The sequence below is a fragment of the Crocodylus siamensis genome, chromosome 2 (assembly GCF_052110815.1).
Source record: "Crocodylus siamensis isolate JL-2025a chromosome 2, ASM5211081v1, whole genome shotgun sequence".
Classification (NCBI taxonomy): domain Eukaryota; kingdom Metazoa; phylum Chordata; order Crocodylia; family Crocodylidae; genus Crocodylus; species Crocodylus siamensis.
The window spans coordinates 174582730-174726908 of NC_143396.1; the positions used below are offsets into that span (position 1 = coordinate 174582730).

General features: G+C 46.5%; 1 protein-coding gene across 2 annotated transcripts; it reads right to left on the bottom strand.

Moving 5' to 3' along the window:
• Nucleotides 1-20373: 20373 nt before the first annotated feature.
• C2H11orf24 (chromosome 2 C11orf24 homolog) lies at nt 20374-82605 on the bottom strand. Of its 2 annotated transcripts, XM_090032364.1 has the most exons (6): nt 82458-82605; nt 71481-71661; nt 69228-69274; nt 32980-33227; nt 25254-25370; nt 20374-22236 (listed from the first exon to the last, which is right to left on the bottom strand). In XM_090032364.1, exons 4-6 carry the CDS (start codon nt 33134-33136, stop codon nt 21119-21121), a joined length of 1392 nt encoding a protein of 463 aa, XP_089888490.1. In that variant the 5' UTR covers nt 33137-33227; nt 69228-69274; nt 71481-71661; nt 82458-82605; the 3' UTR covers nt 20374-21118. The 2 variants fall into 2 exon arrangements, with proteins under 2 accessions (XP_089888490.1, XP_089888491.1); XM_090032365.1 differs by lacking the exons at nt 69228-69274; nt 71481-71661; nt 82458-82605 and adding an exon at nt 38606-38716.
• Between the last annotated feature and the right edge of the window lie 61574 nt (nt 82606-144179).

Genomic DNA, 144179 nt, shown 5'->3' on the forward strand with positions numbered 1-144179 from the left:
TGCCCATTACACAACAGACAGGGTCACTGACCCAAGTGTATGCTGACACCACAGACCAGAGCTGATGCAGATGACCCTGTTCATTGTACCTATGGAACATACAACAACCTGGGCATACAAATAAAATTCCTGTTTCCTCACAATCATAGCAAAGGAAACCAATTCCAGCCACTTTGATTTACCTCCCATCTATGCTCTGGGCTCCATGTTGTGAAAACTGTCTTACTGGTTGAAGGTGAAAGCTAGGGGCAACTTATCCTGGAGACTGTTAAGCCTACTGCATCAATGTGAGGGCCAGTGAAGGAGAGACTAGCACAATATGAGCATGCTGGTGGCAGCTGTGCTCCCAGCTCTGGCGACAAGGACCAAGTTTGAATCTCAGTATAGGAGCATAAATAGGAGAGTACTGCCAGCCAGCCAGGCCTTTTTTTTTACCTTTTTGTTTGCAAACCAATTTAACACCAGTGCCATCCTCATTCTATGGTAGAGGATTATCTGCATTTCCACTGCTGCTGTGATCTCTCCAATATTGCTAACAGACTGTTGCTATGACAATAAAGGGCTCTGGTATGGATCAGTGCACTTAAGAATTACATATACAAATTACATACCTTCAGTGCCCGCATTTAACCTCTACGTATCATGTAGAAAGAATCCTAGATGGTTAAGCAGCAATAAGATCTCCCAGGGCACCATCCAACCTATGGTCCTATACAACCAGGAACTTCTGCTAGTTAATTCAGCAGAAGTTTCACGTGAATCTTGTTCTAAACTTCCAGAGAGCCTGGGGCAGAGTTTTATATGGCTCATTATAGAAAGAGAGACTAGACAGAATCATAGAAAAGCAGGGCTATAAGAGACCTCAGGAGATCATCTAGTCCAAGCTCCTGTCTAAAGCAGTCATTCCTGTCTAAACTGTCTCACCCAAGCGTTCACCTAACCTGCTCTTAAAACTTTCAGTGACAAAGATTCCACAGCTCCACTAGAACATTAAGTTTGCATCCAGTTTGAAATTTCTCAGAGTTACAAGGTGTCTGAGAGCAGGAGAGTTAATCCAGACCCATCTTTAATTGTATCTAAGCTATTTCAGGCCATGCTTCTAATCACAGCTATTACTTTAGGGTGTTTATTCCATTGTCTTCTCACTCCCCTGACAATGAGGCCTGTGCAAAGTGGCTAGTATTCACTTCGGATTTGGCTGATTTGGGGGACAGTGATTCGATTCAGTGATTTGAATCAGTGTCCCAAATCCATTTGGCCGAATCTGATTCAGAGGTTTGGCTGCTGCTGAATGGCTGCCCCGGCTGCCCCAGCTCCCAGCACTTGGAAAAAAAAAGCCAAGACTCACTGCTGGGCAGGGGTAATCCCTGCTGCCCCCACTGCCCTATGCTGTGTGGGGAGCACTTCACGAGCCCCTGACCCCCCTGCTTCCCCAGCTCTCCCCCCATGGCTGCTCTGCCTGCTGTGGCTCCAGCCCTTTAAGAAAAAAAAACTGGAGAAACCCCCCCTGGACTCACTGTTCCTGCCAGCAGGGGGTGCTCCCTGCTGCCCCTGAAGCCTTGAGGCTGCTGCAGGAGTGGTGAGTCTTGGGGCTTTTCTCGCTTGTTTTTTTTTGCGTGGGGCAGTAGGGATCGCTCCCCTGCCCAGCAGCACCTGCTGAGTGGGGTTTTTTTTTTAAAGCACTGGGAGCTGGGGTGGGCAGAGCAGCCATGGAGGGGCTGGGAGAGTGGGTGGGGGTCAGGTGGGCTGGGGGAGCAAGCAGAGGATGGGGCCTGGCAGGGGTTCCCCCATGGTCCCCTCCGCCCTCTGCCAGCCCCTCCCCCCGCCTCCTACGTACCAGCTCCAAGTCTGGCTCCAGCTCCCTGCTGCAGGGGGACTGTCCAAATCATCAAAGCTCTCAGAAACTTTTCTGAAGATTCGGAAAGCTTCGAATCGATTTGGACCTTTTAATTGGTCCTGATTTGATTCAGATTTGGCCGAATCTCCTCTGAATCGAATCAACACCCGAAGCTTTGCACAGTCCTACTGACAACCATGAATAGGGATGTACCGAAATTGTGATTTTGTGGAAAATGTGAAATCAGGCATTTTCTGTGAAAATCAGAAATCTGTGGGGGGAAAAAAGGAACCCTGCAAAAAAGCAGGGAAAAGTGGGGCTCTGTGCAAAAATAAAAGGTTCCTTCCCCCACTGTAGATTGGGTGAAAGCTGCCCTCATGCAATCTCTCAGCTCTGCAGTTGGGGCAGAAAGGGACAGTCCCAGCCCTGCTTTATTTTCTTGGCAGCCACAGCTGGGCCCATTCCACAGTAAGCGAGTACTGCAGAGGGTAGGGGACAGGGCCAAGGGGAGCACAGCCAGGCTGGGACTGGGGGAGTGTGGCCTGGCCAGGGTGGGGACAGGCAGTGAGGCTTGGCGGGGGGGGGGGCATGGTAGCAGGGGAGCTGTGACCTGTCTGTGCACTTGTGTGGGGCCAGCGAGGGGCAGGGAAGCAGTGTAGCCAGGCTGTGGATCGGGGAGCAGAGCTGGGCTGAGAACAGAGCTGGGCTGGGGTAGGGAAGTATAACCTGGCCAGGGTCACAGGGCAGGCCCAGCTGGGGGGCCAGTCCCTATACCTGCACCCATGGAGGGTCAAGGGGAGGGGGGGTTATTTTTCCCCCTGTGCAGGCCAGGGGGCAGTGGAGTGGTGGCATTCCATGTATCTTCAGGCCATCCCAGCCAATCATAGGCATGGGGGGGATGGCCACAATCTGCCTGTGAAATTGGAGCCCAGGGCTGTGGCAAGCCTGCAGAATTTGACCTTGGATTCATCCTTAGCTATGAAGCTTTTTCTTAGGTCTGCCTTGACTTAATTTTGAGTAGTGTAGCTTCAGTCTTTAGCCTTAGTTTTGCCCTGTTCAGCTAGAGATTTTGACTAAGCTGACTTGTTCATTGATGGATTGGAGACATGCTGGTCCATCCCCTTGTTCATTATCAGCAGGAGTCCTTATGATGCCTCATCCTTTTCTCCAGAGCCACCCTTAGTCTTGCTGAGATTTTGAGGTGCAATGAGTAAAAGATGGCACATTCCATCACAGCATGGAACAGAGGTGCCAGAGTCTTGTCCAGTCTTAAGTGCAAGTTTTTCAGGACAACAAGGATACTGCAATTTTGCTTGCAGGGAAAGGACACCTAGGGACAGGTACTGGAATACTGGGACCACAAGTGTTGTAGGATCCAGTAGTCCATGTAGGCTATGGGCTAAACTTTCTGATCACATCTCTCTTGCTTCTAGTGTCGAAGAAAAAATACAAAAGGAAAAGAATTAAAATGGCAACATAAAGCATGAAAAACCCAGTTAATTACTTCTTAGAGAGTTCACATTGCTCAGCCATGTGTCTGTCAGTACTTTATAAAACAGGCTTTAGTATTTGATGGGAAGTATTTGTGGAAATTTACAAACACTTATACTTGTGGGTAGTTCCAGTGCACTCAGATGCTTCTCAGGTGAATGAACCTACTCACATATATCCCCAAATAGCTTAAGGAAGCAAGTCATCTTCAGGCATGTAAAAAAAAAATCAAAATTGAAGTCAGAAATATGTCAGAATCTGAGGAAGAGATCACAATTAACCTACTACACAATGTAGCCATCTAGGCTGGCCCAGTTTGTTAAATGACTTTTGCAAGTTAGCATGGAACATGAAAAACATATTTATAAGCTGAGTAAGTTTCCTCTCTCCATCCTCCCTCTTCAGTGCACTTGTTCTTATGGTGAGGACACATGACAATGACTACAGAGAGTAATTTACTCCACATTTTATTCTATAGTAGATTTATAGTATAGTAAGGAAAGGACATGACCAGTTTTCCCAAAGGTGGCCCACAGTAGCTGCTGTTATAAGCACTCAGTGGGTGCATTTACACGTGCACCCAATTGTGCAGTTACTGTACAGTTATTTAGTACTTGTTTTAGCAAGTACTAAAGGACTGAGCAGTAACTGCTGGTACTGTGCACTTCCAGCACTGCATGGGTTATTTCCAACCCTACTGCCCAGGAATAATGAGCCTGCCCATACAAGCTGCTGCTGAGCTCTGCAGCATCTGAGCTGCAGTGGGGCCCAGTCAATCCCTGTGCAGTGGCGGTGCCCTCCAGGGCCACCTGGGTGGGGTGCTAGCTGCTCAGGTGCTCACAGGCAGCACCCGCCAGATTCAACTCTTCCCCAAGCCCATGCACTGGAAGCCCGCCAGGTGCTGCTCCCCATGCAGGCTCAGGGAAGAGTTGGATCTGGCAGGTGCTGCCTGTGAGTTGGGCCATGCTGCAGTGGCCAGGTCAGAAGCTGGGAGGTGTTAGAGCACACCTCCTTGCTTGGCTGGAGCAGACAGCTTGGCCCAAGGTTAGCCCGCTCACCCTGTGAGGGGGGGTTTGCAAGGGCGGTACAAAGCATCCTGAGATGCTGGAAGACTGAGTTTACTTGAATCTGGAGGGGATCTGGGACAGAAGTTCAAATAACCAATTTAACCTAAATCAGTTAAGTCTGATACTACATCCATTCAGGTTCATCTTAAACCAGTTTTGGCCATTTTGAAAGCGGTTTATGTGTACTGAACTTCTGTTGTGTTACAGATTTGAACTGGTTTCTGATCACTTAAATAGGTTTATGTGTAATTTCTGTCCCTAGCCCATGGGGAGAAAAGGGTCCATTTGCCTGGATCAGGTAGTGGGCTCAGGTGCTACAGTTTAATTTAGTTTGCCCCATATGGATGGAGTTAAGCCATTTAAGCACTACTCATGAAGCACAAAGACAAGCCACTTTATTATTATTGCTGTTATTTTTTAAAAGAAGTTGTACATTCCTAGCCAGATAGTTCCTTTTAAATTTGAGTCAGCAGGATGTTGATTACACTCTATGCACCAGCTCAAATCCTTCATTTAAACATGCATCATAGCTTACCCATAACCCTTGCCAAGGGAGAAGATAAGTGTCCCACATGGTTAAGTAGGAAGCCCAAGTTCAGAGAAGAGGCTGCTTGCTTCCCAGAACCTCTGCCTGGAGGCTCTACAGCAGCTGCCCAGCTACCGCTGCCCCACAGCGCACCCTGCTGGCTCACCTTAGCACCAGCAGTGAGACTACTCTAAATGTATTCTCAGCCCCTGGCTAAGACTTCTGGAGCATAAAAACAGATTTATTTATTTTTCCAGTCAAGAGGGATCTTTTTCTGCACTCTATTTAAACCAGGATTCATTCCATTTTGGTCGAGAGAAGACAGTACATCAGGCTGCAGAAGAATGACAAATCTGCCTGCAGCAGACAATTAGAGGAGTCTAACATAGGCAAGTGGAGTTCTGATATTGAACTTCAAGCAGTTTTAAACAGAGGCTTAACTCATTTCAAAGTCTTTATTTTTACCCTTCTTATTTTTAAGCCTCCCACAGATCTCAAACTTGATGTGGTGGAGAGGCTTGCGCACTACCGAGGACCGCAAAAGCTGTCTGGAGTCTTGTACTCCTGGTAAGGTCACCCATGGCAGCAAGGTCAAAAGCAAGGTTTCCAGACTAGCAGCAATCCAAAAATAAAAGTAAAAATAAAAGTCCTCAACTGTGGAGCATGCAGATGAACAGGAAATACTTCACAACAGCTGCAAAGGTAGCTGAAGGCTGCAGTGGAATAGAAACTTCTGGTCATCTAGCAGTCTCTTTGCCATCAGATTAAGGTTTTTTTGCCATTGGATTAAGGTTTCCTTCCCATGAAGGTTGCATGCGCAACAGCATCTCCACATTAAAAAAAAAAATGTGCAGGCAACTTCAACAGCAAGTCCTATGGTGATGGGAGAGTGGTGATGGGGGCAGGTGCAAGTAAGTACCAAAAGCTCCTAATCATGGACCTACATGGATGATTATATGATGGTTGTTTTGTAGTTTGAACTGAGACAAGTGTGCAATTTGGCAGCTGCAATCATGACTGAGTGGGCCTATTTAAGATTCACTCTGCTCCACCTGTACAGGAAAAAGGCTAGAAAAGGTGTCCTAAACCTAGTCTGTTACATTTCTCCTGGCTGGAAATCAGCATTCAGTGGGATCACTCTATCTGTGGTCCATATTAAGTAATGAAGTTTGCAACTTTGAGCATCCACACCCTAATGGACAATGCTAATAGTGATCAACTAGAGCAAGGGACAGCACTCATGGCCAGAGAACCTGCATGATTAATATTGATATTGCTGCACTTAGTGAGCCTAGACATGGAGAAGAGGGGCAGGTCACAGCATGGTGGTGGCTACACTTTTTTTTTGGAAAGGAAAAGCTGAAAAAGACAGATGGTGTTGGCTTTATTATCAAGACAAGATTGTTACTCAGATGGTGGAAGGGCCAGTTAGCATCCTTGATGTAGATGAAGAAACAACAGAAGAATTCTGTTCTAAACTTGACCAAATCGTGTCACCTGTCCTCAAATAAGAATGATCTTTTGGCAATTTCAATGCTAAAATGGGAAAGGACTCTTGAGCTATGGAAATGAAAACTTGGATAGGAAGAGGTGGGGGAAACTCAATTCAAATAGAATTCTTCTCCTGAAAAAGTATTTGGAACATGATCGAAATGTATTTTGGATGCCCCCTAAAATTAGTTACCACCATCACACTTTTTCACAATGACATGATAGCAACCATCGTAAGCAATTGCTTAGATGTACAATTGCACCAATACTCTTTTCCATCTATATGACACCTATTCCACATCTCATTAGTAATAATCTTCTGTCTGGAGTCAGCATCCACTTCGCAAGGACAGGATCGCTTTAATATCAGCTAGTTATGTTTAGGGACCTACTCAAAGTGAGGAGCCAGGTAGCCGATTTTGCAGACAGTTTGCGGTGCCAACTGCCGTTTTTATGGCCGTATTATGGCGACCTCCCCTCCCATGCCTCTGCTTGGTTGAGGGATCCCAGTGGCCCCACCCTTTGCTGCTGATTGGTTGAGAGGGGTTTCTGCCATACGGCCCCGCTCCTTACCACTGATTGGTGAAGCAGGGTGGGGCCACATGGTAGGAAGTCCTCTCAGCCAATTAGTGGTGATGACCAGAGGTGGCCACCATCTTAGCTGCTCCCCTTTATGCTGGCAGCCCCCTCTCCCTTCCCCCCTAGCAGGCTGCATGGGTGTGGGGAGCCAGGATTTTAGTAAGTTTTTTTTTTTCTCAGATTTCATAGACATTGCCTGATTTCATAGGCAATTCCTGATTTCTTGATTTCCATGAAATCACAAATCGAGTAGGCCCCTAGTTGTGTTCCAAATCCAAGATAACCAGCACCTTAATTACTGATCTTCAGTACACTAATGATGGTGTCATATGTGCCCACTCAATTGAAGAACTTCAGGTCACACTTGACTGCTTCTTGAAAGCATATGAAGTGCCTGGCCTCATTGTCAACGTCATTGAACCAAAAAACGCTTACCAACCTACTATGCCAAACCAACCAGATGCTCCTCCACATATTACAGTTTGAGGGCAACCCTTGAGAATGTTGCGCATTTCCTCTCCCCAGATAGTTACCTTCCCAAAAAGTAAACATAGATAACAATATTCAACACCGGATAAAATCTGCCAGTATTGCCTTCAGACATCTCTGAAATCATATTTTTTTATGATCATGACATCAGGACTGAAAACAAACTTCTCACCTACCAGGCTATCATCATTCCCACCCTGTTACATGGATGTGAAATTTGGAAGACACTGGAAATATCTGAACACCTTGGAATGTTGCTACCAGCCACGTCTTCAGAAAACCCTCTATATCAATTGGAAGGGCAGAAGAACAAACACCAGAGTTCTGACTCAAGCAAACACCATCAGCATTGAAGCCATGTTTATATGGCTCCAGCTCTGTTGGACAGAACGTGCTATTTTTTAAGACCTGCCTAGACAAAGTCTTGGCTGGGATGATCTAGTTGGGGGTGGTCCTGCTTTCCTGAGGTCCTTTCTAACCCTACTTTTCTTTGATAAGGATGCCTGACAATCAGCTCCCAATATAGGTCCTGTACTCCCAACTCACTGATGGACTATGCTAGAGCTGGGCAAAAGAAGAGATTCTAGAATACCTTGAAGACCAATCTGAAGAAATGCAATATTAATGCTAATTCCTGGGAAACTCAAGAACTGAACTGCCACCATCAGCACCATGATATATAAAGCATCTATCATTTTGAACAAACTTGCCTCGCTATGGAAGTGGATAAATGAGAGACAAAGGGAAAGAGCTGTGACATGACAACACCAGGATCCATTCCTTCCTCCCAGAACCATTTGCCATATTTGCACTAAAGCATGTGGATCTCAGATTGCCTTCTTCAGTCATCTCCAGCCTCACCAGCAGCTTCCTTATTTACTGGAAGACTTATTTCCTTATTTACTGGAAGACTGTCATTGTATTGAGGGACTGACAATGACAGCAATTTTTAAGGAAAGAATGTTCATTGTGCATCCTCCTGTTGCTCCATTGTGCATCCACTGCTCCCATGGCTATGGTTCTGCATACGCCCTTGGTCAGCACAAAGCACATTGCAGGTCCCATTTCAAGGGTTTTCTCTTCTCCCACTTTCCCATTATTTTCTGTTGATTTCTTCATTTATCTTCTCATTACTTGCTTTGCCCATTATCCTCTGCCATCTGCAAGAACACAGGTTCCAAATTAGGAACTAGGGGTATCTATCAGATCATATTTCATTCTCTCTTAACTGGCAAAAGCCACCACTCTAGGCCATGAAGAAAAGAGAAGGTAGCCTCTATGATTAATAAATGCTAAATGAAATTCCAGGATGTTACCATATTCCATTGAGAGGTTTTGAGATGGGCTGAAGTCAGATGCACATTAGTGTTCTCTGCTGCACAGCAGTGGAGCACGTTTTCTTGGCACCCCATCGTGCATTTCTTTTCCCAGGAAACTTGACAGGAACATGTTGCACTTTCCTAGAATGCAATCCTAAACAAGCTCACAAAGGTGTCCTCTTAATATATGTACCTAGCCATTAGCCACTGGAACAACTTACTTGGGACATGGTGGATTTTCCATCATTTGCAGTTCTTAAAATACAGCCAGATATCTTTCTGAAAGGCAAGTCAAAGCTCAAACAGAAGTAGAAATACCTGCAGGATGTTGTTCTGGGTATTTTGCAGATAGTGGTAGAAGGTCATTCTGACTTTTAACAAAAAGAAAAGGAAAACATGGGGCCAGATTACTTGGAAAGTGAGTGAACTTCCTGGAGAGTTTCCAGGTCATGTCACAATACTTCTGATAATGTACATACAGCGTGTGTCACGGAAGAGCCAGAGGAAGGAGGACTGACATGCATATTCTTCATCCCTGGAAAGTTTGAGAAAGACCAGTAACAAGACCAGCATCAGCTGGTCTTACTAATTCATTTTACAAAGGCATGTAGGACTCTTTTACATGTGCACCAGGGCGAATGGGAGAACTTTAATTAAAGCGGCCCTGACAGCCACTCTAATTAAAGCACCAAGCGTCTCTTGTATCAGCGTCCCTGCTCTCAAAAATGGTGGCAGGGGCACTTGTATTAAAGCTCGTTGAATGAGTTTTAGTTCAAGTACCCCAGCCGCCATGTTTGAGTGCAGGGACGCCGATAAATGACACACAGGAGGCTGCTGGAGCATGGCAATTGCCACGCTCCAGCAGACTCGATTAACTGAGTCTGCTTTGACATGCTGGAATTCCAGCATGTTGGAGCAGCCTCCATGCTCGTGTATAAGCGCCCACAGAGACTGGGAACTGGATCAGAACTCCGCTGTCTTTTTTTTAACCACCCCCACACAAAAAACTCACAGAATAAGAGAGTCCCTGACTTACAGAATTTAAAATATGAAAAGACTAGACAAGCAGAGATGAGGTTAATGTCATTATCAGTGCTATTTACAGCATATGTCAAATAAGGAAACTGAAATACAAATGTAGTGACTTAACCAGGATTACAGTGGGAGTAGACAAGAGGGCTGGGATTTGAATTTAGTTCTTTTGAGTCCCACTCTAGTTCCTTGATTACAAGGCAGCCATCCTTCCTCCTCATGGTCTGAAACTGGTCTTCCTAGAAACTACAGAATGGGCACTCCCCCATTTGCAGATTCTTATTGAATTAGACAGCCAGCTCAAGAAACATGAGGGGGCAGAATCGTAGGAAAGTATGGCTGGGAGAGACCTCTGGAGAGCATCTAGTCCTACCCCCTGCTCAAGGCAGTATCATCCCTGACTAAATCATCCCAGCATATTGCAAGATTCACTTGGGCTTGCAAACCACTTCCCCCCCCCCCGCCAACTTTTGACAAAAGTACTTCAGAAGGGACCTGAAGGAAAGGGATCTTTTTCCTACGGATTCAAGCTAGTTAAAGAGGAGGACCCAGAAATCCAGGTAAAAAGTAGTTATGCAAAGGGGACAACAGTAAATAGGTTCTTGTACCCTCTGGAGAATGGGAGGAGGGTCAGTAAAGATACTGATTCATGATCTGGGAGGGGAGGACAGGTGGAATGGAGAGTAGATGACAGATATTATGGTTCATTTGGAAAAAAGCTGACTGTGGCAGACCTGCGGGTCAGTCCAACTGGACCATATCACTCAGTTTGGATCAATGAAAAGCACTGCTGTCTGGGCATAATAGTTTCACTTGGTTGTATCTGCAGATGGGTTCTGACCCTGATGGTACGGCAGAGGAGAGAGACAAAAGGAACATGTATGTTGGCCCTGCTGAGCCCCCAGCATGCTGTTCTGCTGATTCAAAGGGACTAGGTCTCATGTAGACAATTACTGATTCACCATGCAGGGAAGAAGTCATGACCTATGCTGGCTTTATGCCACCTACTCAGCCTTCTCTTAGCATGGGGTCTATGGCCTGAGTTCACTATGTTCCGGCAGCACCTACTGATATAACAGACCGGTCATGGGGCTGCTTTAAGGTGTGCCAAGGGTCAGCTTGACCTAAATCTAACCCCACCTCCACTCTCCAGGACTGGCTGGAGATGGTGCAGTCATATTTATTCCCTCTACTCCCCAAGTGCACTGAATGTTGTTGTAACGCATTCACAGGCCTGGGCCACTGTGGAGTTTCTCTTGGACCAATGACTATGTAGAAAAAGCAGACTTACATTCAACAGATCTTCTCCTGCGGATACAGTCAAAGCCGAGTACCACAAGTAAGGTCATAATCCTCATAGCCATAAAGCAACCAAACAGGACAGCAAGCCAGATCCTGTTCTGGTCTGTGCATCTCCATCGCCACCTTGCCCTGCCCTGCTCATCATTAGGCTGCCAGTCAGCTCATCCTCACACCTTAACTGGAGCAGGAGTCTCTCACTCTTGTCTAGGCTCCCCTTGCCTGATCTCACTCTCATCTAGGCCTCTTGGATCTTCCAAGCTTTGGCTGCTCTCCCCAGGCATTAGCCCCTAGGGGCGCGTCCACACATGCAGGCATGTGCACTTGCAGCACCTCAAATAGAAGTGGCACAAATTTGAGCAGGGGCTTTTTGCCTCAGTGCACATGCCCAGACATGCACTTTGGTGTGGGGCAAATTGTGTCACTTGGGGCAAAATAACTCTGCCTGGCTCCTGCGTCTGCAGCCAGGGGGAGCTAGAGGCTGGGGCCAGCACCTGTGCTGTCCCCAGCAGCATAAAAACCTGCTCTGTGCTGGCCCCAGCAGTATAAAAAGCTGCCCTGGCAAGTAGCTCAGGGCTACTCATTATCAGGAGCTTCTGGGGGCTGCCCTTGCATCCAGACACCAAGTGGCAGGACCTGCTTGGCAAGGGCATGGCTGGGGCACCCCAGTGGCTGAGCCTGTACTCTACCCTCATCCCACAAGCCACTGGGGACCTCAGCTGGTGGCTCCTCCATGGAGCCATCGCCAAGGGTGAGTATGTGACGAGCTTCACAGACACCCTGGTCTTCTGCCGCTTCTGCAGGCAGAGGCAGACCCTGGCGCACATGACACTCAAGTGTGCCAGGCTGCAGCCCCTCCACCTCCAGAACCTCCTCCTGAGGTTCTGGTTGAATTTCACCCCCCACCTTTTTATTTTTGGGCACCTCATCCACAGCCCCACCACATCCTGGGACCTCCTGGTCAACCTCCTCCTGGCTCTGGCCCTGGCCCTGGCCAAGTGGGCCCTGTACTTGACCAGGAAGGAGGCTCTGGCTGGGAAGGTGCCCAGGGACTGTGGGGCTACTTTCCTCTCACTTGTCCATGCACGTTTCTGGGCAAAGTACCAGTCAGCAGTGTCCACCAGCTCCTTGGATGCCTTTGAGGACCGATGTCATATATCTTGACTTCAAAAAAGCCTTCAGTCTGGTATCCCATGATCACCTCTTGGCGAAACTAGCCAACTGTGGCCTTGGGTCCACCATGATCTGCTGGCTGGGAAACTGGCTCCATGGTCAGACCCAGAGGGTTATAATTGATGGAAGTCACTCATCATGGTGTCCTGTGACCAGTGGGGTCCCTCAAGGCTCTGTCCTTGGACACATATCGTTCAGCATCTTTATTAATGATGTGGACATTGGAGTCAGAAGCGGACTGGCCAAGTTCGCCAATGACACCAAACTTTGGGGCAAAGCATCCATGCCAGGTGAAAGGCGGGTGATCCAGGCTGACCTGGACAGGCTCAGCAAATGGGCGGACGAGAACCCAATGGTGTTTAATACCAAAAAATGCAAGGTTCTCCACCTTGGGAAGAAAAACCTGCAGCATCCTTATAGGCTTGGCAGTGCTACGCTGGCTAGCACTACGGAAGAAAGAGACTTGGGGGTCATCATTGACCACAAGATGAACATGAGCCTGCAATGCGATGCTGTGGCTACTAAAGCGACCAAAACACTGGCTTGCATCCATAGATGCTTCTCAAGCAAATCCCAGGATGTTATTCTCCCCTTGTACGTGGCCTTGGTGAGGCTGCAGATGGAGTACTGCATCCAGTTTTGGGCTCCACAATTCAAAAAGGATGTGGAGAAGCTTGAGAGAGTCCAGAGAAGAGCCACACGCATGATCAGAGGTCAGGAAAACAGACCGTACGATGACAGGCTGAGAGCCATGGGGCTCTTTAGCCTCGAAAAGCGCAGGCTCAGGGGTGATCTGATGGCCACCTATAAGTTTATCGGGGTGACCACCAGGATCTGGGGGAACGGTTGTTCACCAGAGCGCCCCAAGGGATGACGAGTTTGAACGGTCATAAACTACTGCGAGACCGTTTCAGGCTGGACAAAAGGAAGAATTTCTTTACTGTCTGAGCCCCCAAGGTCTGGAACAGCCTGCCATTGGAGGTGGTTCAAGCACCTATTCTGAACACCTTCAAGAGTAAATTGGATGCATATCTTGCTGGGATCCTGTGACCCCAGCTGACTTCCTGTCCTTTGGGCGGGGGGCTGGACTCAGTGATCTTCTGAGGTCCCTTCTAGCCCTAATGTCTATGAAATCTATGAAACAGGGGCTACAGATCCTCAACAGGGGCCAAAGTTGCCCCAATAGGGGTCAAAGTTGCCCAACAGGGACTACAGCCCCTCAGCAGTGGCCAAAATCTCCCAACAGGGGCCCACAGCCCCTGCCACATCGCGTGGGTGTAGCCCAGTTCTGCAGGGCACCACACAGCACCAAGGACTGTCTGGCAGCTTGGGACCGCTTGGGCGAAGCAGCACCGGGCTCTGGGTGATAGCCACAGTGACCCCGAGCTGCCTGACAGCGTGTGGCACCACGTGGTGCCCTGCAGAGCTGGGCAACACACATGTGATGTGGCAGCAGCAACACGAGTGCCTGGTGGCCAGGGCCAATCCCCCCTGCCCCCTGCCACACGGGGACCTATACCATGATGCCCAGTGGGCCCAACAGCTGCTGCTACAGCTGATGAGTGCAGAGACACTGATCCCAGCACGCGCTCTCTCTCTCTCTCTCTCTCTCCTTTCTCTCCCTAAGCATAGATTTCTGAACCTGAACTGTATTAGTTAAGCTTGAGCTAAGTTTCCCCAGATACTTAGTGAAACCAGGGTAATACTATAATTGTTTGTGTTTGTTTTTCCTTTGCATGTCTATTACTACTAGTGCCATTGTATATTTCATATACTTAGCAATAAATAGCTTTTATAGGCAAGCTGGTAGTAACTGGGTATATTTTTCCTTTGCTACTTCTCCTTTCCCACTTGCTCTGCAGCAACACTTCTTTTACCTAAGCTAAAGATCCCTGTGAAGCCCAAAAATACTGTGGGGTCTGCTCATCAAGAGGCTAAAGAATGGGGCATGCTGAGTTTAAAACACATAAGGGGATCAGCTTGTACAGGCTGATTGACCCAGTTTGACTCAAGACGTGCCCTAATGAACTGCACCCATGAGGGTGTCAGATGGACACCCAGCTGGATTCAGAGGTATTCTGTTTACCTGTGTACTTGTGTCTGACTGCAGTTTATAGTTGCTCTGATGAACTGATTCTTGGCATGTGAGAGTGTCAGCCTGTCCATGCTGATCAACCTGGCCAGGTCAGGCGTGTCACATTAATCTGTGTGTGTTTGTGTGTATGACTGATTCGGGGACTGGAGAAACCCAGCCCCATTGAAACTGAGTCCTGCAAGATAGCTCCATTGCGGGGTGAGGACTTGCAGAAGGGAAATATACAGCTCCATATAGAAACACAAGTAACACAAGCAGCACATTGATAGAATTACCAAAACCCTAGAAACGTGTCCCTAATAAATGAGCACACCCCAAAGTGATGGGCAAATCTGGTAACACTTGCCTCGCCCCTCCTGCCCCTTTGCAGGGCTTGAAATAGAGTGTCCCAGGCACTCTACTGTGTGGTCTCTCCAATCCTCCCCTAAAGTAACAGCCCAGTTTTCCAGTGTAACACCACCCCCAAACAGCAACAGAAACAAAGCACATAATGTATCTCCTCGTTAGCAGGCCTGCAAAGCTCCTTCTATTGTAAAGATCTGGGCCAGTCTAAACCTTGGGCCGCAGGATCAGGATTATATGGCCCCTTCTCCTCCTCAGTCCAGTCTCTTGGCATGGCTTGCTGTTGATATGAACCAGGTGCCACTCATCCCCATTCAGCAGCCAAGTGTACTACTCCTTGCAATTTGCAGGATGAGTCCTGCAGCCCACTCAATTATGCTCTGCAGAGGCTCCACCTGCTGTGTCCATGTAACATGAGTTCTTCAGCCTTTTTTGCTGGTAGCCTACTCCCTGCCACCCTGCTCCCAGTTTCGCCAAGTAACAGGGGAAGGGGTCCCCTGTTATACAGGAAAACAGAGAAAAGTGCCCTCCCTGGACTGATAAAGCTTTCCACACTCACCCAAGCTCCTTCTGCTCTCTCTCTGTGAGCTAGGGGCCTCTTCAATACTCCCTGCTGGGAATCTACCCAACAGCTGGATTACCCATACTTGCACCTAGCTACACTTCCTTGCTTCTTACACCCTACCACAGTCCCCTTGATTTACCCCCTCATGAAGACAAGCCAGGCAGATGCACAAGCATAACTAAGGGCATAGATAGCCTAATAAGCCTTTGGCATTGGTGATGACACCCTCTTCCCTTACTGCTTCCAGCATTCAGAGGCTAAGGCAGCCTTAATTTGGTGATTGCAGCCCTATCATGGTTAATACCCACTGAGGACCTACCCTCCATGAATCTGCATCACAGTATAGTCAGAATAGAAAGCTATTATAAGAACAGGAAAGTGCTTCCCATTACACCAGCTCCAGCCATGATTCCAATTCTAATATGCTCAAAATCAGGCCAAACCAGTAGTTGAACTGGTAACCTATATGGAAAACACATACAGGTCTGCATAAGCAGCAAGGTACTCTGATCAGCTCACTTCCTTTTGGCTAGAAACAGATGTTGCATTTGTCTCTGGACAAGTCATAGCTGTGTTTATCCCAGAACATTTCAACTGGCATGAACACATCAGCTTTCTAATCAGAGTTTAGAAAGCAGCTGAATACACTGCTGCTTTGCTGCCATTGGTTCACTGTTGCAATCCCAAGGCAACTGTTCAGATGTACTTTGCAATGTCCTGGAATAAACTGCTAGCAGACCTTATCCTAAGAACCTTTTAGGCTTTATACCAGGACAATGGACATGGATGTCTGAATGACTGCATTTTGTCCCAGGATAAAATGGTTTATCCCAGGACAAATATGAGGGTAGTTTGTAGTCTTTGAGTCAGTATTAAACCAGGTGGGTTCTTAGGGTGATGGTTGCCTCTTTTAGCTGTGATGCAGAAGCAACATTCAGACAATTTCCATTAGGGAAGTCACAGAACTACTACATTTAGTCTATGCCAAATGCTACCCTTTCAACATTACATCACACCTAACCTAAATTCCACCCCTTCCCCCTCCCCCACATAAACACACAATTTTTCCAGTTTGGAAAAGGCCTTCTTCACTTTCTGCCCAAAACACACTGTTTAAAAATTGTTTTTATAACTTATCCCAACCCAACTCATTATGGCACAAAAGAGCACTGAGACATCACATCATGAAGTGCTGCATGGCCCCAGTAAATTTCTTCGCCCAGTTTGTAACTCCTGCTCCCATAAAGGTCCATTCAAAACAAAGGTGGTAGTCAGTCACTAAAGGAAACATTTGCAAAGACTTCCACTTTCCAGGATAAATAAAATTAAAGGATATGCAGTCATATTTTCACTCCGCAGGACACTGAAAATGGATTGGCCCTTCAAAGCTGTTGCATAAAACTAGAAAAAGTGCCATTTGCAAGTGACATTAAAATCCCAGTTTTTCAACTGCCGCAATTAAGACACTTTTCAACACATTCCCAAAGAAAGGTAAACCTCAGTAGAAATCTCACAGAATTTGAGAAAATATTGGTCACACCTATGAAATACATGGGCCTATCGTCTGTACTAGATGAAGCAATCTTTAATAGCCATAAAGAAGAAAAAACATTGCATATGACAAAGTAGGTTAATAACACTGAATCAGAAATTAGTACTGAAGAATGGGAGACCATGTGGAAAAAATGGTCTGTCACACACACACATGTGCATGATAATAAAATAATTTTAAAAAAAAATCCTACATCAGTGGTATCTCACCCCACTTCAAATTAAACAGGACAGGCAGGCAGGAACAGGCAAATGTTGAAAAGACAGCAGTCAGTTGGAAGGATCCTATCACTTTTGGTGGACACGTCCCAGAATCAAACTGTCCTGGAAGAAGGTTGGAGACATGGTGAGGAAAACAACAGGATAGCAAATATCAGACACCGTCGAGTTCATACTGACCCTTCCTGAGAGTTCTGTAAGATTCAAGTGTCATACGTTGGGTAGCACTACGGAAGAAAGAGACTTGGGGGTCATCATTGACCACCAGATGAACATGAGCCTGCAATGCGATGCTGTGGCTACTAAAGCGACCAAAACGCTGGCTTGCATTCATAGATACTTCTCAAGCAAATCCCAGGGTGTCGTTCTCCCCTTGTACTCGGCCTTGGTAAGGCCGCAGATGGAGTATTGTGTCCAGTTTTGGGCTTCACAATTCAAAAAGGATGTGGACAAGCTTAAGTGTCCAGAGAAGAGCCACACGCATGATCAGGGGTCAGGAAAACAGACCTTATGACAACAGGGTAAGAGCCATGGAGCTATTTAGCCTGGAAAAGCACAGGCTCAGGGGTGATCTGATGGCCACCTATAAGTTTATCGGGGTGACCACCAGGATCTGGGGGAATGGTTGTTCACCAGAGTGCCCCAAAGGATGACAAGTTTGAATGGTCATAAACTACTGCAAGACTGTTTCAGGCTGGACATAAGGAAGAATTTCTTTACTGTCCTCGCCCCCAAGGTCTGGAACAGTCTGCCATCAGAGGTGGTTCAAGTACCTACATTGAACACCTTCAAGAGTAAATTGGACGCTTATCTGGCTGGGATCCTATGACCCCAGCTGACTTCCTGCTCTTTGGGCGAGGGGCTGGACTCGATGATCTTCTGAGGTCCCTTCCAGCCCTAATGTCTATGAAATCGATAAGAAATCGATCCCTCTTTTTCTAGTGGCTGCAAGAATTACAGCTGCAAAAGCTTGGAAGAGAAGTGACACTACTAAAAATCATAGATAATTAGGGTTCAAAGGGACCTCAGGAAGTCATCTATTCCAACCCCCTGCTCAAAGCAGGACCATCCGCATATATCATCACAGCCAAGGCTTTGTCTAGCCAGGTCTTAAAAACCTCCAAAGATGGAAAGTTCATAAGCTGTCTTGGTGACCTATTCGTGTTTCACTACTCTTCTAGTGAGAAAGTTCTTCCTAACCTAAACCTCCCTTGCTGCAACTTGAGACCTTTGATCCTTGTTCTGTCATCTGCCACCATTGACAACAGTCCAGCTCCATCCTCTTTCAAACCCCACTTCAGGTAGTTGAAGGCTGCTATTAAATCCCCATTCAGTCTTCTCCTCTCCAAACTAAATATACCAGTCTCTCAGCCTCTCCTCAGAAGTTATGTGCCCAGCCCCCAAACCATTTTTGTTACCCTCTGCTGGACTCCCTCCAATTTGTCCACATGCTTTTTGTAGTGGGGGGCCCAAAACAGGACACAGTACTCAGATGTGGCCTCACCAGTGCTGAATAGAGGGGAAGACTTCCCTCAATCTGCTGGTGATGCCCTTACCAAAGCAGCCCAGTATGGCATTAGCCTTCTTGGCAACAAAGGCACACTGTTGAGTCATATTCAGCTGCTGTTCTGAGGTATGGGGGAGTGTTTGGGTAGCCTCTTGCTTGCTGTCGCTTTTGGTGTTTTGGGCTGCTTGGGTCTGTGTGCTCTCAGAGCCTGTTTCCTGCAAACGGTCTCCTGAAGCCTAGGTGTTATCCAAAAAGAATGACTCAAATTCGTGTTCGGTGGCAAAAGCTTAGAGAGGTTTATTGTCTCTTAGTACACCAGCTGATCTGTTTAGCAATCGGTCCAACTCAGTGAAACTGCCTGGGACAATGGTAACAACTGCTTACTTTAACCATGGTCCCCAAAGTCACTAAAAAACAAGTCTTGCTGTTTCCACATTTTTGCCCGTGATGCCCTTGTCTCATGCCAATATTTATCTATTCTACTTGCCCCTTTGTCAAGTTCTCACACCTGCAGCTTCAGGTCTTTGTTGTCTCTACTCTGCGAATAAGTTCTTACTTTTTACATTACTTCTCAAGTTGTTCAGCTCTGCTTTTTGGTATTCCCTTCTTTGAATCAGTGTTTTTGCTCATTTGTTTTTATTTACTGCCTTTCTTATCAGAAGGGACATACTGAATTTGAGACAGCTGCCAGGTGATTTTGTGAGCAGATTGAGGGCTGGGGAGCCATTTTCATGGGCTGAGCACAGGGGGCCTCCACATGCCTCTGATTGGCTGAGAGACCCCCATAATCCCACCCCTCTTCAGTTTGCCACATAGCCTGCAACTGTAGTTTACTCAGATTAAACCTGGGGAAACCATTAATCAATGTGTTAAGTGTGGATTAATGGCTTCTCTGGGTTTAATCAGTGTAATGAAGCTGGGGTTTTGGACCATCCCTGAGCAGCTTGCTGCAAATAAATAAATACATTTACCGGCAAGCAGAGAAAAGCCCTGCAATCCTGGAGCAGAGGCAGGAGGGAATGGAAATGATGGGGGTGGGGGTGGTGGAGGTCGTCTCTACAGGGGTTTGGGTTGTGCAAATAATAGAACGAGAGGGAAGTGTTTCCTAAGGAGAGGAGGGGGAGAGGGAAGACGGACAGGGTTATGCAAATGATGGAATGAGAGGCAAGGAAAGAAGTGGGAGGGACTGGAAACAGGGTTATGCAAATGAAGGACTGGGACTATGGAAGAGAGGCGGGGTTATGCAAAATTACAAGGAATGGAATGGAGGGGAGGGGGAAAGGACAGTCCCCAACCCCCCGCCCCCGCTTCTGGACTCAGCCTTTGTCAGGGCTCATCCTCTGATTTTCTCCTAAATATCCCAAAGCGTGCACTCTCATGCACCCATCACCTTTTTCCTTCAAGGGGGATAAGATCCTAGAAAACTTTTCACATGTTTAGTTCACAATGTATTTTCTTGCATGCCGCACCCTCCCCCCACCCGTAAGATATGACCTTTGTTTTGGGAGGCAAAATGTAGGGGAAAAAAAGATATTTCCAGAATCATAGATAACTATGTGACAAAGCAAGTCCTCCCAGAAACATAAGACTATCCAAGAAGTGTGCCATCTCAGGACAGTCTAGGTGAGGCAGCAGGAACTTCCTGGTGTGGCAGAACAGCAACAAAACTAGGCCCCAGATCCTTAAGAGGACAGATGTAAGGCTGTTACTTTTTACTGTAACTTGTTCTTTACATGAGTTACTGTAAATAATAATGATGCTTCCACATCATAAGATGCATTTTTGGTGTGTGGGAAAGAATAAACACATAAATGCAAAGTTACATGCCCTTCAGGACCCATTTATTGAGTGAATACAAAAATAAGATCATGTATGTATCGAGGCACAAGAATCTGCACCTCAGTAAAGAACTGTCTTGTTCAGCAGTAAACCGAGTGTTTACAGTATCTTGTAAACAGATCTCTTTACAAGCAGGAAGCATTAGCAGAACATATGCTCATTGGCTTAAATTTCTCATTGAAGTAATACTTAGCACTTAGGCAGGGCTTTTCATCTACTGAATTTAAAAGCACTTCATAAAAGGTGAATGGGCATTGTTATTCCCATTTTACAGACAGGAAGTTTACAAACTGCTGCATGTGGAATTAATGATACACAAGGAACTTAAGATCAGGTGTAAACAAAGTTTACGAAGCTCTCTGCAATCTTTGGAAGATGACTGCTCACACACACACACACTCTCTCTCTCTCTCTCTCTCTGTTTCATTTGGCAATGAACAACAATGGCTTTTGTATTAGCGCCAGGGTTGTTAGACAATACTCCATTTCTATAGCAATCTGTTATTGTTGAGAAAAATATCTTCTTTTTTTTTTTTTTAATACAGTACATGGCATTTTTCCTAAATTGCACTGGAAGTAAAATTGGAAGCACTTTCAGTTTGTCTTATAGGTAAATGAGAAAGAAAAATGAGCCACAGGCTTTCTGTCTCCATGATACACATTGAAGCCTGTCTCTTGGGGTCTCTGCCCCACCCTTTCACATTTCTGAGTCTGCATACATTCCATTGATCAAGTAGTCCACTTGTGTGTAGTCCTTCTTCTTGTAGCTTTCATAAGCCTGAATGGCAAACAGAACTATAACAGTTATAAAAAACAATATGCCAAACATAAGCACTGCCAGGAGTGAACTGATGTCGTCTGCTGCATTTGGAGGCAGATGCACACTGGCTGTGCTTTGTTGGCTGATGTCTAGGCCTGGGACTGTTGTTCTGGCTGTATCTGCTGCATTTGTGGTTGTAAGCTTAGTCAAAACAGTTGTATATATTGTTCTCACCCCAGAACCAATGGTGGCTTCTGTTGTTAACTGGCTAGTTAAACGTTTTGCACCCTCTGAAGTATCTGGAAGAGGAGGAGTTGGCTTAACTCTGGTTGTTTTGGCTGTGGTTGTCACCAGCTTGGGGTTTAAAGAATTCATTTCCGTCACTGGTATCGAGGGACTAGTAACTTGGGAAACGCCTGTCCCATCTTCCAAATACTGGCGTGAGGTGGCTGCAGCTGTGGATAAAATTACTGTCTTCGGATTGCCCCCAACAGTTGTACTCCTATTAGATGTAGAAGTGCTGCTTGTAGTAATGGTTGTACTGGGTTGTGTTGTTGTGCTGAGAACTGGAACAGGCGTGGTACTAGCCAGTGAAATATTGGGTGAAAGTTTGGACTCACCAAAGGTAGTTGAGGGATGAGAGCTAGAAGCCGCATGACTTGAATTTGGAGAAGTAGCAGCTGGATGTATTGTGCTGGGAAGGACGCTGGAATTTTCAGAGACATTCAAGGCTCCAAAATGTGTTTTATTACTTGTGGCTGGAATAGTAGACATTTTCACCTTGTTCGTTGTTCTGATTGAGGCTATAGTGGTGTTGGCAGTCATGGGGGTCGAAGAAGCAGTGGTGGTCGTGGCACGAGCAGTGTTGGTTGTGGCACTGGTTGCAACTACAACTATTGGGCTTGTTCTGGTCCCTCTTGTAGTCATTTCTAGAGCTGATGGTGCTGGCGTGTTCCTTTCAACCTCTGAGTCATTATTTGTGATGTTTGTCACCACCGTTTGTTTTGCATCTGTAGTTTGATTTGGTTCCAGTGATCTTTTCTTAAGGATGAATTCTTTAAAAAGCAGAATCAAAGAGAAGCAGGTTTAAAAAAAAAACAGAAGACCCAATTGCAATCTTGCTCACAGTAGTAAGCCAGCATCATCTCCTGAAGCAATCTACCACAGTTATGTCTCCAGTGTGAGTAGGATCACAGAATCAAAACCTGGCTTTCATTTGTATATGATCCCTCTCAGAAATGGTACCTCCTCCTTGGGTTAGTTGAGTGATGTCACAGGCCTCAAGCATTTTTTCTCCCCAGGGCTGGTACCCTCTGAAATCCTTTAAGGAATGTCAGCAGGAAGGGTCACCTCCCCTGTCAAACAGGTTCTTAAAAAGGTATAGAAGTAGCTCTCTACTTTGAACAGTAACAAAACCCTCTGGGTCAGATCCTATTCTACCTATTAGATGTGTAGGTGGATTTAGGTTCCTAAGGAAGACCCTGTTCCATGCTGTTTAAGACTGAAAAGCTACTTAAAGCAAAAGGAGGTGGGCCCTTCTCTTCTTCATTGCTTTTTTGTGACTCAGCCTTAAGAGTAAGATTATGGTGTGTTACAAAAATTACAAAACCCTTTAGAGGTTTCCAGGGACTTGTACAAGGTAGGCCAGAATATGATTTAGAAACATTAAGTCCACCAATACCCAATAGCTGGAATAGAATCTGGCCCTCGCTTATACAGTAAGAAGACACTGTCAAGGCCATTATTTAGATCAAATTTTACCCGTTTTTAACATTTGTGAAAATTTCCACTTTTTAAAATGAGAAAGACTTTCTTCAGTTGATCATTTCAACAGCTGCATGAATCCCAGTCTTAATGGGACTCTGACTGCTAAATCTCTGAGCAAGATCAGATGACACAAAACGAACCAGGAAGGAGTGATTTTGTTTTAAACTTGTGTAGGGTGGAATTTTCAAGACTTACTTAATAGGGATTGGATCCTCAATTGCCAACAAGCTCCATTTTGTAAGGGTGTCACCCATTAAAACGAAGCAGCCTGCTACTGTATAAACAGCAGCTAGCATTTGCTGATAGTCAGGGATCTGGGTTTTCTGTTTTCCACGGAAAAAAGGAGAAAACCACAGATTCCCTGTTTTTAACCAGAGAAAACATGGATTTCCCCTTTAAGATGAGAAATCCACAGATTCTCTGCTTGTGCAAAGAGCTCTTGCAGGCTGCCACAGCTCCAGCCTGCAAGAGCTGATAGCAGAAAGGGGATGAAATCCACCAGCCCTGCCCAGAGGGGGAGGGAGAGGGTGAAGGGCAGGGCCTGAGCCTCTGAGGCAGCCAAGGCTGGATCAGGCTCAGACTCGCCCTTTGCCCCTGGATCCTAGAGGTAAGTGGAGCTTGGGGGCTGTGGGGCACGCCTGGGGAAAGGGGCTGAGGATGCGGACGGTTGCTGCCGACCCCAGGCGGCACAGTGCAGCCAGGAGCAGGGCTGGGGAGTGAGGGCAGGGGTGCCCCACTGTGAGGGGCTTTGCGGGCAAGCGATGTGGGGCGCAGTGTGGTGGTGCCCACCATGTGTGGGCCACCTGGCTGGCTGGCTAGGGGTGGGGAAGGGGGGTGCTCACATGCAGCTGGCTTCACAGCTCCATGGCCATGGCTCTGCAGCAGTGGTGAGGGATGGTGGCTGTGTGGGGCAGGGGGGTTGCATGCGGCAGCCCCTGCCATTTACCTGTGGAACCGTGCCAGCAGTGATGGCTGCTGCGTGCAAAACCTCCTTGTGCCGCTGCTGCCACCGTGGACAGCTGCACAGCTCTGCAGGCATGGGTCCGCAGTGGCAGCAGCAGCACAGGGAGGTTTTGCACACAGTGGCTATCACTGCTGGCACGACTCCACAGATAAGCGGCAGTGGCCACTGTGTATGAGCCCCCACCCCCGCCGCAGAGCCATGGCTATGGAGCCGTGCAGCCGGCCGCATGCAAGCCCCCCCTCCCCTGCATGTGTGGCCCACACATGGTGGGCACCACCGTACCACCCCCCCCATCACTTGCCCACAAAGCCCCACACCACCAGCCGGCATGCAGACGCCACCACCCCGTACCACTGCGGAGCTGTGCAGCCAGTTGTGGGGCATAAGTGGCGGTGCAATGGTGGCCGCTGTGTGCAAGCTCCCTTCCCGCCCTCCCGCTGGGCAGCCGCCATTGCACTGCTGCTGCTGCGCCCTATGCCACTTGCCTGCAAAGCTGTATGGGTGGCCATGGGATGGTAACACAGGGTGCAGTGGCAAAGTTGCAGTGGTGGCCTCCATGTGCAAACTCCGTCAGGCCGGCCAGCACGTGTGTGACCCATAGAGTGGCACCCCTGCCCTCACCCCCTGGCCCTGCTCCTGGAAGTGGGCACAGGGGCATGCTTCCCCCTCAATTCTTGAACTACCCCTCAGCACCTTCCCTTTCCCCCCCCCCACCCCGCCCCTTCCCCCCCACACACTTACCTGCTGGGGTGGGTGTCAGTGTCTGTGTGTGCATGTCTGTGGGTCTGGAGGGCTGTTCTGAGGGAGTGAGAGGCACCAGCAGCCCTGGGTGGGGGCTGGGGGGGCCTTTAATTTTTATCATGGATTTTGGGTTTTTAAATCAGAGAATTTGCAATTTTTAATCAGAGAAAACCAGGATCCCGGCTGAAAATGCTGCTCTGCTTACACATACAGCCTGCCACTTTGGCATGACATCCTGCCAGTCAAAGCAAAGCCAAAGCATCCTCCTTGCTCTTTAAAAAAACCAAAAATCCTTATGCTTTAGTATCCAAGACAGAGGAGGCTGCAAAGTAACATGACAGAATGAACCGTTTAACAGGGGGAGGTTAAAAGGGCCTTAAGGGTCATAGTGCTATTCTAACAGCACAACTACCAAGACACAATTCAACTCATGGACACAATCTGAAGTGCAGAAATATAATGTGGTCTTCTTTCAGCCAAAACCTCTAGGGTTTGAGTGTGGGGTATTTAAGATTAAAACCAAAATAAGAGACTGAATCATATTAAAGGAGGCTTACAAGGCATTTGGTTTTTACCACAAGCCCTACACTGAGGAATTACCTCCAAGGAGATCTTTAATGTCTTGTGCTCTGGCATTCTGACATACACCCAAGTGGCGACAATGTAAGAGGACACAACGGTTCTGGTAGAACATGGACCAGTTGCAGCTGTGATGACCTGAAACGCAGGACAAGAGAAACAATAAAAGGCACTCCGAATTTGAAATTTGTGGGAGCAAATTAGTACCACCTGCTGGGACTGGGATTTCACTTTGATAGCAAAACCATCTCAGTTCGCTCCATTGTTTCTTTAAACACATGATAAAAGAACACCCCGAAACACATAGATATTACCTACAGAGCTCTCCTTGTTCAGATTTCAATTCCAAATTAGACTTACAGTTCCTAAAAGTCTGACAGCAGAAATGTCCATGACCAAAACCCACTTACTCTCAACATTTCAGAATCACATTCAAACTTGTGACCTGTGGCTGGAAATCCAAAGAAACTAATAGACCCGTCCTCATCAGAAGTTTGCCCCAGAGTAGGTAAATCCACAAAGCTCTCGACCTGAATCTTTAAAACAAATTTAACCTTCAGTAGGTCAACAGCAACAACACTGGACAAATGTGAGGCAGCATTAGAGGAGCTGTATCTTACCTCTTCTTCGGGAAAGCCACAGCACATATTTTAAGACAGGGCTAGAAGAGTTTTCTTTACAGCTATCCTTTTACTATGGCTAATATACACTGAGCCTTCACATCCTGGGGCATGCAAAATGGACATGCAACCCAATGAGCCTGGAATAAAGCGACTGTGGGAGGAGGAATTGATACAGAGGTCTGCCCAGACAGCAGGGAGTGCTTCCAGTGAAGTTAAAAGGGATCAGTTATGCAGAATGTTTAATTTGTCAATATTAAAATGATTAGTAGATGTCAGTGCATGGTATAGGAAACGAATCATTTTCATGTTTTGTTGAAAGCTTTCAGTGTAAGGAGGGGCAGAGAAAAATCATGCGTCAGGCATGTGCTTTATATGCACAAACAGAGGCCAAACTTCCTAACCCTCCTAACTGCAACCCAAAGTTTTGACAGGAAAGAGCTGCAAGGCAAAGCTTCTGGGACACTCATGCCCCAGTGTCAATGATCTCCATACAGGGCCCCGGGTTTGGCCACCCCTGCTCTATGTGGGATGTATTTTGTTTAAAAGTTCTCTCTGGAGGCACCTGCTTACACTGCAGGCCATGGGAAGCTTGAAGTTTTAAAGATAAATCATTAGCATGATCTAAGTGTCAACAAAAACAAAACAGCTTCTGGAAGATTTATAAACTTGGGGAAAGAGCATTTTCCTCAAGCTTTGGCAGCTCAAAACCAGCCAAGTGGAATTTTACTGGCTTCCACAGTGACTGAAGGCAGCCAAACTCTCTCAGGATCAGGACCTTAAGGTAGTAAGTTGCTTAGATAGGAGCTGCATCTTAAATGGTTTCAGACACTGAAGAGGATATCAACAGGTCTCAGCAAATTACACTCAAACAGTATGCTTTGGGGCAGAAACTGATCATGGTAGGGGTTATGAAGGAGTTTATCATTCTTCATATAGAAGTGTTTCCTATAGTTAGACGCAGGAGAAATTCCCATGCCTACTAGTCCCCTACCCTTCATTATGCCGCTGCCAGTGCAGGATACCAAAATCAGCTGGACTGGAACAGTAGCAGCAACAGTACTTGGGCCAATGCTCTTCAATATCTTCAATAATGATCTGGATTCTGCTGTCCGATGTGGACTGGCAAAGTTTGTGAATGACACTAAACTATGGGGGAAGGTCATCACACTGGAAGATAGGCTGGGGACACACTCACAAGGTGGGCAGACCAAAACCTGATGGCATTCAACACAGAGAAGTGCAGGATGTTCCACCTTGGGAGGAAACACTAGCATCATGCTTATACGCTCAGCAGTGCTACACTCACTAGCACCATGACCGAAAGAGATTTGGGGGGGGTCTTGACTGACCACAATATGAACATGAGCCACCAATGCAATGCCGTGGTCAGCAAAGCAAACCAAACAATGGCGTGCATCCACTGATGCACCTCAAGCAAATCTAGGGACTTCCTCCTCCTACTTCACTTGGCCTTAGTGAGGCCACAGCTGGAGTACTGCATCCAGTTTTGGGCCCCCCCACTTCAGATGGAACATGGATAAGTTTGAGAGTCCAAAGGACAGCCACCTGTATGATCAAAGGCCAAGAGGACAAGCCTTACAAGGAGAGGCTGAGGGACATGGGATTCTTCAGCCTGGAGAAGCGAAGGCTCTGGGGGCACTTGGTGGCAGCCTGTAAGTATATAAGGCTGTGCAGCCTGTAAGCATCAGGATCTGGGAGAATGTCTGTTTACTAGGGCTCCCCAAGGGATAACAAGGTCTAATGGCCACAAACTCCTGGAAAGCCAATTTAGACTGGACATAAGGAAAAACTTCTTTACAGTCCGAGTGTTCAGGGTCTGAAACAGACTCCCCCCAGAGGTGGTGCAAGCACCTACTCTGGACTCATTCAAAAGGCTTTTGGATGCTTATCTTGCTGGGATCATTTGACCCCAGCTGACTTCCTGCCTATGGCAGAGGGGCTGGACTCGATCGTGCAAGGTCCCTTTCAGCCCCCAGTGTCTATGAAATCTATGAATACTACAATTCCTGACTTCCTGGGAAGAAAAAGGCAGGCACAACCCCAACACCACATTTCCTCTTCTGTCTAAATAGTCAGTCAGCCACATACTTATCTCAAAAGATACTGGTGAAACCAGATGAACTGAAAAAATATAAACCCATTCATAGGCACTTCTAAGGGATATATGCAAGGCCCCCCAGGATCTGGCCATGAATACACTGACTTTTTACTTAAACACAGGATACTCCTAAAATTCACAGCCTCCAAAACAAGGGATAGCAACAATCTCTGCAGACAAGTGGGAACAAAGCACACAGGTGTGTTGTGGTATGTTGGGAAAAAGGATGCCTGCTTGTGCAGACATGTTGTGCTGTCCCTTATTCTACAGTGTACAGGAGAACCGTCACATAATCACAGCAAGTCAGCCCTGCTTCCCTGAACCAGCGGAGGAATAAAAATCACCTGAAATATTCTGTTTCAGCCTGGAGCTGGCTACAAGGAACAGAACTGGGAGGACAGGTAGGAACGACAATGTGATTTGTATGAACCAAACTGCACACTCAGGACTTGTGGGTTCTGCACATTCACCCTCACAGAATCCAGATGTCAGCATCATGGCTAAACACTCAAGATGTCTCCATCATTATTATTTATAGCCTCCAGCTGTGGCCTTGGAAAAAGATAACAATGTTCCTGTCCTGAGTGAACAAAATATAAGGGGGTCATCTACCCTAGAAAGTCTTGCTTCTTTCCCAAAAGAGTTGAAGTGGCACACCCCCAACCCATGCGAACATGGTTTTACCCATGTAGCTCATTCCTCCATAGGAAGGAGAATAAACTATTATGGAGTATGGCATCTTTATTCCTCTGCATAACAGACTACCCTAGGAGCTAAATTAGTCTACAAAGGCTTTGTCTGTATAGCTAAAACAAAGCTCCAAGGGCAGATGCAGCCTATTCTAACAAAAAGGCATTATTTTGCTGGTGCGTTGTTGTACCACTTGTTCATGTGATATAGGTTATGCAAGTATAAGGACCACTTTGCAGACGTAATTTGCTCCTATGTGGGGTTTTCATTGGTGTAACTATGTCAATTTGGGGGTGATTTTTTTTTTTCCACCCCCATAGTTAACATAGCTAAGGTGGCCAAACCTGGCCTATGACTTTCTTTTGGTATGGTAGAATCATTGGGTACCTACACACGAACAGGAAGGCTGCTCAACATGCTAGAATTCCAGCAAATCAGAGCAGACTCGATGAATTGAGTCTGCTGGAGCATGACAATTACTGAGCTCCAGCAGCCTCCTACATCTCATGCATCAATGTCCCTGTGCTTTAGATAAAGCACCCCTGCCACCATTTTGAAGCACAGGGCCACTGATACATGATGCTCCAGGCAGCTTAATTAGAGCAGTTTAACTGGAGCCACTAATTAAAGTGCCCAACCCCCTCCCCCGTTCTTGCAGCACATGTATAAACACCCATAGAAGAGTATGGTTGGGAGGGACTGCAAGAGATCATATAGTCCAACCCCCTGTTCAAGGCAAGATCCTCTCTGCCTAAATCATCTATACAACTGTTTGTTTAATCTGTTCTTAAAAGTTTCTAAGAATGGAGATTCCACAGCCTCTCTGAGTGCTGTGCTGCAATGCTTTGCTACCCTTATAGTGAGAAAGTTCTTCCTAATACCCAACCTGTATTTCCTTTGCTGTAATTTAAGCCCATTGCTCCTTGCCCTATCTCCTGCAGTCACAAGGAACAGTCTATCTCCACCCTTCAGGTATTTGAAAACTGTTATCAAATCCCTCCTTCAGTGCTGTTCATACGAGTTATTAGGTTCTATTACAACATGGTTTGAAACCTGTAGCTATTCAGCAAGCATATACTTAATGTAGCTTACATTCATACCATCAGCCATGGGATCAGACTGACAGACAGCAGGGATAGTGCAGGGTTAAACACAAATCCAGAGCACATTTCTGTTCTACTCTTTTTATGCATTAGAAATGCTTCCTCTGAGCCTGCATTATTGCTTCTTACAATTTGCTGATTGATGATCTTTGTATTTACAGCATTCCTTCATACCTTTCCATGTCTGTTTTTGTTGTACTGTCCTACAGGTGTTCCTCATGATCAATCATGTTTGGTGCCAAGCAATTTACAACCTGATTAATGAACTTATTCGCGTATGATATCCTCTATGTATGTATTGTTTCAGGTTTCATAGAATCATAGAATCACTGAGTCGGAAGGGACCTAGACAGATCATCTAGTCCGACCCCCTGCCATGGGCAGGAAGGAGCACTGAGGGTGGCAGGGGTCATAAGACCCCAGCCAGGTGCCTATCCAGTCTTCTCTTGAAGATTTCCAGGGAAGGTGACAGCACCACTTCTTTGGGGAGCCTATTCCAGGCTCTGGCCACCCTTACAGTGAAGTAGTTCTTCCTAATATCTAACCTAAACCTATCCTCCCTCAGCTTATGGCCATTGTTCCTGGTGACTCCAAGGGGGGCCCTGGTGAACAGACTTTCCGCGAGTCCCTGCTGGTGGCCCCTGATAAAACTGTAGGCAGCCACAAGTTCCCCCCTCAGTCTCCTCTTGGGGAGACTGAAGAGATTCAGGTCCCTCAGCCTCTTCTCATAGGGCTGGCCACGGAGGCCCCCAACCATATGAGTGGCCCTCCTCTGGACCCTCTCCAGGTTCTCCACGTCCTTCTTGATGTGCGGCGCCCAGAACTGGACACAGTACTTCAGCTGCGGCCTGACCAGCGCCGCGTAGAGGGGGAGCAAGACCTCTCTGGACCTGTTAGTGATGCCCCTGTTGATGCATGACAGGGTGCGGTTGGCTCTGCCTATTGTTCGATCAAGCCATCCTACCCGCTTGAATCTATGGCAGTTTGTACTGATTTTATCCACCTCTAGATGTTCTTGAACAGATCCCGAATTTTCTAATTCCCTCTGTTGCCTACCACAGAACTTTAGAAAAGAAGGCTTTTCACTCCAGAGTTTTTGCAATTCCTCCAACTGAAAGTTTGTTGTAATTTGCATATTTACCAACTATGCACTTATTTGTATCTTCCAATGCTGCCACCACTCTCCTGCTGCCAAATTATAAGACCATGGAGAGCCCTCCAGCCAGATGACATAGCCCTGAGCGCTGCATTGGGCGAGTGCATGAGGTTGGGCCATGTATAGATCTTGGGACGTGGGGTCAGTCCAAGGGCAGCATCTATCATGCAGGGCTGGTAGCAAGCTTAAGAGCAGACTCAGTTCTCTAACTGCTGCTACTCAGTTTCTACAAGAAATATTTTTTATTCTTTATTCTGCCTTTCAAAAACAAGGTGCATGATAGATATAGGGGCATCCTGTATGCAAGAAATTATGGTAAGCAAATACAAAAATCTTAATGGGTCATCTGATAGGCCAGTCTTACTGAAGCAACAGACACATGAATGGAGAGGTAAAACACATGCATAAACCAGTCACAAACTACAACTGGACAAAAGCAAACAGGCTGTGAGCATGAAGATGTGAGAAAGTGGTCCTTGATTTGTCAAGTGGTGTTTGCCGTTGTTGAGACAAGACTGTGTCATGCATTCATAAACTGGGATAGCTTGACTTGCTGTGGGTTAACCTGTTCATGTACCCATGTCCTGAATTCACAAGCAGATGTTCTGATGCAACAGAGCTAACAGGCACACTAAAAGGCCTCACTTGTCTCAAATGGGTCACTAATTCTGAAGCCTGAACAGGAATAGCTTGCATGTCAACTATTTCAATGCTCTCTTTTCTGGAGAATTGTCTAGTTAGACTAGGAGTTCAGGTGGAATGTACGATTGGAAGCAGAGCTCAACTAGAGCATCACTGATCCTTCCTTCTGACAACTGTACTCCTGCCCATGGCCAGGAAAATTATGCCAGGCTCCTAAACAAAGCAGATAACGCGCCTCCCTTGCCTGACTCCTGAGAAATTCTATTACTCCCTAAGTTAGGAAGGAACATGATTACTGGGCATCCATGTTTTCCATCTGCCAAGGAAAAATGCCGCTTTTCTCTTTTGAAAGAGAAAAATGCAGATTTTCTCCTTTGACGGAGAAAAATGTGGGAACCTGTGGGTTTTTCCAGGTTGGCTGAATTCTGGGATGCAGCAAGCTGCTTAGAGTTGTGGGGAGCAAGACACAAGGGGTGCTATGTGTATGCACATGCATACATGCACATGGCAGCCAGGCAAGGTGGTGAACAGCTCCCACAACTCCCTCCAGGTAAGTCTATGGGGGCAGGGGAGGGGGAACATAGGGGAGGCAGGGGGCACAGACCTGCTCCAAGTAGAAGCTGCCTTCATGGCCCAGCAGACAAGACCCGGCACTGGAAGGAACGCTGTGCCACCATGGCCACCAAGGTAAGGTGTGGCAGTGGCGCAGAGATTTGCCTCACGTTGGCAGCTATGACGATGTGGTGCTTCCTCCTGCACTGGGTCCTGCCTACTGGGCTGTGGAGCGAGCTCCTGCCTGGAGCTGGTCCAGCCTAGCTGCAGCCTTGCACCTCGCTGTGGGTGCAAAAATCAGCAATTTAGAGTACTTTCTGAAACTGGAACAGGAGGCTTCTTAACCACTGGAAACCAGGGTACCTTTAAGGCATCTCAGTCTGGACACCCAAAATCATCACTCTCCTCACTCCTCTTCTCTCTCAAGAAAGCTAGTGAGGGCTGAACATCTGCTTTCTTGCAAGTCAGAAAAAGTCGAAATATCGGGGAGCAAAAATAGCTCACCCAAGCACAGCAGTTCACTGTGGCATTGTACAGCTGCAAACATCTGCCTGTGTGGTCCACTGATCATTAGAGTTCAGTGACATACTATCATTTGCACACTATCAGCACTCATCAGGAGCGCATGAATGCTGCTTCTTACGGAAGCAAGAAAAGCCCTGGAAAATGGCTGTTCTGTTTTCAATTTAAACAAAGCTGTCAGAAATTATTTAGCCACCACAGGTCTGCCATACAGAAGCCATAATTATAAATGCCTGTAAACAACTGGAGTGAAAAAAGGAGGGATCTGGAGGAAGGATAGAGATCTTTAAAGCAAAGGAAAACTGCAGACTGCTTTCAAGTTAAAGGAAGGTGGTCTCACCTGAAACAGATAGGCTTTTGCAAGCTTGTCTGCACTGCTTTTCACTGCTCAGTTTGTTTATCTGTATTACCCGGGCCCCTCGCTCCTTTAAGATGGAAATTCTGTTTTCAGATATGCACAAGCAAATCAACAGGACAAATACAACCACTGTCCACATCCTGAGGGCTGGCTTTGGAACAAGGCTTTTTTTCCCTCCTCTTGTGCAGGAGAAACTTTTGCCAGTTACCTTTAGGTCCCAGGTGACATATCTGTCAAAAAGAAATGAGAAAGAAAGAAAGAGAAATATTAATTTATATTAGGACAGTGCATTAAAGACTAAACAAGGTTTTACTTAATGCCTTTCCATCTGTATATTTCAAAGAACATTACAAAGGAAGGTAAGTACTGCTAAGTCCATTATACTGAAGATGCTGGTGAGGGTTGAGGAGAAAGGGATTGTGGGAGAGTGAAATGTAATTTTATTGCAGAAAAGAATCAGGGATTATAGAGGACTGCAAACTTCATGTGAGTCAATGCTATTGCATAAAAAGTTGATATCAGACTAGGATCTATTGACAGGAATGCCATATGCAAAACAAACATCTAGAGGTTTAGAAAACATGTCATAGGAGAGCAGACTGAAAGAACTACAATGTCGTCAGAAGAGAAGACTGAGCAGGCATTTGATAACAGTTTTCAAGTAAAAAAAGGGTGGTTATAAAGATGCTGGTGACCAATTATTCCACGTTGCTGAAAACAGGACAAGAATTAGTCTTATACTGCAACAAGGGAGATGGAGGTTGGCTATCAGGAAGCACTGGAGGAAATTACTGAGAGAAGCTCTGGAATTTCCATCTTTGGAAGTTTTGAAGTGCAGGTTGGATCAACATTCATCTGGGCTGGTTTAGAAAAGGGATGATTCTGCCCTGATCAGGGGGTTGGACTAGGTCAGCATTTCTCAACTTGTGGGTAGCAAGAATCTATGAAAGGTCCATGAACAAACTGCTTGGGGGCCCCTCCTGCCCCACACACCCACCCCCTGCCCCACACACTGAAGGGCTGGGACCTGGAGGTGGGGGGCAGTGGGTCGGGAGTGAGGGGCGCTGCGTTGGGACTGGGCATTGATGTTTACAAATGGGTCCCGGTACAAAAAAAAATTGAGAACCACTGGACTAGTGGATGCCCCTTCTACCCTAGTGTTTATGTCATTCTATGTCTTGACCAAGGTCAGACTAAAGGTCAGTGATAGACTAAGGCAATCACTGTTATAGTAACAGCTCTACTGCTCACTTGATCATCGTAAAAACTATGCAGCCTGTGGCTCATGGTTTAGGCACCTAGTTTTCAAAGATCCTGGGTCAAGATGTTTTAAGGGCACGTGCGCACAACCTGTGCTCTATCGGGTCAGGAAAGAGCTACTAAGATGGCAAGAAAAAAAACCCAGTTCTCTTTGTTGTTCTGAGAACATCTAGAGGAACTTGCTTAACTGCTGCTGATGCAGATCACTCAGGGGCTGCAACAGCACAGGTGGTGTCAGTCATAAGTGAAATGCAAAAGCTGACAAGAGGATACATCTGCTGGAACTGATTCACATATTTTGGAGATGCTAATTGATACCCCGGACCAACTTCAAAACCATGGGAAGAAGACTAATCCAGGCATAAAGCTGCATGCTGCTAATCAGGGCTTTATAGTCAGACAGACTGGCGGGCTGAGATTTAAACAGAGTGAAGCAAACAAACCAAAAAAACAAAAGTAGCCTTGCATGCAGGGAAGAGCCTAGGGCTGAGCTGCACAGTTCAGTTCAGGAGTCAGACCCCACACTGGGTTGGGACCCTGGGTTTTGATCGGGCCTTTTTACATATACAGCAGGGCTTGGCTGGAAGGCAGACTGCATGCAGTCCCAGCTTGCTGAGATTTCAGTATATATAATGGCTGGGGGACATTTGAGCTCATGCGAAGCAAGATGGGTGGAAGCCTCAAGGCAGAGGCTTAAAAGCCCTCCAGGAGGAATGGATGAGCAAACAGTATTTTGCATCTTAGTATTTTGTAAGAGGTCACCAAGGACGGTTCTACTGACTTGAGTGAGACAGAGCTCGCTGAACATAGGGTTCGCTACAACTGACATGTGCCCAAGAAACTAGGCCTGCAGCAAAGCCAGTGCAGTGCTGCTACACAATCCTTGCACAATCTAGATGCTTTTTTAAAAAAAGCTTTCTTTTTAACATAAAAGAAGCTGTGAATCTAGGTAATCCCAGTTTTGGGAGATCAGGACTGAGTCTCAATAGTCAGTGGTGCAGGTTCCCAGCCTTAGACAGTCTAGCAGCCTGTCTTCTTCCAAATATACCTGTAAATGTGCAATGCTCCCTCATCCTTCCAAGTACACAAAATAAGTCCTTCTTGCTTGGTTTTAGGCCTTCCCCCTCTACTCATCATTCATCACCTAATCATTTTGTGAGCCTGCTAAAGAAATACAAATAGTTTTGCTCTAGGAAAAAGACCTGTGTTTTTTCCCAGCAATTCTTCTCAAATGGAATAAGCATTCTTGTATTTTCTGCACTTATGAGAAAAGGGGAGGAATGGAAATTGATGGAGGGTAAGAAGTATCAGTACTTCTCATTTCAGCAGCACACTTCTCTCCACCTTCAGCCCACAGTATACGAGAGAAGCCCCATCTTCTCTTTCTGCAATCAGGTTTTATTCTTTAACCAGAAGTTCATGCTTGGGTCAGGCCTCCTGCCAGTTAGAAATATTCTGGGATTGATTTGGCAAGCAGATATGTTAACAAATGACAGCTCTTCAGCTCCATCTAGTCTTGTTTCAAGAGAACTGCTGCTGGCTCCCCTTCAAGGTCTGCTTCCCTTTGCTAAGGCCCCATTTACATTTTACACATTGAGGTAATGATACCAATGTAGTCACTCCCACATAAAACCCTGTATATGACCTGCACTGGTGAGAGGCTGGGGTGACCCTGCTTTATATCAGTGAAAAACACAACAACAGCAAGATGCATTAGAGCAGCTAAATCAATCTAGTTATGCGGCTGCAAATTTCTATAATAGGAAGAGTTTAGGTCTTCTTTAGAGAGGGGTATACATCCCAGTTTGGCCAGGACAGTCTCAAATTTTGGAGGCTGGTCCTGGCCACCAGTGAAAATTAAAACAAGTATCCTGGGCACAAGCCATGAAATAAGAAGCCCTAGCAGACATCAAAAGTGCCTTAAAATAGATTAGCTTGATTAGTGGAATGACCATGAAAAAAGGGAGATGACTTAACATCTGTGGAGTACAGAACAATTCATTAATGGGCTATTGACTCCCTTAGCTGCCTGAATAATAATACCAGAGCTGCTGTACCATGCCACCCTGCCCTCCCCCACTCCTCCCCACCTCTGCCTGCAGCAGTGCTGCTGACTTGAGAGGAGGAGGGGGAAGAGAGGGGCACAGCGTTCTAGATTTCACATTGTCCCATATGGTCACCCTATTTTTACATACTCTCTGGTACCATAAGCATGACCAGAGCAGTCACAGTTGACTTCATTCTTACACCAGAGCACGACAAGAAGCAGGGGGTTGAGGGCAACAACACTTCTCTGGAGTCTTTGCACTTCCCCTATGCCAAGGGCAATATACAGCTAGCAGGCTGGATCCAGCCAGTGAAAGGACTCTGTCCAGCCCATGATGGGTCCCTTGGTCCTGCCTGGCCCAGGTGCTGTCCAGCACATGGTGCATCCTGTCAGCCCCAGGCAGGCAGTGGGGCTGGGGTGGCTCCTTCTGGCTGCCGCCGCTGCTGGTACTGGCCCCCTGAAAACTGGTAGGTAACCATCTGCAGCTCCAGCCCTGGCCTGGCCCACACCCACTCGATTCACTCCAGCTGGAGCAGACCAGCTGAGATTTGCACATCCAGCTCTGACCCCAGCCCGTTCCATGCCTGCTCCAGACCTGCCCGCCCACTATAAGCCAGAGCTGAGGCTGGGCAGAAAATGCTGCCGGGTGCTGGGGAAAAGTGGTCCCCTCCCCCTTGCTGCTGCCAGGCCCTTCTTGCTACAGCTGTCACTGTGGCTTCTCTCTGCTGCAGTCACCACCAGCGCCTCCTGACTGCCCAGTGGGTCAGCAGTGGCAGTGAAGAGGAGCCCTAGGATGGCTTAGACACAGGCTTTGGGCAGCTGCAGCAAAAAGGGTCCAGCAGTGGTGGCAGTGGGGGGCAGGAGGATTCCCCCATGCCCAGCAGCAGCTTCTGCCTGGCCACCAGTGCTTCTCATTGTGGGTGGGCAGGTCCAGAGCAGGCGCAAGACACACTGAAGTCAGAGCTATGCACATGGGTCCCAGCTAGTTCAGACCTGGTCCACACCAGCTGGGGCGAGTCTGGAGCAGGTATAGAGCAGGCCAGGGTCAGGACCATGCCCTCAGCTGCTTTGGGTACTGGTGGAGGTGAGGAGCCACAAGGCATGCAAACTTTGGGCTGTTGCGGGGGAGAAAGGGGGGGAGGGAGAGAAGAGTGACCCACAACAGCTCTCCAAAACTGCCTACGTGGCCTGCAGATGCAAATAATTCTCCTCCCCTGCCCTACACTGTGGCTGCCGGTGGCCAAGCAAAACTCAATGGCTTTCTTGTTTTTGTCTCTCTGCTGGATGCAAGGATGATACAGAGCCAGCCCACTAGTCTTCATGGATGTGTCTACACTCAGCTGCCTTGGATACCAAAATTTCAGCAGGCAGACACAAGCCACCAGTGCCAAATACAAGGGCATATGACAGGCAGTCAGGGGCAGATAAATATTAAATATTTTGGCCCTGCCCAAAATTAAATTTTCTTAATTTTGGGCAGGGCCCATGGGCCAAATAGAATGGCCTGGTGGGTCACATCCAGCCCCCGGGCCACATTTTGCCCACCCCTGGCATATGTACATTCATGCACTTTTGGTGGCTCTACTGCAGCAGCTTTGCAAGAGAAAAAAGCGCATACTGGAAAGGCACCATCTACTAAGTGGAGCATGGTGACAGCTGGAAAAGGCTGTAGTGAACACTGAGCCTAAGAGAAAAGAGAAGCAGCAGAAACCACCCTGAAGCCATGTGTGTGTGTGTGTGTGGTGGGGGCAGTAATACATATATGCTTTCCTCTCCCCCTAGATTTCTCTAGTGTAAGCAGCTGTAGCTGCCACAGGGCTGACACACACTTAGGGGTGAAGGTGGCTCTGTACAATAATGAATTGGAGAAGGTTCATGAATCACTTTCTTGAATAAGGGAGGCCCCACCAATAGGATTTTTCGCTGAGGGTGGGGGTGGATCTCAGATGTCTGCGCAACTCAGACTGACATTTTGTCTGTGGACCGCAGGCCAGCTAATGGGGCACCCACCCTGACCCAATTTAAATAAGCCTCATCTTCAGAGGGTCAGTGGACAGGTCCCATGAAAAGGTTTTCAAAATCAGGAGCCCTAATTGAGATGTCATTTTTGAAAACTTAGGGCCCCGTATTGATCACAATCTTCCTACTGATTCAGCCTACTCCACAAATTAGACCATTTTTAAACCACTGTTAGCAGCAGGGGTCATTTTCCTAGTGCAGACAGCACTGTGGGGCTGGCAGTCAAGAGAGTTCACATGAATTCAGAATCCTTCAACTTATAAGAAGTCCTTGTGTTCCCACCTCAGCTCTGTAGGTGCATTGCAAAGGCAGCTGCAGTGGCATTGGTGTGTCACTCCTGTCAATATGCAAATGGTGCTTTTAGCAGGTTTTTATGAACATCCATGGTTTTTGTTAAGTTTGCAGAATGTGTGTGGAGAGGAGAGGAAGGGAATTCACCAACTGAACAAACAGGAGTATCTGCCACAAGGAAAATAAATATAGCACAAAGAGTAAGTTTTACATTTTGAAGCGAGTATTTGCAATAGCTTATCAAGACAAGAATATAAATTAGAAATGCTGTTTTGTAGGCTGAAAAGTGACTCTGAGAATGAACCAGTTCTGCAATATGCATGCATTTACTGTTTTAAATAAAACGGTTAAGGATAATAATATTCAGTAGTTCTGAGAATTCATGAATACAAATGCATGGAAGTCCCTTATTTTATTATTATAGATTAGGTTTCCTGCTTTACTAATATTCTTGTAGTCATAGTAACTGATTCTCAAAGGGTAAACATCTTCAGTTATGCTCTGGAGTTGCAGGTACATGGATGCCCCAGTTGAAATCCAGGGTTTTAGGTCCAGTAAAGTGACTTTAATTGATCTTAATTGACCCAAAAGACTCATGCATTTGTAAGATTAAACATTAAGCACAGTTAATGTCTATGAACTGCTATATTAACATAACGTAACCTTTAGTTCCATATGCACAGAATTGCTTAGTTCCCCAGTGTACTAAGCTACCTGACATCCCTCGTTGCACATCTGATTTTTGTGCCTCTTGACTACATCAGCCCCAGAAGCCAGTGGAAGCAAGTGAACAAAAATAAATGAGAAAGTCATAGTGAAGGGAGGGGCAAGCTGAGGCAGAGATGGCAGCGATGGAAAGCTGCACCTGAGTGGTACCTGGAGGAGAGAGTTTCACTGGTCTCTGACAGTACAGCTGAAAACCTAAACTGGTTTACCCAGCATCAGTCAGGAGGTTAGCCCTGACTTTAGAAATCAGCTAAGATCCAGCCAGTTGTGGGGTCTTCTCTTTCCCTCATTTTAACCACCAGTTAAGGGGCCCAGCCCTGCATGCCAGGACAATTGTAGGGCCTAGAGTTCTCCTGAGTCCGGAAATTTGGCAGAACAGATACCACTGCTCCCCCCACTGTCAAACTTCCAGAATCGGGGAGAGCCAATGGATCGGATGATGTGGTGCTGGGGGCTAAATCTGGCCCACAGGTTAGGGGGCTGAGCACCACTGCTTTAACCCAATAGCCTAGTAGTTTAAGGACTTCTGCACGGAGTGCAAGACCTGGGTTCCAGTGCCTCTTGGTCAGGTCTTTGGTCTAACCATCAGGCCACAGGTTAAACATTATCAAACACTACTCTAACCCTCTTTGTGAAGCTGAACCACTGCGTTTTGTATTTTTATTGGATAAAATGGACAGAGAGCAACAGGGAAGTTTCTGCCTCATTGAGAGCAAGGATCCAAGCTAGGAACTAGGGCCTTCTCCCATGCAGTACAACTGACATCTCACTGAAACGCACACTTGCTGGCTTATTCTCTTCCTCTTTGCCCTACAAATTACTCTCTCTTGGTTACCCAGTGGGCCAGCCTCATGGGGAGGGCTGGAGACAAGTTTGATAACATCTGATCTGGTGCCTGGTGGTTAGAGCACTTGGCTTGGAAGCCATGAGATAGAGGTTCAAACACCTTCTTGGTGAGAATGGGGAGCACTGAAGTTGGGTTTCCCATTTCCTGGGTAACTGCCTAAGCACTTTGGTCTTGGGACTAGGACAAGGCAGGGTTCTCTTCTGACTATCGTCACAAGTCAAAGGGCTTTTGCCCAGCTATAATTTCAGGACTTACTCAGCTTTAGGTGCATACCCGGGCAAGTGTCTGAGGCCATGTACTTGCCTGGCCAGAGCAGGGCCCCACTAAGCATGCTCAGTGGCAGTGTGGACACTTGTGCATCCAGAGCTGAATCATTAAGTGTGTGTAAGGGCCAAAAACTGCAGATACGCAGCAGTGTATGTTCTATTTAGGTGCATATGGTTAAATAGGATTCTGCCCAGCATGCGTAATCCATGCTCCACATGCACAATTGTTTCCTGTGGTCCACTATTCAACCCTTAAAATTATACACACACACATATATCCCTGAACACAAGGACACATAATATGAGAGGCCTGGAGCCCGATGCTGTGCTGATGTGAATAACTGCAACTCTACTGAAGCTAAAGGTCAAGGTAGGCTTCCACAAATGAAGGCCCTATATTCCCAACATGACTCACTCAGTTCCCCCACCATGCACGCATCTCCTAAGAGTCCTTCTTGAAGCCATTAGACTTACCAAGATCCACTGTTACCATATTTAAACCTCCATTTAATTTACAGCCTGAAAAATCTTTGAAGATTCTTTCCCTTCCTCCTCCCCTCCAACATAAGGATTCATAATGAAGCTATTGCAAGTGAAGTTAAAACTGGTGAGCATGAAGACTGATGCAATAAGTACAAATAACTCAGAACACTCCTTTTCCTGACAAAAAAAATTTGCCTTCCAAGCATGGCAGCTCTAAAGCACAAGACAACAGTCCTGTAGATTGAATACATATATTTGTTTCTCAACCATTCCTTTAAAACTAAAATTATATTTTGCTAACTTTAGCTTAGGAACAGGCTACAGCAGATATACTGTCATTAGCCATCCATTGCTGGGAACACACTCCTATAGATGCAGTCATTGGCTTGGCATTGCCAAATCTGCACAAATTTGGGGGTGAGCAAAGGCAAAATTAAAATTATTTGACAGAATTTAACCCTGAAGCTTTTTAAGCTTGCACTTAAAATTCCCCATCATCTTTGAGAGTGTCCCTCACCCCACCACTTTCGGCACCTTTGGTAATTGATGTACATTTACAAACCTGACACCATTCTGAAGTCTGGTTAGCGAGTTACAAAACTCCTTTTATACTTTATAAATGTGTATTATATATTAAACATACCATATATATATTGTGGCCACGTGAACCCAGCTCATTTTTAAAGGCAGAGGGTGGATAATCACATGCAGATGCATGTTAATATAATCCAGACAACATTTTTGTAATTCCATATGAAGTATCAGAACCACCAAGTAGTTTCATCTCATCTGCTTCAGGATAGCCCTGAAAGCCCAGAATGAGTTTCATAATTATTAACAGCTCACACCTCCTAAGTTAGCTGCTTACAATTATAAGCAATGACCTCATCCTCTCCATTCCCACTTGGTCCCATTGACTGCTTTTTCCAGGGATTCCTCATCATCTCAGCTGACTATTTACCCTACAGGATTTTACATTAGAAAAGCACGGGTTGTAACTTCTTCTCCAGAGCAGTTCTGGAAGGAAACCTCTCTTGCAGCACCAGAACTAGAATACAAGAGCAGGTGAACACTAAAAACCATTCTCTTAGTCTTTGGGCACCAAATAGTTTGTCTCATAAACCTTCTCGAGGATGTAAAAAAGGCTAAAGAGCACAAAAACCAGAGATTACTTTTAACAACTACAGCTCGAACTCAGCAGGGGAACAAGCGAACTAGAGAATCAGAGCAACTGTGAATCAACAACTAAATGACTTATGACTTTGCAGAGCCACATGCATTCAGAGACCTAAAGGGCATTGCCTGTGGGGTTTAAGAAACATTCTTCCCTTCTTATTCATTACTCTGTGTTTGAGCCAAGAAATTTATGAAAAAAAGTAAAAATATTATTTCAGACAGCAGCCATTTTAGAGTGAAGATGCAGGATGGACGCTTTGAAAAATAGTTAACCTTCTCTTCCAGTCTCCCCAGCCAGTGGGGCCACTAAAAGGAGAACCCTATTAACACAGCAGTTCCTGATTAAGCAGATGATATGTACAGGCTTGCATGAGGCCTGGAAGAGATGGGAAGAACCCACATCGGATGAAGGAGATGAGGAGGAAGCAGAGAACCACCGAGTGGAGGGTTCAAAATGTGGGACAGTGCTATTCAATCTATTGTTTATAAGGATTAGTGAAATTAAGGGCTTTGGTTTATTTGCATTTGCAGTTAGGTTAGGCCTGGAAATGCTAAAAGAGGTACAAAATGAATGTTATTAGGTACTGCTGCATTTAAGAAAAATACATAGGAACATATACAAAAGACAGACCCAGCACTTGGAGAACCGCCAGTGATATGGGGAGTTTTGGAAAACAGTACATCATGTTTAAAATGGTCACAAAACATACCAATCACAAAATTTTCTAACGTGAATGGCTTTGCAGAGCTGTTTCTGCTGGTGGTAGGTGATGATGTATATCAGCAGGTTTAATAGGAGAAACCAAATTGCCTAAGTAATGAGAACAGTATAAAAAAAAATTTGGGGGTTTTATTCAGAGGACTTGGGATTTTTAAACAGAGAAAAACCAGGATCCCTGTGATTAGCCATACCTCACTGAGAGGACATATCCATTTTACCATAACAATAATCTTTACAGAAACATTTTAACTTATCAAAGACCAGCAAGGCTCAATCTGGCTCACAGCCCTATGTCGTCCGCCCCGTAAGGCTATCTACGGATCCAGAAATTTGGTGGTGGGTGAGTGATGGCACTGCTCCCCCGCCATCGAATTTCTACAACCATGGGAAACCCCAAGCCCTGAGAACCAAATTGGGCACCTGATCCCAGTGTGCATGGTCAAGTGGGGATGGCCAGGCTCCAGGGCCCAGTCCCTGTGTGGGGGGCCAGAAGAGGACAGCACCAGACCCTTGGGACCCAACATCAGTGTGCCGGGTGGGAGGGGGTGGTGGCAGGCCCCCCAGAGACCAATTACCAGGGGGAGTTGGTGGCACTGGGTCCCCAGGGACCAATCCCAGAGCTCAGGACAAGGATGGGATGATAGCAAGCCCCCAGGGCCTCATCCTGGCACGCAGAGCCAGATCCTGCTCACAGACTAGTCCCACCCCACTCCTCTGGCCTGTGGGGCCAAAAGGTTGAGCCCCACTGCACCAGACATGTCCTAATAAACATTTTCTGAGAGCTCTTGGAACATCAGCATTGCTGCTCCCACGTCTTCCAGAGTGGCAAATGTAGAAATATTTTTTAGGCCAATTAATTCACAGACAAAACCTAGTAAAATGACAGTGAAAGAAAAGAAAAAAAATCGAAGTAGCAACAAGTGGCCATGGTCTTACAGTGAGGGAAGAGATGAAGACACTGAGAGAGGCCCACTGCTCCAAGATTTAGTTCAAAAACTCAGCAAATTTTTATCAGGAAAAGGGAATGAAAAAAGTCCCAATAGTTACAGAGAACACCCCTCCAGGACTGGTAGCCGACCATTCTTGACCAGCCCCGAGAGATGCATGCTTAGGGGAAACCAACATGGATTCATCAGTGGCAGGTCCTGTCAGACCAACTTGGTGGCCTTTTACGATCAGATCACCAGATCATTAGATGCAGGGGTAGCAGTGGACATAGTCTTCCTGGACTTCCGGAAGGCTTTTGACACTGTCTCTCACCCTGTTCTCATTAAGAAACTGGGGGGCTGTGGTGTAGATACCCACACAGTCAAATGGGTCGCCAACTGGCTGCTGGGCCGCACCCAGAGAGTGGTGGTGGATGGGTCCTTCTCAACCTGGAAGGACATGGGCAGCGGGGCTCCGCAGGGCTCGGTCCTGGGGCCCGCACTGTTCAACATCTTGATCAGTGATTTGGACGAGGGGGTAAAAAGCACCCTGTTCAAATCTGTTGATGACGCTAAGATGTGGGGGGATGTGGGCACATTGGAAGGATGCAACAGGCTACAATCAGACCTGGACAGGTTACAAGGGTGGGCGGATGAGAATAGGATGGGTTTCAACACAGACAAGTGCAAGGTGATGCACCTCGGGAGGAACAACCGGCACCGTACCTACAGGTTGGGGAACTCCCCTCTTGTCAGCACAGAGGCGGAAAGGGATCTGGGGGTCATCGCTGACTCCAAGATGAACATGGGCCGGCAGTGTGGAGAAGCAGTTAGGAAGGCCAACCGCACCTTGTCATGCATCCACAGATGCATCTTGAGCACGTCCTAAGAGGTGATCCTCCCCCTCTATGCGGCACTGGTCAGGCCGCAGCTGGAGTACTGCGTCCAGTTCTGGGCGCCGCACTTCAAGAAGGGATGTCGACAGCATGGAGAGGGTCCAGAGGAGGGCCACTCATATGATCAGGGGACAGCAGGGCAGGCCCTATGAGGAGAGGCTACGGGACCTGAACCTGTTCAGCCTCCACAAGAGAAGGCTGAGGGGGGATCTAGTGGCCTGATATAAACTAGTCAGGGGGGATCAGCAGGCATTGGGGGAGTCACTGTTCCCCCGAGCACTGCCAGGAGTGACCAGGAATAACGGTCACAAGCTGGCAGAGGGTAGGTTTAGGTTAGACATCAGGAGGCGCTACTTCATGGTCAGGGCGGCTAGGGTCTGGAACCAACTTCCAAGAGAAGTGGTGCAGGCTCCTACCCTGGCGGTGTTTAAGAAGAGGTTGGATGAACATCTTGCTGGGGTCATTTGACCCCAGTATTCTTTCCTGCCATGGCAGGGGGTCGGACTAGATGATCTGCTCAGGTCCCTTCCGACCCTAGAAACTATGGTTGATGAAGACAACTCAGAAAACTGACAGGGCAGGAAGTGTATAGAGGAACAGTTGTGTGTAGGGGGAGAAAACATCAGGGAGGCTCTGGAGAAGACAGAAGAAGGGCTGCAAGGAAATGCAACAAGGTTTCCTCCACCGTGCTAAAGAAGCAGGACATACAGAGGGAAGCCTATCTAATCTAACCAGATACTTGTGCTCATGCTTCCCTACAGGGGAACCACAAGCTGATGTCCCCACTGGTACCTAGAAGTAGGCTGGAGTAGGGCCTGGCCCAGCTAGGGCCCTCATCCTTACACGGAGGCAGTAAGTCTTGACACTTGGTGCTTGGATGGCAAGTGTGGACATGGACATCTTTTGTTTAACTACAGGACAGTACAGCAAAGACCATTGCACAGCATGCTTCTTTCTATGCTGAGGCAACTGCAGTGTGAAGTCTTTGTTCAAAAATATTATGCCTTGTGCTTATTCTCGTTTCACCCCGCAAACACTGTAGAATACCTTTTGTCTTGAGAGGTGGCAACACACATACCATCACCACGTGATCTTTTTTGGTGTGGCAAGGAAGAATTTTTGCTTTATGCAAAATAAAAGGGACATATCTTAAAAAGTGGAGGGGGAGGGGGAAACACCTTAATTGTACTTTAAAAATCTCAATAATTTTAAAGTATTTTAAAGGGCTGTCGTAGCAGTGTGAATGTGCCCATGTGAGGTTTAGTTCAAAAACAGAAAGACCAAAGCAGAGCAAAGGTAAAACAGATTAACTTCTGAATCAGCAGGATTGCTGAATCAGAAGCATGTAAAATGGGGATTAATGGGATAAGATTGCCTAGGATTTATCTCAGCAAGAAAACATTGGCCACAATTTATCTCTACACCTGTACTTGACAAGAATGAATTATAACACCCCAAATGGAACAAACCTACTAGGCTGAGGTGGGTGGAAGGTAAAAAGTGTTACACACTGTTACTGGACTTGGAAAATTTTACCATTTTTTCTAAACCTCTTCACTATATTACATAAAGGACCCTGGTTCAGCACAAGTAAACAAATCCAGTTTAAACTGTGATTTGATAGCCACTGTGAAAAAGTCTCAGAGTGACTCAGTGCATATTTTACCACACAGAAACAGATGACATTACATCATGTAAAAGGCAGATTTTCTAGCCGTTGCAGGCTTCCTTAGTTTCTGAACTAAGCTAAACAACAAACAGAAGGAGTCTGTTCCTATGAAAATTTCACCAATTAGACTTGCAAATACACTCTGTGTTTTGTTAAATGGAGGGCACCGCACAGCACCAAAGCAGAGAGGCGACTTCAAATTATGGAGTAGGGAATTCCTAAATGGCAACCAGGCATACAGAAGCTGACAAGCTGCTGGAAATGGTCCCTGCGACCGTATTCCCTGCACGGATCCAGGGTTAGCAATATCTCTGGTTAGTGCACAACCTTGGGAAACCTGATATTATATTTACCTGTATATATCTTCTGGCTACCTACATTCATCCTAATCAGGATGCACTCAGAATCAGCTACAGCCTAGGACTTTTGATGTCACAAGCACTGTTGCTTGTCCTTTTCACTGCAAGATTCTCATCAGGTGGCAAATGGTTAAAGATCCTTGAGATTCAAATATATGCTGCTCATGGAACCTGCTTGGCCTTATCAGCAGCTCCCTTACGTAATGCTTTTTATTACAGCAAGATACAAGGTCTGCACAAGGAAATTGCAAACTTCAGATGGTTAAAAGCAGTAACACAACAGGGTGTAATAATAGTGTCTGTGCAGAAGTTCTGGCTCTGTAGAACTTGAGCTCCTTGTGGTAAGGCAGGGTTCTTTCCTATCCTGAAGGATGTAACCAGTCACCTGAAGGGGGGTCAAGATAGGCTTCTGGTAAAGACAGTGCCCTGGGACACCAGGGAGCAAAGTTTGAGCCCCCCTCTCTGCCACAGGTTTCGTATGGAAGTCACTTAATGCCCTGCTTCTCTCCAACCTGTCAAACCACGTATCCCTTCTCCCTTTGACTCTTTGGGGCACTGATGCATGTAACACTTAGAACGGTTTAAAACTGAAGCAGAGAGGCATACAAGCCTGTTAAATTGGTTTAAATCCATCTAGAAAAATCAAGTACTATATTTGAACAAGCTCCCTGTGGACCAGTACAGTGTGATGTATGAAAACTAAGGGTGCAGACAGACATAACACTAGAACTGTTCCAAGAATGTCATTGACTGGATACTGGTTCAAAAATGCTCATGGCACAACCAGGATTTTGGAGATGGGGGAGGGACGGGGGTACAGATGGTTTGGTTTATCATCACATAAAACACAGCACATTTTTCTCCAGTTAAAGAGAATCTAAAAGCTGTCCTATATTAGGGGCCTAGTGCTGTATTTATCAGTTTAAAAACAAAGCAAAAAACAAATATAACTTTGTAGGCACGCATATTATTTTACTAGATGATATATAAAGTTAAAAAAACACAAGAAACTGGGCAAAAAATAGTCAAAAGAAAGTATCTGATTAGCTCTGGAGTAATTATAATTAAACATGCATCTCTCATTCAGATTTGTAAAACAAAATCTAGCCTATTGAGCATCTTGACAGTAGATCCAATGCTTCACTGTTAGTCATCTCCACACCTGAGTTAATATACCACACTTGAGTTAAAGTTTTTAGCTAGAGCTAAAAACAGTCTGCAGGGTTGCGAAATAGAAGAGAGATTACCAGGAATGGCTAACAGATAGCACAGCTGCAAAAGATTTGTGGAACATCCATACTATTAAAAAGGAGAGAGGGCCATTAACACCTGTGAGTGAAGACAGATTAGCAGGAATCAGCTAGATTATAGTGAACCATAAAGTCAGTTGACTCCCTTGCTGCTGCCTGAATAGAAATGCTATTACCCCTCCTAGTCAGTTGGTTTTAAAGTCTGTGTGGAGCAGGAATCAAAGGGGGGCAGGGTGCAACCACACTGCAACAGCCCCTGCAAATGTCCCTGGACAGAAGTGTCCACGTATACCCTGATAACTGTTCTAAGTAGAACCATTTTCTTTTATAGATGCATTGTAGCCAAAATGCCACCAGGGGGTGGTCGAGTGCCCAGATCACCAAGCTTTGCAGGGATCGGTGCCCAGAGTTTTCCACAGGAGTGCCTTAGAGGAGGAAGGAGACCTGGATTGGGGCTGAAGGTTGGAATGGACGGGGGTGCCGGGTCTGGGGGGCTCTGTGGCACCCTTTGGTTCCCATGGGGATGGGTGTGGTGTGCCCCCTCTCACCCCCCAAGAACTCCCTGGCTTTTCCAACCCCTGTGTGCAGGAGGATGGAGCCTGCAGACCACGGCAGACTGCAGAAGTGCAGCACAGAGGGTATGGAACAACTAACAGTTAATGGGATAATTCACTTCTGCTGTAATAAGTGGCCATTGTGCAACGGCTCTGTTTCCCCATCACTACCACCACTCAGCAATTAACAGGTGTTTACTATTACAGGCACATCCATCCACCCACCACAAACAGGGGGCCACAAAACTCCTTCCCTTCCCCTCCTCTCTCCTCCCCTCTCCCAAATAGGTCCAGGTTTCCTGCCCAGGGTTCCTAGCAGGGAAGTGAAATCGACAGAGGCTTTCTGCTTCCCCATCTCTACAGACTGTGGTCTCTGTAGGCATCCTGGTTGCATCTGCCCTGCACGGGTTTGGTGCAGGGCGGGGTTGGCATGGTAGGTGAGGAGCACTGCAGTTTGGGATGCCTGGAGGACAAAAATACTGTAGTTACTCCAAGGTACAAGGAGGCTTTTCTCCCCATTCAACATGGGGAGAAGAGTCCCTCGCCTTAGATTCAAGTACAAGCCAGGAGGTGGGGGAGGGGCTATAGCACCAACTCCAACTCTGAAGCTGGGGTCGGGGTCAAAGCCCAGTCCCACCCCCACCATCTTTGGCTTCCCTGTCCTGCCTTTGCTCCCCACCACTACATACCTTCCCCTTGCAGCTCTGGCAGGGGCTCTGCTCATCTAGGGCAGAGAGTACAGAGCACATGTTGCCTCCACCCTCAACCAGACCATACTGTGGGCTCCCAATCAGTGACATTTTGGAACAGTTCAATTGTCACATATCAATACTTTCAGGCTGTAAGCTCTTTGGGGCGGGGCTGTCATTCAAATGTGTCTGCACATTAGCAGGGGCGTGTAAATTAATGCTTTACAGCTTCAGTAAGAAATGTGGCCATGGACAAAACATACTCAGTCCCATTTTGAAAGCTGTGGTTTTGCTAGACTCCTTAGCACAGAAATTGTCTTAATCTACTTAAACCAATTGTTTATATTTGTTTTAGGGAGGGGAAGAAGGGGGATGTGGCTGTGACCAACAATGAGGGAACTTTTCAGCACTGCTGTGCAATTTTCCCAATACAGACAAGGCAAGCTCCTTATGGCAGCCTTCAGGTCATGATGTTCCCTGCAGTTGGCTAGAACTGCAAGCAGTTCCTCTTCACTCCACCTGCAGTGAGAGGAACAGTTAAGATGCAGATGCTTGTCTGCAGTCTGTGTGCAGTTGTGGATGCTTGGTACCAGCACAGACGACTACTGCAGCGGTTCCAGTCATCAGGGTGCTGCTGAGCTCACAAAGGAAAGCACGTGCCAAGGCCTCTCTCCCTTCCACTTCATACTTAACCAGCAGACATCTTTTACAGGATGCCTACTCTGAACAGTAAATCAGGGCTTAGCAAAAATATTATCTCTGTCTCATCACAAAAGCAATTAGAGAGTTAAAAAAAAAAGGAGGATGTTGTGGTCAAAGGTTAACACACGCCACCTCTGATATAGACTTTCCTTTCTCATTTCCTTAAAGTTGTCAGTGAATTACTCTGTGAATCACTCCACATTAGGGCAAAAGGGTGGCAGGAGGGGAATTATGCTTGCAAGTGAAGACTTTGGGAAATGATGTGCATCAAACTTTCACTCTTGGGTCACTGCACAACTAGCCAAGCCCAGTTACTAATGACCAAAACTGTCTGTTCCTGTCCAGTTAACATCCCAGGCTGGTGTACAAACAAGCAGAAGACTGAATTTCTTTTACACTGGAAAAATCACTCATGGTGAGCACTGACTGATCAACCGTTGGTAACTTGCCTCACCAAAGAGAACTCAGATGGAACAGACTATGGAGACGTGACTCCTCTTTCACTCCAAAGCCTCACCTACAAATGTAATAGCTAATTCAGTTGCTGAACACGGTGTTCAAATGCTGATATGATGCTGGGTGCCCAAGGCAGAAAAAGGCAAGTTGTCTGTAGCATCATTTCATTTGGCTGTACACAAGTTCTCTCAGGACCAGGGGCTCAGACAGCACATCAAATGGCTCAATATAAGAACCTGAGTAGGGTAGAGGTTATCCTTTGATGCTTCTGCCAATCTGTCATGGTCCGCTGTGTTCCAACTAGTCACGTGTATTGTGAAAAGGGTTTAACATGGCCTGCTGAAACAAAGCTGACCAAGAAGATACAAATGCTTCCTCAATACTGCCTTAAGCAGCCTATGGAATTCACTGCTGCAAAATCTAGCCAGCCTCAAAAGAGGATTAGACTGTCCTGTTAAGTGACTCTCCTGCAGTTAGAGTGGTCAGAATAAGAGTTATGAGTACTACAAAACTGTAGGACATAAACAGGTCACCAGCAGAAGTCAAGAAGAAAGTCATTCTCCTCTCACACATTCCTTCAAAATAAAATACTGCACAGATGGCTGAGTAGTATTGGAGGGGTTGGTACAATCCTCTAAATCAAGGACTGTAGCCTATTACAGCAAGCAGGACAAGAGATTAGATGGATTGCTGGTCCATTCTGGCATCATGTTTCTACCATTTCTCCTACATAATCTCTCTTCTAACACACGCTTGAAAACCAGCAACGGAGCGGATATGATTATCACAGGGACTAACCATCTTTCTGAAAAGGAGATCAGCCCACTGAGTGAAAAACATTTCAATCAAATTGCTGTAAATGATTTTCCCCATATGTGAAACAACTATTCAAGTTTGCAATGTGGTCTCTGCCTATGGTGGAACATCTGAGTTTCCTAACTGTTTGACTGCAACAGGCTGGCTACATTAAAGCTAACTGTAATATTAGTAATAATATTTATGTGCTACAGAGAACCAGCCAGAAAATGTGATCCTCAAAGGAAGAATGCCAAAACGTGCCAACTGTTACTAAGATGCAGATTTGTTCAGCACTTTGGGCCCCACTGTGACATCAGCATTCATGTCTGGGCCTCTTGGGTGGGCATTGCTATTGCCACACAGACAAATCAGAATACAAATAAGTAAAACATCGCACAAAGGTGGCTGCTTCTACTATTGCACTTTCCAAAGGTTTGGTGTTGGACCAAGGCTCTTCAAAAAATGGAAACGTTAGCAGCAGCTGAAGTCAGCAATTCTTCAAGCCCCATCCTCTTCCCCTACTTGTGAGTGGCCAAAAATAATAACCAGGCCTTCAAGTTGCATAACAAGCAGAAATAAAAGCAAAACCAGGAGGCTCATGGGAAAACTCCAAGCTTTGGTCTCACATGCTCTGCAAAAAAAAACTGTGATCACCTCAGTATTTGCCTGAACAGAGAAGAAACCGTTGTGCGAGTATAAGGCATTTCAGATCCCTGTGCTAACAGTGACATATTACACTGTGTGGAGCACTGTCTCTGCCTATACAGAACCACCAGTGTGTAACCTCAAAAGGAAAAAAAAAGAAGCAATTCTTTGCTTGAAAAAAACCTTCCCTCCTCAAGGAGAATTTAAAGCCTTTCCTTGTATAACAGGTATACTTTGAACTAATCACAATCTCTTAAATCATATGGCTCAATCCTGACTTGGAGCGTATCTGCCATTTCTAACCCTGGATTTCCAACAGGCCGGTCAACTGATCTTTGCCCATTTGCACTCAGACACTGACAAGGAAGGATGGTCTACTGACTAGGGTGGGTGCCAGCCTGGAACTAGGAAGGCCAGAGTTCAATTCTCTTCCAACCATCCTAAACCTGCTCTGTAATACAAGTCAGTCATTCTGTGCCTCAGCTCCCTATCTGCACTAAAAGGACACTTACCCTACCTTATATCAAGGGGCTACTGGGAGGACAGATACGTTAAGAGACAATGAAAGGGTCAGATGTAACAGTGATGTGAACCAAGCAAGTAGGATAGAAGTGATGTGATTTTTTTTCATGAAGGAGTAAATAGTGTCATAAATTAGGCCAGGTCTGAAGAGGAGATTCGGTCTCATGGGTTTTTTGCCAAACCTGTTACATACAAATTCTAAGGACATTCTTGCCATCCACAGCAAGGCAAGTAGTATGCCCACAAGGATAACATTATTACCAGACTCAGGATGTGCTGACACAGTGTTACTATCCAACCTAGTGATTCTCAACCAGGGCGCCACAGCAAATCCTTTAAAGGGTGCCATGCAATGTTAGCACCCTTGGTGTACAAACATGCTTCACAAGATAAACCCAGAGATTTCAAATAGGAATCCTTGGTATCAAAAATATTTTGACCTGTTGTGGTTTTTCTGCGTTCTTAGCAATGGAAAAACTGCTCTATTATTTTTCTATAGTCAAAAAATAGTGAAAACTAAGAGCTGCCATTTTCTGAGGGATGCCCTGAATATACTGAGGGGTGCATTGAGTCTAAAAAGGTTGGGAACCATTAGTGTAGTAGCTCTGAAGGCAAACTGCAAAGCTAAGCTCACTTTTTCGACAGATAAAGAAGGACAGGGAGAAAGAGGAAGTTGCATGTAACTTCTCCCTTTTGCACCTTTAACAGATGCATCATTTTTAATGTTATGGGTTACTGGTTACTAGACCCACTACTGTGGATGGCCAGTGCTTGTATTTGTAAGGCACTGCACAGATCAAACTTTGCCTTCAATGAAATACAGTTCAAAACTTGGATATTAAAAATTGTGTTCTCCAACCCCACCCTCCCTGCTTCGTTCAGCACCATTTCCTGGAAGTTCACGTGGTACAAATGCTTCTCCTTCAGAATGTTTTCCCATGAAAAATGACCAGGCAGCTGTTTCATTTATGAAAATGTGGCTTGTTTTGGAATATTTGAAACAATCCAGTTTAATATAAAGAAAAATGAACTGCCAAAAGCTAACAGCATAAAGTCAGGATTGGACAATAAATCTGTCACCACACATACCTCCAAGGAATAAAAATGTGCAATAGAGCTGAGCTGCTGCCTTCCCAGTTTAATCAGAACTGAAAGGCGCTAGCAAGTTTGCAAATGTGCTGTCATGGTGTAGGAACGGGAGACCTTATGCAGGGCTTTTCACACTCCGGATTTCAAAATTAAACAGAACTTTAAATGATGTTCCTCAAGGCATGGGACTCCTATAGCCTCCGAATGAACTCTGAAGGCACAAAGCTAGTATGGTGGCGAGGGATGGTTGGGAGAAATCTATTACAGCTCATGTTTTGGCCCTCTACAAGCTTCTATAGAACCAGGGGCAGCACTATTGCATGGAGACCTCATTTTCCAAGAGATAGGACCCCAAGCTAAAAACAGGACTTCTATAGAAATACACAGCATACACATACAATATGTTCTTGTGTCCAAGTACCTACCAACTAAAAACAACTATGTCTGGAGTCAGGAGACTTTTCTACAAGAAAGGCTTCTAGCCCAAAGGCCCAGTTAACTATATGCTACTGTAGGAGCAAATAAGACTCAACTGTCTCAAGTTCTGACCTTTCCCCTCCCCATGGGATTTTAACATAAAACACTTCTGACAATCAGCTATTTCCTGCTGTTACAGGTTGCGTTAAGCCTTGTTGAACTTGGCACATTTAACTGCAATTTTTCAATTAAGATATTTGTGAGAAGCCTTCTTGTAGAGAAACTATATTGCATGGAAAATACCTGGCTAAAATTTGGCTAACTTCAACAACCTGCAACAGCCAGAGGTTTTGGTAAGGCATCCAGGTGAAAAAGGGGTAACTCCCGCATGCAAGGCCTATTGCCTAAGGCATAGTCAAAAGACATTCTAACCTTTTGCAATTTAATGTTAAATTAGAGGATTTTTCACCATAAACACTGGCACAAACCAAAGATTTCCCACAGCTTCTGAAAGCTTTATAGCAATGGCAAGTGAAGGCTGCTGGCCAGATGCTTCCCTGCCTTTTGTTTTGTAACAGCTTGTGAGACATGGAAATCACAGAACAAGAAACTTAGCAGGTGCATTTTTCTTTACAAAAAGGAGAACTGTATGTGACAGCAGCTGTATAACCCTGCTGACATCACCAGCTGTAGGTTCTTTGGATCAAAGAAACGGCTTCTCCTACCCATACATACTGTGTTAATTGCATCAGAGATGCTGGTACAACCTAAACTAGTTTTAAGTTAACCCATTTCTTATTCATTCTTAGCTCCCCCGCTTGCCTTTCTTATTTTAACCAGCCCCCCTCCTGCCCTTCTTAAAGTGAGCCTGGGTCTCATTAAAGATGCTTTGCTGAAAGCTCTGGAAATCAAAACAAATTATTTGAGCCTAATTCACTACTGCTTTGCTACTTATGCTGTCATTCACACCACAGCAAAATACCTGTAAACTGTTCTCCTTTTCATTCAGGGGTGTCACTGACTGCACAAAACAAAAGAACATGAAGACCTTTACCAGTCATTTGTCTGTATGCAAGTCTACATCAATTCCATGCAACCCCAAGATGGACACAATTACTTTTAATTTATGTTCAGCTCAGGGCAGATCCTAACAGACTTCAGCTAAACCAAAATAAGCCAGTTCAAATCAATTTAAGGGGCTACAGACCTTAAATTGGAAATTACACCTTCAACTGGACAAAATTAACTGTGACTATAGACAAGTCCTTTGTTTTCAAATTAAGTTACTGACTGACAGGAATATGGAAAGCTTTCTTCACCTAGAATAGGGGTGGCCAATCTGCAGCTCTGGAGCCACATGTAGCTCTCCAGAAGTTAATATGCGTCTCCCACTTCTGAAGAGCCACATGTAGCTCTGGAGCCTTAGGTTGGCCACCCCTGACTTAGAAGGACCATCTCTAGAAGACAGACAAGGGTCCACTTTCTGCCTGTTCAATGACTAGGCTCTACTGAAGCTGCCAATCAGGATGGCACAATTACCAGGAACAGCTCACGTGGCATGAATATCAGCTCACCAGGAAACGGAATAGCTGCTGAAAGGAAACTACCAGGGTCACTCCATATCAGGGCTAGATTCAGACAAAAGATCTGGAGTTGAAAGGCTGCATATTCTCATCTCTTCTCAACCAGTCTTCTGGCTACCATGATGCAAGTGAGCCTGATTTCCAACACTAAACTTCTGTGAATCTGTGTCTACCACATACACTAGGCAGAACGACCAACTGACCATGGCTACAAGGATCTTTCTGCAAAGCCACTTACTGACTCTGGGCATCTATACATGTGCTCCAGGTATGGGGGAGAATGCTTTAAATTAGAACGACTCGCAGAGCCGCTCCAATTAAAGCGTCTAGAGCATCTCATGCATCAGAGCAACCCCACACTTCAAAACGGTGGCAGGTTGCTTTATCTGAAGTTTGTTGAACAAGCTTTAGGTAAAGTGTCCCTGCTGCCATTTTGAAGTGCGGGGATGGGGGTACACGAGATGCGGAGGCTGGTTGGAGCATGGTAATTACCATGCTCCAGCAGACTTGATTAATCGAGTCTGCTCTGACACTGTAATTACAGCACATCAGAGCAGCTTCTGCACTTGTGTAAAGGCACCCTCTGTGCTTTCCTGTTTTGTTTTGTTTTTTACCCACACCAAAGCTGACAGAATGGAGTTCAGAGTTTCATAAGCTTTGAATGTTTTATCCTCCTTCAACCGCATCGGAATATATTTTGTGCCGCACTCTACCCCCAGGGGACAGATCATGGGGGGGAGGGAGAACCTGACCACAATAACTGGTTTAATAGATTCCACCATCATACAGAGAAGGCACTTGAACTGCAAGAACCGTACTGTAGACTTGGAAGGGAAAGGCTGAGGAGCAGTGAGGGATCTCCCTCACACAGAGCTGGACTTACCAATGGTATCTTGTTCCCTCGTCCCTCTACCCCACAAAAGCACAGGCTCCTGACCTGACTTCTGCATGTACACTGTCATGGGTACTGGATGGGGCTGGCTTAGAGAACCATGAGAGGATGAGCAAGACATCATCCTCTACATAAACATATGAAAATAACATGGAATGTATTTGTACACCTACACACATATTCCTGTTGCAGCAGAAAGGATCTCAAGTGCTTGTGCCAAGGTCTGAGCACAAGAGCTTTATATAAAACATTATTCCCAGTAAGGAGGGGTTTTGGAAGTGGGTGGTGATGCAGTGAATATGGCTGCCATTTCCCCAATCTCCTTTTTAGCTGCCACTGGTTTAGCCCCTCTCAACAATCTGCAGATCTGCAGACACAGGTTACACAAGCCACATATGGGGAAGAGATACAATTAAGTGATCGTACCCTATGGTCTTTAGGACAGATCACAATTGTGTTTTGAACCTTGTCAAATCATTCTACGCTTCCACAGCTTTTCTTGCAACCAAAAAGCCTGAAAGATGATGTACTTGAAAACTGAGATCAAGCCTGACTCTTGTCAGTGTTTTAGCACACTCATGTTACGGAGTACGAATGTGGTTCAAATACTGATACCCCCTCTTCTACCTGGAAACCCCCTATGAGTGGGAAAAGAGGAAGAAGTTGATAACAACTAAAATAAAAACCAAAAATCCAACCCCATCCATAACAAAGTTTTGTCCCTCAAACACTTGAGACTACTTGACAACTGCCAGGCTATTTGTCTTGCCTATAAGATGGCAGCGTTTGGCAGTCAGTGCCTAGTTAAGGTGAAGAGCGTAAGTCACATCAGCAAGTATGAGACACGCGATCACTGCCAAGATAGGTCCAAACTCTGTTTAGAGCTTGGTGTGGTGATGAGCTCCAACACAGACGCTCTCTCTGGGGCAACGAATAACAAAGAATCACTTCTTTGGGATTTCATTTAAACAAAAATAACAACTCCACAGGAATGAACAAATGGAAAATCTGATTGCAATCAGTATCCATCAGGAAAATCCTTAACACAGAAAACAGAATTTTAATGTTTCAGCTCTAGCCTCCTTTGATAAATGACCTACTTAAAAAAAAACAAAAACAAAAAAACCCAGACATTTTGCTCTTTAGGGTCATAAGAGTGCACTGTCCAGAGGCAGGAAAACGTCTGCTGGAATAAATGTATATGGAGCATAACTGAGGTAATTAAAGTTATACATCGACTAATGTGTTCTGTGAACTTCTAATCCAACAAGCATCACCTACCACCCAATGTCCATTCTGGAGCTGTAGTCTCTATACACATGGTATCAGAAAAGATGAAAAAGGTTAAAACCAAGCTAAAAGGCAATAAAATCTCAGATTTTTGTGGGCAATATCTTCTACTGGACCAACGGCATGATTGGAATGGACTTAGACAAGCTTTTGCATACAATGCATTCTTCTTGGGAGCTGTAATTCTTTTCTGCCTTTATAAGACTAGGATTCTCAGAGCTGTGTAGGAGAGTCCCACACAGCACACTTGCTCTCAGTAAACTACATACTGTGGGCTTTCTTCCCCAATGAGCAGCTGATTAAGTTACAAGCCACCACCCTTTCAGGATATTATAAAATGTAACGTGACTAAGATACTCAACAGCTATGAGTTTTATTTGCCTCATAAAAGTCCTCTTTTGGAAAATAATTAACATTCCCTGACAAGTTTATCAGAGGAAACTCCAGAAACACATTTTAGGAGACTGCATGACTCTGCCTTTGGTAGCTCTCTCCCTCTTTTATGTCACAACCTACCCCAGCAAAGGTCCCTGTTCAGTGGCTATTAGAGGTCTTCGTGAATAATTGCTGTGATCTACATCAAGCTGCTAGCACGGCACCTCACACTATCTACTCAGCAACATCCATGCAAACAGCCACAGCAAAAAGGCCCAAGACTGAATGGACACAGAAAGTCAAATTTCCTCGCAGCCTTACAGTATAGCATGCATTCACAAAGAGGCTTGGAGGAAGCCTGCAGTTAATGCTAGGCTGTACCTACTCTGCTTTTTAACTAGAGTTGCTCAGCCTTTAAAGTTGACAGTCCAGCAGCTTTAAGTTCATTTAAACAAAAGTCAGGGATCTAATGAACTCCTAGGTCTCACCTCCACTGGAACCTAGATAGTAAGTCTCAACTTCTCTAGCGCCCTCACCCTTGTTATTACCTAGACTTATATTTGTACAAGTCACAGAGTCAACACTATGCTGAACACTAACCAAGCAATCAGACCATGCTGGCAAAAGAACAGCTACTGGAAATTTGAAATGGGTTCTTCGGCTGAGAGTTGGCAAATCACGCCAAACCTGTTTTCAGATGTGTGCGTGGCAAGACCTCTGTTTTTCCAGGCTCCATATTCACAGCAGTGCCTGTGAAGTTATGACTCACTCTTACAGTAGTTGGCACATTACCCAATACACTATATAATAGTTACACTTTTCATGCAGAAGAGAATGAAATGCCGATCCCTAGACCTTACCTGCTTATCCCTGTAATCTCACTATCACACTTTCCTAGCAACTAATACTTTCTGCCTTCTCATTTTCTTATGAATCCATTAAAACCTTATCTTTTAGAGAGGTATTATTTTGCAACACATTATAGTTTCTTGTTGGTATATTTCCTGACAGAGTTTATCATCATTTGACACTGCTGTTTTTATGCATATGGTCAAATTACTGAAAATGCATTAGCTGTGTCCATGCAGGGGTTCCATGCAGTTTTATTAACCACTTTAAAAAGTGAATTCAGCTCAGCTTTTTTAAACTGACAAGTACCATGTAGACCAGGCTTCACAGGCAGATAATTAACATTCAGAGAAGAGCCCTTCACTGAAAAACTAAGCTGACTCTGAACGCATGCTGCATGTGCTTTAGGAAGCAACTCTTAGAGGTCTAGGTTAGTTTCTCCCCTTCCTTCTTAATCCTGGGGATCTCTTGAGGACCCCAGTCCATTTACAAGAACTCTGAGCTTTGACCCTTTGCACTGCATTATCATGTAAACATACTGGAGCAGAGCATGGAGTAGAAGGAGTGCCCTGCAGCGAGGATCAATGTTCACACCATGTTATTTATTATGACAACCAGCTGAAAAGGAATTAGCTCTAGAATGCTGCTCACCAAATCCTCTGGCACAGACATGCTAAAATGGAAAGCTCTTCTTTCCCAAAGAACAGCCTCGACAACAGCAGGCAATTTGTCACCACTTAAAACTATCTGTTGCTCATTTGGCCTAAGACTTTGATTTGTACATGCACTGCAAATTCACATTCTTTTTCCTTCCTCCTGTATTCACCTTTATGGAACTTAAACAACAATTTAAAAAAAGATGTGAACCACCAGACTGTGCACAGGCACCCTACTCTGCCTCATGCTTTAGTCACAGCTTCCAGGTGTCCTCCCTGGGGCCAACACTTCCTGCAAAGCAGAAGTACCAAATTATCCATGGAGATTTTCCTATCTACACACTATTCCCTCCCATAGAACAGCTGTGCTGGATCCAAGGGTTCCTTCCAGCCTCTCTCTCTCAAACAACCTGCAGCCTCCTTAAGACTGTAATGCAGCTTTCACACCCGGGGGGTACTACAAAGCATAGCAATTATTCAGTTTGCCAGAGCAACTCCTCTAATCCAAACTGTGGTTGGCAAACCCCTACAGAAGGGGCATCATGTTCATTCACACACCCCCACCCTCCCCCCCAGTCAGATTCAGACCCTGGGGTTGGAACCAGCTCCACGACCAGCAATGAAGCGAGTGTCTGACCCATGGGGTTTACGTTTGACAGCGCTGCCCTAAAGCATAGCTTGTTTTGCTGCCAATCAGGGGAAATCCCTGCTATCCTCAGGTCCAGACTTGAAGCCTAGATTCCCCAACCCTTCAAGGGTTGCAAAATAAGACTAGTTACAGCATTCTCTTTTGAAGCTGTGGCAGGGTACTATGTGTGCCTACCACTTTAAGGCCCTGGAGCTGGCAGCCTCCAGGTACCTAATGAGGGCAGCCATTTTAAACTCAGGGCTGCTATATAAACAAGGCAGTTTGGTTGCTGGAGGAAAGGCAAAAACACTGTTTGACCTGAGGACTGTCAAGTTTCAACTGGAGGTAAGGGAGAAACTGTATGGGATGGTAGGAGGCTCCTAGTCCTGGGTAGAACCAGAAACTACACCCTGCTGGGAGTGCATGGCCTGGTGGGGCCCCCAGTGGTGCGGGAGCCCCCAGGAAATGCCAGGCCAGTGATCACCCCAGTGAAAGGTGGGTTGGGGTGCCTTAACCCCTAGCCCTCACCTTGGGGTAGACTGCAGTACACTGGAGGTAGTTGTGGGGGTTTGAGACCCTGAGGAGGCGAGTTGGGGCCAGGCCTGGCTATGGCCACCTGAGCCCACCTGTGGAGGGAAGCCCTGAGACCCTGAGTAAAGGGAGTGTTATGAGCAGTGTGGAGCCCCCCAGTATGAGGGGGGCAGTGTGTGGAGCCTCCAGTGTGAGGGGGGCTCAGCCAGAGGGTGAGAGAGCTGAGTCCTGACCCCAGTAAGATGCTAGGAGGCAGAGTTTTGGTCAAATATAATATCTGAGCCCCAGCTGAGAGGGGGGCCAGCACTGTGGAACCACAGCGAGAGGGAGGCAAGAACCGAGCCCTGACCCCAATAAGTCCTCCACCGTTGGGAGGCAGAGTATGGGTCAAAAATGCTACTAGTTGTAGCACCATGACCTGCTGCCCTGGGGGGGGAGCGAGTCCCCTGAGGTACCCCAGCTCCCTACCTCTGTAGAGGGGGACATGGGATAAGAGTATGGGTCATACATCAGGGGCTGTCAGAGCCTCCCCTGACTGGCCCAGGCGGAGGCCAGGACCAGGAGGGTTGGTGGGCCTCCTTGCCCTTCTGAGAGGGACACCCAAGAGCCAGGGGCCTGGGGTCCCAACTGGCCTCGAGGTGGGCTTGGGCTAGTGTGAGCTGAAGATCCCAGTGAGGGGACCACATCCAAAGGGGAGCGATGGCAGGCAATATATGGCTTGGTATGATGGCAACAGAGTCCACCTGAAAGGAGGAACCCAGGTGGGGTCCTACAGTAGGATTCAGGGCCCCATCGTGGGGGACTGGCGCATATAAGAACATCATGATGTCATCCACAAGGCTTGGGCTGTGATGTAGGGGAAGAATGGAGCTGCAGATAGTGCCCCCTAGCAGCAGGGCAGAAAATGGGCAGCCTCTTGCCTAATTACATCTATTTAATTAATCAAGACCAAGGTATGGCAGGCGAGAAGGTGGGTGGTTAGCCCAAGAACAGGTGGGTGGGCCTGGTGGAGATGGGGGGGGGGGCCCGGAGCCCCCCTGTTACAGAAGCCATATAAACAGGCAAAGATGGGAAGGTGGCAAATGTACTAGGTACAAGTACCAGATGATATTTTACTAGGACAATAATACAGAAGAAAAATTTTTAGTTTTAAATTGAAGTTACACAGATATTCCCCACTTAAAGCACCGCTGTAATTGATATTAGTTACAGAATCTAAAATGTATCAGCCTGGAAATTTCTGAGGTTAAGATCATTTAGAAATATTTCTCCGCTAGAAAACAAATGTGTAGGCCCATTAAAATTATCTGTAGGCTATGGTACCAAGTGTATGCTGATTCAGTTTCATGACCTGCAGGTAACTAATATGTATAATTTTAGTTGCATATTCTCATTCACACCAGACTTCCTTTTAATGGACATGTCATCAACATAGGATAACCTCTTCCTTCTTATGGTAGCTGCCTACTTACTGGATGGTTTTTACTGCACCTTATTAAATTTACACATTTATCTTTGTTATCGAGTCAACATTTTACAGCATGTATTTTAAATCTAGGGGCAAAATCACTGTAGATGTAACTTCACTGACTTCATGGTCGTGACTTCAGGTGCACATGGGTCCCAAATCCAGATGATGTAAGATTCCCAAAGCTTAACAAGATCATGTACTTGCATTTGTTTCTTTTCCTTGTTTGTCTAGACTGCAAGATCCTAGCCTAGCCCAGGAACAGCTCCCCACCCTGCCGCATGCCCTGCTGGGGGCCAGTCTCCATGGAAACCCCAGCCCTGCCCTATCACAGCGTGGCTGCTGGGAAATGGAGTCTGGCTGCCGGTGCCTTAAACAGACCCTGTCACTTTTAAGAGTCTAGGAGGAATTGCCACTGTAGCTTACTGTACTCATTTTGCTCCTGCAGAATATTGTCATCTATTTCCAAGCCCACATGGCTTCTTCAACACTATCATGAGCGAACAGGGGCATTTCTGTTTTGGGTCCCAAACCTACAAGCATTTATGGAAGGCGGTTAAGTTCACATATGTGCATAAATCCATTGTGGCCAATGGAACCAGCAACACAGGTTAAAGAAAAGCACTTGCATGAAGTACTTACCAGCTCAGGGTGCGTACAGAAGTGCTCTGTGTGCATTTTTTCAGTACTGTAACTTACAGCACTTTTTATAGAACTATAAAGTTAACAGCACTTTTAAACATGACAGAAGTACAGTGTTTGGTGGAGTGGGGGGTAAGGGGGCAGGGTCTCAGAGGGACACACTGGGAACCAGAGGCTGTGTATCTGCCTGCCTATTCCAGCTGCAGTGTGTGTCCTCCATCACTGGGAGCAACCACCATGTTTGCCATGAGGCCAGGCACCAAACTTCTGGTCCCTGGCAATGCAGGGTCCCAGGTGTATGCATGTCTGTGCACATGTCCTGTGTCCCTTCCCCCCCACCCCCAGTCCTGTATGGCCCAGTCACTGCTGTCTCAGTCAGCTGGTGGGAGCAGGATGGGTTACCAGCTTTTTGCAGGCTTTGCTAGGGCTCCCAGGCTACCTCTGGTGGTAGCAAATTAAGCTCCCAAAGCCCATGTGCTACTGGCAGAATTGCCAGATATTTGACCAGCATACCCAAGTTACTTAAAGCACAGTAGGTTGCTAAACTGCTGTAAAAAATAGTGCTTCGAACTTAATGCCTCATTTAAGAAAAGTTAACTTGAAGTGCTGTACCCATATTTAAAGTGCTGTAAAGCCATGCACTTTTGTTAAATCATGGTAATAAGGCGCTTTTAATGTTCGCATCCAGTTTGCATAAGCTGTGGGAGGCAATACTGGCCTAATGACCATATGAGACTGCTGGAAGGTTTTTGCTTTTTTTCTATAGTGTGTTCACACTTCTTTATCACCTCCTTTCTCTGGCAATTTAATTTCACACAAGTTTAAAATTTAAACAATGCTTGGTCAGGACTAGAGGTTTCTGACCAGTTGTCAGAAATGTTTAAAGCAGCATATGCAGCCTAACAGGGTGCTAAGGTGCAACTAAATGACTCCTACCATGTCTGCATAGTGAGAAGGGCTTGTACCCCAGGTTCAAGTATGCTATGCACCCCAATTTCTGTGCATAGCCCCCCACCCCTTCAAAACACTGCTTCCAGCAGAATGAGAGGGAGAGGAAAAGAAGCAGCAGCAGCATGGAACCAGCTCTAAGGCAAAAATGTGGGACCTGGTGAAGGGATGACACAAGATCAATTTTCTGCTCCACCAAGCTCCCCATGTAACCTCAGCTCTCCTTCTGTCCAGTGGGGTTTGAAGGTAATTCTTTACCTCCCAGTAGCACCTGAGGATCAACATTCTAGATCAGGAGGTGTTGAGATTCAAAGGGGGTTACTTGGTCCTCCTTATTTGTTCCAACAAATCGATAGGCAGGTTTAAAAGACAAGGGGGGGATGGGAATTACATTTATTCCATTTTATGTAGGATCACTACCTTAAATGAGTACCTACTACACTGTTTTTAAGTGGCTCTGTTCAACAAGCCTCCCATGTTGAAAGTGCACCTTTCCTTTAGTTTGTGGCTGTGGATGCCATCTCACTCCAGAAAAAGGATTCATGAGCTACCACATTAAATGCCAGAGCACAAAAACAGGTTGCCTCCTCTCATGATGGGAGAGCTCATTTTTGGCTAGGGTAAGCCCTTCTGCCTGTGGTCAGGAGAGCACTGTGACCAAACTCCCTATATAATAGATGGTGACACTATGATGGACACTTTAGAAATGTGTATAAAAAATGAAAACCATCATGTCTCTCCTGAGAGAGCTTTTGTGGGCACATACAGAGCCAGCCTTAGGAGTGGGGGATGCGGTGACTATGCAGGATGCTGTGGTCAGGGGGGCAACACACCTCCACACACACAAACCCCACTCTGCTCACAGCAGTCTCCCCCAACCCCTATCCCTGCCCCAGGTGGGAGAAGCAGTGCCCAGGCCTAGCTTGCTCCCCACCTCTGCTCAGGAAGAACTGAGCCAGGCAGGTGGGGTGGCACCTGCTCCAGTCCCCCTGCCTTTCTCCCACACAGCAGCAGCAATGCCTGCCTGCCTGCTCACCCACCTGGTGCACCATGCCATTCTGCCTCCCACCAAACTGCACCCTATGCCCCTGCTTGCAAAAGCACTGTTGACTTGGAGGGGCAGAAGGGTGGGAAATACACCAAAATACAAGTTTGCCCAGGATGCCATTTTCCTTAAGGCAAGCTCTAGGTGCATGCAGTGCATCAAGAGCTCTCATATATAAAGGTCATCAACTTGTGCCCATTTCAAACAAGACTTTTTTAGCTCAAGATGCTTTCCAATTCGCTGTTTCTTTTCTTCTAAGTCTGTACATTGGCTCCTTCTGGAGTCTTTTTAGTGGTCATTATCAGCTGTTAACTAACCTAAAAGAAAGTCCCACAAAAATATGAACTGGGGATCATTTTTTTGAAAGACTGCAAGGGGTTTCCTCCTTCTCCTTGTTTCCATTTGGGAGAAAAACACATTGGATCTTTATTTCCTTCTCTTTCATTGAAGCTCCTTGCAATATACTTCAAGAATTGATTAATCATGTCACAAAGCTGTGACCTAAAATGTCTCAAAGCATCTCCAGAAGAGCTTCATGACAGCTGGAAAATGTATAGAGACAGCTGAGTTGACATTTGCTGCATACCTCCCGTGTTTCAGATTACAGAGACCAGTCAAAGATAAACAATATGCAAAACTACAGCTTGTTATAGAGTAGCTACTGGATCAATCCAAAATACTTTTAATCAAAAGAAACATTTATATCAACTAATTGCATCCCAGAGGAGAGAAAATTTACAGAAAAAAAAGACTTGTTTCCCTTCACGTGGACTCTGTAGCTCAAGTCTGCAAACAAATCATTAACTCATTTCAAACATACAGGAACAGGCCTGCCTAGCCCCCCACTGATGCATTAACATTAATGGTAGACAAACACATGCTCCCTCTCCCAGTAATTGGTAAATTTTCAGCAGAGACTTTTGATGTTGATTTTCCTAACATAAAAATCCCACCAAGCCGGCATTACAAACATTCTGCAAACACAGTAAATTCAAAGGCTTATGTCCACATTTTCCAATTTGCTTTCTTTGTAAAGTAGTTCAGTCACTACTGCTCTGCAGGGAAGCAGAATTGAAAATTGCAGAAACCTCTCTGAAACGCTAGGGTCTGAAAAGAAGAATCTCTTGCAGATACCAGTTAACCCAATACAACCCACTGTAGGCAGGAAACAGAGAACTGCTCTGCGACTTTTGATGCTCAAACTAGAAGTAGTAAACACCACAGAGCATTCATCACAACCATTTATGACCATATTAGAGCTCCAATTCAAAACAGGACTTGAGCGTGTACTTAAGCTCAAAACGCTTCGCTGAACTGGGTTCCATGAAAGTAAAAATGTAGGGCAATGCTACAACATCCATTTAGATTGCTTGTTCCAGAAGGCTAGCTTTGCCCAGCAAAACCATACAAACTTCTGATCCAGAATCTGTTGCTTATCTATTGAACATGAAGTTATTTACACCTGCATAAAGAACTGGGAGGAGCTTTCAAGAGGAAAGGTGCTGTATAGCCCCCAGACAACATTATAACCCGTTGTATTACAGCCATCATTGAAATGGAGCGATGTACAAGGAAGGCTATACACCATTAACCCTTTGCCATCAGCACAATGAAAAGATGAAATCCATTTTGCAGACTTCATGCATCAGACAAGTAAAAAGAGAGAGAACCAACTACAAAACATGTTTGAGGAAGGAACCTGCTGTTTATCAGAAAATTGCACACCCTTCTGCAATGTTTCTGAACATGTTCACGTTAGTAAGAAAGACTTTTCTCTAATAAAAGTGAAACTCAGTATCTGTATGTATAAAGTCCATCTTCTAGGAACCTACAGAGAAAGGGACAACTCCTATGTTAAACTTCCTTAAACTCAGGTAACAGAACCCTCCATTAATAGCCAAAGGAACTACTGTTCACGCATGATGACAGGTAGATCTTGCTGGCTTCATCTAGGATAAATTAGGATTTGGAGGGTTTTAGAAGAACCCCCCCAAAAAAACAAAACAAAACAAAACCAAGCCCCCAAAAACACCCCAAAAAACAAAACCCTAGAAACTGAGATACAGTAGGTCTGTGCAGGAAAAAAATGCAAACTTGAAAGACAACTTCAGACTGATGTTAATGTTATTTATGTTGACAATGAGGCCAGCATCCATGAAGGGTTATGGCATGTAGACATGTCCTCTTCAGAGGAGGGCAGGGAACTCTATTTTCTTACAAAGCATTTCTAACCCATTCTATACTCCCTTCTCACTCTATCAATATTAACCCCTCACTAATAGTAGAGTAAATAAGAAAATTTTCATTTTCCTCCAGTCACATTACATTTTTCTGACTTGGTGATTAGGCCACCCAACTGTAAACCGCATCCACAAAAACAGAAGAGAATATTTGCAGTATACCTCAAAGACTTGCTGTTATAGCTATGCCAACTAGAAGTAACGGGGGCATGGGGATGGGAAAAATCACCCCTTTTACTCAGCATAGCTACACCAACAAACTACGTCCTCCAACACCCCTGTGTACAGATGCAATTTACATTAGCAAGGGAATTCTTTTGCTGATATAGGTTGTGTCTGAGGGTAAGATTTGGTCACAGCAAACCCATGAATTTGGAGGACTTATGAGTTTCATGCTGTACCTTGCCCAGCAATCAGAGGATAGAAAGAACACAGATTCATGGGAGACAAAGTTCAACCAAGGATCTGGACGCATGAGAAAGAACGAGGACATAAGCTCTCCATACTATAACGCCTGTGAGGCAACGCACTGTAGTAAGGAAACACACTCAATAAGGTTATTTAGCCGTTAAACAGAAGGCAGGGCAGGGCAGCACCTTAGAGATTACCTAGTTCATACAGGCATGAACCTTTATAGGCAACAACCACTTTGTCAAATGCTATGAATGGATGCATTTATGGCATCAAACGAAGTATGCTGTTTCCTATTAAAGTTCATTTGTTGCTAAACCTAGTCTCCAAGGCAGTGGTTCTCAACCTTTTAGCTTCAAGGCATCCCTCAGATAATGCTAGCTTATAACTTTCACTTGTTTTTTTGACAACGGAAAAATAATAAGAGCAATTCTTCTGTTGCCAAAAACTCAGAAAGACCACAACAGGGTATAATGGCTTTGATACAATAGATTCCTATTTGAAATGTCTGCATTTGCCTTGTGAATCATGTCCAGGTGTCTGCACACGTAAGTGTTAATATTGCCTGACACCCCATGGCAGCCTGGATGAGAATCGCCTCCCTAAGTTGGCATGCTGTCCTACCTTCTACCTGGCTTTAGACTAACATAATTAACTGCCTCTGTATTCATTTTTTTGTTGTAAGCATACTGCAAGCATGTTTGGTAACTATTCTTCGAGTATTTCTCCCTTCTCCTCACCCCCATGTTCTCCCCCATACAAACCTCTGTTGTAAAACTGACTAAAAATTACTGTGCCAAAATCATAGCCTTACTTGTATCATACAGAGAAGCAATTTAATTACACCAGAAAAAAAAAATGTTGCTGGTGTAAACTATGTTTTAATGTGCAACTTGCTATACCAAAAAGCCTTTGCAGTATAGACTAGCCCATACCAAGAGACAGTCTTGCCCATGGAAGTTATAGTCTAAGTCAGTTGCTCTCAAACTTTTTGAACTTCAGACACCCATCCATAACTTCTGTGAACTGAATGGCACTCAATATTACAGATCTTACTTCTTTGCAAAAGGGCTGGGCAGCGGAGGTAGGAGACTGGCTAGGAAAGACCACACTTCAGCTTACATTTATCTACTTATCTCCTCATTCCTACAAGGCACCACAAATTATATGGAGGGTGCTGTTGCCCTACAAAACAGAGGTATCAGCAGCACCAGTTTACAAAGGGAGAATGGAGCTATAGGAAGACTAGATGATTTGCCTGAGGCTATACAGGGAGTCTGTGGCAGAGATAAGAATTGAAACCAAAACACTTAAGATTTGGTTCCATACCTGACCTGAAAGAAAGCCTTCCTTTGATCTGAAAGCATGCTACCAGCAAGGGGACCATTAAGGCCATTTATGAAATTCCAGGGAAAGTTTTTACTTTCCTTGTGAGATACAGATATCTATCTAGATACCTAGATAGACAGACATCTAGACAGACAGACAGACATAAAACTGCTAAAAAAAGACAGCAACATATTTTTGCTTACAAAGAAAACTAGATCAAGGTGTGAAGCCTGCTGAAAGGTCAGGGGATTTAGTGCATGCAACTCAAATGTTTGTTGTAGACTTCATTCCAATGGCTTACTAGATTTGATGCACAGGCCTCAATGACTTCTCTTCAACTTGCTCACAATCAGTAACATTCCTACAAAGCATTTACACTTCATTCTTCAATAGGTATGAATTTTATCCCCATTCATTTGTGTGCCCAGTTTCCACTGATTTGCATTGGATTTTTCTCTCCCCTTGGACGTTTCATATCAGTTTCAAGTAGATCCAGATGGAATGAAAAAAAATCCTCCTGAGGGTGGAAACTTACCAGGCATGCACTCAAAACTGCTTTCTTGCTGGCAGGAGTTACTGGGCCTGTGGTAGAAAACAAAGCAAATAAGCCAGGGCAGAGAATAGCTACAGCTAAAAAGAGTCAATCCCTGCAAGTATAGACTAGCTGTAAAAAAAAATACTACTTTGTGCATCTATAGTGCCCTTCCTGTGAAACTAGCAAAGCATTTCACTGAAGTGTGGATGGGATAAAGGTTCACACCTGTTATTTTCCATGTAGGGAAACCAAGGCAAAAGAAAGATTAAGGTGAGGATTCAGCAAAGAACACATTTTTAACTCCTGCTGAAATCAATGAGACTTAGGGTATGGACACATGTAGACTTGGAGCTGTTTCAAAAGGGGAACATTTCAAAGGGGAGTTGCTGATCGGAGGTGAGCAACATGTTCCAACAATTAGATGTGAACAAGCTAGGACAGACACAGATGTAGCAAAACCGCTCCAACATTAACCCTGTTAGAACAATTTCAGAGCCTCTGGGGGCTGCTTGCTGCACATGTCATAGGCTGCATTCAATGGGGGCTGCATGGGTTCCCTGGGACCTCTGCTGTGGGCAGCCTCCCTGTCATGTGAGCAGCATTATCTCCCCACCACTGCTGCTACACAAACAGCGCAAACTAAAGCCATTCGAAATTTTGCGGCCTGTTTCATTTCGAAGCTGTTTCAACGCGTTTTGAGCTCAAAACAGCAAAATCAAAACAAAACAAAAAACTTCCAAACAGCTTTGAAACAAAATGAGGGCATGTGACACATTTTGAAAGTTTCTAAACATTTCAAGTTTCAAAGCAGCCAGGTGGTGGGAGGCAGGGGCCAAGGCTGCACTTCAAGTGGCTCTGTACTCCTCCCATGGCAGGAGGTGGAGCACAGCTCTGGCCCTGCCCACTTCCTGCCACCGGACTGAGTTCCATGGGGTGGCGGAACAGCCCTGCAGCCCACCCTGTGGTGCGGGCCCCCGGGTCTGCATACCAGATGACAGGAGGCTGCTGCTGCAGCCCTGATGCTGCCCGAGTCAGGTGCCTCCCCCCTGCGACCAGTCCTGCTGACAGGGGGAATCCCTCGCAGCCAAACCTGCCACGGCTGATCGCTGCAATCACTGTTTCTGGGAGCGGCTACAGCGACTGGCCGGCGCTTGCTCCCAGAAGTGGCCGCAGCCGCTCCCAGAAGCAACGATCAGCCTGCGCTTGTGCTGGGAGGGGGCACGCGTGCACTGGCACTCACACCTGCCTCCTCCTGCCAATCGCCTAAGCGGCAAACATGGTTGGTCAGGGGGTGCACTGGTGCTCTACGTAACACCACTGCCTTTCAGAGACTGTGGATCCCTTTGGGCTAAGCAGTATGCACACATATATAATGAAAAGGTATGCCCTGCCCCAAAAAGTTTGACCCAAGCACAGATGGACAAACGGGGGGACATACAAAGACATTTACAATCAGCATAAGTTGTTCAACAAACTCTCTTAATGAACTGCCTTTAGCAAGCTAAAAAGGAACCCGTGAACATGAGTAAAATCATTCATTTTCCTCTCCCCAAATGATCCAGGAAAGAAAAAAGCAAAAAGACTTTAGTTGCATGTACAGGGGCAGGAGCAGATTCAGAGGGGTACAATGGCATGGCTGCATTCCCCTCTCTGACCACATGGCAGGAGCAGCAGCTGGGGACTTCAAGTCCCTGAAGAAGGTAAAAATCCCCTCTTCCTATGCTATAAGGCAGCAGGTCCTAAACTCTGACAGATTGCGCACCACTAATTTAAAATGATATAACCTTAAGTACCACCAGCAAATTTTTGGCAAATAAAGTAATTATAATAAATCTGTTAACACATACCACTGACAGGTTGTCTGCGTACCACTGGTGGTACCTGTACCATAGCCTGGGAACCGCTGCTCTAAGGTACTTCTCCCTCCCCACTCAATCCCCTCCCATACCTGCTACTGCCCTGGGGGCAAAGGGAGCTCCAGAGCTGCTCTAGCTGGGCTCTGCACAGGACAGTGGCAACAGTGGTGGAGGTGGGTGGGTTCCCCTTGGGTATTCCCCACCTACTCAGGTAAAGATGTGGGGAAGGCGAATGAGGCCACCTGTAATCACTGCCCTGGGCTGAACCCAGCTCTTGTGCATCCTTGCTGGACCAGCTTTGGAGCTTCTCTTGGCTCCAGGACTGCAGGGCTAGTGGCAGGTAGGACGGGGGGAAGGGAGGAGAAGTGATGGGAAGGGAAAGGGAGGGGATTCTTACCTGCTTTGGGAGCTTTAAAAAGCCCCTGACTGCTGCTCCCATGGCATGGTCTGCTCGTCCTGGTTGGAGGTGGGGGCAAGGGAAAGGAGGCTGGGAGTAGGGATACAGCTACCCCTGCAGAGCTGGCGGCTGTTCCTCCACCCCCTTTGAAAAATCCTGGGTCCACTTCCGTCTGTGAGTTCTTGCAAAAATCAAACAAAAACCAAATAAAGAGAAATTTAAGTGATGGTCACGTATGATTTAATACTTCAACAACCAGCAGTACCAAATACAAGGGTAAGCAATACAAACTGACCCGGCTGAACCTGTGCTCTGCATCTCTGATATCACAATGAACATACATTGCATTTAAGATTCCCCATATGAAAGGTATATTTTATGTAGCCTATTTACTTGTATACCACACGTACCTTTTTCCCCAAAAATCAAGCCCCCAAAATTGGCATGACTGTCATAATTGGGGAAGCTGATTTTCTGCCTGGAATAGAATACTGCCTTTTAGCTACTCCTGGTATCTCTTGTCCTATTGCAGAGCACTGCAGGCATTTTAATTCTTTCCAACATTTTGATCCACTGATGAAGACCAGTCTTTAGCAGCAACTAGGGTGTCAGCTTTACGTTAAGCAAGCCAAGGAGGGTGAGTGAGCAAATGTCACTCCTCCATGCAGCCCTAACACTGCAAAAAAACAAACAAACATTTTTTTCATTCTACCTTCCTCCATAAAAGCATCTTACTTGAGTATATATATGTTGGTTGGTATTTGAGAAAATACGTTATTTAGTTACAAAGGAGCAAACTGCACACACAGGTACAACCTTGAGTGTTATGGATGCCGTTGGTGGCAATCCCTCGATTTAAGGATGATCTCCACCATGGCTCATTGATGCGTCTTGATGATTCCAAACCTTGAGCCACAGATCTGTCCACAGAAGTTGCAGGTCTTTTCACAGGGGAGAGCAGGCCTTAAGCTGGGATTTCTCTCCTGTTCCTTCCTCTGCTCTGTCTTCTTTACTTCAAGGACACGACATTTTACCTGGAAGTAGGCTGCTGTTTGGTTGAGACTGAGGCACCACCAGAGTTGGTTAGCAACCAGTTCCTCTCAATTCTTGATGTCAGCATTTGTTTTTTTGAGGTATGCCTTCAATGTGTCCTTATAGCATTTCCTCTGGCCACTGCAAGATCTCAGACCACAAAAATAAGCTGGGACAGAGCACTTGATTTGGGAGTCAAGAGTTGGGCATCTACAGTGTCCAATCCAGCAAAGCTGGTGCCCAAGGATCACAGATTTGATGCTGGTAACATTGGCTTCAGCAAGGATGCTGGTGTTTGCACAGCAATCTTCCTATTGTAGGAGGAGGATTTTCTGAAGGCATCATTGGTGATACTTCCCCAGGCTCGAGATGACAATGGTAGGTCACCCATGTTTTACATTTGTAGAGGACAGTGGGGATGATGACAGTGTTTGTTGTAGACCTGGAACTTGGTGTCTTACAGATGAAAAAAAGGGGTAGATAGACTGTGTGCTACCCCATGCATCTTACTCACATAATACCTTTTGTTTCAAAGCATTTCACACATTCCCATTCCCAAATTGCAGCCATCACTGAAGTGGAGATATTTACTGTTTACAAGATTGAAAAGAAATAAAGAACGCAGTGTCCAAATGAGAGTTCAGATTGAGTTCTAGGTATGCACTGATAAACTGCACAGGATCAGTCTGTTATCTCCAAAGACTCCCTAATTTCTAGGGCAAAGACTGTTATGACCCAATTTTTGAGGCAAATCCAGAAATGCTGACAAATATTCATCTATTATCTGTTACATAAGAGGTGAAGCAGCAGTTTGCCTGCTCATTTCAACACCACCTAATAGACAGGAAAGCAAACTTCTTGGAGCTAAAGAAACAGTCACAGATGATGTAACACGGCTCCAGGGTGGCCGTGATGTCCCTGGAGCTCCCTCAGCACTTTTCAACCTGGATCTCTTTGGGCAATTTCCCCTTCTTGCCCGCCAAGCCTTCATGAAATGATGCTTTCAGAAAAGGCAGGCTGTTCCAGGGCTTTCCAAGTCAGATCTCTACATGAGCACCAATGTTACTGCTCATTGCCTTAAGGGCTCATTGCGTATCTCCAACCACCCCTTACACTATCAGACAATACTCATTCCTGTCTTTCTCTTTGTTGTTTCTAACAACCGTCTCTGGCTATGGGCCCCCGGCCTTCCTGGACTATGGGCTCCTTGGCCCCCTCGGCCTCTGGCCCACATCTCTGGGCCCTGGCCCTGCTAACACTTGCCCCTCCTGGGCTACAGACGTCTGAGCTCTCCAGCCCTGCTTACACTAGTTCTTCCTCGCTCTCTTAAGCTCAAGCTCTCTACCTCTGGGCCCCAAGGACACAATTCTGTGTTCCCAGGCCTCTTAGTTCCTTCCTCAAACCTCCTAAGTTGCTTACCATAGCTCAGATGTTACCCAGGAACCCTGCTGTAGCCCTGCTGCCTAGGAGCTGCTCTCTCCGTAGCCTCAGGGCTAAACAGCCTGACCAGCTCAGGTCCTGGACTTACATGCTTCAACCCCAGTCCCTTTCTGGTCATGTGGCTCTTTAACTGGCTCCTGCCACACTTGCAGGCTGCTTCTCATGCAGCCTCTTCCCTTCAAAGTGGCAGGCATGCTAAACACCCTGGCACAGATGGCATCCAGTAAATGCTGCTTCCATGAACAAATCTACTGTATATTGCACAAATGAACAGCAAGAAAGCCTTGAAATTTAAAAGCTAGTGGAAACAACATCTGAGGAAAGAAAGAGAAGAAAAGAGAAGTTTCTTAAGTCAACATATTGACTACAATGAAAGATAGGCTTAATTTCCATTATGGATAGATCCAAAGAGGGTGTGGCGGCATGGACGGATATTCCACCCTTTCTGACCCTACCAAGGGAGCAGCAGCTTTTTTTTTTTTAGTCCCCAAAAAGATAAGAATTCTGGCTCCCAGCCTCTTGCTCTCTGTACCCCATCTCTTCTCCTCCCTCCTCATCAGCACATCCTACTCTTCCCTGACCTGCTACTGCCTCAGTTCCCACTGTCCCTGGCTGATCGGGGAGGGAAGGGGCTGAGTGGGGTGGACAGGAGTTTTTCCTGCCCCATTGCAGCCAGAATCAATGGCAGCAGCAGGTGGGAAGGTTCCTCCTCTCTCCAGTCTCCCTGGGTGTTCCCTGCCAGCCCAGAGCAAGCATGGAAGGTGGGGGAACCCACCTGTCACCACTTCTGCTGCTGTCCCTGGCTGCTCCTGCGCCCCCCCACCCCAACCCACAACCCGAGGGGAAACAGGCAGGGAGGAGGAACCTGCCTGTTGCAAGCACAGTCCCTGGCTGGAGCTGTTCCTAAGCCTCCCTCCATCTCCTGAACCAGCTGTGGATAGGGTCAGTGAAAGGGGATGGGGAAGAATGGAAGGAATCCATCCATGATTTCCATATGCCTGATTTTTGACTCCTACTTCATGTGATCTACTCTTAGAACAGAGCAGGAATTTAGGAGAAGTCTGGGATGAGCTGGACAGGCCATTGTGATTTATGTGACTTTGCTGGGAGGAAAGAGACATGAAGATTCCAATTTCAACATTTCATGAAAACTTAATTAAGGCTTTAGATGCATATCTATTAACTGTGAACATCGTCCACTACAAGTCTTTAATATTTGAAAGTGTGGAAACTCAAAGAACTCATCACTAATGGCCTTGTAAGGTTGTTTAGCCTTGCCTTACCCACTCCATATACTTCGTTGGCACCCACCCCTCATGTATTAAGAGCCTACATAAATAGGTTGAGCATAAATAGGATGTAAATATTGTTTAAAAATTAGCTGTTTAAACCCTTTTAATTATATTGGTTAACTGTTTAACTGATAACACATACCTATAGAGAAGCCAGAACCCACTTTGCTTGCCACAAGGCAAGAAGCACGCAGGCAGCAAGAGGTGCTCCTGTTGCCAGCCATCATGCCCTGCCCTACCTCCCCTTCCCTACCTCTCCTCCTTCGGGGAGAAGGCTGGCTTGACTCAGCTCCACTGCCTCCTCAGTCCCAGCACTTCAGTTTATATGGCACAAACTGTTGGTGGGAGGGGTAGGTGGCATGCAACGGTGAAGGATAATCTGGAAAAGTAGTACTGGTAAACCACCGGGGGTGTACAAAATGGGCCCTATTCAGTTCAGATTCGGCCCGAATTGGGGACAGTGATTGATTCATATCACTGTTCCCAGTTCAATTCGGCTGAATCCAAATCTGAAGATTCAATGCTGATTCGGAGAATCAGCGATTCAGCCATAGACGCAGCTTTAAATGTTTTTTCTACATACCTTGAGGTACCAGCTGTAGCTCATGTTTGCTATGATGCTGGGGCAGATGGAGCATCCCACAGAAGCATAGGGGGCCTCCCACATGCTCAGTGGCGAACCCAGAAGTGGATCAGAAGGCACCAGTCGCCAAGCCGGAGGTGGGGGTGCGGCGAGGCCCCCCAGAGCACTCCCCAGCAGACCCAGAAGTGCTTCTGGTCCACTTCTGGATCTGCTGCTGAAAGTGCTGGGGAGCCCCCCGCACTTCTGTGTGACGTTCCATGCACCCCAGCACTGCAGCACTCACGAGCCCCTGCAACCTAGAGGTACGTAGAAAAAACATTTAAAGCTGTGTCTATGTCCAAATCGCCAAATCTTTCCAAATCTCTCCAAATTGATCTGGAGAGATTAAAGGGTCCCCTGATTCAATTCAGGTTTGGAGGTTTGACCACTGAATCGGTCAAAAACTTTGCGCACCTCTATAAACCATGCAATTATTCACACAATGTAGTCTGTTTTAAACATTAACCATAATGCATAAATGGTATAAATGTAATTATAATTTAAACATTTAACCTTTCATGTCCTTAGCTTACTACTGCTTTGCACATATAAACAAACTTCCAGAATGCTCCTTGGAAGTGGTTAAACATGAACTCCGTTTAGCCAACTGGAAAACAAAAATGGGGTGATAAATTGACCTGTCCATGGCTGCAAAACAAATCAGTGATGGAACTGGAATTAGAATTCAGAGCGTTTCAGTGCCTAAGCCTGTTATAACTTGCAGCAGAAGCTGCAACAGTGCTGAGGTATCTACCAAAGGCTAGATTCTACATGTCTCATGCAAGATGGAGTCTCTGTTCCATCCTTAAGGAGCAGTTTTCTTACCCAACAGACAATAATTCCAGCTGTGCAGGTACTATTGAAGGGGCAGTAAATAGAGCTCAGGAGGTCTCCAGGATGAGGCTGCAGCTCCTGTGAAGCACAGACTGAACCCAACACACCTCATAAGCTATAACGGACAAAGAGAACCAGCAAATATTGATGGGGGAGCTGCAAGATTTCTTTTCCTGGTGTTCATTTCAAGCATGATGGTGCAATATTTTGCTCCCATGGAATTTCCTTGGGGTTCAATTCTTCTTCCACCTCCATTGTAGTTTATAGATTCAATTTTAAGCCAAAAGCAACCATTAAGGTAATCCAGTCAGGCTTCCTCAATAACACAAGCCATTGAATTTCACTTCATAATTACTACAAAGGGAATTCTTCTTCCATACTACATAAATAAATATCACCCAGCCTCATAACAGACAGCTTATGTACGGCACCTTATTTAGCAAGATGGCTGATCTCAATTTAAGTACTTCAATGAGTAGTTGCCAGATGATAGAAACAGTCTACTGTAGAGCAATGACCAGTCTATAACAAGCGAGGATCTGCCTGCAAGTGGACTGAATTTACTATTTCCCCTGATAGTTATAAGTCAATTATGCACATCGAACAAAAATTATTTTGAATATATTTGAAAACAAAAAGGCAACACTTTGTGTGTGCTGGAGGGGACAGTAAATAAAAGCAGACTATAGCAGTGTCTGAATATATCCATATGTAGGATTCTGATATGAGACCAGGCCTCAAATTTAGACATACGCAACAGCAAAGCAGAGGTATGCTCCCAAGCTCAACTGAATTTCAAGTGTTTGCAAATGCATTTCAAATGTTTGCACGGGTACCGTATGAGGCAGAGATTAGGTCTATAAGAAAATGCTTATGTAAATATTTCTCACTGGATGTTATATTATGTCACATCTGGAATGTTTGCTTCAGCAAGGCTAAAGCAATCATGGCATACAGCTTCTCTTTGTAAATACATGTTGACATACGCAGGTGTGTGCCTCAACAATGATTTCTCAGGATGTAGACATATAGGTGGTCAGATCTGTTAACTGAGTTGCTTTGTGCATCCTGCAGATGTATACAAGATCCATCAGGAACCAACAGGGATGTTGAAGGTTGATGGTTTATTTTGAACTATGTGGCTTCTGCTCCACATCAGCATGTATTTGAAAAAGAATGGAGTTACAGGGTATACTAGAAAAGATGGGCAACAGGGGGTGGGAGCTGGAGAGAGAAGGGAAGTTATGAAAAAAAGAATCTAGTCCTTTTTTTCCCCCATAATTTCAAAATCTGAAAAATTGGGGCCTGATAGACGTTTACTTTAAGATGTGATGGGATCTAACCCTTGATCCCAACAGTCAAGTTTCCTGCCATGCCACACGTGCATGCCACACAGGGCTTGGATCCCAATCAGTCCTGACTTGCTGATGCATGGGAAGCCAATCTCCAGCCCCAGCCAACAATCAGCTAAGCCTGATGTTGGGCTCTCTGGACACTGGGACCAGTTAGGCAGCATATGGGGTTTTGACAGGTCCCAGACACACATTTAGTAAGGCAGGGGTGGGCAAAATACAGCCTGTGGGCTGGATTCAGCCTACCAACTGATTTCAAACCAGCCCGCATTTGGGTGCCCGCCAACTGAATGGACCTGGTTGCTCTGGTTCCAACACCGTCATGGTGCCAGGTGGCTGGGGCTATTTTTGGTGTGCCAGGAACTCTCTCTTTTTCTGTCTGGGCCAGGGCTACCACCAGTGCAGAATTGGAAGCACCAGTGCAGAAGTGGAAGCATGTGGGGCATGCTACAGCTGTGCAACCCACTCATAGCTGTAGCATGCCCCGAAACACCTTCACCCCTGCCTCTCTCCCAGTCTGGACCTGGCAGCTGCCAGCCATGTCCACAGCTACCCAAACATGGCCAGCAGCTTCTGCGCTGGAGCTGTGGGCACACGGGTGGGTGCGCTAAAGCTTCAGGCAGTTTCAGACTTCCATGCTGGTCGCAGCCTGCAGCTGTAGCATTGTGCTGGAAGGCTTGTCTAACCTCTCAACTAGAGTTGGTCCAGTAAAAAACAGTACCTCAAGTCCCGCTTTCTGCATATCCCCTGGACCACCAACACCACTATATTGAAACAAGCAGTGAATTCCATAATTTCATCCTCAAACTTACTTCCATCAGTTTCCTAAAGTTTGTACCATCAGATTTCACTGTTGATGGCAAAGTCTGTGGCGTGAGGTGCATAAAGGCCTTGCTTAGAATTACGGCCGCAAGTAAACAAAGGCAAAAGCTACATGCATAGTCCATTTTAAGCAGATATAAAAAGGTATCTACATGGGAATTTACTTAAAGCTTTTTAGCTTAACATGCTCTTTTCTCATCAGATGAACAAACTTTCAGGACAAGTGCAACAATCCACTAGACCATGAAAATCACTTTTTAAAAGTGATCTCTATCTCCCTCTTATGCACTTATTACAATGTCATGTTTATATTAGCATACTTTGTGGTGGATTATTATAGTAGATAGGGGGATGGGGATGCATGTTTGTCAGAGAAAGAGAGTGAATTACCTATATTTATGACTTACTTTTCAGAACAGCTAAGCATCCACAAATCCCATAAAAGTCAGAAGAATGACAGGTGCTCTGTACCAAGGAAAATAAGCCCATCAGTGGGAATTCTAGGAGTTCCTAAATGCAGTCCCTCTTGTCTTCTCTAAACAGAGCTGTTTCTCCCAATAAACAATTCTATTAGGTATTAAGAGAAGGACTCTTTCCTTTTCCAAAGTCAGGCACAGATTCATGTGGTCAGTAGTGGTGTTCTTAAAGTACTTTATCTGGAAGACTAAAATAGGGCTAGCAGAAAAAAAAATCTTAAAAAGCAAAATGTGTGCATGATGGTGAGGTTAAGGCAGGGGTGGGCAAAATGGTAGATCTGGCTGGCAACCAGACTCCATTTCCCAGCAGTCCCTGCCCGTCACTGGCATGGTTTCAAGGGAGACCCAAGGAGCCATAGTGCTGTGGCAGCTCAGGGCCAGAGTTTCCGTGGGTATAGGCCCCAGCAGTGGTGGCAGAGTGCACACAGCTGGGCAGGGAGCTGCCCTAGGGCTGGGATTTTGTGGCAGTGATGGCATGGTCTAGAGCCAGGGTAGAACCACGGTCCCCTGCCCAGGGTGTATGGGTAGCAGATCACAGCTCTGTCCCAGCCCCAGACCATGCTGTCACTGCCGCAAGATCCCAGCCCTGAAGCAGCTCCCCACTTAGAACCACAGCAAAGGCATCTCTCTGCAGAAAATCAGATGTTACTAAATGTTGGAAATGACTGTTTTCTATTGCACATCACATAAGATTTTCATGCTAATACCTGAAGAGCCAAGTTAAACCAACAGGAAACCTTACTTTGAAGTATGACAAAAATATACAGGCAAGGAAAATATTATGCATTCCCCCTTTACCTATGGTAATCTAAATATTAAGATCAATGCATCCAATTCACACAAAGAATTCTTAAATACAAGTCTATCAAGACACTGGTAAAAGTGATCAGTTATATAAAGGACACTGGCCAGCTATATTTTTAGGAGGGCCCTTTGTAAAAAGGTGGAATAAGCTGTACGCAATACAGATGATGAGCACTTAATTTTTTGGAGAGGAAGAACTGTTAGCCACATTGGACAAAGTTAGCTTGTCAAGTATCCATTACTGATCCATTTTGGATCTAGGTGTTCTCCTTAAAGAGTATGAAGCTTACAGCCCCAAACTTAAAAAGGTTTGCAGATCACTGAACTTCATATACTGACATCGAGGGAAGCACACTCACAGCAGTCAAGGATGTACCTAACTTTTGCAGGAACAGGGCCTAAAATAGTAAAGTTCAGACTGAGAGAGAGATTCTGCTCCACCTCTTCAGCACTTCCAAGGGTGATCCTATTCCATCCTGCTCAAGTCCCTGAAAAACAATTCATGCAAACAGTCTTCCTCCTGTTTGTTGTTTTGTTTTTTTTTTACTTAAAGCTAAGATCATGACGTGTTATAAAAATAGGCACATAAAAGTTTGTTCAGGGACACGAACTGAAAGGGAAGAAGATCACATTTAAGTGACTAGGTCCGCTGCATGTCTAATAGGTGGAATAGGACCTCTCCCTGAATTAGTTGTGGATGTATCAATTCCCTCCCCCACCATCTGAATTGGCTGATTTCCTTACATCAATGCATTTTTCTCTTACACCCACAAAAACATGAAAAGCTATGATCTAAGGAGAAAGGTACTGCAAAGCCAGCTAGCCTTTGATGTGCTTATGACAATGGCTTGAATTGCAACCTTTGTGCAGCATTTAACATGGACCTCCACTTTTTGAATTCACCAAGAAGGAAGAGGAACCTGCTCAGAATTTCTTGCCCACAACTGTCTCCACATCAAAAGAAACAAATTAAGTAGCATATACAGCCTTGCTACTCTCACAAGGGACAGGTCAGCAATTCCACAATCAGACTTGGGCAAGACAGGCCTATTTGAAGCATAGGGTTAATGTGGGCTTGATGCCTATAGAGCAACAGTTAGCCCCCTGCTGTTACTGGGTGGGAGGTATGGGCTATAGGGGTATAGGTCAACTGATTGGCGGGGAGGGGGAACACCTAAGAGAAAACAGGGACAGGTATGAGCTCATGGATTCAAAATGAGTGTGCCAAGGTGAGCCAGTGAGCAGAGCTCTCTGGCCCTTGAACGAGCCCAAGCAGCCAGTGGACACTTCCCAGTGAAACTGCCTGGACTAGGGGCAAGAAAATGGCCTCAGTCCCCAGGGACCCTCCTGAGGAAAAAGATAGGTCTTCTGATGTGCTAAGGCTCTCTTAACAGGGAGGCCACTGGGGACCTATCAACTGATTTTGGGGGACAACAAAAGAACAAAGCAGGGACAGAAGTGAAGGTCACAGATTCACAGTGAGTGCATGGGGGAGCAGGGGGCACTCAGCAGAGCACACTGGTAGCGCCCGCCAGCCCCTGAATGAGTCCGAGGAGCCAGTGGACGTTGCCCTGTGAAACTCTACCCAGAGAGGTGAATGGACCAGGGACAAGCCTATTTTCTACTTCAAGTTTGTGGGCAAAAGCTATAAGCCCCCCTCAGAAAGGGAGACTGCTGGGAACGTGGCAACTGATTGCTTAGGACACGTTATAAGCAAACAGGGACCGGAGTGAAGGCCAGAGGTTCAAAACTAACGTGGCGGGGGGGTGGGGACGCTGAGCAGAGCACCGCAGCAGTGCCCACCAGCCCTCAACTGAGTCTGCGGAGCCAGCAAATAACACGCAGCGAATCTGCCCAGAGGTGTGAACGGACCAGGGACAGGAAGACATCCCCACACCCCCGGGGGGGGTCACTGTGGCCAGAGCCTGGCCTCTCTGCTACTTGAAGAGACCGGAGGCCACTACCCACCAAGAACAAGTGATAACGCCCCATCAAGAGGGAGGCCGCTGAGAGAGTAGCAACTGATTTCTTAGGACAAAGTAAAATGAAAAGCGGGACGGGACCGAGGTCACAGCGTCAAGAGCAGGGACGTGGAAGGGGACCCGAGTCAGACCCAGCCGCGGAGCTCACCACCCGGGGGCAGGACAGCGGCCCCGCAGCCCGGGGGTACTCCCGCCACAGCCCGCAGCCGGGCACTGAGGGCAGGGCCAGGTGGAGCTGCCCCGGAGGCGTGGCCGGGAGCCGAGCAGGCGGCCGTGGGCAGAGCGCGGAGCAACTTCCCTCCGCCCCCCAGCCGCGCTTACCCGGGTGCACCGCGGCCCCGGTCCCGGCCCGGGCCCGGCTCCGGAGGAAAGAGCCGCAGCAGCGCCGGCTCAGCCACATGCCTCTGCTGGCCCCGCCCCCACCCCGGCTCGCCCGGAGGCCCCGCCCACTCTTCTCCTTAGCCCCGCCTCCTCAGCTGTGGGGCGGGGAGGCGGGGTCCTTGCCGAGCGCCAGGCGGGCGGAGCTCTTCACCCCGGAAACGATGGGAAGGGGAGGGGCTGTCTCGTGTCACCGCCGGAAGCGAGGGGAAGGCGGGGGCTGATGTAGAGGGTTGCGACGTGGAATGCTGGGAGGGCGGGGCGGAGCGGAGCTCGGAGAGTGACGCCTGCGCGGGGGGCTGGGCGTGTTGTGAGTGACAGGGGGCGCCCCTTCCCTGCTCTGCAGCCCGCTGCCGGGTCTGCTGGTCTGCTTCCTGCTCCCGGCCTAGTCTGCTTTCTGCTTCCAGCCCGATGTCCTGAAGCATAGAAGTGAAGGGCTGGAAGGGACCTGGAAAAATCCTCCCCTTGCTCTGGGCAGGAATACTGCTGAGGTCAGATGCTTGGGTCTCTCCGGTCTCCTGAAGACTTCCAAGGTTGGGGACTGCCCCACCTCCCTGGGAAGTCTAGTCCAGAGTTATCTTTACTGTGAAGTTCTTCCTTGCATCCAACCTGAAGCAATCCTCTAACGGTTTCTGGCCATTGCTCCTAGTGCTCCCCTGGGGCACCCTAGTGAGCAGTTTTCCTCCCAGCTCCTGATATTCACCTTTACATACTTACATAGACGGCCCCCCGGGCTCCAAGCATCCCACGACCCACCTCAGACCCTGCCCATCTCTGCCTCCCTCCTTCCCTCACTCAGGGGCCTCAATCTGCCTCCCTGCCCCTTCCCCACCACAGACCTACCTGCTGGGGCAGGGCAGGAGTGTGTGCACACACATGTTCGGCCCCCACCAATCATATTTTCTTCCTCTGGCTCTGGGGAGGGAGTGGGGCTGGGACTGGGGCAGGTGCTGCCCAACAGGCAGGGCAGGGCACAGGACAGAGCCACAAGCGGCTCGCCTGGGGGGCAGGGGGCCAGCTCCCGCTGCTGCACACAGGGCAGGATCTGCACGTGGGGCAGGGCGAGCTGCCGCTGTGGGCTGGGTTTGGGGTGGCTCCGGGCTCCTCCCAGGTGCTGGGCCAGGGCTACACACAAGATGGGCAGCAGCAGTATGGCCACGGGGCTACAGCAAATTTTGGGGTGCCTGCCACTTCCCACCCCGTAGCGCTGATCCCAGCATTGCCACAGCCCATCCTGAGCAAAGGCTGGCCCAGCCCCCGTCCGGGAAGAGCCCGACACTGCCCGAGCCCACACTGACAGCTCGCCCTGCCCCACATGCAGATCTGGGGGCACATGCCCCCACACCCTCTGGGGGTGCATGCAGCAGCAGAAGCCACCTCCCCTCCCTGCACCCCCAGATGAGCTGCTTGTGGCTCCATCCTGCTTCCCACCCCCACTATGCAGTGCTTGCACCAGCCCCTGCCCCACTCCCTCCCTCCCTCACCATGGGACCCCTCCATGCCCCTTCCTTCCCTCTGCCCCTTCCCCCACAACAGACTTACCAGCTGACCCGGCTGCTCCACACTGCTGGGCTGTGCTCCTGGCTGCTCATTCATTCTGCATACCCCCTATAATCTTTTTAAGTACCCTTAGGGGTACACATACCCCTGGTTGACAACTACTGCCTTAAGTCTTTTCTCATAAGGTTTGTCCTCCAGCCTTTAATCATTCTTGTGGTCCTTCTCTGGACCCTTTCAAGATTCTCGGTGACTTTTTTGAAGTGTGGCACCCAGAACTGAACTGCTTTGCTCTCTGCTTCTTGCCCTGTGCTCTGTGCCCGATCTACTGTCTGCTTTCTGCTCCGTGGCCTGCGCTGTCTGTCTGATGTACTGCCCTGTTCCCTGCTCACTGTGTCGCTTTGCTTTCTGCTCTCTGCTTAATCTGCCCACTGTGCCAAGCCCCGCCAATCTACCAGGTGCCACAGGTTTTCCACCCCCAGTCTAGCACCCGGACTTGCATCACTCTGGGGCTTTGAGGCCACACAGCTCCCCTGCTTGCATATTATCTGAAGGAGTAAAGGGTCGGATTCAACCCTGACAGAAACACTCACAGCTGTTGAGTTCAGTGCAAGCTTAACCTGCTCACAATCTAGCATCACGTAGTCCATGATTCTTGTTCATGAAAAGCTTGGTGGAATCGGATGCAGTTTTCTTCCAAATTCAAGTCTGTGGCAAGCTATCACAACCTCTCAGCTACTCCTGTACCAGGAACCATGCACAGGCACCACCTTTTATAGCCACCCATGTTCTGACACAGCTACTCTCACACAGCCTGGCCTGGTGTTCCCCTCCAACAGGGAGACCAGAAAAAATCATTTCAATCTGTGGCCAAGTCACCCTTGCTGCATCCCTGCTGGCAGCAGGATTGGAGGAGGTGAAAATTCAGGGCTGAAGATCTTAAGAAACACCCCCGTTTCTGTGCTGTCTGACAGAATCCATCTTTTTTGGTACCAATAATCCTGGAGGAAAAGTCTTTCATCTCTTTGATGATGAGTTTGGGTTTCCTAGGCAGAGGAAGCACAGTGGGTCTCATCTAGATGAACTTCAGTAAGGCATTTGGTAAAGGGGCATGGCAAGATGTCAATGAAGCAGAAGAGGGGGGTTAGCAGACATTGTAAATTGGGTAAGAAGGTGACACAGGTAATATTAGAAGGAGAAGTGTCACTAGTGGAATTCCTCAAGGATCTGTTTTGGGGACTGATGTTGTTTAATATTGTCAGTAACATCCGTGGCTCAAACGTTAGACTTGGGCAGACTGAATTTGCTGGTGATACAATATCGGAAGTCATCATGAATAGAGAGGAGATCAGGATATCATACAGAAAAAAAACTGTGACCTTGAGGCAGGTAATAGAAATAGGATGAAATTCAATAGCACAAATTGCAAGGTAAAGCACATGGGGATTAATTATAAAAACTGCTACAAGGTAGGAGCTCATCAGTTAGAAACAACCGAAGAGGAGGAGAATATGACTGTATTAGTTGATCTCAGGATAACTAAAAACACCAGCATGATGCTGCCATGAAAATGACAAATACAATTTTAGGATGCTTCAGGTGAGATATTTCCAGTAGAGTTAGAAACATCAGTGTCATTGTACGAAGCTCTTGTGAGTCCTTATCTCGAATCCTATGTAAAATTGTGTTCAAGAAAGATGAACCAAAACTGGAACAAGTAAGGGTTCTGAAAAAATAGGGAGCCTAACTTATGAGAGGAAAATAATGGAATTTGCCTTAAAGCCAGCAATTCAAAGGCTGAGAGGGGATATGAGTGCTGCGTATAAATACATCCAGGGGGTAACCAGCGAGGAAAAATAATTATTTAACCTAAAAGACAATGCTAGCACAAGAAGGAAAGGTCATCAGTACAAATAAATTTAAGATGGGAATAAGAAGAAAGTTTCTAACAGTTAAAGCAGTAGTTATCAACCTATTTAGACTCATGACACTTCTCAGTAGACTCCAGGCACTCCCTGGAAAAGGCCAGTTCTTAACTTTCACTCATGTTTTGACTGCAGAAAAACAACGGAGAAATTAGTCTATTGCAAAGAACTCAGAAGACCACAACAAATGAGACTGTTTTGACACTGTGGATTCTTATTTGAAATCTGTGGGCTTATCCTGTGAATCAAATGGAAGTGTTTGCACACCTAACAATGCTAATTTTGAGCAGCGCCATGAGACACCTTTGAAAGGATCTCATGGCACCCCAGGGGGCGACAGCCCTGTGGTTGAGATTAACTGCATTATAGGAATCAGATGCTGGAATAGTCTTCCAATGGCTTCCAAAAACTGCTTTTAAAATGGAGCTTAGTAAATTTATTAAATGGATTATTCAGTGTGGTGCCTGCAGAATATAGAGGAGTAGACTTGATGACCTAGAGTTCCTTTCCATTCTTATGTTCCTAAAAAGGGAGTGTTACTGAAGTAATATGAAAATGAATACTGCAATCAATACAGAAGTCCTGGCATTATTTCTTGTGACATTACATTTAAGCTGTGTTATACCATTGCTATATTTTCAGGTTTTGCTTATGCCCAAATGTTACATGTTAAAAGTACATAACTGCATCCAAGAGAGAGCTATCAGAATAGAAGCTGGAGGGCAGAGCAGCTGGTTTGGGGGCACTGGGAGCTTTCATCCACTGATATGATATTGAAGGCAGTTTTGCTTTGTGCAATAAGCCTATTAACTAGCTACTTCTACTAATAGATCAGCAATGAATGCACAGTTAAATTTTCAGAAGTTAAGCCACTGACAAGAAAGGAGAATTTCACACCTTTGGTTCCAAGTGTTTCAGGCTGTCTGCTGATCAAGAAGATAACGCTGCATTTTTCATGGTCTCAGGGTTTTCTTTCTAACAAGGAGGATGGGGGATATCAGGAACGCTTATGTTCTGAGCAGAAGTCTGCAGTGAGGGGTACAGTACATAGAACAGCAGAATACACAGCACTGCGATAAACCATATATGCCCATGTTGGGTCATACACATTTCCCTTAAATTCCAGTCCTTTTAGGCATTTCCAGATGGCCAGGGGAAGAATCTTGCAAATGCAGCAGGTAGCTTCATGTATACAAGGCAGTCCATGTTAAGACAGACCTCACACAATCACAGGGACACAGAGCCTGGCAAGAAAACTGAGTTTAGTTCTCAGTACCACAAATCATGTATGAGTTGGCATTTATGTGAGTCTAGTCATTAATGATGGGGAAGCTGAGATTGGTCACACTCTCCTCCAGAATTCCATGAAATGCAAGTTTGCTGATATTAATGGGCCTGAAACTAGTAGGATGGAATAGACCAACAGTTGATTAGAAGCTGAAAAATGTGGATATGGCCAATTTTCCAGCAGGCCCAAATATGTATATAACATACATGTATTTTTGCATTTTCAAATACCTTACTGATACCTCCTCATCATTTCTGAAAAGGAGGGCACTGAATCTCTGCAATTTAAGAGAACCAGGGGAAACAGCTGAAAGCAAGATTAGGGGACCCATGTGAGACAGAAGGATAGATTCTCTCTAAAAGAACCATGCAGAATAACAAGGTAAGTTATCCTGAGCTGCTGTGGAAAGCAGAGGGATAGATATACATAGGTGAGGCTGGGAGGGAAGGCATAGTAGTCATCTGTCTGTCTTGCAAGACAATAGAATTCCACTGAGACATCACCTCACTGAACATAATCCTTGCTTGAAAGATAAAGCAAAGTTGGAGTGACCTGTCCAGGGCACAAAAGCCTGGGCAGTGTATATGGAGACACTGAACTGCCCACAAACCACTGTCCCCATCTCAGCCTTGCTGGTTTAATCCAAGGAAAAGGCAAGTGACAGTATGTTTGGAACCTACTTGGCCTCAGGAGGTGCCGGAGCAAAGGAGATCATCCATTGCCTGTCTATGGGGGCTCCACTCCTAGACTGGCTGCCAACCAAGGTTAAAGAGCCTAGTGTACCCTATCATGGAGTGGACTTCAGTTCCACAACTTTTTGGTGGCATTTCCTCTGCCAGGAGTAAGACTAGTACCCCACTCTAACGCGCTCTTCTGCAGAAAGCCATTGGTACCCTACAGGTTGCCAGGTTATTTAAACGCTGCTCGGCACTTGGCAATAATAGTTGCAGGTAGTTCCGTCTACTGTAAGTTATGGTAGCAGGTGAACCTGATCTGAGGGAAGAGGTAATTCTCTAGGAAAGGAAAATGCCAGGCATGGGCGACTGATGCCACCTTAGTCAAGGGAGGGCACATGTCCCCCCAGCGACCAGTCAGCCAACTAGGAAGCAGCCGCGGCAATCCCACTCCCCAGCCAGCACTCATGGGGGGGGGGTAGGAACCAGCGCTCTCACCTGCCCCACCTGCCCATCGCCTGAGTGGGGAGCGCAGCCTGATAGGGTGCACCAGTGCTTTCAGGGGGTGTACGTCCACCCCCTTGCACTCTCTACGCATCACCACTGATGCCAGGAGAACTGGTTTGGATTAGCCTTCAGATGGACCCTAGAAACAAAGGCTAGGGTGTTTAGGAAAACCAAGTCATATACAGCTCAAATATACACCATAAGGGGGGAAAAACAAAACACCCAAGCCTACCATCCGGGGATCAAGCAAATAAAGGCAAATTAATGCAAATTGTGTTTTTATTCTGTTTTCAAAGTCCCTCAGCTCACTTCTTTCCTTGTAATAATTCATAATGCATCCCTGTCATTTGTGCTGTTATAGTTCTTTTTGAGCACCCCATAGGATATGATTTTGAAATGTGTTTAAAGGTCTTTGCAACTTTACAGGTCTCATGTGATATGCCAGGGTGCTAAGACCTGCTGGCAATAGCAGGTTCTCAATGAATATAAATCAGGGATAAACTGTTGTTGATCTTCCAGTTGTTTTGTATTTATTCCAAATTGTAAGGAGAGCAGAGATTATAGGATGTAATGAAATGCCATCAAAGGGATTGGGCTGGATGTGCAATAAAGGAGATTTTAGGGTACTGATTTAAGTAAAAACTGCACTAATATAAATCAGGCTATCCCCCCATGAACCTCTAACTCATCTAGAGGTTCTATACTGACCTTATGAGTGAACTGAATTAATGTTTTTTGTTAAGGAAACAAAGTATTTCTGTTTTAAGAGTGGATGAGAATTTGGCCAGGAGAATTTGATTCTAGGCACTTTGCAAATCAACTAAACTGGCCTATATTTTCAAGGCAGTACAGGAAATGACCTATATTTTCAAGGCAGTACAGTACGTATCTCCATTTACGCTTAATAAAAGAAGATGCAGCGAAATCTTACGGGCTGCTTTGAAAATCTCACTCTGTATTCTTTGTATTTAGCTAAAAGAGGTCTCTTCAAGTGAGAAGGCTTCATACATGGTGGATCAAAATGGTATTAGAGATCTAGTGGTTCTTCTCCTTTTACCATAACTGGATGGCCCTTTGGTGTGATCCAAGGGAGAGTTCTCTGTGTTTCCTCCCTAGGTCAGTGAAAATTATCCATCGGTCTTTGTCTGCATATAGGCAACACTCATTATAAGAGAACTAACAGTGGGCCACATTCACGTCTGATGTAATTCCACTGAAGCCCATTAAGTTAAATCATAGATAAATTTAGCTCATTTTGTTTCCTACAATCTTCTTTTCACATAGGACCTGACTGTGTCAACTCTCAGGCTGCAACTAGGGAAGAGTCTGGATAGAGCTGTTGACAATATGTTTGCAGAGTACTAAATACTGTGGAATATGTTCTGTAAATATTTACAGTTAGAGGAAGAGATTTTCTGTTTGCATAGCCTGCATGTTGGCATCTGCTCTGATGCATAAATTACTAATAAAAAAATCACATTATAAAAGAAAAAAAATATCCATGCTGGTTCTTCAGCGCCATTTAATTAAGGAAAAAGATCTGACAGGAAAACAAATTGCCAGGGAATTATTCTGTCTTTAGTATGCCAGCACTACAGCACTGTATTTGTCCACAGAGAAGGGATAGCTCAAGCTGCAGCAGTACAGGCTTCCCACATACACTCCTGGCAATATGCTACACATGTGACAACCATTTTAAAGCTGAGAGGGTATTTCAGTTCTCAGGCAGTTATATAGTAACTCAGTTTGGCCTAATGCTCTTGAAATGCTTTTTGCTGTGCTTATTTTTTCTTGCTTCACATCTTGTGCAGTCATTCATAAATCATGAATCTATTCCCTTCAAAGTTATGAAATTGGCTTAGTCTTGCCAATTCTTTAATTAGATACTTAAATACTTAGATTTTTCTTAAATCTCCAGCTGTAGGAATCATGTTATTTCAAGAGAATCTCAGCTTTCATACTAAAGAAAATGAGTTTCAAGACTTTATGAGTTTGAAAATGTGAGGCAAATGTGACCTAAAAGATGAAAAATCAGAAGGTGAATAAAAGAGAACTTGGGGTTTATGATTTAAAAAAACACCCAAACCTCTTGTGATTTTTAAGCTAATTTCATGAATTTGAGGCACTGGTATCCTAGGTTTGGAACATTGTGTTTGGTTATGCTATTGCCCTAAGAAGAAGCATGAGATTTTCATCAATGAATATTGGGATCTTTATTTTTTTTTCAAAACGAAACCAAAAAAGCTGAGATTCTCATGTGATATTGCTTCTTGTATCCTCTGTTGTAGGAGTAACCCTAAGGTTGGTGAGATTTGTGCTGAAGTTGTGAGAGTCATCACTATTTATACAAAGTGAGTGTAAAATGCTGTTAGGTCACTTTACACTAATATATAAAGAGTACAATGCAACACATAATCTAGCCCATTTTGTTCTATGCTGTTACAATGAGAAAAAATACACATGAAGAAGTAAAAACATGCAGTTCTACAAATTCACTCTTGCATTACCTATGACATCACTGATGGCCATTCAGAATACTCCACTTATGCTTGGCCTCATAAAATTGTCCTATTCCTTTAGCTTCATTATGAGAAATAGTATGTTTTGCTGATATCATGACAAACATGTCAGTTTAGCACATTACGATTAACTTGCTGTCACACCAGCAGAGATCCTGGTGTTCCCTGTTTACAAATTGCAATTCTCTGATAAGAAACCCAAATTCTCTCATTTAAATACCCAAAATAGTGTTCTTTTGGTATTAAAATGAAATGCCACTATATAGAGAGAAATCAGTTGGGCAATGTTTTATTGATATATTTACAAGTTTAAAGCAATTTGGAAGTGCCTCTATCATCATAATAAAATACATTCTAAACATCTCTAAACTTTGACATTTACTTTTGGCTTTTTGTCAGCGCTGAAGAGCATCGTCTCTGAATGAAATATCCAGCCTGGAGAAGGATCCATTGCTATGAAAGGCCCGGCAGAAGACAGGGCAAGACAACACCTCGGAGACTATCTCATTCATTGCCTCTCACAAGTCAGCTTCTAAGATGCCACCCTCCCTGCCCTGCCTTCTGCCTGACTTCAGACTAGAGCAGCTAACTACCTCTATCACAGCACAGGAAAGACATAGCTGTAGTCAGAGTGGAGCTGGTACAGGTGGGAGGGCAGGAGCAGAAGGCTGGAGACAGCAAGCTTTTGAGGGAAGGCTGAGCAGTGCAGAACATGAGATCTAGACAGAGACATCCTCAGGTCTTGTGAGAGGTCCAACAGAAGGACACAGACCCATGGCAGGGAGAGCTTGTGGAAGAGTCCCAACAAGACTCCTATAACCTGATTGATACTGGACTGCCATAGGGGCAGAAACATAGTTCATTTACTGTAATTCTGAAAGCCATTGTGCTGAGTGAAAGTCCACTGTTCATTTTTGGCAGCTCAAGTAGAGTGATTCTTTGTTATGCATCAGACTCTGTGGGTATGTCCATACCATCCTGGACAGCACTAACAAACAACTGCATGAGAACATGCCCTGCCCATTTGCTCCCTCTCTGCGTGAGCTAAGTGAAAAAAAAATCTCACATGCAGATATGGTCACAGTCAAAGAGTGGAAAAGCAAAATGGGGGGGAAAGAAGCAAAATGACTTGCTTAAAGTGTGGCCATGATCTCATGAGAACTGCTCTTGGCCATGTTTCTGCTGTGTTGTGTTTAGTGGATTGTATAAGTTAGTTTCAGGTGCCTCCCAGAATCCTTTGTGCATCCTGCCATATCTCCTGTTTGTTTCATTCTCTAAAGTCCTGCTGTAAGTGATGCAAAAGTTTCCAGTGTGTATTTGGGGGACTAAAGCCATCTGCCTCACAGAATGGAGCCGGAGAAGGGACACAAGTAAAGATACAGGTAAGGGAATGGGTAGGGTGCTGAGCTGGTTGTCAGGGGACAACCAGCCAGAGGTACCTGCCAAATCCCATCTTAGTTTAGGGTCAGCTCTGTAGAGTTTGGAGCAGTTTCGGCCTAAAGGGATTAAAGTCTGTTTAAAATAATAATAATCTGGAACTTGGACTTGTGTCCTTGGTGCTAAGAGCAGGTTTCATCCTGCTCCAATGAGAACAGAGCCATGAAGGAGAATCCAGCTTGTGTGCTGACTTTCAAATCAATAGGCAACAGGCTTTCCAGAGCACCTGACTGGCAGCAATAGACAAGAAGTTTCAGATATGATCTTTCCTGCTCCCAACCCACACAAACAGGACCTTGATCCCATGCCAGGAACACCTGAAGTCTATGGGAGGTGGATACTGGACCTGACTGAACACTGGAGAGAATGCTGGAAATGTAAAGACTATTGCAAACAAAGGCCATAGATTCCTAGTGTCTTTATTTTCTGTGTATGTACAGACATTTACATCCATTGGACATGCAAATGAACTGTGCATTGTTTTTGGCTGCACACTGCCTTCATAGTACTTTCCACTGAAAGGCAGCCTTTCCTCAGTCTTAGACAGACAACAGAATGAAAGGGCCATAGCTGCTTATAAAGGAGTCTAGGACATGAGGTTTATTAAAGCAATGACTGGAAGTGCTGCTGTTGGTATAAACTTGCATATTTTGACATATTCGTTACACTCCATTTGCTCCCCCCCCACCAGGGTTTATAGTTTGGATATTAAAATGCGAGGTGGACAAAAACTTGGTATGCATGAACTCAGCCTGGGGCAAAAGTATTGGAAAATGTTGGTGAAAGAGAGAGAGAGAGATATTATACATATAATAAGCATTTGATTGGATACTGACAAGTTTTAAAGCTACTCTGAGGCAAATGCTATATTAAAGAAGTAACTGTTGTCTGGGCTTGAAGATTTAAACACACACTCTAAACAGCGAACATAGTGAAGGAGAAAAAGGCAGCTGCTCTAATGTTTACAGCCCAAGCAGAAAGGCTTGCTTGTTTTAATAGGTGACATTCATTGGGCAGGGGGTTGGACTAGATGACTTCCCAAGGTCCCTTGCAACCTTAATTATCTATGATTCTACATCAATGAAAGATGAGTGACAGCCCTGGAAAAAGTGACAAACCTGCTCACCCACAAGTACATTTAATATAAACTGCCCTCTCAAGCAATCCTGATGGTTTTTACTGTGACGTGGAAGTAGGGGGCACAAGGAAGTTCAGTCTTCAAAGCCCAAAAAAGAATGTTAGTTCAGCTCAGTAAAACTTATTCTCCACCATCTCTCCAACCTTCTCTCCCCCACAACCCCAAAGAAACATAAGGCAAAGTGCGGTGAGATATTGTGACAGGGGTCCATCCCCAGGCCTGTCAAATGTAGGCCTGACCCTCCGTCTCTGGGCTACCCACACACCTTTCTCGCCTTCCATGCCTTCATGAAACAATAATTATGATGCTACTCAGGTGGGAGGCTGCCCATTTACTACCCCGATGCTAGAGGTTGCAATCCACTGTTCCAAACCTCCCCTACACAGTGGCCTACACCTCGCAGATGGTATATAGATGTTGACCTGTGCCCTAGGGCACTGGGTCTGCTCGCTCCCTGTCGCTGCGCCCCCTGGCACTGGGGCCCCGTCACTGCGCCCTCTGGTGCTGGGAATCTGCACAGTAGTGTGCCCCAATGAGGCCTTCTCCTTCCCTAATAGCCTCAGCCAAGTCCAGCAGATAAAACAACAACATAAATATGAGCCCCTGGGCTATAACATAATACTAGTTCTACGAGCCACACTCTGGCTCCTTAAAACCCCCTAACTGCTCCTTGACTATTGAGTACCTCCCAGCTCTGGGTACCTTGTAGACTCCTGGAGCTTCATTAGCCATAGCAACAGTCTGGCCAGCAGCCAGTGTTTCTGGGTAGCTCTGCTGTTCAGGAGCTCCCTTCCCCTGGCATCTTGCCAGAAGCCTCCTCCAGCCAGCCTGGGCCCTGGGGTTTACATGAGCCCAGAGCCCTATGTCCTTTCTGTCAGCTGACCAGCCTGGGTGGTTGGGCTTTTAATCCCTACCCTCCTGGTACTTGGTATTCCCATAGATTCTGATGTTAAAGGGGCAGTCCTGCCTCCTAGTAACAGGGCTAGGGTTCCATTACAGATACCCTTTCCAGTTGTACGGGGAAAGTGAAATCAAGAATGCATACACACACATATATATGGCTTCCAACAGAAAAACAAGATGAAGTTCATAGTTTCATAGTTAGTAGGGTCAGAAGGGACCTGAACAGATCATCAAGTCCGACCCCCTGCCATGGCAGGAAAGAGTACTGGGGTCAAACAACCCCAGCAAGGTGTTCATCTAGCCTTGTCTTAAAGATCCCCAGGGTAGGAGTCAGCACCACTTCGCTTGGAAGTTGGTTCCAGATCCTAGCCGCCCTGACCATGAAGTAGCGCCTCCTGATATCTAGCCTGAATCTACCCTCTGCCAGCTTGTGACCATTATTCCTAGTCACTCCTGGTAGTGCTCAGGGAAACAGTGACTCCCCCAATGCCTGCTGGTCCCCTCTAACTAATTTGTAACAGGCCATTAGATCCCCCCTCAGCCTTCTCTTGTGGAGGCTGAACAGGTTCAGGTCCTGTAGCCTCTCCTCATAGGGCCTGCCCTGCTGCCCCCTGATCATGTGAATGGCCTCCTCTGGACCCTCTCCATGTTGTCCACATCCTTCCTGAAGTGCAGTGCCCAGAACTGGACGCAGTACTCCAGCTGCGGCCTTACCAGTGTCATACAGAGGGGGAGGATCACCTCCTTGGACCTGCTTGAGATGCATCTGTGGATGCATGACAAGGCGCGGTTGACCTTCCTGACCACGTCCCCCCACAAGTTGAACCCACCATTTTGGTATCATGAACATTCTTCCATAAGCCATTACCATAAAAGCCACTATTAGGAATGCCTAATCTGTTAGTTGGACTGAGGCTGCTAAGACAGCCACAGAAGCCACTGAGCAGCTGTCACTTTTGATGGGGGTTAGATTTGATCCAGGGATTTAGAAATGAAAGCAGTGACATAAGCCCAAGGAATTGTTCCTTTCATAGCCAGTTAGCCCACAACCACAAAGAGCTCTTGACTGTGTAACCCACATCCAATCTGTGTCTGTGCAACACTCTGTTCCTTCCTACTGGTGGCTGAGTCGCATACGAAAACTGATGAACCTGTGACAGCCTTGGCTAATGGACTTTTAGCTTTTAAAGAGGTATATGGTTCAAAATCCTCTGATTTCTTTAGTCCAGTGGTTCTTAACCTTTTTAGACTGAAGGTATCCCTAGATACGCTTGAGGCACCCCTTGAAAAATGCCAGATCTAAGCTTTTACTTGTTTTTGGATTACAGAAAAATAATATAGCAGTTTTCTTGTGGCAAAGAATTCAGAAAGAACACAATCAGGCAGACTGTTTTTAACCCTAGAGATTGCTGTTTGAAAACTCTGGGTTTATCCTGTCCATCATGTTTGCATACCCAACAGTGCTAACATTGGGTGGTACCCTGCAGCTCCCTTGAAAGGATCTCAAGTCACCCAAGGGTGCTGTAGCACCCTGGTACTGCTTTAGCCAGTCATCTTTATTTCACTGCCTCTTTATCAGTTTTACCTCTAGGTGGCAATACAGCAACACTCACACCCATGCACATGTGTGCCAACACACACATGTACATCCCTTCACATTGCATTACAGCATCACTTGTTCTGGAAAGCAAAATTTCACATTATGTCAGTAGTTACCATTTGTGCGCTTAATGGGTGCATCCAGATGAGCCCGTGTGTGCCTCTTGCTGTGTCTCAAAGCAGTTTGAGATGTGGCAAGAGACACGCTGGGAACAAAAAAATGTTCTGTGGGGGCTCAAAATTTGATACCTGGATATCCATGCACCAAAAAAAAAAAAAAAAAAAGGTAGAAAAAAAAGTGGGGTAGGGCATGGGAGGCAACTGGAGGCTTAGATCCTCCAAAGAGACCCTCTGGTAGCTGGCCAGAGCATCTCTATAGCTGCCCCTTGCCCTGATGCTGAAGCACACTGCATCCACGTGTGAGGTAACCTCAATGCAGGCTGCATGGATCCTGGCTCCATCAGAGGTTAAGTAAGGGACTGGGTGTGGTGGGGACTGGAGCGGGGGAGCTGCGGGGGTGTGGAAGATTGTGGGTGCAGTGGGGAGGCTGCTCAGGAGGGGTGGATCCCCCACCTGCCCCCTCATGGCCCACACCTCCCCCTCTCTTCCCCTCCACAGCAGCAGCCCATCAGGGCACTTGGAGCCCTACTGGCAAAGCCCCCCCACAGCATGGGGCAGCAAGGCTCAGCCCCAGCCGCCTGGCACCTGGTGCTGGTTGCAGCAAATTGCACGGGTTCAGAACAGCACTGTGCACCTTTGGGCAACTCTGGGCCGCTCAGACTGTCATTCAGGGCCCTGCACCACTCGTGGGGCCCTGCCTGGGCCAGTTCTGTGCATGCAGGACCCAGCCTGGCACAACATGTGGTCCCCACGAGTGGCACAGGATTTCATGGGACAGCCCAAGCAGCCCACAGCTGCCCAAAAGCACAAGGTGCCATGCTGGGCAGGGTCCGCGTGATATGGTACAGACAGTACTGGGTGCCAGTTGGCTGGGGCTGAGCTGCACTGCTCCACACCATGCGGGGGGAGGAGGGAGCCTGTGCCAGGATGTCCTGAGTGTACTGATAGCTGGGTGAGCTGTGAGCCGTGTGGAGGGGCTGGGGCTCTGCTGGGAGAGCACGTGGACTGTGGGGGGGGGCCTCTGGCCCCTGCAGAAGGGCTCTGAGGCTTGCAGTGCCCTGCAGGGAGGCGTGTGGGCCCTGTGGCCCCTGTTGGGGGGAGCTGTGGCCCCTGGGAGGGCAGTCCATGAGCTGTTAAGGGGGGTTGTGCCCTGTGCGGGGCAGTGGACTGACCTTTCCTGAGCAGGCCCCTCACCCACAGTCCCCTCACAATCCACCCACAAATCCCCACACCCCAAGCCACCCTCACAAACCCTTCAACCACAGACCTGGCCCCATGGGCCAGGAGTGAGGGGACTGGGGTGGGAGGCAGGCTGTAGGTTGAGAATGAGGGGCAAAGGCAGGGTCAGGGCACTAGCATATCAGTGCTGCTCAGCACTGCACATCTTGGTAAGCAAAGGGGATAGGGGCAGCTCTGATTTTTAATGACAAACAAGCCAGAAGTAAATGCCAAAGTGTATAGATATTTAGAATTTATTTTATTATAATGATAGAGGCACTGGTAGGCTTCCAAATTGCTTTAAACTTGTAAATATATCAATAAAACATTGCCCAACTGATCTTTCTATATATAGTGGCATCTCATTTTAATAGTAAAAGAACACTATTTTGGGTATTTTAATGAAAGAATTTGGGTTTCTTATCAGAGAATTCACAATTTTTAAACAGGGGACACCAAGATCTCTTCTGGTGAGACAAGTGGCAAGACCTGGGCAGAGAAGCCTCTCCAGGGTCAGCACTGGGGACCCCACTGGATGGCAGACGAAGTTGCTGACGTTGGCCATTTGGGGCCAAGAGGACACACTTGAACAGTACAAAGAGCACATCTTCTGGGCAATAGCTGCCCAGATGGCAAAGCAGTCAATATAAGAATATACTTTATAACCATATTTAAATGCAAAAGAGCATCACATTTTATTGTGTTTTTCGGTTTAAAAAATTTGGGCTGGCTTTTGTTTTCTAGCAAGTGAGAGAATCAGTCACTTCCCCTAGCTGCATGAGTCTCTAGTCTGAAGCTCATTGTTTTGCAGATGCTTCTTCCCTTAGGAAAGGTTACAAAGAGTTGGTGGGCAAGTCTTAATGAACCAACATACAAAGTCTTCATTCTGAGTGAACAGCATCAGCTTAGGAGACATCTGTTCTGAGCAATGTCCAGACTGTTTCCTGGCAGAAGCAACACAGCTTCATTTGTCCTCCTGTGAAAGACTTTTTTTCCTACTTTTTTTTCCCCCCTCTACTTTTCTCCTACACTTTTGACAAAGTGTTTCATACATGTTCTGATCCCTTGGTTTTTCAAAGGTAACAACTTCTGAATTCATGCTAAGTTTAGTAGAAAGGTCTCTTTTAACGTGGCTTCTCATTCAAACAAGCTGGTGGCCTGTGACAATTAATCTAAAAACACCTACCTAGTCACTTATTCACTTCTGTAAAAGTCTTTTCCAGAAAGCTTAGGAGAAACTGCTGCAAAGTGCTTAGGGCAAGGTGCTAGGAGTCAGGTCTTCTGAACTGCATTGCAAGCTCTGCTGCTGCTATATTATACAACCATAGGCAAGGTGCTTACTGCTTACACCCTCATGCCTCTCTATAAAATGGGAATCAAAATCCTGGGTTGCTGTAGGATTTACCTGCTTGTGAAGCTCTTTGAAATATCTGATAAAAGATACGATACAATTGCAAAGTATCTGACAGAGGCTGCGTGTGTGTATGTGTTAGTTTTACACCCATGCACATAGATACAGGGACTTTGCCCAACTGAACAGCAGAACAGTGGATGGACAAACAGGCCACAGACCCTGGGTGTTACCTAGGGGGTGGTACTGAATGGGACTGGAGAAGGTATGTCCCTCCCCACCCACCTCACCCTGCACCTTCCTTGCAGTCACTTTGGTTCTGGCAGCAGGGAGGGCAGAGCAGCAGTGTGGTGCACAGTGCCCTGGGTGATGGTGGCAGCACGCTGTGCCACTGACAATCAGTGTTTAAATGGCATCTCAACACAAGTGCCAGCAGCTAAAAAAAGGTGGTGACTGTGGTGAGCCAGTAGGGGGCACTCCTGCGTTAAGCCACCCACCTCACTGCACCAGACCACCTTCCAGGCTCCAAGTGCCACCCTGGGGGTGCCTCACATCTGGCTGACCCCCTTCTTGGAGCACACCCGCTAGCCTGGGGGTAACACTGCCACCACCCAGGGATGGGCTTGATTCTGGCTCTATGCACCCTGGGAAACACAGGCCTAGTAGCCCTCGAGGGTACTTGATTCACTTCAAGAACTTGGGATGCTTCCCTCAGTTGGAAGCAAAAGTAGTGGTCTTCCTTAGTCAGACAAACCAATAGGACCCCAAGGCATAATCTAGACCCACTCCCAATAAGTCTCCCATGCTAAGTACAAAGGAGAACTTTATTGGTTACAAGGGGTAGGGTTGGAATATGGTACAGGGTAGAGCAATATCAGAGACATCTCATAGAGCAAACTGAGTGGCTGGGGTAGCCTTTGATCATGCATATAAGTTACTGCAAGCTATATATCTAGTTAGATCTCAAGTAGCTTACTCACAGGTATCATCCAGAGGCAGGCGGAGATTCCCTCTGGAGGCAGGCAGTTCCTTAATCATGAGTTTTGAGAGAGAGAACAAGTTTCAGATGGTTCAGCTCTTCTCTCTTTCTGAGTCTTCCTCATGGCTGCTGCCCCCTCCTCCCGGGCAGTCCTTAACTTACATAACTCTTATGACCTCATTTACTGGCCCAATGGAGGCCAGCACCTGTTGGCTGTCAGCCAACCAATTTGAAACGCATCAGTAGCCCTAGCTCCCCAGGGAGCCCAAGCCCCTCATCCAGGTATGTGATGCCAGTCACGTAGGCAGAGGGGGTAGATTTCACCCCTCCCTCAGGAATGTATCCGGCTCAGGTTACCTAAAGAGATAGGGTAAGGTGTGTACCCTCTGTAGGGCCTATCTTAACCAAATTATCACAGAGCAGAGTTTTTGGGGAGAAACAGAGGTGGCCTTCTGCCAGAGTGACTTCTCCCCCTGGAGAAGGAAGAAGCTCCCTTCTGTGCCTCAAGCTGCTCCTCCTGCACTGCCACCACCCAGGGCACAGAACTGGGCACTTAGGCTTCTGGGGGCAAACATGTTCTTAAAAGTTTCTCATTTATCACAGAGTCATTAGCTGTGTCCCCTCCCAAGCTTGCCATACTAGACAGTGGCACCCTCAAACTTGTCACCCTGCTCTGTGAGCTACCTCCTGAACAAGTAGTAGTGTAGCTGTTTCTACATGGGCTTGCTGTTTATCATGGTGATGAAAGAGCTGGCGACTGTGGCTGTGCTGTTTCTGGTTCAGGAAGTGGTCCAGCATGGGTGTGTCTAAAGATACTGCTCTCTGGTGCAGTAAGTTTATATTGTACACATGCCCTTTGAAGTTCCAGTATGTCTAGTGTGGCAAAGAAGTTATCTAGCAAGGGTCTGTATGGTTTGATGGCCAAGTCTGGATCAACTTCTGCATCATCCCCAAAAGGCAGAGAGTTGAGAGAACTTCAAAGTTCTTGCTTTTCTGCACAACATGTAATTCAGTTGTCAAACTCACTGTCACAGGATGTTATTGAGGCCCAGAAGGCAAGATTCAAAGAGAGACCAGATATTTGTAAGTCTAGCAAAAATATTCTAAATTACAAGGCTTAAAAATGTTAGAAAGGGAGTTAAAACCTTGCACTGAAAATAGTCTCTAAGAATTAGGCACAGCATTAGCTAATACAGGCTGGGAGCATCTACACAAGACATTTACTGTAGAGTAAACTAATTAGCTCCACAGTAAACATCATGCATGTACATATGTGTCCCTATTAGGCTGGAGTAAGCTAATTAACTCCATAGCAGGATAGTACTTGTTGTTTACTCTACAGCAGTGCATGTGTAGACTCTGCCTTGGCTGGCTGGGGCACATGTGTGCTTCAGTGCAGAGGCTGCCTGCCAGCTAGCCCTGTGCTGGAGCACCCTCCTTCCCCAGCCAACCCTTCTGCAGCATATTGAGCTGGGGGAGGGTCAGCCTCCCTGTTCAGGGCTCTTCTGACTGGGCTCAACATGCTGTGGTCCTGGGTACATATTCACATGGTGTGCCCAAGATAAATAAACTCTGGAACAATAAGCTCAAAGTTTATCATTTTGCATTAACTGCACGTGTAGACATGCCCGCTGTGTATTATCCCATACCCACTGCAGGGTCTCTGGTGTCTTTCTCTGAAGCATTTGGCTACTGTCAGAGACAGGATGATGAACTAGGTAGACCAACAAGGTATGATGCAATGTGGCAATTCCTATTTTCTTATATTTCAAGCATAATCTTTTATCTATTTTAGCCCTTTGGCAAGTCATTTATATATCTAGAAATTACACAGTTATATATTGTTGTGAGATGCTCTTGGCTTGTGATGACTCGTTTCTGATGGTTGGTCTTTGACTATTATTTGTGTACTACTGCAACTGTGGATAGTTCACTGTTTGAAAGGTTCCACACAGTGCAAGGACCCAAGGACCCAATGAATAGACTCATTTTAATAGCTGCCTGTCAGTAGAGGCCAATTCATGAGGCAACATACCCCATTGTATCTAGCTCTTTGTGATGTTTATTAATCCAAGTCCACTGAACTTTATAGCTATGGCACTTTCTAGAGATCAGTATGCAGATGGTAGGTGTGTCTCAAAATAAAGGATCTGCAGGATACAAATACTTTCAATAGCCACAGAATATAATGGACTTGACATCATTTCTACTAGGAAAGAAAGAAAATAAAAAGAAGAGGCGGACACTACAAATACAGCCCAACTGTGTGATGTTACAATGTATGGCTGGTGCAATGGTTTAATTCTGGGTAACCCATCATTATGACTCTTTGTCTCCCTCTAGAGGTTAGATCACACACAAAGGTTTTTATAAATTTGCTACTGCCTCTGATCTAATGGACTCAATACAAGAAATATTGCTTGGGATTTGAGACCCAGAGATCCAGAGCTTCCCTTGGCTCAGTCTCTGCCAGGGTATTGTTACACTTGCATCAGGAGTTTTTCATCTCCTGTGCCCAGCAGAGATAAATGGTGACACCAACTGGAATTTCTAAAAACTAGCTACATAGCTTTTCGTTCCATTCATGCTAACCTCCTTCTATACCAGTAAGTCTCAGCTAGAGTGCCATGGTACCCTGATGTGCCTTGAGATCCTTTCAAAGGTGCCATGGGATGCCATACAAAGTTAGTACTGTTAGGTGTGTAAACATGGTCTACAAGATAAACACAGAGTTTTCAAACAGAAATCTATACCATTAAAAACATTCTGACCTTTTGTGGTCTGAGTTATTTGCAACAGAAGAGTTGCTTTATTATTTTTCTGTAGTAAAAAAAAAGAGTGAAAATGAAGAGCTAGCATTTTCCAAGGGGTGACTTCAATCTATCAAGGGGTGCTTTGAATCACTTAAAGGGTGCCTCAAGTCTAAATAGGTTTGAGAACCACTAAAATATACTTTGCTTCATCCTTTAGGGTCCAGCAAAGCACTCCCCTATTTGCAGTGTTAGGACTGTGTCTGTTTGTGGTATTTGCACTTTGCTGCTGGATTTATCTGATCCAGGCTATGGAGAAAGGTTTCTGGTCATGAACAATGGCAGTATTCTCTCAAAACTGTTTCAGGCTGGCAGGTTGCAAGTGTGAACTGCCTACATTCTTGTAATTGGATCATTTACTCCAAAGCCTAGCAACGACCATTTAAATGGTCAATATTTCACTACCACTCATTCTGCTATAACTCCTCAGAGATTCTGAATAAAAATTGAAATTATGAATATAGGTTTCCCCTTCTTCCCAATGACTTCTCTCTACAGCAAACTAAGAAAAGCAAACAGGTACCCATATAGCTGCAAAATACTTGTGTAAAAGAGAGAACTACCACAGTCAACTCTGGCAAATAGATGCCATACAATTATTTCCTTGACTAATGGAGTCCTAAGAAATCTCATTTGCATTTGCTAGTAAACTGTGACCGCTGGCTTCACTGGATCTTCACTTGTGGCCCTAAGGGGAAGGCAGACTCAGTGCAGAACTACTCTGGTCAAACAGTTCAGACCTGCTGTCTTTGCTCAGGAGATGGATGGAGGTATTTGCAAGAGGGCAAAGGAAATAGCTAAATGGGGAAAATAAGACGTGCACCTGTAGTGACAAAAGATATAATTTAGAGATTCTCTCTAAGAGGAGGCTGAATGAGTTGGGAATTGGGAGATAGCCCCACAGTGAGGAAGTAGCTAGCTAGTTCCTTGGAGAGAGAGTCTGCAGAGGTTGCCTACTGCTCTGCAATTTAGGTTTGTTGAGTTATTCACATTTATTGTATGCCTATATTGTATGCATATATTTATTGAACCAAATGATCACTACAACAGTGGGGATTGGTTAAGGAAGAGCCATGATGTAATTTCCCTGGGAAATGTAAAGACTGTTGCAAACAATAACCAACCTATATCCCTGGAAAAATGGTGGCACCTACACAACATTCTTTTAGGTACCTTGAAGTATACTAGCTAAGCCTGCATGCACTAAACCAGGGGTGGGCAAAATGCAGCTCGGGGGCTGAATGCGGCCTGTCAGGCCATTCTATCCGGCCCATGGGGCCCCTAAAAAATTTAGAAAATTAATATTTATCTGCCCTGGGCTGCTTGTCATGCGGCCCTCGATGGCTTGCTGAAACTCAGTAAGCAGCCCTCTGACCAAAATAATTGCCCACTCCTGCACTAAATACTAGTTCCCTTGGCCTCTGGCTCTTGGTGGGTCCCAGTAACTGCTCAGACACACATCTAGTGGGAAAGTACAGGACTTTTCTAGTTCTGGCATAAAAGACAGGACAACATCCTCAGTACAAAATATTGATTAAAGAAAAGAAATGTGGAGACATTCTTAAAATATTTTCTTCAGTAAGGTGGTTTGATATAGCCTCCCTTTAAAAGTGTTTTAACTAATAAATGGGGATTTAATTACGCAACTCTTTTTCAGATAATGTCTGCTTTTCTGAGGAAAAGTTGACTATTTTCTTCAAAAATCAAACACCTGTAAACCAAACCAGTCTGATGAGAAAAAAATGCCATGGTATTTCATAGCTGCTGTGGTTCAGGGACCTCAGGTCCCCATTCTCAGCTGTAGTTTGAGTTCTTTATCCAGTCTATATCTACCATGATGCATGACAGTCAAAGACTTTGGCACTGGCTTGGGATGGATTGCAGTGCATCATGGGAGATGCCCAGCCAAGTTCCAGGCCTACAGAAGTGAATGGGGACATGAGACATGAAGTGTCTTGATCACTGGAAGAGATCTAGGGGTCTTACAGTTACTTTTGACAGCCCCTGTTCTCCACAAAAATGAGTCCTCCCTTTTGTAAGCTTCAAGAAAATGTACAAAAGCAAACTGTACTGAAGTTCTCAAATTATGAATACTGCTGGCAAATTAAAAAACAACACAATCTATGCCTAGACATACTCTTATGATCCAGTCAGTAACAAACAGTCTTAGAACTTGGAATCTCGACCTCAGGGGTATCAAATTTATCCCATCCAGCTTGGAAAAAGATATTTGGTTCCTATGTTTCCTCAGCATCTTTTCTTCAAGACAGACAGAACTTCTTCAGTTGTTGTCCGGACAAAAGGAGGCTAGCCTTTGTCACTCTCACACTGGCAACATTAGCCAGTTGCATTTCACACCAGACACAGCCAAGGCAGCAGCAGCTAAGCAGGGAGCTGCAGCAGATCTGTGAGATTTCTCCCATGGAAGATCCACACCTCTTACAAAATTGCATTTAGTCAAAGCATGGCAGTAGCAGTTCAGAAATTATTTGGGGCTGCAAAATACATGACCTGACTCAAGTGTTTGCCAGTAGGTTGTGGAGTCTTATGTCATGATCCAAACCAGACAGTTGACATGTTTACAGCAACACCTAGAACCATAGAATCAATGAGTCGGAAGGGACCTAGACAGATCATCTAATCTGACCCCCTGCCATGGTAAAGATAACAACCTCTTGCCAGTAACATTTGCCCCAGGGCAATTTTCCATACCATATATACTGACAGTGTTAGTCTAAAGTCAGGTAGAATGCAGGGCAGGGTGGCACCTTATACACAAGCTCCTTCACAGAAGCCTCTCTCTGAGCAAGTTAGTCTATAAGCTGCCACCCTGCCCAGTGTATACTACCCATAACAGCAACAGCCTCTTAGAAGCAACATAGCACTAGGGCACCAACATACAGCTACTAATGGGCATCAACTATGCTGATACACAGTCTAGAAGAAGAGCACTTTGTGGCCAAAAGCTTGTCTAATGGATCTCCCAAACGTACAGTTGGTGTAATAAAAGATACCACCAAAAAACCCTTTGATTTTCATACATTTTTAGACCATCATGGTTACATAAACACCCCAACCCTACTTGATACACAATCATTACTTCCAGAGTCCTTCAACAAGAACAAAAAACAAGAGTTGGCATTTTCTGATATTCCAGAGGCAAAAACACAAGGGACAGCAGGGAAAGAAATGCCTTAAGCAAGCAACTATGCCCCTCCAGACTTCTTTTATACAAAATGGGTACACACCATGTGCCACCTCCTTGCTGTAAAGGGACAAATGAAACAAGTTTTGCATCTGATTCTGGCCATACATATTTGTTTCCAACTGTGTGAGAGGACCCAAATGAGATCTGTAGTAGGTCCAGGAAACAATGGAAACCAACCACAGAAACTGCAGGTGAGGATACTCAACAGCCCTCTGATTTATGGCTATGTTACTGGGAACAGACATTAGGAGAAGCATTTCTAAAACCTGAGCTGTTGTGCAAGACATTGAGTAATACCATAATTACACGTTGTAAGATCAGTTTGTTTACCAAAGGATATCAGAGGGACAATTAACAAATATGGCCTATCATTCATTAGTGGCTAATTTTAGTGCTTGTTTTTGCTATATCAGTTCCAGCATGCCACGTCAAGTCCTCATTAAACAGAGTGAAATGAGTTGGCAAAAAAAATAGCACAAACACAAAAAAACTAGATGAAACTCCCCAGCACTTTCATAGCTATCTTTTGCAGAATATCACAACACACCTCATCATATTTTTTGCGGGGGGCTCACCAGTACTGAAGCTCCTGAGCAGAAGGGGGAAAAAATTAGTGCTAACATCTAACTAGCATCATAAGCTAAAGGAAGGAACCTTGAAATAGTTACAAAAGAGCTATATGCCAGGCAACGGGAACAACTGAATCTATAGGACAAGAAGCTTGACAGTTACCATTATTACAAGGGGGAAGGAATGGCAAAGTCTGCATAAGATGTGGCTGGCAACTTGCCAAAGTAATAGCTATACTGTGCACACCAAGTTCATACATCATGAACTTCCCTTAAGGAGGATCATATGTCAGCTAACCAAACCCAGGAGGACATTACCTCACTGTTCCTGGAGAATGCCCAGTATAGCGTTAACCATTTATTCTTCTGGCTAAACTGATAAGTCAAGTTACTGATAATGAAAGATCAGGAGCAGCACACACAGGGTGCAGGGCAAGTCCATTGGTAGAGGCTCAGTAACCCAGAGCAGAAAGATTAAGACTGCAGTTATTGACAGGTGTCCAGTAAGAGGCAGACTAATCCCATCTTATGTGACAGGCAGTTCCAGTCACCAACATCTTCAGCAGCTCTTCATGTTTCATGGTCAGTCCTTCTTTTCCATACTGGGACCTCCCATGTACCCAAGCCAGGACCCCCTGCCATCTAGACATGTGAGAAAAGCAGAGCAGCTGTGACACCATGGTCTATAGGTTAAGATCCTATGGTCTATGCTGACCTATCTTAACCTGGGCTCTATTATTGTCTGCATTTGACTGTGTGTGTAAAACTTAGCTGGCATATTTTATAAACAGTGGATATCGATACCTGTCATTGACTGCCTAGGTAATCTGGCCCCAAGTGTGGGGACAGGAAATAAAACTTACTCTGTGAGCAGCCATCCTGCAAGTCACATCTGGCATCACCAGGGCAGGGAGCAGCATAATAACTCTGCTGCTTCTGGAGACTGCATAGTGCAGAAGAATGCATTTAAAAGAGAAGAAAGTAACACCCCTCTGTGGCTCTGGTGCCTAAAATGTGACATCCAGGTAAGGAAAGTATGTTTCAGGGTGCAGCTTCTTGGAAGATTTGGCTTGCACAAATGTTTTCCAGATGTGGCCCCACATCTGTTGGTGGGAAACTAAATATTCCAGGACACATGACTCTGGAGTCCAGGCAGACAGCATGCAAGGGAGAGGATGGGTGCTTCTAGGAACACAATTTTCAATCCAACCTTCTAAGGTCTTGGATAGGAGCTAATGACAATTTGTTGCCACATGGGGCAGCCCCAACCTGGCCATGTAATTCCAGCTTCCCCAAAAGCTGAAGTGAAAGGATGGTCACACAGTTATCATACTAATTTGGGGCTTAGCAGATATGAACTCTGCCACTGGGCAAGTCACTTAAGCCAAATGTTTTGGAAGTAACTAGTGACTTTGGGCGCCCCAGATTTCTAACCTTAGACACTTTAAAAGGGTCTGATATTTAGAGACTGGGCACTCAGCAGCCTTTAAAACGGAGACACTCAAAGGCCATTTGTACACACCACGGGGGTTTACTTCACTTTAATTCTCCCTAAATTAAAGTGGTGGGTTTTAAAAACACCACTTCAGTTTAGGGCAAAGTAAACCCCCGTGGCATGTACACAAGGGTTGGGCCTGATCCTTACCTGCCTCTCCAGTGGTGGGGATGGGAGGGTGAGTTGCTGGCAGGCTAAGTGGTCCCTGTGCTGTGGGGGAGGGCTGGTGCTTCCCTCCGCAGCAGCGGCAGTGCCCCCCAGGCAGCACCCACCCACAGACACCTGGCCTGGGCAATCTGGGGGGGCACTACAGCTGCGGAGGGAAGCACCGGGTTCCCACACAGCTGAGGCAGGCAGGCAGGCTCTGAGGAGACAAAAAAGATCAGGCTCGCCGCTTTTTTTTTTTCCTTCCTTCAGTGGGGCCTGCCTGCAGAGCCCCTGAGCTGCATGGGGCCTGGTGCTTCCCTCCACGGCTGTAAGGTGGCAAACTAAAACACCTCAGACATGTTTTATTTTGCTGTATCCCAAAGTCATTTAATATGCATTATGCCTCTGACATGTGTAAACAGCTGCACCATTAAAACAGTGGAAAAGGGCATTAAGCCACTTTAAAGGTCAATTTTGTGGTGTGTATAAATGGCCAAAAGCACTAGTTGCTTTGAGTAGCCTAATCTAAGCCTCTTGATTCCTCTGTCTGCACAGTTCCCCCTTCTCTCACCTTTTGCCTGTCTTACTATTTTTTGGGACAGGAACTATTTCTTACTAATTGTTTTTACAATGCCTTCCACAGTGGGACCCTACATTTGGTTGGTATCTGTAAGTGCAATACATTATAAGTCATTCCCAGTTACAACATTCAATATTACAAAGGGGCTGGCTAGTTTATTAGCCTGCAAGGACATATGTTGCTATGGAGAGTGAAATAATGATGGAAGTAATGGAGATTAATGCAGCTGATCACTACATTGGGTGAGAAAAGGCTTCCCCGTTCATCATGTAGCATAATTCTTGCTTCTCTTGGATTCTAATTGTATCATAGGGATGGATAGTGTTTCCTGCAGCCAAGGCTGCTTGCCGCCATGCCCACTCCTGGTCTATGAGAAAGGGTCAATTACCATCTTTAATCTTCTTGGGAAACTGCTATCTGCTTCCAAACTCCAGATTATCATCTACTAATGCCATCAATGAAATGCAGGATTATTTAAGCAAGCATCCACACACACACCTCCAATGGATGTGAGCTGCTGCATTAGATGTCAGGGGACATTACTTGTTGCCTGAGAATTAAATATTTAATGGGCATATTTTTCCTGTTGTGGATTTTCAAGCCAGTTAATTTTGCCACTGGTTTATTCCTCAGTACTGTAAAAGGCATCTTATTTTACCAGTATCACTGAAGTTGTGGATGACCATGTGTCAACTGTACATGTGCAGACATATTGCATACATATAAGTAATTCTTTGCACACAGGAAATTTCTGACCTCGTGTTTGCAGACAAGTGGATCTGACTGCATGTAGTATGCCTCAGTGTTACATGTATCTGTGTTGCTACCTCTCACCAAACACAGGAGGTATACAGTCCCACTAGGAGAAATGCCTTACTGGACTTGGTCCTGGCCACAGGGGATGACTTGGTGGGGGACCTACTGACACAAGGTAGCCTAGGGGAGAGCGACCATCACTTGACTGAATTCACTATCCAGCATAAAGTAGGGCAAAAGTGCTAGACTTCAGAAAAGCTAACTTCAGCGTGCTCAGGAGATTAGTTAGCGAGGCACTGAAGAACAAGAAAATTGGTGAGATAGGAGTCTAGGAAGGGTGGACATTCCTAAAAGGGAGCAATCCTATGGGCACAGAAGGAGACAATCCCTTTGTTCCAGAAAGTGGGCATAGGGGCCAAGAAACCCTCTTGGCTGAACAGGGAAATCCAGGAAAGCCTAGGGGCAAAAAAAGAGGCATATAGCCTGTGGAAACAGGCTGTAGCTACCAAAGCAGAGTATACCTACTTGGCCCACACTTTTCATAGATTTCATAGACGTTAGGGCTGGAAGGGACCTCAGAAGATCATCAAGTCCAGTCCCCCGCCCAAAGGGCAGGAAGTCAGCTGGGGTCATAGGATCCCAGCAAGATAAGCATCCAATTTGCTCCTGAAGGTGTTCAGTGTAGGTGCTTGAATCACTTCCGATGGCAGGCTGTTCCAGACCTTGGGGGCTTGGACAGTAAAGAAATTCTTCCTTATGTCCAGCCTGAAACGGTCTTGCAGTAATTTATGACTGTTTGACCTCGTCATCCCTTGGGGCGCTCTGGTGAACAAACGTTCCCCCAGATCCTGGTGGTCACCCCTGATAAACTTATAGGTGGTCATCAGGTCTCCCCTGAGCCTGCGCTTTTTCAAGCTAAAGAGCCCCATGGCTCTTAGCCTGTCGTTGTAAGGTCTGGTTTCCTGACCTCTGATCATGCACGCGGCTCTTCTCTGGACTCTCTCAAGCTTCTCCACATCCTTTTTGAATTGTGGAGCCCAAAACTGGACGCAGTACTCCAGCTGCGGCCTCACCAAGGCCGAGTACAAGGGGAGAATGACGTCCCGGGATTTGCTTGAGAAGCATCTATGGATGAAAGCCAGCATTTTGGTTGCTTTACTAGCCACAGCATTGCATTGCAGGCTTATGTTCATCTTATGGTCAGTGATGACCCCCAAGTCTCTTTCTTCTGTAGTGCTAGCTATTGTAGCACTGCCAAGCCTATAAGGATGCTGCAGGTTTTTCTTCCCAAGGTGGAGAACCTTGCATTTGTCAGTGTTAAACACCATCCGGTTCTCATCCGCCCATTTGCTGAGCCTGTCCAGTTCAGCCTGGATCACCCGCCTATCTTCTGGTGTGGATGCTTTGCCCCAAAGTTTGGTGTCATCGGCGAACTTGGCCAGTCCGCTCCTGACTCCAATGTCCACATCATTAATGAAGATGTTGAAAAATATGGGTCCAAGGACAGAGCCTTGGGGGACCCCACTGGTCACAGGACACCATGATGAGTGACTGCCATCAATTACTACCCTCTGGGTCCGACCACGGAGCCAATTTCCCAGCCAGAAGATTGTGGTGGACTCAAGGCCACAATTGGCCAGTTTCGCCAAGAAGTGATCATAGGATACCAGATCGAAGGCTTTTTTGAAGTCAAGATATATGACATCAATCTCTTCTCCCTTGTTCAGGTGATAGGTCACCTGGTTGTAGAAGGAAATGAGATTGGTCAAGCAAGACCTACCCACAACAAACCCATGCTGGCTATCCATTAGGATGTTGGCGTCAGCAGGTCTATTAAGGACTGTCTCTTTAATAAACTTTTCTAAGATCTTCCCTGGGATAGAAGTCAGGCTGATAGGCCCATAGTTAGCCAGATCCGCTTTCCTCCCTTTCTTGAAGATAGGTATCACATTGGCCTTCTTCCAGTCTTTGGACACTTCACCAGAGCGCCAGGAGTTTTCAAAGATCTGTGCCAGGGGCTGGGCTATGATGCTCGCCAGCTCCTTGAGTACCCTGGGGTGCAGATTGTCAGGGCCGGCTGACTTGAAGGTATCCAGCTTCTCGAGGTGTTCCTTTATGAGGTCAGCATTAATGGAGGGCAGGGGATCTCCCTCACCCGGACCGGCCTGTCTCATGGTGGGCACGGGCATCCCATGGGACTGATGAAAGACCGACGCAAAGTACCCATTTAATAGGTTGGTTTTTTCCTGGGCCAGTTGTCCCATCTGGTTCAGCAGGGGTCCAATGTTGCTTTTCCTCTGGCTCCCCACATATCTGAAAAAGGACTTTTTATTGTCCTTGATGCTTGAAGCTAGTTGGAGTTCAGTTGCAGCCTTGGCTTTCCTGGCTTGCTCCCTGCAGGATTGGACCAGCACAAAATATTCCTCCTTGGAGGTGACTCTCATCCTCCATCCTTTGTATGCCTTTCTTTTTAGCCTCAAGAGGTCTGCTAGATCCCCTGGAGAGCCAGGGGGGCTGCTGTGCCCTCTTGCTGCCTTTCCTCCGAGATGGAATCGAATTAGCTTGTGCATTGAGGATCGCTCCCTTGAGGAGCAGCCACTCTTCTTGAACTCCCCTCTCCCTGGGGTCATGGTCCCTTAGGGCCTCACTGATGAGCCTCCTGAGCTTGTCAAAGTTGGCTTTCCTGAAGTCAAGGACTTCTGAGTTGCTGACTGACTTGCCAGCTTTACGGCGGATGGTGAAGGTGATCAGCTCATGGTCGCTGTCACCCAGCTTCCCATCAAGCACTAGGTCGCCGATTAGGTCGTCCCCCGTAGCCAGTACCAGGTCGAGCAGCGCTTTACCTCTTGTTGGCCCATAGATTTCTTGAGTCAGGTAGAGGTCATCCATGCACGGGAGGAAGCTTTGCAACTGCTCAGATTTTGCTGAGTGATCCTTCCACGAGATATCCGGGTAATTGAAGTCACCCATGTCAACCATGGTCCTGGAGCATGCGGCCTCAGCCAGTTCCCGGGCGAACTCCTGGTCAAGCTCAGGGCTTTGGGTGGGAAGTCTGTAGTAGACTCCCACCATTGTGTCCCCTGTGCCATGTTCCCCACAGATTTCCCAGAGGGTCTCCAGGCGTCCACCCTGGTTGCCAACATCAGCTTGCAGGGATGCGTAGCTTTCCTTAACATAGAGAGCTACACCCCACCCCTTTTATCTACACAATCCCTCCTGTACAGGGTATAACCATCTATACCTGTGGTCCAGTCATGGGTGGAGTCCCACCAGGTCTACATTATCCCTATGATGTCATAATTATTTGCATTAAGCAGGAGGACGAGCTCCTCCTGCTTATTCCCCAAGTTCCTGGCATTTGAGTACAGGCAGGCAAGTGTCCCCTTGGGGGCTCTTGCCTTGCCCACAGATTGTACCAGGGCTGGGGCAGGGGTGGGCTCCCTTAAGTGCCTTGGCCTGCTGGCTTTGCAAGGGTTGCTCAGTGGCAGTAATCCCCATGTCCCCCAGCAGGCTTAGTTTAAAGCCCGGTGGAGCAGGTCAGCCAGTCTGGCTGAGAAGAGCCTCCTCCCCAGCGGAGAGAGGTGGAGGCCATCTTTCCCCAGCAGCTTGCTGCCTCTCTCACCAAAGAGCAGGCTGTGGTCATGGAAGCCAAAGCCTTCCAAATGAAACCAGCGCTGCAGTCTTTGGTTCACTGCGTGGATCTTCCTCTCCCTCCTCAGCCCATAGCCTGAGACTGGGAGGATCGACGAGAACACCACCTGCACCCCCAGACCCTTTAGCCCCACTTCCAAATCCCTGTAGCTCCTCATAACCCGGCTGGGAGCACTCCAAGCCATGTCATTGGTGCCCACATGGATGAGGAACACGGGATAGTGGTCTGTAGGCTGGAGGAGCTTAGGGATTCTAGAATCATAGAATCACTGAGTCGGAAGGGACCTAGACAGATCATCGAGTCCAACACCCTGCCATGGGCAGGAAGGAGCACTGGGGGTGGCAGGGGTCATAAGACCCCAGCCAGGTGCCTATCCAGTCTTCTTTTGAAGATTTCCAGTGAAGGTGAGAGCACCACCTCTCTGGGAAGCCTATTCCAGGCTCTGGCCACCCTTACAGTGAAGTAGTTCTTCCTAATATCTAACCTAAACCTATCTTCCCTCAGCTTGTGGCCATTGTTCCTGGTGACTCCAAGGGGGGCCCTGGTGAACAGACTTTCCCTGAGTCCCTGCTGCTGGCCCCTGATAAGGTTGTAGGCAGCCACAAGATCCCCCCTCAGTCTCCTCTTGTGGAGACTGAAGAGATTCAGGTCCCTCAGCCTCTTCTCATAGGGCTAGCCACAGAGGCCCCCAACCATACGAGTGGCCTCCTCTGGACCCTCTCCAGGTTCCCCACGTCCCTCTTGGAGAGCGGCTCCCAGAACTGGACACAGTACTCCAGCTGTGGCCTGACCAGTGCGTCATGGAGGGGGAGCAAGACCTCTCTGGACCTGTTAGTGATGCCCCTGTTGATGCCTATTGCTTCATCATATTGGCGATTCATATTCATCCTGGAGTCAATCATGACTCCAAGATCCCTCTCTGCCTCTGTGCTGCTGAGAGGGTCAGCCCCTAACCTATAACCATAATGCTGGTTCCCTCTCCCCAGGCGCAGCACTCTGCACTTGTCTTTGTTGAACCGCATCCTGTTCAGATCCTCCCACTTCTCTAATTATGCAGGTCTGCCTGGATGTGGTCCCTGCCTGCTGGTGTATTCACTTTACCCCACAGCTTGGTGTCATCAGCGAACTTGAACAGGGTGCTTTCCACACCCTCGTCCAGGTCACTAATGAAGATGTTGAACAGCACTGGCCCAAGGACCGAACCCTGGGGGACTCCACTGCCCACACCCTCCCAGGTCGACATCAACCCATCCACCACCACCCTCTGGGTGCACCCCTGGAGCCAGTTTGCCACCCATGTGACCATGCATTTGTCAATGCTGCAGTCCCTCAGCTTGCCCACCAGAATTGGGTGGGACACTGTGTCAAAGGCCTTCTGGAAGTCCAAGAAGATGACATCGACTTCCTCCTTCACATCTAAGCTCTTTGTTACCTGGTCATAGAAAGAGAGCAGGTTAGTCAGGCAGGATTGGCCTGGCATGAACCCATGTTGGTTACCGCTCAACATCACTTCCCCTGTAGGGCTCTCACAAATGTGACCCTTGATAATTTTTTCAAAGACCTTCCCCAGGATAGAAGTGAGGCTGACTGGCCTGTAGTTGCCAGGCTCTTCCTTCTTCCCCTTCTTGAAAATAGGGACCACACTGGCCCTTTTCCAGTCCTCAGGGACTTGGCCCGAGCACCAGGAGTCCTCAAACAGCCGTGCCAATGGCTCCGCAATGACACCAGCCAATTCCCTCAGCACCCGTGGATGAAGGTCATTCAGGCCCGCTGACTTGGACACATCTAAGCCCTCCAGGTAATCCTTAACTAGGTCTGAACTAACAGTCGGGGGACTCTCATCGTTCCTGGGCCTCTCTACGCTATCACCGGAGAGCACGCCATTGTCAGCAGACAGGAACACAGAGGCAAATAACTTGTTGAAGAGTTCTGCCTTCTCTCGCATGTCCGTCACCAACTGCCCTGCCCTGCCCTCCCCTGCCCTGCCCCACCCCGCCCCGTAGGGGTCCAATGTTACCCTGAGACGACTTCTTGCTACCTATATACTTGAAGAAGGACTTTTTGTTATCCTTAATCCCAGAAGCTAATCTAAGCTCCAGTGCTGCTTTAGCCTTCCTTACCAAATCCCAACAAGCTCGGGTCAGGGAGGTGTACTCCTCCTTTGTCCCTGTCCCCTGCTTCCACAGTCAGTACGCTTTTTTCTTTGCCCTCAGGCCAGCCTGGATATCCGCACTCAGCCATAAAGGTTTCTTGGACCTTGGTCCTTCCTCAAGGAGGCTATCCTTGGGGTGCAGCAGGATGTAATTCCACTGCGCAGGAAGGCGGGAAAAGGGTCCAAGAAAAGAAGGCTGAGAGGTGATCTTGTGGCTGCCTTCAAATTCATTGTGGGGGGGTTGTAAGGAATAAGAGATGCTGTGTTTACCAGGGCACCCCTTAGAGTAACTAGGAACAATGGCCACAAACTGACAGACAGCAGATTTAGGTTAGACATCAGGAAGAACTTCTTTGCAGTAAGGGTTTCTAGAATTTGGAATGGGCTTCCAAGGGAGGTGGTGCTGTCCCCTACCATGGGGGTCTTCAAGAGGAGGCTTGACATATACCTGGCTGAGGTTGTCTAACCCCAGTGCTTTTTCCTGCCTAGGGCAGGGGGTCAAACTTGATGATCTGCTAAGGTCCCTTCCAACCCAAACATCTATGAATCTATGTGCATATACTGTGTGTGGGGAGGAGGGTACATGTTTGTGTGCACATACTGTGTGTGGGGGGGTACATGTTTATGTACATATACTTTGTGTGTGTGTGGGGTACATGTTTGTGTGCATATACTCTGTGTGGGGGGGGAGGGTACGTTTGTGTACATATAGTGTGTGTGTGTGTATGTGTGTGTGTGGTACATGTTTGTGCTCTGCATGGGTCATTGACATTTGCCCATAATGCAGAAGACAGGACTTTGGCTCCTTTGAATATGTGTTTTGTGTTCAGTTATGTAAATATGTGTGTCTATATTACATATTATGTAGCAGACTTACCTTTTGAGCTCCAGATGAGTCCTGGGCTTGAGATTCTGCATAGCCGATTGGTGGAGCCCATCTGCCAACCAGAAGCAAGCCAGGGTAAGCAAGGCCACGTTCTTTCCCCAAAGGGAGGGGACAAGGAGCAGTCTGCAGCCAACCAGGTCTGGAGAACTTTGGGGGTGGAGCCCCTGAAGTGTATAAAAGGAGTGCGTGCTCAGCATGGCAGACAGAGACATGGCGAGGGACAGCGAAGAGCTCTGGAGATGACCATTCTTGGGATCCCGCCTGAGCCTCCATGGCGCGCAGATCAGCACATCATGCTCAGACTCTAGGAGCTGCTCAAGGTGGCTTGGGCCTGCAAACCCAGCAAGTGGCTGGCTAGTCAGTGCACAGAACAGCACACAGAGAGCCAGCCCTGGGAGCAGCTCAAGGTTGCTTGGGTCCCACATGGTGCACAGGTCGGCGCACGGAGAGCTAGCTCTGGGGACAGCTCAAGTCTGCCGAAGTTAGCCCCAGCTCTAGGCCGAGTAACCAGAGCCCCACAGCATGGCTCTGCATTAAACTAAAAGAGCCCTGGTGCCCAGAGCAGGGCCTGAGAAAGGGAAGAACCCCCGGTGTGAGGCTGGGGAACCAGAGCTGGTAAGGGCTCAGCTGGGCTCGGCTCCTGAGCGAGTATCCTGGGTGCCCAGTGCCAGGCCATTGAGAGGAGCCAGAGGTGCTGCCAGAGAGAGGCCCTTGCAGGACTGGCCACCAGGGGATGAACCTTGGCTGCTTCAGAGCGGTTCAGAGAGTTAATTATTGCATATGCTGTGACTCACCCGATTCATGTTTTTGCAGTCCCTCAAAGTGGTACAATATGTTGATTGCAGATTATTGTATAACATGTCACGTACTAATTTTACTGTAAATATTTAATGTTTCTTACTCATATTCATATATTGTAGCAATAAATTTATATATAGTTGAGCTCTTTGTCTCGGCCTTGCTCTGTAGAGAGGAGAGGGATGCTATTGCCACTGTTCCCAGGTGGCAGGCCCCTCCCTCAGCATTCTTGCCTGACCACCCCATCCCTTCCACTGGCAGACAGGGCACACCCCTGGGTTGACCCAGGCTACAATCACCTGACAGTTTTAAAAACTGTTTCTTGCCCTCAAACTTCCTTTTTAAATTTTTTTTTAACCTTTGGACCTCAACAAAAATCCAAGATTTTTTTTTAAATATCTTTTTTAAATTAGCCCTGTTTGGAGGTGTTACTTCTCTCCTTTAGTCTACACCTACCTGTAACCTCTAGCTCCCCAATGTCGATGGCAAAGAGGAAAAAAGGGGAGACTGGGGGAAGGGAAAGGACAATCAGAAAATAGGCAAAGATTGTAAAACTATTTTTTCAGTTGAAATTTCAAATAAATTAAAACCCTATGGAATGATTTTTTTTCAAAATTTACTCTGAACCTTATTCAGTTTTCTCAAACCACTCCTCAGAGTAGCACAAGAGAGGCAACCTGATCATGAGCCCATAAGGACAGTACCAAAAAGCCTCTATTTCACACCAAAACACAGAAATGGTCCCTTCTTTCTTAGGAATTGTAAAGCCTATCCAAACATTATAGAAAGAAAGGAAGACGGTGAGCTCATTAAGGCAGGATTAATTTTCTTGAGGTCTTGTATTACATACTTCATGCCTTTTTTTAATGTGCATTTCTATAAAACCCTTTCCAATCAAATGAAGGCTGTTTCTCCCTGACAAAGCAACAGCAAATCTGTGCTGTGAGCTACAGACTGAAGTGAAAGAGGAAAGGTTGATGTTTCAAATGGTTCTGTTTCTTCCCAACTCAGGGAAATAGGAAATAAAGAAAAACTGAAATTACTCCTTTTTCATGGAAAGGGGGCAAAATGAAAGGATGTTTGATCACATCCTAGGCAAAGATTCCTTGTTGCCAGAAGCCAAGAATACCAGATTTGCTAGTCAGGTGTGTTAGCTAGTGTCATCTCTGCAGTCTGCTGCATGGTACTACCAGGACAGATACAAGCTTCTGGGGACATTGACATTTGTGCCTTCACTAAAGAGCCTCTGGGGGATATCTGTGCACCCATTTAGTTTCTCCCCATCAATCAGGGAGTGCACATGCCAGTACAAGCAAAAGCAGAATGTAATATTTTCCCCTTGTATGACTGGTTTTAGCGCAGGAAGAGAACTTCAGATGCTTTGGGCCCGACTCACCTACAGCGTTGCCAGCTCTGCTGCCTTTATTGAGGGTGCTGTAATAGTTGTTCCCATACCCTGATCTACCAAATCCCCAGCTCCTCTATTAAGATGACTATGGGGAAATGTCCCCTTTCACTGAGAAAGGCAAGTTTGTAGCCCGCATCATTGCACCGTAAATTCTGAAAATCCTGACCCACAAGCATCCTGCTGGCCATTGCCCCAGAAAGCAAAGGAAACAAAATAATATTTTCTTTAAAGCCTCATGGTTTCTGAATGCTGGGAGTGGGCAGTGTTGCCCAGGAGGCTTGTAGCAGGGTTAATTAATTGCCAGAGCTCCCACGCCTGGTGCCAGAGGCCACCATTGACTCTGCTTCCCAGCTTCCATGAAGCAGCCATCTTACTGGATGCATGCCATGATGCCTTGGCTCATGCCACCCCTTCTAGTGGGAAAAGAAAAGAGAAAAAGAGAGTCATCCAGTGACACTCCAGCAGGGTCCCACCTCCTACACCACCCCAGCCTTCAGACAAACAGTTGTACTATAGCCTCCCATGGCCCTGTTTTTCCATGCTTAGGGAAACTGGTCTGGTCTGGTCAGCAAGCAGCCAGGCTTCTCCCAGGGACAGAGTAGCTGTGGCCTGCTCTTGCTCAGTCAGGACACAGCTGACCTAAGATCTCTCCTTTACATTCCTCTCTTCCTAACTGACATCTGCACTAAGTGCATTAAACAGGGTTGGTTGATTCCACAGGCCCTCCTCAACCCTCTGTTGGCCAGCATGAGGCTTGTCTGCCCTGTCCCCAGGGAGTGTTTCCCTTTGAAGAAAGAAGCATGGAGATGCAATCTAGTGCCCAACTCTTTAGTAACTACTCCATATATTACCCTTGGAACTGGCCTGGACTGTGAACTTCATAACAAGATGGAAAACCTTTAGTTCAACCATCCAGACCATAAGGCACTAAATAACTGTGCAGTGACAACTGCACAGTCGGGCACACACGCAGATGCACACTGTCGGGTAATTTAGGTTCAGCATTCAACCCGGTAAATGAGCAGGTGCAAAGCAAGGGCTTTTCTTCCTGGCTTTATTACTCAGGGCTAGACTCTGCTATTTGCAGAAGGGACAGAATAGTGCCAAACAATACAGAGAAAACCCTTCCCAGTGAAGGTACAACCCACTCCAATGACCAGTAGGAATTTTGACTTCATTGCATGAGATTACCAAGTAGGTATCTATAAGAGCTTCATGTATTTCCCCCGTTCCTGAGCTTGCAATGTTCCCTCAATCTTTGCCTATTGTTCAGCCCTTGCAAAGATTATGCCCACTACTTGTCATTTTATATGTAATCAGTCATTTTTAAACAGGAGGTATTTGTTAAAGAAAACAGCTATGGCTAGACACAGGCAAAACTATCCCAGCACAGGTTGGGTCCCAGCTTCCTGTTCCTTGACCAAATTTTCCAGGGACTACTCTCTATTTTGAAACTCAGTTTGGCACACAGAGATTCCTAGTGGCTAAATGATATACTAGAAAAACATTATACTGTTTGGCTCACTACAGCTGTGGTGTCTAGACCATCCTGCACAACTAAGTGATCTAAGTAGATACCACCTGATCTTTAGAAAACAAGCAGGACTACTGAACCCTGTTATAAATAATAATAAAAATAGCCAGTATTGATGGAGGACCTACCAGGTACAAACAAACACCTTTTTAAAACTGACCTGAATGTGTGTATGCAGGAGTTTCATAAACCTACCACACTGGTTTGCAAAACCCACATTTGGATTTTCAGGTCAGGCCACCAGCTGTGCAAGTCTGGGAGTGACTTGCTATGTGTCACTGGAACGACAGAGCTCTGGTGTCGAGTGAATCGGCCCTTCCCCTCTTGGTATTCAGTGACGTGAGTTTAACATCAGCCAATAGGGATGCGGACAGAACATTTACGTTCAGGGGCAGTACTGAGCGTCCATGTCTACATGCGCAGTGGACTGCGCAGTCATCTAGTAGTTGCATAATCAAGTACTAAATGTCTGCACAGTAACTTGCGCTACTGCACAGTACCATCACCACACGGTTTTTTTCCCTGATGCTACTGCACAGTAGTAACAAACTGCTGTGTAGTAGCTTGTTACTGCTGCGCGGTAGCGTTGTGCTATGGTTAGTCCCCCGGCAGCATTACTGCACAGTAGCGTCTCATGTAGATGCCCCCAGGATGACCCAGAATGTGCTGCAGACAAAGGCAGTTGAGCTGTCCTCCTTGCTGGTAACAGTGGTGTAGAAAAAGGAAAGCCATTTTAACATCAATTTCCATTAGGGCAAGGGTGACCAACCTGCCACAAATGGCACAGGTAGCCTCTGAGGATGTCATGAAGCAAATTTGGGAAGGGATCAGGGAGTACAGTGGCAGATAGGGCAGGAAGCAGAACAGCAAATCAGGCAGGGAGCACAAGGCAAGAAGCAGAAAGCAGAGCAGCAGACCAGAGAAGGGGATCAGGGTGGCATGACTACCAAAAAGGTTGGCCCTTACTGCATTAGGAAATTAGGAAGGATGAGAGTGCAAGATGAGAGTGCAGGGAAATGTTTGCCAAGGAGACATGGTTAGCATGGGAAATGGGAAATAAAAAACAATCCGATTCCTACTATAGGAAGGAGGTGCCCTGTGATCTTCGAATCAAAAAAACACCAGCCATTTCCCTGGGCTTCAAGAGGAGGCTCTCAGCCTGGCTCTTTTGGGGAAAAATAAAAGCCATTTTTGGAAAGCAATGAAAAGGCAAAGATGAATTGGCAGAAGGCCCAACTGGAGTCCCTACGGGAGGAGTGAGTGGGGAAGAAGCAGGGGGAGGAGGAGGCGGAAGGGAGTCCAGAAGCTGGGAGATGAACAGAGGAGGAATTTATGCTTCTTTGCTGGCATCTCTGTCTTATTCTTTCAGACTGTGCATCCCTAGACACAGGATCCAATCCAAAACTTATTGGAGGGCTCCCACTAACCTCAATGGACTCTGGATCAGATTCTTAGTACTGACATCTGCATCAGACATTATGAAACTTGCCTTTTTTACACTGGTTCCTGTGGCAAAGTCCCCCTCCCCATAGGATGCATTTCACTCCATATGGCTATATTTCATCCTTTCTCCACAAACACACTGGCAACAGGCATGGATCCCTAATTACAGACATTATACAAAGCATGCAGGAGTACAGATGTGGTGCCCAGAAGGCACAGAGTGCAGAGTATGGGGCCTTCTGCTTTATTAGCTGCCTTGAGCACAGAGGATCCACTCTGTCAAATCACTCACTAGGGCTACAGAGGTACAAGGTCATTCTCCTACTTCAAGTATGTGTTATCCAAGATAATACCTTTCCCCTGGGTTTTTGGCGGGGGAAGGGCTTCTGTTCTAGAGAGCAAGATACACATAATTCCCTCTACCCCTGCGTGCACATACACAGCCATCTCTCTTCTCCCTCTCCTGCCACTGATTGGAGTGGAATCACTGCAGCGAGTCATATCCTGCATAGGAAAAAAGTGACAGGAGGGAACCAGGGGCTCTGTAGACGGGTGGGCAGGCCTGTGGGCTGCTAGTCTCTTTGTGCTCTCAGTTCCTGCTCCTGTTGTGACAGCTCAGCTGAAAGGCTCCTCTTATGCTGAAGCTGTTCAGCAGGCAGTGTTGTCATTTTCTTCGCATGCTGAGGAAGAGGACGCACCCTGCTGAGTTATCTGCAATGCTCTCTCCTTCCCCGCAAGATGGTATAGTGCCCAACCAAACAGCACTGCCACCAGGCCAGGCCACATCAGGACCCAGGATGATCAAGGAGTTGCACTGAAGGAGATGTACAAGGAGGGGCAAGAACCAACATGGAGACAAATTACCCCTAGCTATTTCTCCTATAGTTGCAGCCACATGTCCCTTGTCCTGAGCACTCAAAACACACGTGCACATACAGAGGCAGGTGGGGTTCCTGTCCTCACAACTTTGCAGTCTAAAGGCACAAGAGGGGGACACAGCACAGAAATGGGAGTGCCTGCTCTGTGAGCCCTCTCTGGGTTTTAAGGAAAACACTCTTTTGTGCCATTGTCTAGCTCAGTGATTATCAACCAGGGTGCCACAGCCCCTTGGGATGCTCTGAGATCCTCTTAAAGATATTGTGGAGGTGCCATGCAATATTAGCACTGTTAGGTGTGCAAACATGATTCACAAGATAAACCCAGAGATTTCAAATAGGAATTCATGAGTTAAAAACATCCTGACCTGTGGTGGTCCTTTTGAGTTCTTTGCAATAGAGCAATTGCTCTATTGTTTTTCTGTAGTCAAAAAACAAGTGAAAGCTAAGAGCTGGCAGTTTCTGAGGGATGCCTCAGGCATAACAAGGGTGAGAACCACTGGTCTAGATCAGTGGTGCCCAAACTTTTTGCCCCATGGGCCTGATGGGCAGTGTCAGGTCCCTCTGTGGGCTGGATCTGGCTGATTGCAGACCCTGATCTTGATCTGTCTGCCTGGAGCGAGGCCAGGGCAGAGCGATCCCAATCCAGACATGGGGTTGGGGGGAGGGGGAGAGCAACCCAGTGCTGGTCCAGACACATGGGGTGGGGGCAAGGCAGGGTGAGGCAGGGCAGGGCAGCCCCAATCTGGACATGTGGATGCTGGGGTGGGGTAACAGGCTGGTCCAATCTGGATGTGCAGGGCTAGGGCCCGGCTGTGAAACCCCTTTGCTGTGATACCCCAGGTGCAGCTAGAGCCAGCCAAGCAGAGCTTCTGCTGCTCCCTGATGCCAAGTTTTCTAACCTGTTGGGGAGCCTTGTGGGCTAGATGTCATGGCTCTGTGGGCTGGATTTGGCTGGCAGGCCACAGATTGAACACCCCTGGTCTGGATTATTTCATAAGGTCAGCTGAGAGAGATGGCAATAAGTTCTGAAGTCAGGGCAGGAAAGGGTCTGTGGGAAAAGTGGTGGGGGATAAGGGAATGGGGAGCTGTGAGAAGGAAGAGAAAGGAGAAGGCAGAGCAGGGCAGGTCCAGAGAGGGAAGGATGAATGGGAGCTAACCACAAATGGCACAAGAGCATATCGGAGGTGGGCAACCTAGACACCAAATTCCAGAGCTGAATGAATGATGTGAAGATCCCAAAGGTTCTTCCCTGAAACTCCCCAGGGGTTCGGCACAGGGAGAAGTCGCTAGGTCCAGTAAAGGAACAGAGAGCTGGAAGACCCAGTTTTGCCTTCTGTACCCTCAGCTACAGCTCATGCCAGCTGTTTGGGGAACACAGCCCCACATGTTGCTTGCTCTCCCACAACTCCACCTGGGGGCTGCTGTGCTTCCAGCAACATGTTGCCCACAGCCACCCACTCCACTGAGGCCAGGGATGCATTGCCCCAAGCTGCCCACAATCCCCACAGTCCACGTGATAACAGGGGCTGTTCTCAGATGGCAGGGGAGACTTTTGAAGGGCCCTGCTCAACACTCAGCAGACCCCTACAGAAGGGGCAGCCTTCTCAGAGGCTGTCACCTGGCCTGTTACTGCCTCTCCCCACAGCCTGGTTCATTTGCAATGACACACTGGGCAGTGACTGCCTTCAGGATGAGGACACCCCTGCCTCTGAAAGCAAAGGACAAAGGCTGGAAGAGAAAACCCTGTAACTATGACAGCTTTGCCTGCTAGCTCAAGCCAAACTTCCCGCCTGGGAATGTCACAGTCATTTCACTGACTCCCTCACTGCTGGTAAAGGCATCAGCTATGCCCACAGCCAAGTGCCAGCCTCTCCCTAGTTACCTGCCACAGTTGAATGTGTGCCTTGCTGCATTCCCCCCACTCCTGATGTGTACAGTAGTGAGACACTTCCTTCTTTGCTGGTATCTGTAAGAAGCCTACCTCCCTTCTCCCTTGCCAGAGTTCACTGGCATTACATGTTCAGGAATCACATGTGGCATCCAGGAGGATCAGCAGCATGGGAGATCCAGCAGAGAGCAGGTTAAACAGCTCTTAAATATGAGGTTGGAACATGGCAGGGGCTCTGTTCCTCCCACTGGTTTGCAGAAGCAGTCATCAGCCATTCGAACCCTCCAGGCATGCAGAACAAGCCCAGCTGCTCTGGCATAGGCAGAAGCATCCTCCTAAGCTGCTGGGGACCAGCTGTCTGAAGGAATTATTTCCAGGGCCAGCCTCAGAGTTCAAGGGGAAAATTAAAAGAACAAATAGGGATGCACGCATGCACACATTGTTCTAGTGACCTTTAGAAGGGAGGCCACAATTTGCTTGCTTACATTTTCTGCGCCCAGCCAGCTTCTGGAGGAACACCATACTCAGATTTAGATTTCAAAACCATTAAAAGAGCCATCAATATTTGTAGGGAGAAAAAGAACACCACTGAGCCAGCCCCCTGCTTCCCACCCCAGGGCCATACTTTCACATGTTGGCTTAGTAGATGAGTAAGGCTGACATAGCAAAAAGAAGTATGGTATTTGTCACAACCAGCATTGGGTTATATGGTGATATTTCAGCATACAGGATGTAGTACGAGGTGGTCTGGGTAGCCCAGGTGATAGCCAGTCAGCCCAAGACTAGGAAAGAGACCCAGGGGGCTCCTCAGGTATGTTACTTCCCTTTACCTAAAAGGCTGTAACACTTCCCGTCACTGTCACCTCCTGCAGTAGGTGCACCGCCTCCAGAGTTAGAATATGTGGTCACTTATTAAGTGTGGTATTGTACATGAACCACTGAGAACTTGTTCTTGTAGCCCTATTGTGTGCCGCTGCTGTGGGAGCTAAAAGTAACTGGCAAGCAGTAAAACTGGGGCATCATTTTTTGAACCAGACCTGAGGTTGTAAGGTACAAGACACAGGAGCAGTTTATAAGGGCTTCAGGGCTCCAAGAAAGGAGATCCCTGGGGTTTAATTTAGGATGACACATTGTTCAGTGATCAGGAATGATGAGCTTTTCAACATCTATTTGCTAGAAAAAGTGGGGGGGCGGGTTGCAGTCCATACATGACTGACTCTGTCTGTGTAAAATCTGCAGTACCGAGGCATTCTGTTGGGTGATGTCTTGTGTCTTTTCCACTTTGTCATCCCTGGATATCAGGGATATTCTCTGGGGATAAGCTTGAATGACCCAGCTCAGGTCCAATACAGGCTAGTGCTAGGACGCAGCTGCCACCATCCTCGCTGCCTGGCACTGCTCAGCTGTTGTGTAGCATAGGCAAAGCTCCCTGCAACCCCTCTGCAACACATGCAAAGTCTCACTGCTGTGGAAGTCCCTCAGCTTCACAGACCAGATCCAATGGCTCCACATCCCAGATTCAGCCCCCGAACTATAGTTTGTTGGCCCTTGCCCTAAAGCATCCAGCCCATGCCACTCATTCTGTGCCAGTCTCTGGGCTTCCCATACCATAACTGGTGGTATTGTGCACTTTCCTCCCTGGATTCAGGTGGGACCTTCACTGCCTTCAATTTTTCTCATCTGTAAAAACAGGGATAAAACAAGACCTTTTTTTAGCAATATAGTTTCACTGACAGCAGGAAAGTACTACTATGTTATGCTTAATGTATTCACTGTTTGGGTCTAACTAGCTGTGCACAATAAAAACATCAATTTCATAGTACTTCACACACACTGTCTGGCTGTAAGGGGGTGACCAGGTCATAGATGGTCAGTCTAAATGGAGCATGCTAAGCTAGGGGGTTACCTGAGTGTACGCCAAGGTCAAGTTGGGTATCAGTCTGAGTCCTCAACATGAAGCTGAAGGTCGAGATGAGGTCCTGATCGGGGCAGGCTGGGAGGCCCAAGACAGGAACAGGAGCAATCAGGAATAAAAAGGAAGGTCCAGCCCAGAGGTTCAGAGTTGGATTTATAACTTTCAAACAGGCTAGAGGCATACATAGCAAGGCAGCTTGTAGCCCAGATCTCTCACTGCTGTCTGGTTTTAGCTGATAGAGCCAGTGCAACAGGAGCTTGCCCTGAGGGATGACTCAACCCAATAGTCTGATTAACAATGGAGGGATAAAATACTAGTTATTCTGAACTGCTTCTAAACCAATGGGAAATCCAGTTCCCAGCCCTAGATACACTTCTTGTAGTTGCTCCAGCTCCATTATAGGGCTGAGGCTACTCTCAGAGAAAAAACTGTCAAGGAGTCACTGAACACCTCTGTACAGATTTATCCTGAATTTCCCTACCCACACTTTAGTCAGTAAAATATATTCTTTTTTCACCTCCTGTGAGACAAGGGCTGCTTCTGCTTGCTGGTGTATGGCACCATAACTTAATAATAATAATCTAGCTCAAGAGAGGGCAATATTTTGTGGGGGCGGGGGGAGGGGAAGGGGAAGGGGAAAGATGAGAGCTTAGATCCAAGCATGGGCCTCTCCCAGCCTGGCCTGTGCTGCTACCACAATTACAGCTCACCCCCTGCAGTGCTGCTACCACCATTTCTTCTCACTTCTTGACCACCACATGAATGAAGCCACCCACAGAAACCCCCTGCTGATGAAATGCTACCCAAAGTCCCCCTGCTGCAAAAACACTGCAGAACCCTCTAGCTCAGTGGGCTGGATACAATGGCTCTGTGGGCCTAATTCAGGCTATGGGCTGTAGGGTTCTGAGCCTTGAGGTAGCTGGCAGCAGCAGTGGACATAACTCCTGTCATTTCTTCTGGCAAGTCACCTTTTCCAGACCAGTGAGGGGACCCCAAGATCAGCTCAGCTGCGTATACGGCTAAATACACTATAGATTTCACTTACCACTCATCGAGCACTCCAGTGACATTGTGCTAAGAGCTGAGTTCCAAAAGCCAGGGTTCCTAATTTAGCACTGTAAATGTAACATGCACAAAAATCAAGGCCTGGCATCTAACCCCAGACTTTCCAAAGAGGCCTTTGCACATTCAAGGACTTCTAAGAATCTGATCACTTCATTTAGGTGCCTGCAAGCTGTTTTGAGAGTCTGGGCCCTGTCATCTAACTCAAGCATCAAAATGCAGAGCATAGCCATGTTGATGGGAGAATATTTGAATGCAAAGGTAGTCTGGGGCTGATCTGCACGGTGGGGTTCAAACAGGGTAGAGAGGGGGTGGCTGGAGCAAGGAGTGGGGAAAACTTCCAGATGTTACGAGTGGTATGAGCTCTGATTTTTGCTAAAACGCCTTTGTAGTGCCTGCCAGAGGCAGATCATGGCTGCAGGGATGGAGCTGGGAAACCTTGTACTTTACTGAATGCTGCTAGCATCCCTGGCTCTTTTTGCAGGCGCTTGGGGCCCAGCCTGGCTCTTAGTCATCTGCACCTTTGCAGAAAGATCCCGAACTGAAGCCAGATCTGCAGGATCGGGCTTTGACATTGTTTTGCATAAGGTTAGAAGGACTAATCATCAGGCATGGCACACTGGAGGATCAGGCTTGTACTCTTTCCCTTTCACTAAAAAAAGGCTGAGGGATCCAGCACTTGGGGCTGCATTCATTCTTCAGTGGCAGACAGCTGCAGAACGCTAATGCAGCAGGGAAACTGAACCTGAAGTGCTGCAGAACTGCAGGGGGCTTGCTTTGCACTCCAAATGTGCTGGCACACTATTTAGCCTGGGAGACGCTAAGGGGGACAGCTGACTTCTTTCTGGCAAAGCTGTGAGTAGCTATTAGTAAAGGAGAGGTGTGCATGCATGTGTGTGCTGTGGGGGTGGAGGCAGAGGAGAGGAATGAGACTGGCTTAAAACCTTTTGCTGATTTTTACACTGACAGATGGGTAAAGACAGACATCACTGGTCACATTCAGCACAGGAACAGACTCTGTAACATGCCAGGACCAAAGCTGCATCCTGCGCACAGACACAGGGCTGAGCTCAATTGTCCTTTTTGAAACATGAATCCCCACCCTGTGAATCCGCCTCTGGTTTTCCACTGTTTTCTGTTAAAAAGCAACTAGAGGTGCCACATCACAGTGTTTTTGAGGGTGCAACACATCTAGCCCCAAGGGTGGCCGTGATGCCCCCTGATGCCAAGCAACTCCTACCCCACTTCAGCTCCTGAGGTTACCATCCTTTTTCTAACTCACCTGCCATGCGTTGGTGGAATTTATAGCATTACAGGAAGCTGCCCCAGGATCCCAGTGAGCCTCAGTCCCTCTTGTGCTCCAGATGCCTGACTAGCACCAGTCTTGCTCTCAGGCACTAAATCACCTTTAGGGGCATGAATGATGGTCTCCAGCATCCCCCATACCCACACCCATGCCTCACGGATGACACTTATTATTGATTTGGAGGGAGCCCCCTGGCCTCCAATGTGACGCTTGGCCCCTCAGGCCCCAAAAACTGTTGTTTGGGTTTCGGCTCTGCAGCCTTGGCCCTGTTACTCTGGCTGTGCCCCTTGGGTAAGATCCTGCCCCAGACTTCAGCTTCCAGACCTCTCAGCCATCTGGTCTCCTTAGCACTCTGGACTTGCCTTCTCAGGCTCTGGTTTTGGCCTCTTAGGCTCTAGGCCTCATGGCACTCTCATCTGTTCGCGCTCTCTGACGCAGGCCAGGCTGCTCTTGCTCTGCCCAGCCCCCCTGGGCAGTCTGACCTAGGCAAAGCTCTAAACTGGATGCCCCCCAAGTGCCCCTGTGGCCTCTATACCACCTCTGTAGCCACAATCTAGCCCTCCAATCTTGGACTTAAATGTAATACAACTATAAGCAAGCTGCTTCCCAAACTAAGCTTCACCCCTGTTCTGGGTCAGTGCCATACCACAAGCCATCCTTCCCCTGGGTAGCTTGGGTGTCTATGGGCCTGTTTCCTGAAGCCCCTCTCTCCCACGAGCTCTTTTCCCTGCAGCATGCAGGGCCAGTGGGCTTCTGCTCTGCAGCCACACACAGGGGTTTTCCCTTTGCCTAATGGCCGGCCTGTACTCCTCTGCTGCAACCCCACACAGTGGGCTTGACCAAATGTTGCTTTGTCAGAAAATGTCAGTTCATCAAAACCAACATGTTTCACTGGAAAGGGTGGGTAAGGGTGAAATTTTCTTCAAAATTTCCTTGACTTGAAAACATGTTTTCATGTGAAAACACGTTAATTGGTTAGACTTGCTTGCCATACCACAGTTTGCAAAAATTTTCAAGATTACACTTTTTCATCCCAATTTTTATTTTTTTTTTTGGTGGGGGGCGGGGAGAGTTGAGGAGGAAGGGATGGAATTTTTCTATTCTCTTCCAACCAGTAACAGCCAGGATTTCTACTTTTGAGTTCAGCATCCCTGTGGACAAGTCATTACAGGCAAATCTTTTCCAGTGGTTTGGGGCACCCAAAAAATACATTTCTCCTTTTCTGCTCTGGAGAAGTAGCTTGATCCCAAGAGTTTCTGAGAACCTGGAAGCCTCCAAACAGCATCAATGGTAGTTGTGGGACAACACTGGATGGCAGTTTTGATATGAACTGGAAAATTCATCTTGATGTTATGAGCAAACTCCACCTTGACTTTTGCCACTTTACTTCTCCTAACACTTTCAGTCATATCCAGTGTTGTTCTCCACATCTCCTAAGGTTTTTTGTATGAGGTTGCTGGGCTGCATTGCTCCCCTTCTTCCCAGACTTCTGTCTCAGGAGGTAGCTGCATTTCTTGCTTGGGTGGAGTAGTTCAAACATGGCATTTGGAAAGTGTCAAACTTCCACTTACTTCAGTGTGGGGTGGAAGGCACTCAGCACTTTTTGAGCAAACTTGGGCATGTCACTTGTCTGTGTGGGGGAATGACGTGATGGGAGTTGTGTAGCAGTGGTCACTCGCCAGCCACTAACCGTCTCTTCTTGACTATCGCCCCTCCACTGCTAGTTGTTTTATTGCCCACCATGCTAAGATGATACTGATGTAAACAGGGAGAGCAGATGCCCAGTTAGTGGATCAAAATGATATAAGTTCTCAAAGTAGGGCTCCCAGCGCTCCTCCTCCCTTACACCCTGGTTTATCACTCACCCAATCGTTCTTATAGCTACAGAGTGATTCCAAAGTGTTACTTGTATCTCTTCCCTTTTTTTTGTTTAATCTCCTGGACCTTCTGGGATCTGACCCTAATCAGGTGTGGGTTGGAACAGGTCCCACATTCAATTTAACTTAAATGAATCGTCACCCAGCCCTATCGCCAGACCTAGTTCACCCCTGGGCTATAGCTCTTACCCTGATCTCCACAGTTGTTTCAGCACTTCTCAACTCAAATGGGTCTTCCTCACTGAACAATTTCCTCTTGATCAGTTTATGTCTAGCCTCAACTTCAACACTAAGGCAGTCACTATTCGAATTACCCCACCTCTTCCCATGAGCAGGTTTTATCAACTTAACTCACAACTAAGGCAGTCCAAACTCTAAATTACAAATCTTCCTTCTCAGTCCATTTTCTACTGACTACAGGTTTTCACCTAATGCAGACCACGCTGCTCAATCAACTTTCCCATGTGGCAGTCTTCAATTAATTTCAGGGCCTTTTATAACAGAGTCTGTGCCCTGATCATTCAATTGCCGTTCCTTCATTGGCCTTAATTAATTTCAGAGCCTCAACTAATACAACCCATGCTCAGATCAATCAATTGTCCTCTTAATCCAGCTTTTGATTAATTACAGGGACTCAGGTTGCCTAGTCCACATCCTTGTCAATCAATGTCTTCCCTTGTTCAGCTCTCAATTAATCCCAGAGCCTCTCTTAGCACAGTCCATGCTCTGGCCAAGCAAACAGCCTCTTTAGCCAAATCACAATTAGTTTCAACTGCTGACCTGTTAAAATTCATATGGGCATCAGCCCTTCAAGAGGTCATTCACTCTGTTTTTCCCCTTTCTCCTCTCTAGGTACAGCACATGCTCACCAGTGAGGAAGGGCTGGGTTCCCTTTCTGCTCCCCAATTGTGGAGATGAATCCCTACCTATCTGCGTGGTCCAACACAGCAGTGATTCCATGGGATGCTTCTCAGCTTCTCTAGTGGCTGGACTCCATCACTCTCTTCCTCCACAACTTATCTATGCTTCTGTGCAGACCCAAAGTACTTCCCCTTGCCTTCCCTCTTCTAGGGGATGTGAGCCACCCAGTGCTCTGGACTGCCTTCCTTTTAGAGAGGGCTGGAACTCCCTTGGCCTCACGGGAGCTGGCCTCAGCTGCATTGGCCTGCAGCATAAATGGTTTAATTCATTTGTTGCTGGCTTGGTTCATGGGCTTGATATCCCCCACGGCCAAGCTCTTGGTTTAGGTTCATCTGAAGGAATGAGTGTAGCAGGGTCTAGGCCTCGCTGCCTGCTACAAGTTGTTACTTTCTTCTGAGAAAAAATTAGTCTCACCACTGAATGACTAGAAATAACCCCTAACAAATCATTCTGCTGTAGAGGGGAGCAACCCTGTAGAGGGGTGGTGCACATGCTAAGGTATACAGTTAACAGCCCAGCGGTTGCAAGTTTGAGGCCATAGCTCATGGTGCAGCCCTGTCAGGTTTGCAATGAATCTGCAAATTCTGCTAAATACCTTGCCATGACATGAACATGAAAATGGAGTATTGAAACAGAGACCTCTTCAGGAACATTTAGGTTTTGGGGCCTGATCTTTGGAGGTGATAAGTTCTCATGGTCTAATTGAGCACCTGCAATTTTTTTCACATTCCTGTGCCTGAAAATGAGTCAGTGACAGCACTGATACCAGATCTCAGGACATGGTGTAGTGAGGAGCCAGTGTCTACAGAAGGTGCAGAGGAAGAGAAAGAACCAAGGTCTCGAGATCAAAGAAACGGCAAATGCAGAGCTGAGCTACATAGAGACTGCTAATAGGACCTGAGAAATGATAGAAAGCACCAGGAACCAGGAAGCACAAGAAACAAACCTGACTGAAGCAAGGCAGTGGGTCCTTGGGGAATCCAAGGTCAGCTCAGGGAAGAGACCACAACAAGAGGACCAGCGGGGGAGGAAGAGGAAAGCCTGAGCAGCCCCTGGGCTGTTAGTTGTAGCCATATTGGTCTAAGGACATAGGCAGGAAATGTTCTTTGGGTAGATGTGATATCTTTTATTAGACCAACTAAATAGTTGGAAAAAATGTTCTTTGCAAGCTTCTGGGCACAAACGCCCTTTTCAGGCATAAGGAGACTCTGCTGGTGTTATGTGTTCTCCAAGGTAGAAAAGAAGCTAATTTACAACCTGCAGGTCTGTGAAAATGCAAATGACTTCGGAAAACAACAGGTAGAGGGGGGAGGGCAGTAAGGGGAAGGGAGGGAGACGTGTGAAGGAATGTAAGTGGTCTATATTTAGTCCATGATTTTTTGTATTCAGTAGAAAAAAAAATCATGGACTAAATATAGGCACTGGATCTATGACACATTATAGATTTCATAGATTTCATAGACATTAGGGACTGGAAGGGACCTTGTGAGATCATCGAGTCCAGCTCCCCCGCCATAGGTGGAAATTCAGCTGGGATCGAGTGACCCCAGCAAAAAAAACATCCACATGTTTTTTGAAAGAGGCCAGAGCGGGTGCTTGCACCACCTCTGGGGGGTGTCTGTTCCAGACCCTGGACACTCACACCATAAATGACTTTTTTCTTATGTCTAATCTAAACTGGCCTTCCTGGAGTTTATGGCCACTAGACCTTCTTATTCCTTGGGGAGCCCTGGTGAACAGCCATTCTCCCAGGTCCAGAAGTACCCCCTCTTATACAATTGTAGGCTGCTACCAAGTCCCCCCTGAGCCTTCTCTTTTCCAGACTGAAGAGTCCCACATCCCTCAGCCTCTCCTCGTACAGCCTGCCTTCCAGGCTTTGGATCATACAAGTGGCTCTCCTCTGGACTCTCTCAAGCTGTTCCACATCCCTCCTGAAGTGGGAGGCTCAAAACTAGACACAGTACTCCAGCTGCAGTCTCACCAGGGGTGAGTAAAGCAGGAGGATGATATCCCTGGTTTTGCTTGAGATGCATCGGTGGATACACACCAGAGTTTGATTTGCTTTGCCAGCCACAGCATTGCATTGGTGGCTCATATTCATCTTGTGGTCATCAAGAACCCCAAATCTCTTTTGGTCATGGTGTTGGCAAGCATAGCACGTAACCTGCCTGTGTATAACCTGCCTCACAGCTGATAACCTCAGGTAACCTGTCTGCAGCTGACCACTTACATTCCTTCGCGCATTTCCCTCCCTTACACCGCCCCCCCCCGCCCCCCGGCTTGCAGCTCTACCTATTGTCTTCCAGACTTCCACTCATTTGCATTTTCACAGACCTCCTGGAGGCTAGCCCCATTCCTTCTTTATAAAGCCCCAAGGAAAGTCCCTGGAGTGCAGTAAGGGGTGCGAGAACTAATTCAGAGGCTACAGGGGCTGCTCCCAAACAGCAAAGAACCCAGCATGGGTGTAAGGACCAGACAGAAGAATGAGAGACCCCATTAGTGACATGTAGGGGGTGCATGTGCACCCCCTGAGATCGGCTGTGCACCCCCTGGAAGCACCAGCCGTGAAACTGGAAGTGCCAGCAGAAGTGCACTTCCGGTTTCATCGCTGGCTTGGTGATCGACCGCTCGGGGACCTCCCACCCCCCACATCAGCGATCTGGTGCTCCCCCTAGACTCGGGAGGCACCAGTTGCCCGTAAGAGACCCTAAGGCTAAGTGGGTTTGAAGAGCATAAGAATCACCCTGACAGGCCCAAAGTACTTTCATTACTGCAACTGGTGTTTCAGTAGGAGACAGGGCTAGAGCACCATACTAAACACTGACCTTGCAGGACAAGTGATGATGGAAAGCCTATGATAGAGGATTTATATATATATATAAGTTTATATTCTAATATTATAAAAGCCTAAGCCTGTCTGTCCTTAATGCTTTTATTCACACTCTGATTGGCTGATGGAAACAGCCAATCAGAGTACTCCAAGCATGGGGGAGTGCCACCATGATTCTAAAGCACTCCAAGGACCAGACAGAGGGTAGGGGAGGCAGTGCTGGCCTCGGCTCCCCCACCCCATGCCTTGCAAGCAGCACCAAGGACCGGGCAGGGGGTGGGGGCTGGCCTTGGCTCCGCTACTCTGGTCCCTGCAAGAGGCAGAACAGTGGCAGCATGGGGTATTAGGTGGCAGCACTCCATCCCAGCCCCCCACCCCGCAGTCATTCTTGATGGGCAATTGGCTAGTATATATATAAAAATATAATTTATTATTAAAAATAAATAGTGATGCCCAATGAAGCATGGAGACAGAAATGTTTCAGTGTTGCTTCTGCTTCTTGACCCCTCCCAGCTTTCTGTCTTCACTGACCTTTCCTGCTCATCCCACCTTCCCTATAAAATAGACCTGGGCTGAAATGGAACCATTAACCACAAGCAGTGTCCATTGCCTTTGGCCTTCAGTACTCAGAATTACTGAAGGGAAGAGCTTGTTGTCCAATCCCGACAAAGCTGATATCAGCATAGAGTAGACTGAACTGAGCAACAAAGCTATAAGAGTTTCCAGGGGGGTCTATATGAAGAGCCAGTTTTGATTCCCCTCCTGCTTCCCCCCTCAGTCTCAAGTGGTTTTGTGTCATCAGATGAAGGCTAGACAAGCCACTTAAAGATCAGCAACAAAAGGAAAAGAGCTCCAGCAAAAGGTTGCACTAGTTATATTAAAAGAAAAGGCTTAGAAGGTTTGATTAGCTGGCTTGGTTTTTAAAGAACAATTTTCTTCTTTTGTAGAATTATAAAACTCTTTCTTCCCTGCCCTGAGGAGGAGAAAATTGAGCTCTTTTAGGATCAGGTGTTAAAACTTTTCAAAGCTCTTTTCTCCCAGCCGTTTGTCAGGCATCTGAATTAAATGAGCATTGACAAAAGTACACAGTTTTTACAGATCCTTTGGCCAGTCATTTCCTCAAGTTTGACTCTCTTGGCCTCCATGAATGGCACTTGCCCCCAGCAGCTGGGGGGGCACGGCTGCGCTGGCAGCAGCAGGAGCACAGCGGCGATGAGTGGGGAGCTCCTGCAGATGCCACCAGTACTGTCAGCAGCGGGGGGGAGCAAGCACCCACAGGTGCCACCAGTGGCCAGCAGGGATTGCTGACCGCCTGCAGACGCCGCCGGCAGTGTCAGCGGTGGGGTGGTGAGCAGCGACTGCCTGCAGGCACTGCCGACAGTGTTTCCTTTTTGCAGGGGGTGCACTGCCACGCTCTGGGGGTGCACGTGCACCCATATGCACCCCCTACGCATCACCCCTGTTAGCATATGCGATGTCAACCTTCTTAATAGCTCATTGGCTGGCCATAGAACTGCTGAGAACAGCAGGGAAATGGATATGATTTTGTAATGTAAAACTTAATAGAATATAAAATATGAATAGAAAAAATTACTATTTTAATTCTTAAAAAGAAAGAAAAAGATTGGGGGTCTCTTTTAATCATAAAATAAAATCTAAAATGGCAGTGAGGAGGGAAAAGATTCACCAGCAGTGATAGCTCTGACCTGGGAGAGACAGGGACAGCTCCCTGCTTTGCAACAGACTTTCTATGTGACCTTGAGTGGGAAATTACATCTTTTTCTAACTCTGTACAGATGGTGTCAGGGTAAATATTTTCAAAGTGCTCAGGAAGGATGGTTAAAGAAGGCAAATACCCAAGGCAACTGATTAGGGCAGGGGTAGCCAACCGGTGGCTCTTCAGAAGTTAATATGCATCTCCTTGAATCTTTGCACCGAAAAGCTGGTGACTGTGTGCTCATGCAAAGATTCAAGGAGATGTATATGAAACCTCTGAAGAGCCACATGTGCCTCCAGAGCCGCAGGTTGGCCACCCCTGGATTAGGGGGAAGAGAACAGTGGTCACCTTCCTGCAGCAAGTAACACGTTTTTGCTTTGCTCCGTAACCTGAGCGCTGAAACTTAAGAAGTTGAACATGTAAAAGCTGGCCTGGGCAGGGCACCCATGCGGGGGCTGGGTGAGTGAGGGGAGGGTCAGGGGACTCGTGCAGAGCCCCCCATGCAGTGTGGGGCAGTGGGGATCGCCCCTGCCCGGCAGCACCCGCTGAGTCAGGGCTTTTTTTTCCCAAAGAGCCGGGAGCTGGAACAGGTGGGGCAGCCATTGCCAGGCTGTCATTTCTGGCCTGATTTAGATGAAACTTGCAGGCATGCTAGCCCCTTCTGAGGCGATGAAGCCTGCTAAGCTTCAAAGAGATAGGTGCAGGGATTTGGGGGAAACTGCACCTCAAGCTGTGGACAAGCAAAACTCGTGACTTGGGTGACACTGCGTGTGTTAAGGCTCAGCAGGGTGAAAGTTGCAGGCATGCTAGCCCCTGCTGAAGCCATGAAGCCTGCCAGCTTTCAAGGAGATAGGTGCAGGGGCTTTTGGGGCCTTGCACCTCTGGCTGCTGACAGGCAAAACTTGTGACATGGTTGCTTGTGGGACTGTGTCTGTCTTAGGGCACAGGGGGGTGAAAACTGCAGGCCTGCTAGGCCCTGTTGCAGCCACGAAGCCTGCCAGCTGTGGAGGAGATCGGTGCAGGGGTTCTGGGGCCCTGCACCCCTAGCTGCTCCTAGACAAAACTCGTGACATGGGTGGGTGACACTGTGTGTGTGTGTAAGGTGCCCCCTCACTCAACCAACACCAAGGCAGAAAGCAGGGTAGTTCAAACAATGCTGCCTTCTTTGCAGTTTTTCCATCCCTCCCCCAGAGCACTGGGATTGGAAGAGACCTCAGGGAAGGATGACAGTCACTGGCCAGCTACATTGTCAATAATGAGAGCATTTCCCCCCCCCCCCGCCGTTTTCCTCCCCCTCTCCTTTCTTTAGTTTCCGTTTCCCTACAGGCAAGCCCAGCTTGAGCTTCGAAACTCAAAACGTTTACAAAATTTTGAAACATTTTGACCTGCCTCGTTTCATTTCGAGGCTATTTAGAAGTTCTCTGTTTCATTTCGATTTTGCTGTTTTGAGCTCAAAACAAGCTGAAACAGCATCGAAGCAAAACTCCCGGCAAAATTTTGCACAGCCCTAATCACTGCCCTCTCTGATGTAAGTGTTGCCAGAGGATCTGGAGTTCTGCTGCCTCATACAGGTAGTAACTTAATAGGCAGGAATGGACAGAAGAAGCAGAGAAACCCTGGGGACAGAGGCTTCCATCTCCAGCCAAATAATTTTGGTGGGCTTGCCTCTCGTTAGGTGGATACCTGTATTTCACCAGTGTGTTCCCTGGTCCACCGTCAGAAGGCACATTCCCCTCTATTAGCTGTATAACACCCAGCAGCCCCATCAAAATCAAGGCTCTATTATGCTGTGCAGTGCACACCCCCACCCCCCATAGCTAGAGACCTACCCGGAGCCAATTTTGCTTTCTTTCCACAGTGAGCCCCTTCTTGCCACTAATTGGCCAAGGGGCCTCAAGGGCCCTGTCTCTCGCTGCTGATTGGCTGAGAGGCAAAAACCCTGGCATAACTGAACAGCAAAGTCAGCAGAAATATTTTTTAAAAATCACATTATTATATTATCACAGTATTACATTTAAATCTAAATTGAAATTTGTTATAAATGCAAATGAATACTTAATATGGACTGAACTAATATCATGATAATTTATTATTAGCACTCTTCAAAAAGTTTAGGACAGGTTTCTCTCGTCAACCACAATTTTGCCAATGATGGTTTTAAGTATCCATGCTTAATATATTCTATATACCATTTTGGCTACCATGGTATACGGTTTTGAGTAACAATGGTTTTCCATAGCTGCACATCAGCCTGCCACCTGCCATTTTCCCCATAAGCCTTTTGTCTTGCCAACCATGGGACTCTTCAGGAATCTAACCCCAGCAGGTGGCAAGGGAAACCTGTAATACTAAATAACGCCAACCTTGGTAGAAACAGTTCATGTTAGTTGTTAAACACTAGCACACATCTATCAGCAGTCGCAGCTGACATCCTCTGTCTCTGTGGTGTGAACACTTGTCTGTACATTGAGATCACCCATTCTGCATCCACTGAATTGTTTGGAATGGTAAGGCAGCGTTTTACCAAGTTGTAGGGGTGTAGAAACCAATCAGAAACAGACTGCCAAAACATAGTTATAGTGAAAGGTATCTGGTGCTTTATGACAAAGTTCATGTAAGCAGCACATTCCTTGCATTGCTTTTTCTGCCATACTGGGCTTGATCAGTATCTGAGGGTCAAAACTCAGACAAGGAACCTGATTGGAGTAAAAAATGTAAAGAGCACTATAAAAGGAGGCAGCTGGTTGTTTAAATCATGGTGGTAGTGACTGACGATCATACTTGTACTACTGATTTAACTTCACAGCTATTGCCTGGAACAGTTTTTGCCTCCAATGGTTTTCACTTTGACAGTTTGAAAGTTGTTGTGATACCATGGCTCCCACCCCAGCTTATCAAATCCATCAGCTTGTAGTGTGCTTGGTGGATCAAAGCCTGCTGAGTTTCAAACCACATTAGAAGGTCTATGAACTGGATTGCATTTTCAGCCACAAACTTAACTTGATCTTCAATGTTGCCCTGTTTTAATATGCACTTCATAAGTGATAATGAACCACGTTAAGCCACAAACTGTACCTTGTAAACACCGGCTCTCGTGGAAGTGACAGAGTTGCGTGTAGATCCCCACTTTGTTTGGAGATGGACTTCCCATAGGCGACATGTAGCGGGGCATGGGGGGGGTATGTGCCCCGCCCTGAAATTGGCCCTCGTTGGCTGGAGAGTGGGGAGCGCCAACCAGTGACCTCCCTGAGAAGTGCCAGCAGCACTTCCAGAGGTGGTAATCAGCCACTGCACCCAGCCCCGGTCAGCAATCAGCTGCTGGTGCCCTCCTCGCCCCTGAGCCAGGAGGCACCACTTGCCCATGGAACTCCCTGTATCGAAACTTGTAAAAGAGGAAATCAAGCTATCCAGATCAGGAAAATGTGTGCGCCAGATGTCACTTAGTAAAAAAAAGGATGTGTGCATTGCAGGTGACATGAATTGCATTGGGCATCATTCTGAAGAGCACATCAGAGAAAGTGCACATATACACTGCATTATCAGACAGAAATGCTGAGATCTTGTTCAATTCTAAGCCATAATTTACTACTAAGTCTTTACTACAGCTTGCGCTCTGGTAGAAAAAATTGACAGGTGTGAGATGAACTGGCTCCATTTGAAAAACAGGCAGGTTGCAGTCTGTCTAGCTCCCAGGTAGAAATAAAATGTGCAGAACAGAGTTATCTTGGACATCTGTTGCTTCCTTTGCTACAATCAAGATTGATTCATATTCTACCAATGCAGATTTTGTAGACTGAACACACGCAACACAATTACTCCTGGTAGATACCTTGGCAAAGCTTGTTCACACATGGGAAACTGCCAGCATTTGGCATGTGTTTGTTGAAGTAGTCCCTTAATTTAGGGTTAGCAATTTTCTCCAGAGGAATGTTGGTAGCCATAAATGCTTCCACTAGTGTGAATGTAGCCTCTCTTTTTATCAAACTGCTTTCAGTGGTTCTTTTAAAGATTGAGGACATTGTCATTTGTTTTTTGTTCAGCCTCTTCAGCAGGGTGCCCTTCAGCCTCTGCAGCAGCCTTTCACTGTATATGCTGTATATGCAATTTGGACTCTAAATATGAACAATGCTGTTTTTCCTCAACACATCTGGTCACATTGTATGATGAACAAAACAATTTACCATCATCTGCATGCAAGGTTCCTGCAGCGAACTGCCTCACACAATCCTGAGCTGGAATGTATTTAGCTTTTGTGGATTTCTTTTCACTCATCTTCACACTGCAGCATTGTTGAGCATTACATCTGGCTTCTTAAAACATAGTGCCAAAACACTTTCATTTGCCTGACTGGTACCTTCATTGAGTCTACATCACTACCTCAGCCTCTCAGTAGTTCTCTCTCAACCCACATGCTCTATGGCTGCAGAGATTGCCATGCTTTCTTTGTATTCTGGTAAGCTTTTATTATTTTTTGGGAGATTCTTTGCAAAATCATAGGAAATACCATATTTCATAGTGATCACAGAAACCACCATTTTTCACGGCTTCCATAAAAATCGCAAAACTGATTTAACTAGGTCCCTACCTCTAGCACAGTGGTCACCTTCCTGCAGCAGGTAACGCATGTTTTTGCTTCACTCCGTAACTTGAGCGCTGAAACTTGAGAGCTCAACAGTCCCTGCAACAGCTGTTTAATTTTTTTATGAATCTCTGATGACTGAAAGGCATCTGTTTTGTTATAATTTGTCTAAGAGGCTGGAGCTATCAGTTCTCCTCCACAGAATCCAAACTTTGGGTTATCTAGGACAATGGTAGAACTGAGACTTTTTTTTTTAAAGCAGAAGGACTGCGAAACCAGTTGTGCTGAGCTAAATCAAGATCCTGTACAGGTTTCCCTCACTTTATGTAGGTTCTGTATATGCAAATTCACTCTTACGCGATAGGTGGGGTGGAAGGCCGCAGTCTGCTGCTTTGTGTGATGCACGGCGGTAGTGACGCACACCAAAATACAGTTGTCTGTGTGGAGCTGTTCTCCTTGCTCGTTGTCTGTGACACGTGTTTCTGTAGTTGCCATCCCCATTATGGTAACATTCACCACAGCCAAGTGCTTGTATGTACTGTGTGATGTTGGTGAGTACCAAAATGTCTTGTAAAAAGTGGAAAAATGGGTCTGGGGGTCAGTACAGTCAAGGTCTTCCCTATTTGTTACATTGTAAAGTGGGATCCCTTTATGCGAATTCAAGTTGTGTGCCGTTTTCCAGGAATGCATATACAGCATAAACCGAGGGAAACCTGTATCCACTTGTAAGATGGTTATAATGCCCTATACTCCCCCATGATTCCCGGCATGGATATTTAAGTAACCCTTTCTGTCCCTACTGTCATATTGCAACCTCCCCAACAATCTAAAACAGGGCTGTCCAACTTCTGAGTGGCTGGTGTCCATAAGCCCTGGGCCACAAACTGGGCAGCCACATGCCACACTCTCTGCACTATGTCAGCACCCCTGCATCCTGAACTCAGCATCATGCCATATGTCCCCTCCACCCATCATGCAGCAGACACAACCCTGTTGTACCGTGCCAGTGCCCCTCCACCACACTATGCAGGGTCCCTAGGTTTTTCCAACCTAAAGACTCCCCTGGCTCCACTGCCCTGTCCTGCCCCACCCTCAGGGTGAGGCGGGCTGTGGAAGCCAGAGGAGGGAGGAGAGCCTGGAGACTGTGGTGGCAGCAGCAGCAGCTGGAATGGTGCAGGGAGCAGCACCCAGACTGAAAGCCTGCGGGCTGCAGGTTAACTCTTATGGGGCTGGACGAGGCCCACAGACCATCAGTTGGACAGCCCTGACCCAGGACATAAGGTAGAATTGTTCTTAATTTTTCCATTTTCTTCTTTTTTCCTCCATTTCTATTTTACTTCTCTCCCCTTAAAAGATCACCAGGGATACATGTACCACTGGTTTGGAAAACACTGAGTTAGATAAGACCAAGTGACAGGATACATTTAGAACCTGAAAGTGAAACCCCAAATGTACGTCCCATTAATTCTGGACCCCCAACCCTCCTCAAAGACCTTTGACTGAAGTTGGAAAGGATTTGGAAATGTCCACATTCCAGAGACTGGAAATCAATATCAGTAAGGCACTGTCTACATTAAGATAAGGGAATTGCTTTGAGCTTGGCCTGCACGTAACCCTTTTCTTAGCTAGAAGCTAGTGGGTGGCTTAACAGAAGTGCATGGCTTTACAGCAACTTAAAATGGGTACAGTGCTTTAAACTAAGCCTTGTTAAATGTGGTATTAAATTTGAAGCACTGTATTTTACAGCACTTTAGCAACCTATAGCACTTTAAATTACTTTCCCACACTGGTCAAATTTCTGATCAGTGGAGAAGCCCCGGGAGCCTGCAGAGCGCCCCCCTGTCCCCAAGCATGGGAAGTGCAGGGAGCTGCAAGGAGCCTCAGAGTCTGGCTCCCCACCCCCCAACACTGCATTTCTGTCATGTTTAAGAGAACTGTAACTTTGCCATAAAAAAAGTGCTATAAATTACAGCACTTTAAAATGTGCACAGAGCACTTCTGTACACATCCACAGACTCTAGTAGGCCCTCAGGTGCTTACTGGTGTTATGGTATAGCATTGACTTGCATTGGCTTGACCAAGGTTTGCTTATGAGAAGAAGGGGAAAAGGAAATGATCAGGCTACAGAACATCACAAGGTGCGAGTCACTAGAAAATTCAGGAAAATTGGAATTGAAAAAAAAATCTAAGTAAAAGGTCACTAAAGGTTGCCTAGCATATACTTAATGGTTTGATGCTACACAAGGCTAATTTTAGACAAGATATAGACCAGATATGGAATAAAAATAGTCATATGAATATTAAGCAGAGTAACACTTATTAGAAACTCTCTCTCTCTCTCTCTCTCTCTATATATATATATATAAAAAAAAATAAAACTTTATTCAGTAACTTGTTTAAAAGTTGAGCCAGGCAATAGAATATAAAACCCTGGGTTCATTTCAGAATTGTTCTTCAGCCTTGAAAGGCAGTTATTGTTGAATATCTCATTCACAGAGGAACTAAGATAAGTGCTCTTTTTAAAACTTAGGTAGAAACCTAGGTAAGAAGTCCTTTTCCCTTACAGGCTGGCCACATGCTATAAGCTTTTTAAGTCCTAAACTCCTAGAGCAATTAATTATAAAGTCTCCCAAATGTTAACAAGATTGGTATTTTGTTTAGATACTTGCACATTGCATAAATTGTAATCATTTGCTTGATATGCTTTATCTGTACTGTTTAGTTATTTATGTTGTATTTTATTATGGAATTTGCTATTCAAAATAGGTAGCCTTATGTTTGTGAAGATTTAATTTTGGTGGGACTGGCTCTTCAAGCCTTTCTTGGTGCTCAGAATGTAGCTGAGGGTGAATAGAGGCACAGCCAAAGTACAAGAGTTGTCAACTGGGTTCATACAGTTTCAGCTCCATTAGGGAGTAATGTACCCTTGATGTAAGAATTTATCTGTGCCCTGGCTATCAAACATGTCTAATCTCTTGAGTTTTCTTTGTGCAGGAGATACTGCTTTTGCATCCATTATGACAGGGACAGATGATACATTTATACTACTATAACCTGCTTGTATACCAATTAAGAACAAGGAACAGTCATCAACCAGTCATATACTGGTGCAACTTACTTAAATGTGGTTTGGAATTATCCTGGGGGAAAAATAGTCGTAAAACTACACCAGTGTACATTACAGTGGTGTTGGTACTGTCTGTTTGCTTATATTCCAGAATATCTGTTTGCTCAATGCAGACAAACTATTATCTGTTCTCTTGCCATCTAGTGGTGATGTACTATGAAGTGCCTACAGCGAGTTACTGCCCCCAAATATATGCTTGTCTGTCTACTCAGGATCTCAATACAATTTACATTTTCTTTTCTTTCATTACAGTCTTGGGTTGGGCCAGGCAAAGACATGGGAGTACTGGTAACGCAAATACAACACTCTTTCTTTACTGAGAACAACTATAGGATCTACTTTGTACCTGGAGTTACTAAATCATTTTTTCTGAATACAGTTGTTTTCCACTAAAAAACAAAACCGAAAACAAAAATGCCTTAATATAATGGACTGCTAAAAAGTTGAGCAAGATAATCAAAATAATATTAATATTGGTAAGTGTGGTACATTGGCAGAGTTTTCTTGACATTTGTGTAGTAGAAACCTTTAAAAAAAAAAAAGGAAAAAAGGGAAGTGGGTATCAGATCAAGGTCTGAGTTCTCTTTGTAAAAGGTCAGTAGACTCCTCCACCTCTGAGAATCTTTTTTTTCAAACCAACCCTATATGGCTGTCACACAAAGTACTCTTGATTTGAGTGCTGTTTCTGCACAGCCAGAACAGCTCGTGATTTTACTCTCCCTCACTCCAGCTAGTTTTTCTGGTCTTCTTCTCTTCCACACAGCTCATGCAATTGCTCACTTGAAATGCTTAAAACACTGGCATCCTCCAGACTGCTGATGTTGATAGACTCCGCATGTGTGTGTGGGGGGGGGGAGAGGTGTCTGTAACAGGGCTAATGATGATTTACACTTATGGCCATGCAGAGATACTTGCTTTTCATTTTCTTTTTGTAGTTAGAAGGGAGGCATTTGTTTGGTGGCAGTAGAGATG

Excerpts from the sequence above, each read along its gene's own strand:
- C2H11orf24 (XM_090032364.1), bottom strand. The coding sequence starts at position 33,136 with ATGTGGACAGTGGTTGTATTTGTCCTGTTGATTTGCTTGTGCATATCT. Across the intron at positions 25,371-32,979 it reads CAAAAGCCTATCTGTTTCAG|GTCATCACAGCTGCAACTGG; the intron begins GTGAGACCACCT and ends CCTGCGTTTCAG. Across the intron at positions 22,237-25,253 it reads CATTAAAGATCTCCTTGGAG|AATTCATCCTTAAGAAAAGA; the intron begins GTAATTCCTCAG and ends TGCTTTTTAAAG.